The 115827-nt window shown below is 42.9% G+C and overlaps 4 protein-coding genes and 1 long non-coding RNA gene across 10 annotated transcripts; 4 read left to right on the top strand and 1 right to left on the bottom strand.

Annotated features, from left to right (window-relative positions):
* Window positions 1-13007: 13007 nt before the first annotated feature.
* On the top strand, window positions 13008-22662 carry LOC123821655 (glutathione S-transferase A2-like). Its single transcript, XM_045843269.1, has 6 exons — window positions 13008-13094; window positions 15531-15582; window positions 16399-16531; window positions 19071-19212; window positions 21347-21478; window positions 22382-22662. Exons 1-6 carry the CDS (start codon window positions 13008-13010, stop codon window positions 22502-22504), a joined length of 669 nt encoding a protein of 222 aa, XP_045699225.1. The 3' UTR covers window positions 22505-22662.
* Window positions 22663-24842: 2180 nt separating this feature from the next.
* Window positions 24843-37671, top strand: LOC123822219 (glutathione S-transferase A2). Its single transcript, XM_045844185.1, has 7 exons — window positions 24843-24987; window positions 29332-29438; window positions 31606-31657; window positions 31874-32006; window positions 34061-34202; window positions 36258-36389; window positions 37291-37671. Exons 2-7 carry the CDS (start codon window positions 29352-29354, stop codon window positions 37411-37413), a joined length of 669 nt encoding a protein of 222 aa, XP_045700141.1. The 5' UTR covers window positions 24843-24987; window positions 29332-29351; the 3' UTR covers window positions 37414-37671.
* Window positions 37672-39759: 2088 nt separating this feature from the next.
* Window positions 39760-52406, top strand: LOC123822240 (glutathione S-transferase A2-like). Its single transcript, XM_045844222.1, has 7 exons — window positions 39760-39898; window positions 44234-44340; window positions 46508-46559; window positions 46776-46908; window positions 48964-49105; window positions 51165-51296; window positions 52033-52406. Exons 2-7 carry the CDS (start codon window positions 44254-44256, stop codon window positions 52153-52155), a joined length of 669 nt encoding a protein of 222 aa, XP_045700178.1. The 5' UTR covers window positions 39760-39898; window positions 44234-44253; the 3' UTR covers window positions 52156-52406.
* A 10313-nt stretch (window positions 52407-62719) lies between these two features.
* Window positions 62720-87858, bottom strand: TMEM14A (transmembrane protein 14A). 6 transcript variants are annotated; one of them, XM_045842531.1, is made up of 6 exons: window positions 79413-79534; window positions 74602-74679; window positions 72167-72281; window positions 71452-71553; window positions 70756-70843; window positions 62720-63030 (listed from the first exon to the last, which is right to left on the bottom strand). In XM_045842531.1, the coding sequence occupies exons 3-6, from the start codon at window positions 72180-72182 to the stop codon at window positions 62916-62918; spliced, it is 321 nt and encodes a 106-aa protein (XP_045698487.1). In that variant the 5' UTR covers window positions 72183-72281; window positions 74602-74679; window positions 79413-79534; the 3' UTR covers window positions 62720-62915. The 6 variants fall into 6 exon arrangements, with proteins under 6 accessions (XP_045698487.1, XP_045698483.1, XP_045698486.1 ...); XM_045842527.1 differs by lacking the exon at window positions 72167-72281 and adding an exon at window positions 77302-77425 and having other exon boundaries at window positions 62733-63030; XM_045842530.1 differs by lacking the exons at window positions 72167-72281; window positions 79413-79534 and adding an exon at window positions 87652-87858 and having other exon boundaries at window positions 62733-63030.
* A 217-nt stretch (window positions 87859-88075) lies between these two features.
* Window positions 88076-110804, top strand: LOC123821946. Its single transcript, XR_006786182.1, has 4 exons — window positions 88076-88225; window positions 89033-89122; window positions 108179-108358; window positions 108932-110804. It is a non-coding gene; the product is annotated as an uncharacterized LOC123821946 (long non-coding RNA).
* Window positions 110805-115827: the final 5023 nt, after the last annotated feature.

The following is a 115827-nucleotide window of genomic DNA, read 5'->3' as shown; positions in this document are numbered from 1 at the left end:
AATATTTGCTAAGCCTAAAAATTTGGTTGATTGGCTGATTACAAATCTTGCCTAAGCTGTTTTCTTCTAGGGCCAGAATATAAAGATTCAAAAGAACACCCAGATTTGTTGAGGCTGACCAGAAGACACTCTGTTGGCCTCTGTGTGAACTTTTCTCATTACACCCTCACTATAACACTAAAATCTCCCCCAAACCAGGGTGTACCTGCCATTTCTGTGCATGTGATGCATGCACAGCCACATCTGTTTACTGTGCACACTCACCCCCAGCATAATTCCACATGCTGTGATGTAAGCAACTGGCCCTGTAATACCATGAGGTCGTTTTTCTTGGGAGGCACAGCTCAGGGAACAACCCCCATTGTACTTCTTGCTCGTTGGTTTGCAATAAATTTCCTACTAAGAAAATAAACTCGGAGTGGTCTATTGGCTGATGCCCACCAAGTGGCCAGGCCCCACTTGGGGTTGGTAACAATTGTATTACGACAGTCTTGCCATTGCCTAAAACTCCATATGACCAAATCTTGACCCCGTAAAACCTTCATTCTCACTCAGCTGGTTCTCTGGCCCAACTTTCTTCCTATCAGAAGTGCTCCACTCCTCAGCATCATCTTTGAATCCTTCCTCTCCTTTATGCCCTTGCATGCAACTAGTTCATCAATAATAATGTTTTAAGTTATTGAAAGCTCAATAACTTATTAACTTTATGCCAGGCAACATCATGTAAGGCATGGGGATACACAGATTAATAAGATAATGCACATTATCTAAAGGAACTTTTTTTTTTTTTTAAGATGTGGGGAAATGGCATTCTTTTTTTTTTTAAAATCTTTATTTATTTTTAGGGAGGGAAGGGAGGGAGGGAGGGAGAGAGGGAGAGGGAGAGAAAGAGAGAGAGAGAGAGACATCAATGTGCGGTTGCTAGGGGTTATGGCCTGCATCCCAGGAATGTACCCTGGCTGGGAATCGAACCTGGGACACTTTGGTTCCCAGCCCGTGCTCAATCCACTGAGCTACGCCAGCCAGGTCTAAAGGAACTTATATTCAGTAGAGGGAAGACTCCTTACATTACCAGGTAACTACTAAGATAGACTGCAAGACTGTTATAAGAGTAGGGTGATGTAAAACACATTTAACAGTGGGTTTAGGAAAGGTAGGGACTAACAGAATGGACGCCAAAACAATCAGAATGGAACTCAGCCCTACACAACCATGGAGGCAGTTTCTGCACTGGGTAAAATAGCCTGGAATGGGACTTTAGTGAGGGGTATTTAGCTTAGTCTTGGGTAGAAGGGGAGGCTCTCTCTCCCAGGTGAGTCTGCAATGTCAGTATTACCATGAGAATAAAGGATTGAGAGTGCAGGCATGGGTTGGATAGATTCATAATCTTGCAAAAGTATTTTGAAGTTTTGTAGTTATCATGCTGTTACCACATGAACTAGGAGGCTTGAATCATGTAGAGCCCCTGAAAGGCTTTAATGTGGAGTGTCAGCAGGTCAGGTTTGCATTATAGGGGTGAATTTTGTGCAGAAGGGGCTTGGTGAGGAAGGTGAGGGATTTGGTTGCTCATCCTACAGCACTCCAACAGTTTCGCTGGGGCATCGCCTTCTCATGGAGTCAGGGAAACTGGCCCCTTCTCCATTCTGTCAGTGAGTTTTCATTAATAGAAGACAATCATGGTCAAGTGTTCATACATTGGCATGCAACCTTGACCGAGGACCTGAAAAAGGAGTCAGCTGAGCAGCTAGGAGTTGAGGACTGTGGCCGTCATTGTGTAACCAAAGTCATGACCCTGATGAAGTAGCTGGCACACTTGCAGAATCCTTGATGATGCTGTTGTGTTGCCAAGGTAATCAAGCCATTTCTGGAGGTGCTTCCAGATTTCTTGCTGAGTTATTATATTCCTTATTGCTAAGATGGTTTTGTTTGAATTTTCTCTTGCTTGAAGATGAAAGCATCTTTTGTGTGTAGACAGAAACAGAGGGCAGGTAATCTGGTTAGGAGCTTCTGTGAGGACCCAGCTGATGATGGGGCCAGTACCATAGGCAGAAGGATGTGAAGACAGAGACGAGGAGATAAACTCAAAGCATTGAAGAAAATCAGCAAACTTGGTGGATAATTGGGTGGGAGTTAGGAAGACAGGGGAAGCCCAGGACTGCCAGTCAACCACCAACTTCTTAGATTCTTCCAGCAAATTATTGATTGTGCTCAACTTTATCATGAGGAGGAGTCAGGGATGCTGGCAGCTTTCCACGTTTCACAAACTGGAACTCCCTAGATTGTTTTATAGGGTCATTGCTTTATCTCTGTTTTTATGACTTTTTGGACCATATCTAGGCATTATTCGATGCTGAGTCCTTAGTCAGGATTGAAGTGTACAAATGTAACACAGTTCCCAGAGGAAAATATGCTCTGATTTATAAAATGTGCTTTAGAACACAGTTTCTAGAACCATCTGCTAATGAAATACAGTGCCTGTCCTCTTACAGCCCTGCTCCAGTGGCTGCATTTGTAACTTTAGCTTTAGGGCTGACCTCCCCACCGCTGGATTTTTTTATCAGCCCAAGTGATCTCCAGTTTTTGTGTTTATATATTTTTCCTTTGGCCCAGAACTTTGGGTTACACTTCTGATAACTGAATCTTTGTCCTGGCCCAGACCCTCCTTTTGTGAAATTCCACCTGTGAAGACTCTCCCAGCATTGCAAACACTCCCCATCCATCGTCCACTCCCCACCACCTCACTTCAGCCCCAAAGGATAAGATTCTTGCAGTTGGAGCCCAACTTGCCTATATGGCTCCTTTCTGTCCATACAAAACTGTGCCCACATAATGATGATGATGATGATGATGATAACAATTATGAGTAATTTTTTGTCAGTTATTTTATGCATATCTTATTTCAACTTCACAACAACCTAGTGAGGTAGGTATTACTGTTTCCATTTTACTGATGAAGAATTAGGCTCAGAGATGCGAAGCAACTTCCCAAGTTTGCATATTTGGTAAGTGGTTAAGCTGGGTTTTGAGCCTAAATTCAAAAGCCCGCATTCTTCATGTAGAGATACCATAACTGATGTGGTACCAGGAGATACTAGGCTAATACCCGGCAAGGCGAAGCAGACTGAAAGCCTCGGCCAGGCGAGGCCGTGCAGACTCTGCTAAGTACTTGGTGTGCTGCCAGTGTGATGTGATGCAGTGCTGGGCCATGTCGAGAAGCACTGGGTGCTGTCAGGCTGGGCAAACCTGTGCCAATTTAAAGTGAATCCTGCTCACTGTCTGCCGTCCATGCCTCCCTCCCTCCTTCCTCATTGTAGGGGAAGTTCCCTTTTGCTTCAGTTCTGCTCTCCAGATATTAATTAATTTAACTTATTAGATAATGATATTATGCTAAAATCCCAGTTCATGTTAAAAGAAAACATGTTAACCATAATCTCAGAACTCCAATGCACATTATTTTTCTTATTCTGTGTTCCCTTCTGTTTTTTCCCATGTTCATATAAATCTATAAGTCCATATAAATCTATAAATCTTATAATCTTACGTCCATATATCTATAACCATACTGTAAACATAACTGAGTATTCTGATTCTTTTTTAACTTTCTAACTAAAATATTATATTGCATTTTCTAAATTCCTCACACAGTAAGGCTTAATGCACAAACCTTGTGAAAAAGACAAAACATGTGCTCGTATGCACACACACACACACACACACACACACACACAAGCCACTCCTCAGTCCACAACACAAAGATAACTGCTCTTAATCATTAAAATGTTTGTGCTTCCACATTTCCCATATTCAACCTATAACCTAATGGGGTTGAGGGCAGCATTCAGGAAGCACTGTGGCAGGGACAGAAATGTCACAACTAAGACGTACGTGTACATATGGAGCCTTTTACTGTCAGGCCCTGACCTATGCACTTTATATTTAACCCTCCCAACAGACTTATGAGCTAGGTATTATAGTCCTGTTTTCTCGATGGGACACTAAAGTACAGAGAGAGGGAGTCATTCACCCCATGCCACACAGCACCAGCTGCCGGAGCCGTGACTGAACCCCAGCAGTCTGGCTCCAAAGTCTGGGCTTGTCCCCACCACACTGACACCACACCAAGCTCTTACCCAGCCCTGGTCTGTGGGACTGTGTCACAGAGAGCTTCCAGCAGGTGGTGACACTTCAGCAGGCCTAAAAGGGGAGGAGGAGCTAGTCAGGCGAAGCTGGGGCCTGAAGGCAGATGCAAAGAGAGAATTCTGTGAACAGACACCTGCTGTGAAGGCAGGAGGGCAAAGAGGTGGGAAAGATGTTCTAAAGGGAAAGTACTGGGTTAAGGGAGGGAGCCCACATGAGGCTGGACAGGAGTGGGGGCTAGTGGGGACTTGGTAACCTCTGTACAAGAGTCTGAACGTCACCCTACAGGCAAAAATGGCTCGCTGAAGAGGTTTAAGCCAGAAAGTGACAGGATTAAATATGCTTCTTAGAAAGGCCCTTTTGAGGATTTTATGTTAAGTGAATTAAGTGAGGCAGAGAGGAAAATACTGTAGATCTTATATGTATTATGTAAAAACAAAACAAAAGAACAGATTGGTGGCTGCCAGAGGTAGAGGTGAGCAACATGGGTGAAGGGAATCAAAAGGTACAAACTTCTAGTTATAAATTAAATTAACCATGAGGATGTAATGTACAGCACGGTGACTACAGCTAATGATACTATACATTGTATTTGAAAATCACTAAGAGAGCAGATCTTAAAAATTCTCGTCACCACAAAAGTGTTTGTAACTACGTGTGATGACGGATGTTAAGCAGACACATCATGGCAACCATTTCACAATACATGCATGTACTGAATCATTACGTTGTACACCTGAAATGACTATAATGTTGAAGATCAGTTATATCTCAAAAAAGAAAAGAAAAACCCCTTTGGCTGCTGCATGGAAGACGGAATAAAGGACCCCAAGGCCCAAGCTTGGACACAGAGAGTCTGATGTGCAGGATTGTACAGAACCCGTGCTAGAGGTGACGGCAGCCCGCACTGGAAGGTGGGGTGTTGCGAGAGAAGCATCTGGGTGGCGTGAGAGCCAGGAGGATGTGGGGGATTTGCAGGGTCAGGGTGGAGTCAGGGATGATGGCAGGCTTCCCGCCTGGGCAACAGTGTGGATCAGCAGTGTCACACTCAGATCCAAAACCCGATTTCTGCTTGGAGATTGGTTAGTTTGAGTGGCCGGAGGGTCAGCCAGGTAGGTGTGTCCAGAGGGCAGATGTACTGGGGTCACGTGCCCAAGAGAGAGAGGTCTAGGAAGAGAGCTCTCCCAGACACATGGCCCTGGAGTTCAGTGGCTGATTTTGTGGGACTCTTCTGCTAAGGGAATTGCCTGGTCTTTGTCTGCTTTGGGGAGAAGAGGGTGGGGATGAGGCCCCAGGGAAGAAGGGTGTGGGCTGCCTTCCAAGTTGGCAGGAACTTAGCACACCTGCTGGGTGAGACAGATCTGTATTACAGGATCTTTCCCTCTCCCCACAGAAGATCCTCTGTGCTTCCTCTCTCACAGGCTGACCTGAGAGAAAGCAGCTCCCACCTCACCTGTGACTCTGGGCTTGGCGCATTTCCTTAACTAATAAACCTTTGGTGTGTGATTGGGTTTTGATGCACACAAGCAAATGAACCCCTTGAGTTCAGTACCAGTCTTCCTAAAATGCAAGTCTAAGTACCACCACCCTCTCTACCTCCTTCAGTGACTCCCGTGCCTGTGAACAGGCCTCCTCACATCCCTCCTCACCCCAAATCTCCAGCCCATTTATACCTTTGGGCATGGACCAGGGCCTCTTGCCTTCCTCCTGGGCACACTGACCAGTCAGGACTGGGGCAGAAGAAATTCGAGGTAAGTCTGGAACATCTTTGGTGCAAAAATATATGGAAATACTCATAAAGAGAGGGAACTTGTGATAAAGGACTCAGGACCCAACCTGAAGTACCTATCAAAGGTCAAAACTGAAAAATTTGAGCCAAAAAATATATATTGACAGTACTAGATCAAAACCTTTAGGATAAGATATCTATAAGTCCATACTGATATAAGTAAACAATTGAATAAATAGGTAAGGGAGAAGAGATAACTCTTACAACAGAATTCCAATTATTCAGTGTAGCAGGAATGAGTGACTCCACCATTAAGCAAACACTGTAGTAACATTTGCTATAAGATCCACAATGGATGTTAAAGTTGGTGGGGGGAGTTCATTTAGAAACAGACTATTTGCATAGATACTATTTGCACAAAGTATCTCCCCATAAAATATTTATTATTTTTAAAGTCGTAAATAGTAACATTACAGCTGACAAAACAGGCTGACACTACTTTAGTCAAAGGATCAAAGTTAACATCACATTAGTAAGACATATTTTGTTTTGGATATGATGTTATGTCTGGAAATGAGATACCAATGTGGGAACAGCATAACTTCTGTGGTTTCTTGCAAAAAAATGTATTAAGTTCAATCAAATTATGAGGAAATATCAGGCAGAGCCATATTGAGAGACATTCTACCAATACTCTTGCAAAGCACCAATGAGGCAGGAGGTAGATAGTCATGAGAGAGGAAACTCAGGAAGTGCCCCAGGGCTAAGATAAGGGAATCAACCCAGGACTGCAACCCTGCTCTAAGGCTGGTTGTTCCTGCTTTCTGGAAAAGTGCTGAATCACGGTGAATCAGGAGTGCACCTGCGCAGAAGATGCTACATGACCCCTGCTTCATTATAATAGCATTATAATAAATTAACATTGTGTGGCCCACTTCTCTGATAGCCAATCAAGGAAAATCATGGGAGACCACGTGTGCAGTGGCTTTAAAGTAATATAACTACTTGTACATGTGCAATAAAAGCCCACCAACACTAGCCAGGGAATATCTGCCCTATAAGAATAGAATCCCTCCAGCCCCCGAGGTCAATCTCTGCTCAGAGTTGGCCCGCTCGCGTGTTCTGTGGAGTATGCTATCGCTTAATCAATCTGCGCTCTCTCTTTCTGCTGTATGGCCACAGAGCCATGTGTTTGGTTCAATTCTTTGTCTGTGATCACCAAGAACCTGGTTACCTGTGCCCACCTCTGATGCCAAGATCCTGACAGGCAAGGAAAGACTGAGGAATTGTCATAGAATGAAGAAGACTATGGCAGCTAATCAGTGTGGGACCCTGGACTGGGAAAAAAAGAAACACTGGTTGAAAAACTGCTGAAACCCGAATCAAGTCTGGAGTTTGATTAATAGTATTGCTATCAATGTTAACTTCTTGGTTTTGATCACTGTACTATGGTTATGTAAGATATTCATATTAGAGGAAACTGGGTGAAGGGTGATTGGGAACTCTGTACCACATTTGCAATTTTTCTATAATGCAAATAACTTCACCCAAGTTTACAAGATATATGTTAAATTATTTATTGATGAAATATCATAAAAGCTGGGATTTGTTTCAAAACATTACTGATGATTATTGGTGTACAGCGATGGGTACACTGAGGCACATTATACTCTTCCTTCTGCACTTATGTATGTTAGAAATTTTCCATTAGAAAAAGATGAGTTATACATACATAATTATAATTAAGTCTCTTCCATGTGCCAGGCACTGTAGTTGGTCACAGGCCCTTGGCAGCCCTGTCCTTAAGGAGCTCACAGTGAATGGTGGGGTGGGGGTGACATATGTTAAACACGTAAGGTCATAGTTACAGGCCAGAGGAGGCACAGGATGCCTGAGAGTAGGGAGGGGAGAATGTTCCCATCACAAGAAACAGTACATACAAGGGTCCTGGGGCTAGAGCAGAATGCTAAAGTGTTGTTTGCTAAAGAAAGGGTCTGCAAATAGCCCAGGTAAGGCAGCTGAGTTCCCCCCACCTCAGCCAGATTCTTTGGGCCTAGAGAATTTGGGTTGCAACAGTATTCACCATTCTGTGCTTTCTACAAATTTAGATTGCTATCTCTCCACTTTCACCACCCTGTCCTCTTTTCTGACACTGCCTTTCATTGGCATATTTTCCCATGAAATTTTTCCATCTGCTATCAATTTCATCGCAAATGTCATGAAATCCTACAGAAGAAGCCTGGTTCCCACTGACCTGGTGGGCAGCCACATAAACCTGAAATCTCTTCTTAGTGCATTTTTATGAATAACCTTGAAATGAAACATTGTTGATATGTCCTTTGCTTTCCAGTCCAGTATTGAGCTCTGTGGAACATGAAGAGCTGTGGAACTGTCCCCTACTGGACTCCACCCCTTCAGAGAATTGTCACAATATTAAAGCATGTGATACAGACACCAGGCCGTGACATTGAGAAGCTGAACAGAGAGACAGCGCGAACTTTAATTAGGTTGGTATTGACCTTATACCTCTTTATAAATTTTCTTGTGTCTGTTTCACTTGGAAAATATTTTTAAATGTGTTATTTTATGTGGGTTCTTTTTTTAAAAAAGATATTATTTGTTAATTTTTAGAGAGAGGGGAAGGGAGTAAGAGAGAGAGAGAAACATTAATGTGTGAGAGAAACATCAATCGGTTGCCTCTTATATGCACCCCAACCGGGGACCAAACCCACAACCCAAGTATGTGCCCTGACCAGGAATCGAACCTGTGACCTTTCACTTGGAAGGACCATGCTCGACCAACTGAGCTATACCTGTCAGGGCTATGTGGGTTCTTTATGTTCTTATAGCTCCTTCTTTGTGTGCTCAGGACATAATTCAAGTATTGTTAATTAGTTCCTCAAGGACATATCTTTAAAGGATAATAATAATAATAATCAAGAATTTAAAAAATGAGGGCAAAGAATTTGATGGTATGGGAAAAGCAAGAGTGTTATTATTACAGTGTGCAAATACAAAAATTCAGTGCCAAGGAGAGTGTGTGAGCTTACACTAACGTCACTTTTGCTATTATAAATGATGCATTCACGTGTTCATATAGCAGTCAACACACAATTGTGCTGGGTTCAAACTTGATGGGCTCACCCACTGAGCAGTGAGAAGACAGTGCATGACAGTGGTTGCATGCCTCTTGAACCGGCACATCCTTTTGGGAAACCAAACAAAAACACCTGCCAAGCAGAATCTGAACTTACACCCCATGGCTGGTTTCACATACATGAGCATGTTGCTCATATGAGTTATTTTGTGGTGGAGAGCCAAGCAGCATGCTATCTTTCCTTCTCCTCTTTCCCTTCCCGCTCCTTCTTCTCCTCCTTCTCACCCCCACCCCTTCTTCTTCCTCTCCTCCTCCTTCTCCTCTTCCTGGTTTAATGCTTTAGCACCAAAGAGCAGAAAAGGTTACTTATAAAGGGAAGACTCAAAATGACTAGTGAATCTAAACATATTGGGTTGACCAAAAAGTTTGTTTAGTTTTTTTCCCATTTTATGCCTCTAATGGTGCATAGTTGCATTTAACTTCATTTGAAACAGTTGTGTTAGACTGTTTGTGGCAGATGTCATATCAACATGCATATTAAAAAAAATCAAAAGTTGTGAATTTTTATGCAGCCATTTTTAATATTGAAAATGGGAGAAGGTACATAATATTTTTGGTGTATTAAGCTTTATTATTTCAAGAAAGGTGAAACGCAACTGAAACACAAAAAAAGATCTGTGCAGTGTATATGGAGAAGGTGCTGTGACAGATCAAATGTGTCAAAAGTGGTTTGCAAAGTTTCTTGGTACTATTGACATTTTGCCCAAATAATTCTTTGCTGTGGGGCTGTCTTATGCATTGGAAAATGTTTAGCAGCACCCTGGCCTCTCTACCCGCTAGAAGTCAATAGCAGGATATGGCCAGCATACTCAAAATATCCATACCAGTCAAGTTATTGGTAAAAATGAAAAAAATGTGTCTTCTATTTTATGGGAAAAAACTAAATGGATTTTTCAGCCAACCCAGTGTAGGGCTTTTAGGATCACAAGGCAAGGGTGTCTGTGATTGCTTCTCAGGCATATTGAAGAAAATAATGTCCTCTTGAGCTGTGCTGTTTTCAGTCTGACAGAGTATTTGCAAATTCCTTCTATTTACCTAAATATTCCCCTAGGCTCCTTGCCAAAGCACTTAACCAAGTTGGGTTTTTTCCCTTGCTTTTTTGCATAGTCATTGTGTTTCTACTCCATGGAAATTTCTGCTTTGATGGTTTTGTTTAAATAGCACAGTGTTGGGTTTTATAATCTGGATTGGTTACTTCATTACCATGATCTAAGCTTATATTTACTCAGCTTTTATTTACTCTATACTGCTGTATTGTGAAATGACAAGCCCTCTGAGGGAAATGCTAAAAAATAAAAAGTGTGGCTCTTGAGATATCTAACCATGCCATGTCGCATGGAAGGTAAACTGAACTTTCAGCAAGCAGCCTATTAAGCATTGAACTGTGCTCAGTGCATTGTCCTTCATCCTACAGCTTCTCCGGAAACTCACCAGCTCAGTGGGAGACACAGAAGCTAATCTCTGCAGATTGTGAGAACTCAGTAATAAAAAATAATAGGAAGAAACTAGTCTGAATGTCAGGAGATCTAGGATCTAACTCAGACTTTATCACTAACTAGCTAGCTGGCAAATCACACCCTGTCTGGTATGTACCGTATTCATTATACTCTCGGAGGGCAACCCGATTTGGCATCTGGAAGTCTGGATGCCTTCTAGCTCTGTAACTCGGGAAGGCTTGACAGGAGAGCCGAGAACCTCTGTGGAGCACAGAATTAGTTCTTAGAAGGCACATGAAGTCACCCGCAGGGTGCAACCTAATGAGAGGCAGTAGTGTGCCCTGGAAGAAATGCCAACATAAAAAGAATAAAACTGAGGTCTTATGCAGGGAAGCCTCAGAATCTCAGTTGTCTACAAGCCCATATTTCTGACTAGACTTACAGCTGCTTTGGGCAAGCAAATCAGGCTTGTGCTCTGTTCCCAACTGGCCGCTATTGCTTGAGACAGGAAGCTGCTCAGTGAGTGTTGGTTGAGAAAGTTTATGTGAAACTTCCAAAACAGAGGAAATATATTACATGTCAGCCTGAAACACAGTTCTAAGAAGAAAATAAATAAATAAATAAATAAATATCCTCTGGAACATTTAAACTCTTTGACACATAAAAATTTAAGTTTCATATAACTTTTCAAAAAATATAACTATTACACGAAGACAAATACATTTTTTTGCTAAAAACAATCAACAACCACAAAATCTTGCAAAAAATATTTAACAGTATTTTCTGAACAGGTGTCTGGTGACTACATGTGATAGAAATTGTTCTACACGAAGTCTAGGCAATTGAATCTTTTCTTTTCAATGACTCCTCTGCTTTCATCCTCACATCACTGATGGAACCTGCAGGAGGCCCTTGCTGAACTTGCCAGGTTTTTGTGTGAGGAGCTGTCTTTGGCTCCTCCCGTCTATGTGCTGCTGTCCCCGCAGGGAAGAGAGCAGTGGTTCTCAGCCAGAGGTGATTTGGCCTCTTCTTGCTGGGAGGGTGGGGGCAGGGCACTGTGCTACTGGCATTTCATGGGTACAGGTCAGGGATGCTACTAAGTAAATATCCTCCAGTGCTCCCCCACAACAAAAAGGTATTTGTCAGTGGTGCAGAGAAACCTCAGAACAGAGCAAGAGCTGTCAGACTTCTTTAGTTGGCCCCTGCCAAATGTTATGTCTTAAATTTTACAGCAAACCAGAGCACACAATCACATATGTACACTCACACACAACATAAGTGTAACTAAAATTAAAATTTTATCAAAAAATACTTAGCCTGCCCTAGCTAGTGTGGTTCAGTGGCTTGAGTGCTGGCCTGTGGACCAAAAGGTTGTTGGTTCGATTCCCAGTCAGGGCACATGCTTGGGTTTCAGGCTAGGTTCCCCAGTTGGGGGCATGTGAGAGGCAAACAATTGATGTATCTCTCACATAATGATGTTTCCTTCTCTTTCTCCCTCCCTCCCCCTCTCCCTTGCTTTATTTAAAAGCAAATAAATAAAATCTTTTTTAAAATGCTTAGCCTTACTACATACGATACTCTGATATTTACTATTATATTGCAAGCGAAATGCTAGTCAGAATCCACTGTGTTGATTTAGACTGAGGGTCACAATCCATAGTTAATACACACTGACATAGACAAGCTCCAAGACTTTGGTGTCCAATGAAACTGTTTGTTTTTACGTGTGCTTAAATGATAGGTGTTCCACTTATTTTAGGCTAGTTGCTTAACCTCTGTAGACATCAGAACCCCCAACTGTAAACTTAATAATAATAATAATAATAACAAGAATAATAACAAGATCTACCTCAAGTCATTTTTATGAAGATGAAATGAGGATAAAAACAAGAAAATGCCCATTATGTGGTAGACACTTAGCATATTCGTTCCTTTCCATATACTATAAAGGTAATGTTCTAACATCCCTTCTTCTAAAAGGAAAATAAAATTCATCCAGCAGCAGAAAAATAAAGCATTCTACTAGAGAAGAGGAATGAGCATTCTCTTCTGTGCAGAGAATGTAAAAGGTTTTGGTGATAGTCAGGTTAGGACTAAGCCCCAGTTCAAGTCTGAACGAGCGCAGCATGGCAGTCAGAGTGAGGGGTGACTCTGCTCCCTGCTCCTCCTCCCTGTCATGACCTGACGTCCTCTGGTTTCAAGGCCCCTCACAGGCCCCCTGGACCTGTGTGGGGTCCAGGCTGCTCTATTTTATCCTCAGAGTGAGGAAAATGGCAGGCTGGGACTCACCTGGTGCAATCTCACACAGATGGCCACTATTGGGTGAGAATACGGAGCGCGAAGACCTCCGTGGGACTTTGCCAACCCAGCCATGAAGAAGGCAGACGCTTCATTCTTCTGTTTGAATGAACATCATAAAATACACTTTGGTTCTGTGGTCTTGTTAGTTCGTTCGTTCATTCATTCATTCATTCATTCATTCATCCATTCATTCATTCATCCATTCATCCATTCATCCATCCATCCATCCATTCATTTTACAGAAACCATGGCGGGAAAGCCCAAGCTGCACTACTTCAATGGACGAGGCCGTATGGAGCCCATCCGCTGGCTCCTGGCTGCAGCTGGAGTCGAGGTCAGTCCTGGGTTCTGCCAGTTTAAGCTGGATCTGAAATTGTATCAAAGTACTTTCTCACATAAGCTGGGAGACTTCCATACTAGATGGTCTGTAAATGGTTTTGCCTTAAATAGCAATATTATGTATATAAAAGAATTGGACTATTTTATCAATAAAGATTAAAAGTAAATCCTGCCCATGTAAGAGTACAGAAAAATTAAAAGAAATTTTTAAAGGAAACAAAAGAAACAGCAGCTAATCATAATTCATAAACCTTATTTTGATTTGAATTTCAATAAACAATAAAATATTTATGACTTTTATACAATTAGCTGATTATTGATTGAATATTAGATGATATTAAAATTATTGTTAATTTTTTAGTTGTCACTTTAGTGTGATATTATGGTTTTATTTATTTATTTATAAGGATTTTATTTATTTCTTTTCAGAGAGAGGGGAAGGGAGGCAGAAAGAGAGGGAGAGAAACATTGATTGGTTGCCTCTCACACGCCCCCAACTGGGGACCTGGCTGGAAACCCAGGCCTGTGCCCTGACTGGGAATCTAACTGGTGAAACCACAGGCCAGCACTCAACCCAATGAACCACACCAACCAGGCCTTGTGGTTATTTTTAAAAATAGTTCTTATGTTATAGAAATACACATTGAAGTATTTAAGTATGATATGATGTTTTATATGGGATTTATTTCAAATTTTCCCAAGATGGGGAGAGTGGGTGGGCATACAGAAGACACAAGATTGGCTTGAGTGATAATTATTGAAGCTGGGTGTTGGATACAAAGAGGATCTTTGTACTTCTATTTTTTGTACAAGCTAGAAATTCCCATAATAAAAAGATAAAAATACACAATATTAGAATACAATGTAATTAAAATTCAGATACAATAGCAAATATGGGGAGGAGCAGACTGTAAGAAACTGCCTGTTAAAGACTCAATACACACACTCAGCAGCAAATCCATTGGGCAGCCTCAAGTTCCAGGTTCTGTGGTAGGTCCTGGGGACCCAGGGGTGAGGGAGACAGACAAGGCCCCTGCACTCAGGAAGCTTACATTCCAGGCAGGATGTAGACAAGTACATGGGTGATTCAAAGGAGGGATGGCAGCACCTAGGACCACACCTGCGCCCTCTAGAGGAGTCAATGAGAAAATCCTCCCAGTCCAGAACAGAGAGACCCAGCATCTCTGAGGAGCATCTTCCTGGGGAGGGAGTCATGGATGAACTCAGGAGACCTTGTCTGTCACAGTAGAGCAGTACAAGAGGGGCTCAGGTGAGGTGGTCTTGAGTGACGGGCACTTCCAGTGCGCTCCCTTCATGTGCTATCCCTCCAGAGTCACGTGTGTGCCTAAGCCTTGGATTATATGTACTTTCTGGATTGCTTAGTGAGTGCATAGGACTTCATCTGGCCCTTTAGTAATTTCATGAAGAAATGAGCACACACACACAAATACAAATAGTGCCATCCAGCTTTTCTTCTTCTCTTCATAAACCAATAACCCACAGTTTCACTATGGTGCAGACTTCAGCTTTGGGGTTTGGGGACGTGTTCAGGGCCTCTGGGCAGGATGAGTTCAGCACAGGAGGGTGGGTCAGAGTGAGGTGGAGAGCACCCCAGGCTGCCTCTCCTGCGTCCCAGCTCGACTGGGGAGGGTGTGGGGCTACGACTTATCAGAAGCTCTCCATCAGGACTTCTGGGTTCTCTGTGCCAAAAGCTGACCTTTCCGCTCCTATTTTTCCATCTCCATCGGCCTCACAAGCAACATCGCACCAGCCAACCCTTTCCTACCCTGGCCACCCTTCCCTAGTGACCACCCATCATTCCTTGTTTATCTTGAACTAGGAGCTTTATAAATTGCTGCACAAGTAACTCATTCTCTATATGGTTTCTTGCTATGGAATTATGTGGATCCATAAGACAGTGTTCCTCTGAGAAAGTTAGAAACCAAAAATTCCAAAACTTTTACCATAAAGTACCTCTTTCAAACTACAAAATAAAATGGCAGCAGAGGCCTCTGGTGGCAGCGTCTCAGATGGTCATTGCCCCACACTGAGGCGCACACACTGCCCTGTCTCACGTGGAGACAAAGGCTTTCCCGAGATGTTAAAACTCCATAACTAGCAGAACTTTGCAGTCCCTTCCTTCGAATAACACTCTCCTCCCCAATCACGACCTCATCACTGACAGAGAGAAGGGCAGGGTGGAGGTGAATGGAACCTCCAAAGAGGAGCAGTTATGTGCTGCGACCCACACTCTGTTCCTGGTGGCTCTTACCCAGATTCACAAATGGCCGGGATGGCACTGCTCCATGTGCCTGCCAAACTCTGAGAGCTTACCTCCTCCACGTTCTGTACCAGACAGAGGTCATTCAAGGCTGAGAGTCCTATAATGCTAAAGAGTAACAAGAACTCCTTTACTGTTTCTGCTTTCCAGTTTGAAGAGAAGTTTTTGGAAACTCCGGAAGACTTGGAAAAGTTAAGGAACGGTAAGAGGAAGTGTCTAAACTGCTCTGGTGAGGGTGTCTGTAAAGTCCATAATGAGGTTTGAACACTAGGCATTGCCTATGTGCGTGCACAGTGGAGCCAGGTGGGGTGTGTGGAGAGGACGAAAAGTGGTTCCAAGTGTAAGGAGTAGGGCTCTTTGAGCAGGTCTTACAACTTACTCAGGGCTAGGGCTTGGACTCTGAGTGTTTGCTAGCTGAACCATCTCCGGTCCTGGAATGCCCCTTCTTTGCTTCTCCCACTTTTCTACACTGTGAGTGAACTGCACCAGTTCAGGACCCCACACAGTCTGCCTGTCCACAGGCACTCAGACATGCATCAGGGTGACAAGAGCAGACACAGGCACAGCAGTACCTTGAGCCCTTTCTCTGACAGGTTTGACAAGGTAATATCCCAGCAGTATTGCAAATATCAAAGTACAGGGAGATAAACTCCTGCATAAAAATAGCTCCCAAACCCACCTTAAATGCCATGAACACTGTGAGAGTTACTTCCGGAACTCCCCATTTGAAATGTCATCTGGCTGGCAGCCTGCTGCAGTCTGTCGCCAACTTCTTCCTAAATTATCCATGGGAAAAATCGACATGAAATAACAAGGGATCTACTAGATATGTGATGGGAAATAATAAATTAAAAAGTAAAAGACAGATTGATAAGAAAAAGAAGGACTATAAAAAACTAAAAACAAAATGCTATCCTGTTAAAGTGGTACCAGATAATTTCAACAAACATATTTTCATCCTACAAGAGTGTGTGCTCTATGAAGCATTTCACTCTACTTTTTCTTTTTCTTTCTAAAGATGGGTATCTGCTGTTCCAGCAAGTGCCAATGGTCGAAATCGATGGGATGAAGCTGGTGCAGACCAGAACCATCCTCAACTACATTGCCGCCAAACACAACCTCCATGGGAAAGACATGAAGGAGAGAGCCCTGTATGGTACTTTTTATGTTTCCCCCCTCAACAATGAATAGGAACTGTTCAGATTCTTCTGTGAATGAGCAGGTTGTGTCAGGGATCATGACCAGCAGCAGCACGGGCCTTGGAGGCACAGACTGAGGTCCAGTCCAGCAGGGAGCATGAGGATGAGGGATCCGCCTGAGGCGGAGTCAGGCAAGTGGGAGCATGGGAGAAGCCTCAGTCCACGGCACAGCTCAGGGGAGTGACAGAGGTTTCCAAACACTGATGAACTAGGAAACCAGGAGGATGGTGCAGCCTGGACTCCAGGTGCTCAGGCTTTAGGATGATAAGGCTGGGGAAGGGAAGATCCAAAGGAGTGAATTTTCAAGTTCCAGAAATTACTAGAATACTTACTGGGAGTCTAACCTATCAGCTAGTTGTGTGGACTGGCCCCTTGACAAGGGGGAGCAGAGGCTGGTCCTCCAGAGGCTGGGTCACCTTGCACATTTGGAGACAGAACTGAAGCAGCCAGATTCATTCCATACAACCACATCTGGGGGTGGGGTGGGGGGTTCTCCTTCCCATGGTGATGGGACCACATGATTGAAACTAAAGTCTTGTGAGGAACTGTTGGCCGTTACTCAGGAAGTTCAACATAGAGTTACCATATGTTAGCACCTCCACTAGTAGGAATGTACCCAAGAGAATAAAAAACACATACACACTAAAACTGGTACCGTTGCTTCACAAACCTCCTCAGGAGCCCTCACATGAGATCTGACACTGGCCCTAGTACCTGGAGGGCAGGGAGAGGCTGAAGAGCAAGGCAGACCAGTCCGTATTGGTTGGTGGTGGGTTTAGTAAACAAGAGAACTTAGTTATGAGGCCTCCCTTGGGTGACCCACAAGATGACTAGCTTTCTGAACCCACTTTCCAGAATCTTAAGAGGTTATAGAGAGGCCTTAACTGTGTCACGTACCCAGTCCAGATGATCTTGTCACTATATTCCTTTTTCAAGGCTGTGTCCTTGGCCAGCTTCTAGCTGGAAAAGACACGTGGAGAGCACCTTCTAAGCCCAGGGGAGGGAGTGGGCACCTCCAGTTGCCTCAGTTCAGCTTGCAGGTCAAATGACATCTACATCTTGATGCCCTGCCCCAATATGCACACAAACGTTCATGGAAGCATTGCTCATGATATTCAAAAAGTGGAAGCAGCAAACAATAGTCATCAACTGATGAGTGGGTGAACAAAGGGTGGTATACGTACACAATCACATGTAATTCAGGCATAGAGAGGAATAAAACCCTGATGCATGTGACAACATGAATGAACTTTGAAAATATTATCCAAAATGAAAGAAACCTCACACAAAAGGCCATGTAGAATGATTCCACACCTATAAAATGTCCAGATATTTAAACCCGCATAAACAGTGAGTGGCTGTGTAATTGCTGGGGCAGGAGTTTAAGGGACATGGGGAATGACAGCCAAGGGCACAGGATCTTCTTTGCGTGTGATAGAAGGGTTTTGGAATTGGAATGTGGTGATTTCAGAATGTACTAAAAGCTACTGAACACTACATTTTAAAGAGTGATAATCATGGTTTGTGAATATAGTATTTCAATAAAACTGATATATTTATAAGTATTGCAGAAAACCCAATTTGGAACAAAAGTAAGTAAAAGTTCTCTATAATAGGCAATGATTGGAGTTATATAAAGAATTGCACCAGTTCTGGCCAGTGTGACTCAGTGGGTGCAGTGTTGTCCCATAACCAAAATGTTGTGAGTTCGATTCCCAGTCAGGGCATATACGTAAGTTGTGGGTTCATCCCTTGTTCCAATCCAGATCCTCAGTCTGGGTGCATATGGAGGCAACCAACTGATGCTTGCATCCATGTTTCTTCCTCTCCCTCTCTCTCTTTCTCTTTAAAAAAGCAAATAAAAATGTCCTCTCATGAGGATATTAAAAAAAAAGAATTGCACCAGTTCAGGGCAATTTTAGGGGGAATCTGGAGCAGTGCAAACACAGCCAGAGCTCAGAACCAGTACACGGGGAGGGCTGTGGAACGGTGTTCTGGGGGAGGTAGTGGGAAGAACTGCTAACACTGGGCATATAAATGGCCTGGCGATGCAACAGGATGAGAGAGGGAGAGAGACATGACGGAGGTGGCTCTGCCAGGGACTCTCTGGAGATTACTCAGCTGGCAGGTCTTTAGCATTGAGTCACACTGAGTGAGTCCCAGAAGAAACCACAGCAGGCGTGGCAAACCCTAGGTCCAGTCTCAGTAGTTACTTGCAGTGATCCCACCAGTTTCTCTGTGCCCGTGACTCTGGACACCTCACTGCTGTTCTCTGGCCCTATATCTGGGCATGTGTATAACAAAAGTTTTAGACGTGTATACCTACCTTGATATGAAATGTTGAAGTTAAGTGAAAATTGTAGTTGAATGAGTGGCATGTGAAAATGCACCCAGTGGAAGTGGTTTACCTTGCACCTCCTGATGCCCCTGACTTAAAGAGTAATTTGTAAGTCGGGCGACAATTGACAATTGGGTCATTTTTGTCTTTCAGGGTTGATATGTATTCAGAAGGTGTAGCAGATTTGTATGAAATGATCTTGCTTCTTCCACTGTGCCCACCTGATCAAAAGGGTGCCAAGATGACCCAGATCAAAGAGAAAACAACAAACCGTTATTTCCCTGCCTTTGAAAAAGTAGGTGGGCTGTTCAGCATTTGGTGCACTGAGATGAGAGAGGACAAAGAGAAATCATGCCTGGGCAGGCCTGGGGCATTGACCTTGGCTTCCCGAGAGCCCTCCTGAACACTGATGTAGCTAGTGCCCTGGCCCCCTGGGCATGTTACAGAAATCAGAAATCAGAAATCAGCTGTGTGTGTGTGGGTGTGTCTATTACACCCAAGCGATAATCTTCCAGGAACATTTCCATTGGCTGGGACCCAGTTTAGAGCTGTGTATGTGATGGCATTCCATGTCATGGTCAGAGTGTGGGCTGTGGGAGGCTGTGAGAGCCACACCAGCAATGGAGGAGACCCCGCAGAGACCCACTGCACAGGGGCTTTTCATCCAAGAGGAGTTCAATGAAAGCCGTTGGTCAGAAAGTGTTCTGACAGCACGTGAGGGAGACAGGAGACCAGCTGCCCAGCAGGAGAACAGGCTAGTGTTTCAGAGAAGGGAGAGATGCATGTCAACAAGGTGGGGGTGGGGTGGGGGTGGCCAGGAGGAGACAGCTGGAGAGATGCTAAGGAACAAATAATGTACAAATTTTGTGGACATGGATCTCAGATTTTTGAGGAAAGTCATGCAAAGCTAAGAAAAGATTCTTATCATTATATGTAATACATCTTAGTTAATGCTTCTCTTTGAAGATAAAAGGAAAATATTTCAAGATCAAAACACTCTGAAATCATGCTAAATAAAAGTCATGAAAAAAGTTGTAAGAGATCCAGGAAGCTTACATGTAAATAAAAAATTAATACTGACACCCTCATTTTTTAAAGCACTAAATCATTCATTCACTGAGCAAATGTTAATTCATTGCTTATGTGTCTGATTCTACTCAACAAGCAATGAATTTTATACTTACCAGAAAATATACTGTCCTGGCCATTGTGGTGCTAAGAGTTTAGGTACATTTCACATGATGGAGAGCTAAAGGACATAGCAATTTAGGCCCATCTATACTTTGAAAACTATATTATACTATACTATATTATAATAACATTACTATACTGTACTATACTATACTATAGTAACTATAATACTACACTATACTTTGTTACTATACTATAGTCACACGGGGCTCTTTGTAAAGAATGTAAAATGCACATGACAATATAGCATTTGATGTTTACGTATATTCATTAATTATATATCCATTCTGCTGTATGCATATATAATCTGAAAGCATATTTGCCCAAATGTTATTATCTTTAGTTGGTGGTGCCATATGTGTTTTTTCTCTATGATTTGCATTTTGCTGCAATAATTTTTAATCAGCATCACATATTTCTCCAATATTTAAGCATGAGAACCTCAAACACAAAAGAGCTGAAAAAGATTTACAATAAACTCATGTATACCAACACCTTGTTTAAAAAATTAACATTTTATAATTATGTTTGATTAATCATATATATCTCCCAATCCCTTGCTTTTCTAATCAAACATTATTTTTTATGCATTTAAAAGTAGTTCCAGACCAGTGCAGTCACCCCTAGGCAGTTCTGCGTATGGTTTATTATGTATTCCACAACTGTTATTGACAGAGAAAAGTGGGTTAGCAATCAGAGACAATGCTGTAAGGGAGATGGTGAGTTCAAGTTGACCCAGGTTTACATCAAGTCCCAGAGAGAGAGACCAGGAAATGAGGGGAGGAGACAGAGGAGAAATGCAGATTCTGAAATAGTCCGCTCAGGATTGAAGAAGGATGTCATGGAGATGGCGACTTTGTCCAAGGGAGGGAGAGACAGGACAGCATGGAGAGCCATCCATGTCCTGATATTGCAGAGCGTCGGGGTCACCAGGGCGTGTGGCACAGAGAGACATGGTGCAGCCACAGCTAGCCCTGGGCCAGTAGAAGATGCACACGGGAGCCCAGTGACGTGGGAATGGGAATAACCAGTAGCTTGTGCTTTAAGTGAAGAGAGGAAAGAACAGCAGAGCCCTGCTTCTCTCTGTCTCACTGAACCAGGGCCAGTGAATGTGCTCTCATGCCCCCACCAGCCCAGTGAGGTAGCAGAGGCAAGAAGTTGGGCTGGAGGACCTGGGCAGGAGCAGTGACCCATGTGATTGTGCTTGTGTTCATAATCTGATCCCTCCAATTCATCAGGTGCTCAAGAGCCATGGACAAGACTACCTGGTAGGCAACAGGGTGAGCAAGGCTGACATTCACCTGGTTGAACTGATCTACACTGTTGAAGAGATTGACCCCAGCCTTCTGGCCAACTTCCCTCTGCTGAAGGTAACCTCTGTCACAGCCCTCAGAGGGAAGGCCTGCATCTCCCGTCTTGGAGTCTAGTATTTGGACACTTGGGCTGGTGATGTTATGACCCACATCACTGCCTGCAGGTCTCCAAAAATTTGCTCATAGGCCCAGGTCTGAGTCATGGAAAAGAATCTTGTTTTGCCAAGGGAACTGGAGGTGGATGCTACCCCAAGGAGAACAGTTTGTCTTTCACAATGAGACGGACCCAGGACTTGGCATTTCTGTCCTCGGCTCCTGTCCCATTGCAGCATCTGTCTCATTTCCTCTGGATTCTCTTTCTCCCAGATGTGTCCTGTCTATGTCACCTGAGTCTGTGTGAGCAGGTGTCCTTCCTCTGAGTTCCTTCCCTCAGCTCCTCCTCCTTCTCTCAGACACTGTGTTTCTCTCCGCACTGCCCTCTCTCTCCCTGTTTCTCTCTCTCAGAGGGCAAGCTAGTTTTGACCATCCCTGTGGTTTTCCTTTTATATTTCCTTTTATATATATATATATATAAAAATATGGCTTTTTTATTTTATATCTTCAGTACTGCCTAACTTTCTTATATCTTCATTTTTTCCAGTTTGGAGCCTTTATCTGTGTTGCTCTTCCTTGTATGAACAAGAGCAATGAATCCACAGGATTTCCCTGTAGGGAGGGAGATGGGGAAGACTGAGAACTGAATAAAATCTTCACCGTGTCTCCGGGGAGAGTGCTGTTGAGCTGTGTTCTCTTCCTCTCATCCTCCTGTCTTGCTGGCTGTCTGTTTGCCAGCCTCTTGATGGTGCTGAGGGAGGTGACTCAGATGGTGGTGGTGTAGGAGGGTCTGGGACTCCCTGGCTTGTGCTGATGGAGGGCGGGTGTTTTGTCTGCACTCTGAGACTGTGCTCTTGTGCATCGCAGGCCCTGAAAACCAGGATCAGCAACCTCCCTACGGTGAAGAAGTTTCTGCAGCCTGGCAGTCAGAGGAAGCCTCCCCTAGATGAGAAAGCATTGGAACAGGCCAGGAAGATTTTCAAGATTTAAATAAAGCAGACGTGGACACCCGGCATGCGCAGGATCAATCTTCTGAAAATTTCAACAGTGAAGTGCTCTACTGAAATTTAAACCTTGGCTGTCACGAGAATAATAAGGTTTTTCCAAGTAATTAAATAATAAATGCCTATGAGCAGATTTAGTTACAATTTATTCTTGTTCATTAAGATCCAATATGAAATCAGATTTTCAATCTTCTGTTGTGTCCCTTTTGGAATTAAAAAATTAAATTAAAAAGGGAATCAAATTATGAGGACTGTGTAATCTTTTCCAGAAATTGTCACATAACATCTGTCACAGACCCTATCAAGGAGTCAAATGTAAATATTTATATCTGACACTCTCAGATATTAACAGGGAATTGCTAACTTTTGGGGTAATGGCATAGAGAAATTTTTTTTCTTCAGGAGCCATTTTCCTTCTGACAATAAAAATGTTTTTGTTATTAATTTTTCTCCTGTGCAGTACAACAGCTGTATGCCTACCCTGAACTCTTTGGTGTTCTAGGACTCGAGGAAGCAACAAAGAGTGAAAACAGGCCCAAGCTCTGCTCTCTGGTCACCCACTGTCCCTTACGGTCCATGATGGACCTGGCACCTCATTGCTCTGCTGCTTAATGCCCCGGGGGCACCCTGGTTGAACTTCCCCTCGGTGTATTCAATGTTGTTCAGAACTGGACTTTCAAGATTCAGATTATACGTATAAATTATATGTAAATGATTATATAGCAAACCACATTTCTCTGGCCTGTCACTGGGCAGAGTGGCTGGATTAGGAGTGATTTCTAGCATTAGCCATATTTGGGGCTAATAATTAACACCCTCCCAGAAAGTCTGGACTTTGGCCTATTGATTTCTTATTCCTTAGAGTGAGCTTCCCCATGGTGTAGGGTGGGGAGCTGACAAACACTCGGGGCTCCCTGGCTGCAGCGTCACCTCTATCTGGTCTGCTGTCTACTTGCAACCAGAATGGTTTCCCTAAAATGAACACTCCTAGAAGGAGTATCACCACCTTCTTTAACTCCTTCAGCTACTAGACTACCATGCTGGCCGGGGTGCCTCCTCACGTAGCTCTTCACAGCTTCTACCCACCTGCCTGTGCTTCACTCCTTACCTCAGTTGCTCCCTGGGGAGAGTTGGGCTCTCCTCTGTGCCTCCCCTGGAGCCCTGTAAACCCCTGATAAAGCTGAATGCCTCCCCCACTGTCCTGTGAGGTCATAGTGTGTGGGCAGGGCCCCTCGCCATCCCCACTGCTCCACCACAAATGGTAATAATGTTGCTAGACAGTGACCAGCCCAGAAGGAGGTCCACCTTGAGCCAGCCTGTAGTGTGAGGGTTCTTGACTTTGTTCAGGAAAGATTTCACAACAAGTAAAGGAGTCCGTGTTCCTTTGCTTGATTACATCTGCAGAGACCCTTTCTTGAAGTATGGTCACATTTATAGGTTCCAGGCATTTGGACGTGGATCTATGTTTTCAGGAGGCCACCGTATCACCCCTACAGCGTAGAGACACAAGGAGATTGTTGGCAATTGCTGACAGGGGCATTGTTATATTGGCCTTTCTCTACTTTCTACTATTCTCTCTCTGTTTGTATTTGCTGGAAATTTTCCATTTAATTATTTTTTAAACTATTTATTTATTTATTATTTATTGAGTTCTGATTATGTGCCAGGCTCTGTGCCAGACAATGGGGACATGACTGAGAACAAAATGAAAACCTGTCCCCCAGGACTTCACAGACTATCGGGAAAATAGACATTAAACATATAATGTAAAAAACAGTCGTAGCTCAAAAGAGACAGTATTCCAAACAGAACAAATCACATATGCAAAGGCTCAGAGGATAGCAAGGCTGGTGGCTTGAGTGTGGCACAGAGGGAAATGTATACTGATTGGGTTGCCAGACTTGGCAGAGAAAACACAGGATGCCCAATTAAATGTGAATTTCAGATACACAATAAATAATTTTTTTGTATAAATATGTCCCATGTCTGCAGCTCCTGTTTACTTGGGTGTCCTGTATTTTATCTGCAACCCAACATAAAAAGTGTTCCATGATTGGCTTGCTTCACTGACATCAGCGCCCTGCGCTGCTCACAGTGGAGGTTTGTTACTACCGCAGCCCTTGCAACCAATTCATGAAAACCTCACCGTGAGCTTCTTCCAAAAGCCATGTCCACCTCCCTGGCAGAGAGCCCAACAATATGAAATCCTTTGCTTAATCTTTTACTTGCTGACCTTGACAAGGAACATATTAACCAGTTGTTTCATGGTATGAGGAAAGATGACTTGCCATTTTTTTTTTCTAATTTGGCATGGGACCTCCTGACCCTGACCACCATGGGAGTGGATTTTCCCTATCTGGAAGTTACGCTTTTCAGAGAGGAGGAGTCATTCGGTTATAAAAACAGCTGTTAAACACATGAGGACTTGGCATTGTGTTGCTGAGCAACTGGGAAGCAGGCTTTAATAAGGTAAGTTCTGATTTTATAAACCTTCATACAATGCCTCACATTCTCACATCTTAGTCACCAAAAAAAAAAAGGAAATTTTTCAAAATATGTCCTTAGCACAAGTAAATGTTTGTTTTCTACTCATACTGTACATCTTCTGTGTGCTTACGGGACAGCTCACGAGTTGCCATCGATATGTCTGTATGAAAAAGTAAAAGTGAAGAATTTAGCAAACTAGGGCACCAGCATTGTGATGTGAGGAAAATTAATATGAGGAGAAAATGTTACTATTATTTTAGGTAGTCTGAGAATGTGACCAGTGCAAGCGAGAGTGTAGGTGTTCATGTTGAAGTTACTTTCTCTACCGAAGAAGTCAACACACACAGTTGTGAGTGGTAACACTGTAATCCGATAGATAGAGGCTGTGAAAACTCAAAATTGAAATTTATTATAACAGGATGAAATCACTCTAAATGTCAGGGGGAACCAGATTGTATTCATTCTCAGCCGTGCTCAGCTAACTGAGCAGTCCTGCTCTCTCTCCAGGGCTCACAGCAGGTCCAGCAAATGGCCGGAGCGGGTTTCTCACTGGCACTGTTGATGAGTTGGGCTGGGCAATTTGTTCCAGTGGGGAGCTGTCCTGTCCACTGGCTGTCTATCTGTCTGTCTGTCTGTTAAAAATATTTGTTATAGAAATGTGCATTTAATTGGTTTTAAGGGCTATACTGGACAATAGTGTTAACATATATTTCCTCAAGTTTTAAAAATTTACAGCTTTCAGATATTGACAATAATTATTTGTTTACAAGTTTTACAAGAAATCATCCCTTCACACTCTGTGGACAGAGTTTCCCATCACTTTACTCTGCACTTGTAGGAAGAACACACAGGAGGGAAAAAGTTCCATTCTAGTTCTATTTATAGTCTGTGGAGTTGAATGACAGGTGTGAATGGATAGAGAAGTAGTGTCTTTTCAAAACGACTTTATCCTGGAAAGATTACATAGATCTAATAGCCAGGTGCAATCAACTATATGGTATCTCCAACTAAATAGCCAAAAAAATGTGTCAGTTAGGACAACATGGTTGATGAATAAAAGCTAGTTAACATGCAGAATGATTAGAGGTGGATAAAATCTTATTTGTGCTGGAGCTTTGAGTCGAGAGATAGAGAGATGACAGACAGATAGATGGATGGATTGACAGACAGAAGAAAGAAGACACACGTGCTACCCAATGTGTTCAGAGCCTTACCTGTCTCCCAGAAACTGGGAACAGGAGGGGACATGCATTTGCTGATTCCTGTGATGACTTTTATGTAGAACATCATGTTTAACTGTCTCAAAATCCTTCAAGTTACATATACCTATCTCCATTTTTAGAAGAGAAAATTGGGGTGCAAATATTAAACAATCCGGCCACGTTTATGAACCTCATAAGGAAAGGAACTGGGCTTTGTCTCTAAGTCTCTCATCTCTCTGCTAAGAAACACCGTGATGAGGACCACCCCCAGAGACTTAACTCCTTAAGTTTATGATGGAACTATCATAGGATATATTCCTTTCAAGGGATATAAACCTACTTCATTAGTAAGGTAAAATATAGTTATGCTAGTTCTCAATTTACTCACAGGTTTTTAGGGTATCAGTGTAAAGCTAGGCATGCACTTACTAATATTTCTTCTTGTCAAGCCACTAAAAATCAGGTAACAGAAAGGAACTTGTGAATTCAATGTCTCTCTCTCCCTCCCCTTTAACCATTGGTTGGCTAATGGATTCTGAATGAGCCAGTGAACAAGGGCCTCAGAGAGAAGCACAGAGCCTGCTGACGTGTTCCATGGTGGAGTGAAAGGCCCCAGACCTGAAACCAGATGAGCTCAAACTAACCTAATGTTCGCAAAACATAAGCACATAGGAGAGGCGCTTTATCTCTCCGAAATTCAGTTTCCACATCTTTAAAGTAGGGTATTAAAAGCTGTTTCCTAGGGTTGTTGCAGAGGCAGACACACTTGCTAGATACTCAGTGAGAATCAGAAACAAACACGTGACCTCTGGCACATTGTTGCGTCTCTCGGGTTCTCATTTTTTGTTGACCAAAGTGCAATGATAGCATCTGGCCCAGTCTTGACCAGGACATTGGGGACCTCCTACTTGGAAGGTGAAGAAAGTTGCTTTTGAGGAGGAGCTTAATGATAAAATGTTACATAAGGTAGAAATTATTTCCCTTTGTAACTTGATCCTCTATCAACAGAGTAAGGGAGCTCAATGACAGGATTTGTTTGAGTCACTAAGCTCTGTAAATTCTAGCCCACAACAAACACGTTTCAGAGCTAGTGCAAACTTTATTCCCCTTTCCATTCTGCTGAATCATAGCATCTCCATTTCCCATGATAAGAAAGAATAATATACAAAATCTCCACTTACAAAACAGGTTGATTAAGTGTGTTTCTAAAAGATTCTTTATTTTCTTCTTTTTTAAAAATCCTCATTCAAGGACATGCTTATTGGTTTTAGAGAGAGGAAAAAGAAGGGCAAAGAGAGGGAAAGCAACATCAATCCGTTGCCTCTCGTACACGCCCTGCCTAGGGACTGAACCGACAGCCTAGGCACGTGCTCAGACTGGAATCGAACCAGTGACCTTTCTGTGTGTGGTATGATGCTCCAACCAACTGAGCCACAACAGTCAGGGCAAAGACTCTTTACTTTCTAAAGCTTAGACTGTTGAAATCTCATGTTAACAATGTGGACATTGAAAACATTTTGATATCTAAAATTCAAGTCACACTCACGTTTTCAGAGATATATCCATTTGGGTAAAGGGAAGTATATTTTTGTCCCAAACTCTACCATAGCAATTTCTCAGGAGAATTAATATTTTCTAAGCAGAGTTTGAGATTTAGATAGAAAATGCAGTCTTCTAACTAAAGATTGTTCCTCTCTAAGTCCTGGCTTTAGATCCATGCTTTCAATGAGTTCTGTGTGCCTCCATTCACACAGTGACAGAACTATTGAGTTTCAATATCTGGTTCCAGGCTACGTCTATTAGCTCTGCAGGCCGAGATATACCAAGGGCTTTCAAAGTTTGTTGACCAGACCCAAATAAAGCACCTCATATTATTATAATAACCAGAAGCACATGCATGCAGTCACACACCTATACATGTAACAAATATAACTGAAACTGAAACCTCATGAAATAATGCTTACCTAGACTATGTATAATGCACTCTGATATCTTCTATTTTTAATTTTATTTTTTAAATAGGTGGATATCACAATTCACTTTAGAACTGTCATGCATATCTTTAAAAAACTAAGATACAAAATAAAGCCATGATTTTGATTTTTAATAGAAGTGGGTTTGAGTTCTACCACTTACTTTGAGTAAGTTACTCTGGAAACCTCAGTATCCCCAACTGTAAAGTCAAAGTACTAACAGAATCCATCTCGGGTGATTTTTGTAGGATTGAGTGAACATGAACAGGCAAGAGAAAGCCCATTGTGTGCCAGACATTGAACAAATCTTGGTTCCACTCTGTAGACTGTGAAGGCAATGCAGTTTCACTTACTTTTCTAGGTTATAAAACGTACCAAGTATAGGTAGAATGTAGAATTCCAAGAAAGGTACGGAATTAGCACCCTGTGTTTATGGGAAAAATCAAGGCCTTTTGAGCGACAATTAGGTGAGTCTCAGCTCTAATTTCAGCTTTTGAACAAATGCAGCATAGCTGCCAAGATGCTGAGGCCTGACTCTGCTCCCTCCCCCACCTCCCTGTCTGCGAAGCCCTCTGGGTTCCAGGCCCCTCGCAGGCTCCTGGGGCCTACACCTGGGTGGTTCCCAGCCCTGCCCTTTTTTAGAGCTTGATGTGGATTTCCATGTCCCTCCTTAACTGCAGTGTGACTGTGGACATGTCATTTAGCCTTTGTGCCTCGGTTTCATGAACTGAATAATGGGTGTATAACAACTAGTTCACAGGCTGTTGTGAGGATTAAAAATATAATGTGTCCAAGGCAAGTAGTCCTGGGTCAGAATCATTAGGTTTTCAGTAGATATTAATTGTCTAATGCTTCCCTTCCCCCTAACATGCACATATACACCCTTACCACAGACTCCCCCCATAGCCTGCCAAGTCAATCAGATTTTACCCAAAAGAGACATGAGAATGGTTTGTAGCCATTTCCCAGCATTGGCTAGTGATGGGTGAGAATTTGGGCCAAAAGGGACATTTCAGAGGCTCTTCCAACTCTGCCACGAAGAGGGCAGATACTCCTTCAGCTCTAGCACCACACATCATAAGGTGAATTTTTGCTTTTGTGGTTTCATTCATTCATTCATTTATTCAATCATTCATTCACCTCATGTTTAGAGAAAACAGGAGGTTGCACCATGGCGGGGAAGCCCAAGCTGCACTACTTCAATGGACGAGGTCGCATGGAGTCCATCCGCTGGCTCCTGGCTGCAGCTGGAGTCGAGGTCAGTCCTGGGTTCTGCCAGTTTAAGCTGCATCTGAAATTGACTGTATTGAACTACTTTCTTACTAAGCTAAAAGCTTTTCATAGCTCATCATGAGTTTTTCATTAAAAGGAAAACTGCTAGTTATTAAGAGATGAACAGATCTGGTCTAATATTAAAATCTCTTTTCATCGCAGAACATAAACAATCAAAATAACTTTAACAAACTAATCACAATGATGACCTGATTTGGATTTGAATGTAAACACACCACAAAATGTCATGTGTAACATTCATGCAACATTAGAAACATGTATGTCCACTGAATGTCAGAGGGAGGTAAAAAATTGTTTTTGGTGTTAGGTGTGATCGTGTATTTTGGTTATTTTAAAAATAATCCTCATGTTTCAGAAGTACAGATGGAGGTATTTAAAGGTGAAATATATGTCTAGAATGGGCTTTAAATTATTACGAGAGTGGGTGGGCAGAAACACGACACGGGGTTGGTTGGAGTTGGTAATTATTGAAACTGGGTGATGGGTATAAGGGGGATCATTCTCTGTCTTTTGTGCATGCTAGAAATTTCCATAATAAAAAGATTAATTAATGGAAATTAATATAATTGAAGTTAAAGCATTAGCCAGAAAAAATGGGGAGGAGCAGATGTAAGAAACTGCCTGTTAAAGACTCAATACACACACTCAGCAGCAAATCCATTGGGCAGCCTCAAGTTCCAGGTTCTGTGGTAGGTCCTGGGGGACCCAGGGGTGAGCGAGACAGACAAGGCCCCTGCGCTCAGGAAGCTTACATTCCAGGCAGGATGTAGACAAGTACATGGGTGATTCAAAGGAGGGATGGCAGCACCTAGGACCACACCTGCGCCCTCTAGAGGAGTCAATGAGAAAATCCTCCCAGTCCAGAACAGAGAGACCCAGCATCTCTGAGGAGCATCTTCCTGGGGAGGGAGTCATGGATGAACTCAGGAGACCTTGTCTGTCACAGTAGAGCAGTACAAGAGGGGGCTCAGGTGAGGTGGTCTTGAGTGACGGGCACTTCCAGTGCGCTCCCTTCATGTGCTATCCCTCCAGAGTCACGTGTGTGCCTAAGCCTTGGATTATATGTACTTTCTGGATTGCTTAGTGAGTGCATAGGACTTCATCTGGACCTTTAGTAATTTCATGAAGAAATGAGCACACACACACAAATACAAATAGTGCCATCCAGCTTTTCTTCTTCTCTTCATAAACCAATAACCCACAGTTTCACTATGGTGCAGACTTCAGCTTTGGGGTTTGGGGGACGTGTTCAGGGCCTCTGGGCAGGATGAGTTCAGCACAGGAGGGTGGGTCAGAGTGAGGTGGAGAGCACCCCCAGGCTGCCTCTCCTGCGTCCCAGCTCGACTGGGGAGGGTGTGGGGCTACGACTTATCAGAAGCTCTCCATCAGGACTTCTGGGTTCTCTGTGCCAAAAGCTGACCTTTCCGCTCCTATTTTTCCATCTCCATCGGCCTCACAAGCAACATCGCACCAGCCAACCCTTCCTACCCTGGCCACCCTCCCTAGTGACCACCCATCATTCCTTGTTTATCTTGAACTAGGAGCTTTATAAATTGCTGCACAAGTAACTCATTCTCTATATGGTTTCTTGCTATGGAATTATGTGGATCCATAAGACAGTGTTCCTCTGAGAAAGTTAGAAACCAAAAATTCCAAAACTTTTACCATAAAGTACCTCTTTCAAACTACAAAATAAAATGGCAGCAGAGGCCTCTGGTGGCAGCGTCTCAGATGGTCATTGCCCCACACTGAGGCGCACACACTGCCCTGTCTCACGTGGAGACAAAGGCTTTCCCGAGATGTTAAAACTCCATAACTAGCAGAACTTTGCAGTCCCTTCCTTCGAATAACACTCTCCTCCCCAATCACGACCTCATCACTGACAGAGAGAAGGGCAGGGTGGAGGTGAATGGAACCTCCAAAGAGGAGCAGTTATGTGCTGTGACCCACACTCTGTTCCTGGTGGCTCTTACCCAGATTCACAAATGGCCGGGATGGCACTGCTCCATGTGCCTGCCAAACTCTGAGAGCTTACCTCCTCCACGTTCTGTACCAGACAGAGGTCATTCAAGGCTGAGAGTCCTATAATGCTAAAGAGTAACAAGAACTCCTTTACTGTTTCTGCTTTCCAGTTTGAAGAGAAGTTTTTGGAAACTCCGGAAGACTTGGAAAAGTTAAGGAACGGTAAGAGGAAGTGTCTAAACTGCTCTGGTGAGGGTGTCTGTAAAGTCCATAATGAGGTTTGAACACCAGGCAATAGCTTTTTTTATATTTATATAAAAAATAATTTATTTATATTTCTTTTCATATCTTGAGTCATTTCAACAAACATATTTTCATCCTACAAGAGTGTGTGCTCTATGAAGCATTTCACTCTACTTTTTCTTTTTCTTTCTAAAGATGGGTATCTGCTGTTCCAGCAAGTGCCAATGGTCGAAATCGATGGGATGAAGCTGGTGCAGACCAGAGCCATCCTCAACTACATTGCCGCTAAACACAACCTCCATGGGAAAGACATGAAGGAGAGAGCCCTGTATGGTACTTTTTATGTTTCCCCCTCAACAATGAATAGGAACTGTTCAGATTCTTCTGTGAATGAGCAGGTTGTGTCAGGGATCATGACCAGCAGCAGCACGGGCCTTGGAGGCACAGACTGAGGTCCAGTCCAGCAGGGAGCATGAGGATGAGGGATCCGCCTGAGGCGGAGTCAGGCAAGTGGGAGCATGGGAGAAGCCTCAGTCCACGGCACAGCTCAGGGAGTGACAGAGGTTTCCAAACACTGATGAACTAGGAAACCAGGAGGATGGTGCAGCCTGGACTCCAGGTGCTCAGGCCTTTAGGATGATAAGGCTGGGGAAGGGAAGATCCAAAGGAGTGAATTTTCAAGTTCCAGAAATTACTAGAATACTTACTGGGAGTCTAGCCTATCAGCTAGTTGTGTGGACTGGCCCCTTGACAAGGGAGGAGCAGAGGCTGGTCCTCCAGAGGCTGGGTCACCTTGCACATTTGGAGACAGAACTGAAGCAGCCAGATTCATTCCATACAACCACATCTGGGGTGGGGTGGGGGTTCTCCTTCCCATGGTGATGGGACCACATGATTGAAACTAAAGTCTTGTGAGGAACTGTTGGCCGTTACTCAGGAAGTTCAACATAGAGTTACCATATGTTAGCACCTCCACTAGTAGGAATGTACCCAAGAGAATAAAAAACACATACACACTAAAACTAGTAAAAAAATGTTCAAGCCCTGGCCAGATAGCTCAGTTGGTTAGAGCATCATTCTGATATGCCAAGGTTGTGGGTTTGATCCCCTGTCCAGGCACATACAAGAATCAACCAATGAATGTGTCAATAAGTGAGACAACAAATGGATGTCTCTCTCTCGCTCTCTCTCCCCCTACTTCCTCTCCATCTCTCTAAATCAACAAATAAAAATTAAAGAGATTCATAACAGCATTATTCACAATATTCAATTAGTGGAAACAACAGAAATGTCTATCAACTGACATTAATGAACAAAGTTTTGTGTATCTGTCAATGTAGTATTATTTGGCCATGAAAAGCAATGAACATGGATAAACCTTGAAACCATTGTGTTGCTAAAACAAACCAGACACCAAAGGCTCATATTGTATGATATCATTGAGATGAAATGTCTAGAACATTTATATTCATAGAAACAGAAAGTAATTTTGTTCCCAGAACCTGGGGGGTGGGGACGGAAAGAAATGTGGAATGTTATAACAACATGCAGTAATTCTTTTGGGAGAATGAAAATATTCTGACATTAGAGTGTGGTGATGGTACATAAATCTGTAACTTTATAAAAAACTACAAAATTGTACATTTAAAAAGAGTGACATTATGGTATTGGAGTTATATGTGAATAAAGCTTTTATTTTTTTTAAAGAAACCACTTATAAGAAGCCTGGCTAGGAACAATAAAAACATATCTCCTGGAATATGCACTGGCTGGAATTATATAAACAATTGCACCAGTTCAGAGCAATTTTAGGGGGAATCTGGAGCAGTGCAAACACAGCCAGAGCTCAGAACCAGTACACGGGGAGGGCTGTGGAACGGTGTTCTGGGGGAGGTAGTGGGAAGAACTGCTAACACTGGGCATATAAATGGCCTGGTGATGCAACAGGATGAGAGAGGGAGAGAGACATGACGGAGGTGGCTCTGCCAGGGACTCTCTGGAGATTACTCAGCTGGCAGGTCTTTAGCATTGAGTCACACTGAGTGAGTCCCAGAAGAAACCACAGCAGGCGTGGCAAACCCTAGGTCCAGTCTCAGTAGTTACTTGCAGTGATCCCACCAGTTTCTCTGTGCCCGTGACTCTGGACACCTCACTGCTGTTCTCTGGCCCTATATCTGGGCATGTGTATAACAAAAGTTTTAGACGTGTATACCTACCTTGATATGAAATGTTGAAGTTAAGTGAAAATTGTAGTTGAATGAGTGGCATGTGAAAATGCACCCAGTGGAAGTGGTTTACCTTGCACCTCCTGATGCCCCCTGACTTAAAGAGTAATTTGTAAGTCGGGCGACAATTGACAATTGGGTCATTTTTGTCTTTCAGGATTGATATGTATTCAGAAGGTATAGCTGATTTGTATGAAATGATCTTGCTTCTTCCACTGTGCCCACCTGATCAAAAGGGTGCCAAGATGACCCAGATCAAAGAGAAAACAACAAACCGTTATTTCCCTGCCTTTGAAAAAGTAGGTGGGCTGTTCAGCATTTGGTGCACTGAGATGAGAGAGGACAAAGAGAAATCATGCCTGGGCAGGCCTGGGGCATTGACCTTGGCTTCCCGAGAGCCCTCCTGAACACTGATGTAGCTAGTGCCCTGGCCCCCTGGGCATGTTACAGAAATCAGAAATCAGCTGTGTGGGGGGGTATGTCTATTACACCCAAGTGATAATCTTCCAGGAACATTTCCATTGGCTGGGACCCAGTTTAGAGCTGTGTATGTGATGGCATTCCATGTCATGGTCAGAGTGTGGGCTGTGGGAGGCTGTGAGAGCCACACCAGCAATGGAGGAGACCCCCGCAGAGACCCACTGCACAGGGGCTTTTCATCCAAGAGGAGTTCAATGAAAGCCGTTGGTCAGAAAGTGTTCTGACAGCACGTGAGGGAGACAGGAGACCAGCTGCCCAGCAGGAGAACAGGCTAGTGTTTCAGAGAAGGGAGAGATGCATGTCAACAAGGTGGGGGGGGGGGGGGGGGGTGGCCAGGAGGAGACAGCTGGAGAGATGCTAAGGAACAAATAATGTACAAAATGTTGGGTCGTCAGACTTTAGAGGAAAGCCTCTCAGACTAAGGAATCAGGGTTCATCATTATGTATGTAGCACATACTATAGTTTTAACTTTGAACAGAAAAGAAGAACATATCAGATGAAAACTTCCTGAAATCAAGCTAAATGAAAATTATGGACTGAAATAATGATCATAAGAGATACAGGAGGATTACATATAAATACAAGGTTTAACATCAACCCCATCATCTCTATAAAGCATTAAAAAGCGTTTATATGGCATTCTTTCATTCATCCTACAAATGTTAATTCATTACTTGTGTGTCCATCCATATTCACAAAACAAAGAATTTAATACTAACCTGAAAGTACACTGTCCTGGACCTTGTGGTGCTGAGTGTTTAGGGGACACCCATGTGATGACAAGCTCACTAGTCACTGCAGTTTGAGAATCGACACTTTGATATCAAAGGGCTCCATGATAACATGAAAAAACAAATCTTACAAAATATGTTTTGATGTTATTATAATCTTTATTAAATAATTACCTATTCTTTTTATATGTATACGTGATCTGAAAGTGTATTTGCCAAAATGTTATCTTTAATTGGTGGTGCTATGTGTTTATTCTCCTAATACTTTATGATTTCCATATTGCTGGATCATTTTAATAAATATGAGATATTTCCCCAACATTTTGTTATGAAAACTTTCATACATTTGGAAAAACTGAAATAAATTTACAATGAACACATTTGCACCCACCACAACAATACAACTATTAACCTTTCACTATGTTTGCTTTATCATGAGTTTCTAACTTTCAACCCCTTTCTCTATCAATCAAACTATTAGTTTTGGAAATATCACAAAGTGAATTTTAAGCATCGCTAGACATTCACACATAGACATTTCAGGCCTAGGCACACCTAGAATTTCTGCAGCAGATCACAACACAGTGCAAGTTAGCAGTCAGAGACAATGCTGAAGGCACATGGTGAGTTCAAGTTGACCCAGGTTTACATCAGGTCCCAGAGAGAGAGACCAGGAAATGAGGGGAGGAGACAGAGGAGAAATGCAGATTCTGAAATAGTCCGCTCAGGATTGAAGAAGGATGTCATGGAGATGGCGACTTTGTCCAAGGGAGGGAGAGACAGGACAGCATGGAGAGCCATCCATGTCCTGATATTGCAGAGCGTCTGGGTCACCAGGGCGTGTGGCACAGAGAGACATGGTGCAGCCACAGCTAGCCCTGGGCCAGTAGAAGATGCACACAGGAGCCCAGTGACGTGGGAATGGGAATAACCAGTAGCTTGTGCTTTAAGTGAAGAGAGGAAAGAACAGCAGAGCCCTGCTTCTCTCTGTCTCACTGAACCAGGGCCAGTGAATGTGCTCTCATGCCCCCACCAGCCCAGTGAGGTAGCAGAGGCAAGAAGTTGGGCTGGAGGACCTGGGCAGGAGCAGGGATCCTTGTGATTGTGCCTGTGTTCATAATCTGATCCCTCCAATTCATCAGGTGCTCAAGAGCCATGGACAAGACTACCTGGTAGGCAACAGGCTGAGCAAGGCTGACATTCACCTGGTTGAACTGATCTACACTGTTGAAGAGATTGACCCCAGCCTTCTGGCCAACTTCCCTCTGCTGAAGGTAACCTCTGTCACAGCCCTCAGAGGGAAGGCCTGCATCTCCCGTCTTGGAGTCTAGTATTTGGACACTTGGGCTGGTGATGTTATGACCCACATCACTGCCTGCAGGTCTCCAAAATTTGCTCATAGGCCCAGGTCTGAGTCATGAAAAGAATCTTGTTTTGCCAAGGGAACTGGAGGTGGATGCTACCCCAAGGAGAACAGTTTGTCTTTCACAATGAGACGGACCCAGGACTTGGCATTTCTGTCCTCGGCTCCTGTCCCATTGCAGCATCTGTCTCATTTCCTCTGGATTCTCTTTCTCCCAGATGTGTCCTGTCTATGTCACCTGAGTCTGTGTGAGCAGGTGTCCTTCCTCTGAGTTCCTTCCCTCAGCTCCTCCTCCTTCTCTCAGACACTGTGTTTCTCTCCGCACTGCCCTCTCTCTCCCTGTTTCTCTCTCTCAGAGGGCAAGCTAGTTTTGACCATCCCTGTGGTTTTCCTTTTATATTTCCTTTTATATATATATATATATAAAAAATATGGCTTTTTTATTTTATATCTTCAGTACTGCCTAACTTTCTTATATCTTCATTTTTCCAGTTTGGAGCCTTTATCTGTGTTGCTCTTCCTTGTATGAACAAGAGCAATGAATCCACAGGATTTCCCTGTAGGGAGGGAGATGGGGAAGACTGAGAACTGAATAAAATCTTCACCGTGTCTCCGGGGAGAGTGCTGTTGAGCTGTGTTCTCTTCCTCTCATCCTCCTGTCTTGCTGGCTGTCTGTTTGCCAGCCTCTTGATGGTGCTGAGGGAGGTGACTCAGATGGTGGTGGTGTAGGAGGGTCTGGGACTCCCTGGCTTGTGCTGATGGAGGGCGGGTGTTTTGTCTGCACTCTGAGACTGTGCTCTTGTGCATCGCAGGCCCTGAAAACCAGGATCAGCAACCTCCCTACGGTGAAGAAGTTTCTGCAGCCTGGCAGTCAGAGGAAGCCTCCCCTAGATGAGAAAGCATTGGAACAGGCCAGGAAGATTTTCAAGATTTAAATAAAGCAGACGTGGACACCCGGCATGCGCAGGATCAATCTTCTGAAAATTTCAACAGTGAAGTGCTCTACTGAAATTTAAACCTTGGCTGTCACGAGAATAATAAGGTTTTTCCAAGTAATTAAATAATAAATGCCTATGAGCAGATTTAGTTACAATTTATTCTTGTTCATTAAGATCCAATATGAAATCAGATTTTCAATCTTCTGTTGTGTCCCTTTTGGAATTAAAAATTAAATTAAAAAGGGAATCAAATTATGAGGACTGTGTAATCTTTTCCAGAAATTGTCACATAACATCTGTCACAGACCCTATCAAGGAGTCAAATGTAAATATTTATATCTGACACTCTCAGATATTAACAGGGAATTGCTAACTTTTTGGGGGTAATGGCATAGAGAAATTTTTTTTTCTTCAGGAGCCATTTTCCTTCTGACAATAAAAATGTTTTTGTTATTAATTTTTCTCCTGTGCAGTACAACAGCTGTATGCCTACCCTGAACTCTTTGGTGTTCTAGGACTCGAGGAAGCAACAAAGAGTGAAAACAGGCCCAAGCTCTGCTCTCTGGTCACCCACTGTCCCTTACGGTCCATGATGGACCTGGCACCTCATTGCTCTGCTGCTTAATGCCCCGGGGCACCCTGGTTGAACTTCCCCTCGGTGTATTCAATGTTGTTCAGAACTGGACTTTCAAGATTCAGATTATACATATAAATTATATGTAAATGATTATATAGCAAATCACATTTCTCTGGCCTGTCACTGGGCAGAGTGGCTGGATTAGGAGTGATTTCTAGCATTAGCCATATTTGGGGCTAATAATTAACACCCTCCCAGAAAGTCTGGACTTTGGCCTATTGATTTCTTATTCCTTAGAGTGAGCTTCCCCATGGTGTAGGGTGGGGAGCTGACAAACACTCGGGGGCTCCCTGGCTGCAGCGTCACCTCTATCTGGTCTGCTGTCTACTTGCAACCAGAATGGTTTCCCTAAAATGAACACTCCTAGAAGGAGTATCACCACCTTCTTTAACTCCTTCAGCTACTAGACTACCATGCTGGCCGGGGTGCCTCCTCACGTAGCTCTTCACAGCTTCTACCCACCTGCCTGTGCTTCACTCCTTACCTCAGTTGCTCCCTGGGGAGAGTTGGGCTCTCCTCTGTGCCTCCCCCTGGAGCCCTGTAAACCCCTGATAAAGCTGAATGCCTCCCCCCACTGTCCTGTGAGGTCATAGTGTGTGGGCAGGGCCCCTCGCCATCCCCACTGCTCCACCACAAATGGTAATAATGTTGCTAGACAGTGACCAGCCCAGAAGGAGGTCCACCTTGAGCCAGCCTGTAGTGTGAGGGTTCTTGACTTTGTTCAGGAAAGATTTCACAACAAGTAAAGGAGTCCGTGTTCCTTTGCTTGATTACATCTGCAGAGACCCTTTCTTGAAGTATGGTCACATTTATAGGTTCCAGGCATTTGGACGTGGATCTATGTTTTCAGGAGGCCACCGTATCACCCCTACAGCGTAGAGACACAAGGAGATTGTTGGCAATTGCTGACAGGGGCATTGTTATATTGGCCTTTCTCTACTTTCTACTATTCTCTCTCTGTTTGTATTTGCTGGAAATTTTCCATTTAATTATTTTTTAAACTATTTATTTATTTATTATTTATTGAGTTCTGATTATGTGCCAGGCTCTGTGCCAGACAATGGGGACATGACTGAGAACAAAATGAAAACCTGTCCCCAGGACTTCACAGACTATCGGGAAAATAGACATTAAACATATAATGTAAAAAACAGTCGTAGCTCAAAAGAGACAGTATTCCAAACAGAACAAATCACATATGCAAAGGCTCAGAGGATAGCAAGGCTGGTGGCTTGAGTGTGGCACAGAGGGAAATGTGTACTGATTGGGTTGCCAGACTTGGCAGAGAAAACACAGGATGCCCAATTAAATGTGAATTTCAGATACACAATAAATAATTTTTTTGTATAAATATGTCCCATGTCTGCAGCTCCTGTTTACTTGGGTGTCCTGTATTTTATCTGCAACCCAACATAAAAAGTGTTCCATGATTGGCTTGCTTCACTGACATCAGCGCCCTGCGCTGCTCACAGTGGAGGTTTGTTACTACCGCAGCCCTTGCAACCAATTCATGAAAACCTCACCGTGAGCTTCTTCCAAAAGCCATGTCCACCTCCCTGGCAGAGAGCCCAACAATATGAAATCCTTTGCTTAATCTTTTACTTGCTGACCTTGACAAGGAACATATTAACCAGTTGTTTCATGGTATGAGGAAAGATGACTTGCCATTTTTTTTTCTAATTTGGCATGGGACCTCCTGACCCTGACCACCATGGGAGTGGATTTTCCCTATCTGGAAGTTACGCTTTTCAGAGAGGAGGAGTCATTCGGTTATAAAAACAGCTGTTAAACACATGAGGACTTGGCATTGTGTTGCTGAGCAACTGGGAAGCAGGCTTTAATAAGGTAAGTTCTGATTTTATAAACCTTCATACAATGCCTCACATTCTCACATCTTAGTCACCAGGAAATTTTTTCAAAATATGTCCTTAGCACAAGTAAATGTTTGTTTTCTACTCATACTGTACATCTTCTGTGTGCTTACGGGACAGCTCACGAGTTGCCATCGATATGTCTGTATGAAAAAGTAAAAGTGAAGAATTTAGCAAACTAGGGCACCAGCATTGTGATGTGAGGAAAATTAATATGAGGAGAAAATGTTACTATTATTTTAGGTAGTCTGAGAATGTGACCAGTGCAAGCGAGAGTGTAGGTGTTCATGTTGAAGTTACTTTCTCTACCGAAGAAGTCAACACACACAGTTGTGAGTGGTAACACTGTAATCCGATAGATAGAGGCTGTGAAAACTCAAAATTGAAATTTATTATAACAGGATGAAATCACTCTAAATGTCAGGGGAACCAGATTGTATTCATTCTCAGCCGTGCTCAGCTAACTGAGCAGTCCTGCTCTCTCTCCAGGGCTCACAGCAGGTCCAGCAAATGGCCGGAGCGGGTTTCTCACTGGCACTGTTGATGAGTTGGGCTGGGCAATTTGTTCCAGTGGGGAGCTGTCCTGTCCACTGGCTGTCTATCTGTCTGTCTGTCTGTTAAAAATATTTGTTATAGAAATGTGCATTTAATTGGTTTTAAGGGCTATACTGGACAATAGTGTTAACATATATTTCCTCAAGTTTTAAAAATTTACAGCTTTCAGATATTGACAATAATTATTTGTTTACAAGTTTTACAAGAAATCATCCCTTCACACTCTGTGGACAGAGTTTCCCATCACTTTACTCTGCACTTGTAGGAAGAACACACAGGAGGGAAAAGTTCCATTCTAGTTCTATTTATAGTCTGTGGAGTTGAATGACAGGTGTGAATGGATAGAGAAGTAGTGTCTTTTCAAAACGACTTTATCCTGGAAAGATTACATAGATCTAATAGCCAGGTGCAATCAACTATATGGTATCTCCAACTAAATAGCCAAAAAAATGTGTCAGTTAGGACAACATGGTTGATGAATAAAAGCTAGTTAACATGCAGAATGATTAGAGGTGGATAAAATCTTATTTGTGCTGGAGCTTTGAGTCGAGAGATAGAGAGATGACAGACAGATAGATGGATGGATTGACAGACAGAAGAAAGAAGACACACGTGCTACCCAATGTGTTCAGAGCCTTACCTGTCTCCCAGAAACTGGGAACAGGAGGGGACATGCATTTGCTGATTCCTGTGATGACTTTTATGTAGAACATCATGTTTAACTGTCTCAAAATCCTTCAAGTTACATATACCTATCTCCATTTTTAGAAGAGAAAATTGGGGTGCAAATATTAAACAATCCGGCCACGTTTATGAACCTCATAAGGAAAGGAACTGGGCTTTGTCTCTAAGTCTCTCATCTCTCTGCTAAGAAACACCGTGATGAGGACCACCCCCAGAGACTTAACTCCTTAAGTTTATGATGGAACTATCATAGGATATATTCCTTTCAAGGGATATAAACCTACTTCATTAGTAAGGTAAAATATAGTTATGCTAGTTCTCAATTTACTCACAGGTTTTTAGGGTATCAGTGTAAAGCTAGGCATGCACTTACTAATATTTCTTCTTGTCAAGCCACTAAAAATCAGGTAACAGAAAGGAACTTGTGAATTCAATGTCTCTCTCTCCCTCCCCTTTAACCATTGGTTGGCTAATGGATTCTGAATGAGCCAGTGAACAAGGGCCTCAGAGAGAAGCACAGAGCCTGCTGACGTGTTCCATGGTGGAGTGAAAGGCCCCAGACCTGAAACCAGATGAGCTCAAACTAACCTAATGTTCGCAAAACATAAGCACATAGGAGAGGCGCTTTATCTCTCCGAAATTCAGTTTCCACATCTTTAAAGTAGGGTATTAAAAGCTGTTTCCTAGGGTTGTTGCAGAGGCAGACACACTTGCTAGATACTCAGTGAGAATCAGAAACAAACACGTGACCTCTGGCACATTGTTGCGTCTCTCGGGTTCTCATTTTTTGTTGACCAAAGTGCAATGATAGCATCTGGCCCAGTCTTGACCAGGACATTGGGGACCTCCTACTTGGAAGGTGAAGAAAGTTGCTTTTGAGGAGGAGCTTAATGATAAAATGTTACATAAGGTAGAAATTATTTCCCTTTGTAACTTGATCCTCTATCAACAGAGTAAGGGAGCTCAATGACAGGATTTGTTTGAGTCACTAAGCTCTGTAAATTCTAGCCCACAACAAACACGTTTCAGAGCTAGTGCAAACTTTATTCCCCTTTCCATTCTGCTGAATCATAGCATCTCCATTTCCCATGATAAGAAAGAATAATATACAAAATCTCCACTTACAAAACAGGTTGATTAAGTGTGTTTCTAAAAGATTCTTTATTTTCTTCTTTTTTTAAAAATCCTCATTCAAGGACATGCTTATTGGTTTTAGAGAGAGGAAAAAGAAGGGCAAAGAGAGGGAAAGCAACATCAATCCGTTGCCTCTCGTACACGCCCTGCCTAGGGACTGAACCGACAGCCTAGGCACGTGCTCAGACTGGAATCGAACCAGTGACCTTTCTGTGTGTGGTATGATGCTCCAACCAACTGAGCCACAACAGTCAGGGCAAAGACTCTTTACTTTCTAAAGCTTAGACTGTTGAAATCTCATGTTAACAATGTGGACATTGAAAACATTTTGATATCTAAAATTCAAGTCACACTCACGTTTTCAGAGATATATCCATTTGGGTAAAGGGAAGTATATTTTTGTCCCAAACTCTACCATAGCAATTTCTCAGGAGAATTAATATTTTCTAAGCAGAGTTTGAGATTTAGATAGAAAATGCAGTCTTCTAACTAAAGATTGTTCCTCTCTAAGTCCTGGCTTTAGATCCATGCTTTCAATGAGTTCTGTGTGCCTCCATTCACACAGTGACAGAACTATTGAGTTTCAATATCTGGTTCCAGGTTACGTCTATTAGCTCTGCAGGCCGAGATATACCAAGGGCTTTCAAAGTTTGTTGACCAGACCCAAATAAAGCACCTCATATTATTATAATAACCAGAAGCACATGCATGCAGTCACACACCTATACATGTAACAAATATAACTGAAACTGAAACCTCATGAAATAATGCTTACCTAGACTATGTATAATGCACTCTGATATCTTCTATTTTTAATTTTATTTTTTAAATAGGTGGATATCACAATTCACTTTAGAACTGTCATGCATATCTTTAAAAAACTAAGATACAAAATAAAGCCATGATTTTGATTTTTAATAGAAGTGGGTTTGAGTTCTACCACTTACTTTGAGTAAGTTACTCTGGAAACCTCAGTGTCCCCAACTGTAAAGTCAAAGTACTAACAGAATCCATCTCAGGTGATTTTTGTAGGATTGAGTGAACATGAACAGGCAAGAGAAAGCCCATTGTGTGCCAGACATTGAACAAATCTTGGTTCCACTCTGTAGACTGTGAAGGCAATGCAGTTTCACTTACTTTTCTAGGTTATAAAACGTACCAAGTATAGGTAGAATGTAGAATTCCAAGAAAGGTACGGAATTAGCACCCTGTGTTTATGGGAAAAAATCAAGGCCTTTTGAGCGACAATTAGGTGAGTCTCAGCTCTAATTTCAGCTTTTGAACAAATGCAGCATAGCTGCCAAGATGCTGAGGCCTGACTCTGCTCCCTCCCCCACCTCCCTGTCTGCGAAGCCCTCTGGGTTCCAGGCCCCTCGCAGGCTCCTGGGGCCTACACCTGGGTGGTTCCCAGCCCTGCCCTTTTTTAGAGCTTGATGTGGATTTCCATGTCCCTCCTTAACTGCAGTGTGACTGTGGACATGTCATTTAGCCTTTGTGCCTCGGTTTCATGAACTGAATAATGGGTGTATAACAACTAGTTCACAGGCTGTTGTGAGGATTAAAAATATAATGTGTCCAAGGCAAGTAGTCCTGGGTCAGAATCATTAGGTTTTCAGTAGATATTAATTGTCTAATGCTTCCCTTCCCCCTAACATGCACATATACACCCTTACCACAGACTCCCCCCATAGCCTGCCAAGTCAATCAGATTTTACCCAAAAGAGACATGAGAATGGTTTGTAGCCATTTCCCAGCATTGGCTAGTGATGGGTGAGAATTTGGGCCAAAAGGGACATTTCAGAGGCTCTTCCAACTCTGCCACGAAGAGGGCAGATACTCCTTCAGCTCTAGCACCACACATCATAAGGTGAATTTTTGCTTTTGTGGTTTCATTCATTCATTCATTTATTCAATCATTCATTCACCTCATGTTTAGAGAAAACAGGAGGTTGCACCATGGCGGGGAAGCCCAAGCTGCACTACTTCAATGGACGAGGTCGCATGGAGTCCATCCGCTGGCTCCTGGCTGCAGCTGGAGTCGAGGTCAGTCCTGGGTTCTGCCAGTTTAAGCTGCATCTGAAATTGACTGTATTGAACTACTTTCTTACTAAGCTAAAAGCTTTTCATAGCTCATCATGAGTTTTTCATTAAAAGGAAAACTGCTAGTTATTAAGAGATGAACAGATCTGGTCTAATATTAAAATCTCTTTTCATCGCAGAACATAAACAATCAAAATAACTTTAACAAACTAATCACAATGATGACCTGATTTGGATTTGAATGTAAACACACCACAAAATGTCATGTGTAACATTCATGCAACATTAGAAACATGTATGTCCACTGAATGTCAGAGGGAGGTAAAAAAATTGTTTTTGGTGTTAGGTGTGATCGTGTATTTTGGTTATTTTAAAAATAATCCTCATGTTTCAGAAGTACAGATGGAGGTATTTAAAGGTGAAATATATGTCTAGAATGGGCTTTAAATTATTACGAGAGTGGGTGGGCAGAAACACGACACGGGGTTGGTTGGAGTTGGTAATTATTGAAACTGGGTGATGGGTATAAGGGGGATCATTCTCTGTCTTTTGTGCATGCTAGAAATTTCCATAATAAAAAGATTAATTAATGGAAATTAATATAATTGAAGTTAAAGCATTAGCCAGAAAAATGGGGAGGAGCAGATGTAAGAAACTGCCTGTTAAAGACTCAATACACACACTCAGCAGCAAATCCGTTGGGCAGCCTCAAGTTCCAGGTTCTGTGGTAGGTCCTGGGGACCCAGGGGTGAGCGAGACAGACAAGGCCCCTGCGCTCAGGAAGCTTACATTCCAGGCAGGATGTAGACAAGTACATGGGTGATTCAAAGGAGGGATGGCAGCACCTAGGACCATACCTGCGCCCTCTAGAGGAGTCAATGAGAAAATCCTCCCAGTCCAGAACAGAGAGACCCAGCATCTCTGAGGAGCATCTTCCTGGGGGAGGGAGTCATGGATGAACTCAGGAGACCTTGTCTGTCACAGTAGAGCAGTACAAGAGGGGCTCAGGTGAGGTGGTCTTGAGTGACGGGCACTTCCAGTGCGCTCCCTTCATGTGCTATCCCTCCAGAGTCACGTGTGTGCCTAAGCCTTGGATTATATGTACTTTCTGGATTGCTTAGTGAGTGCATAGGACTTCATCTGGCCCTTTAGTAATTTCATGAAGAAATGAGCACACACACACAAATACAAATAGTGCCATCCAGCTTTTCTTCTTCTCTTCATAAACCAATAACCCACAGTTTCACTATGGTGCAGACTTCAGCTTTGGGGTTTGGGGGACGTGTTCAGGGCCTCTGGGCAGGATGAGTTCAGCACAGGAGGGTGGGTCAGAGTGAGGTGGAGAGCACCCCCAGGCTGCCTCTCCTGCGTCCCAGCTCGACTGGGGAGGGTGTGGGGCTACGACTTATCAGAAGCTCTCCATCAGGACTTCTGGGTTCTCTGTGCCAAAAGCTGACCTTTCCGCTCCTATTTTTCCATCTCCATCGGCCTCACAAGCAACATCGCACCAGCCAACCCTTCCTACCCTGGCCACCCTCCCTAGTGACCACCCATCATTCCTTGTTTATCTTGAACTAGGAGCTTTATAAATTGCTGCACAAGTAACTCATTCTCTATATGGTTTCTTGCTATGGAATTATGTGGATCCATAAGACAGTGTTCCTCTGAGAAAGTTAGAAACCAAAAATTCCAAAACTTTTACCATAAAGTACCTCTTTCAAACTACAAAATAAAATGGCAGCAGAGGCCTCTGGTGGCAGCGTCTCAGATGGTCATTGCCCCACACTGAGGCGCACACACTGCCCTGTCTCACGTGGAGACAAAGGCTTTCCCGAGATGTTAAAACTCCATAACTAGCAGAACTTTGCAGTCCCTTCCTTCGAATAACACTCTCCTCCCCCAATCACGACCTCATCACTGACAGAGAGAAGGGCAGGGTGGAGGTGAATGGAACCTCCAAAGAGGAGCAGTTATGTGCTGTGACCCACACTCTGTTCCTGGTGGCTCTTACCCAGATTCACAAATGGCCGGGATGGCACTGCTCCATGTGCCTGCCAAACTCTGAGAGCTTACCTCCTCCACGTTCTGTACCAGACAGAGGTCATTCAAGGCTGAGAGTCCTATAATGCTAAAGAGTAACAAGAACTCCTTTACTGTTTCTGCTTTCCAGTTTGAAGAGAAGTTTTTGGAAACTCTGGAAGACTTGGAAAAGTTAAGGAACGGTAAGAGGAAGTGTCTAAACTGCTCTGGTGAGGGTGTCTGTAAAGTCCATAATGAGGTTTGAACACCAGGCAATAGTTTTTTTATATTTATATAAAAAAATAATTTATTTATATTTCTTTTCATATCTTGAGTCATTTCAACAAACATATTTTCATCCTACAAGAGTGTGTGCTCTATGAAGCATTTCACTCTACTTTTTCTTTTTCTTTCTAAAGATGGGTATCTGCTGTTCCAGCAAGTGCCAATGGTCGAAATCGATGGGATGAAGCTGGTGCAGACCAGAGCCATCCTCAACTACATTGCCGCCAAACACAACCTCCATGGGAAAGACATGAAGGAGAGAGCCCTGTATGGTACTTTTTATGTTTCCCCCTCAACAATGAATAGGAACTGTTCAGATTCTTCTGTGAATGAGCAGGTTGTGTCAGGGATCATGACCAGCAGCAGCACGGGCCTTGGAGGCACAGACTGAGGTCCAGTCCAGCAGGGAGCATGAGGATGAGGGATCCGCCTGAGGCGGAGTCAGGCAAGTGGGAGCATGGGAGAAGCCTCAGTCCACGGCACAGCTCAGGGAGTGACAGAGGTTTCCAAACACTGATGAACTAGGAAACCAGGAGGATGGTGCAGCCTGGACTCCAGGTGCTCAGGCCTTTAGGATGATAAGGCTGGGGAAGGGAAGATCCAAAGGAGTGAATTTTCAAGTTCCAGAAATTACTAGAATACTTACTGGGAGTCTAGCCTATCAGCTAGTTGTGTGGACTGGCCCCTTGACAAGGAGGAGCAGAGGCTGGTCCTCCAGAGGCTGGGTCACCTTGCACATTTGGAGACAGAACTGAAGCAGCCAGATTCATTCCATACAACCACATCTGGGGTGGGGTGGGGGTTCTCCTTCCCATGGTGATGGGACCACATGATTGAAACTAAAGTCTTGTGAGGAACTGTTGGCCGTTACTCAGGAAGTTCAACATAGAGTTACCATATGTTAGCACCTCCACTAGTAGGAATGTACCCAAGAGAATAAAAAAACACATACACACTAAAACTAGTAAAAAAATGTTCAAGCCCTGGCCAGATAGCTCAGTTGGTTAGAGCATCATTCTGATATGCCAAGGTTGTGGGTTTGATCCCCTGTCCAGGCACATACAAGAATCAACCAATGAATGTGTCAATAAGTGAGACAACAAATGGATGTCTCTCTCTCGCTCTCTCTCCCCCTACTTCCTCTCCATCTCTCTAAATCAACAAATAAAAAATTAAAGAGATTCATAACAGCATTATTCACAATATTCAATTAGTGGAAACAACAGAAATGTCTATCAACTGACATTAATGAACAAAGTTTTGTGTATCTGTCAATGTAGTATTATTTGGCCATGAAAAGCAATGAACATGGATAAACCTTGAAACCATTGTGTTGCTAAAACAAACCAGACACCAAAGGCTCATATTGTATGATATCATTGAGATGAAATGTCTAGAACATTTATATTCATAGAAACAGAAAGTAATTTTGTTCCCAGAACCTGGGGGGTGGGGACGGAAAGAAATGTGGAATGTTATAACAACATGCAGTAATTCTTTTGGGAGAATGAAAATATTCTGACATTAGAGTGTGGTGATGGTACATAAATCTGTAACTTTATAAAAAAACTACAAAATTGTACATTTAAAAAGAGTGACATTATGGTATTGGAGTTATATGTGAATAAAGCTTTTATTTTTTTTAAAGAAACCACTTATAAGAAGCCTGGCTAGGAACAATAAAAACATATCTCCTGGAATATGCACTGGCTGGAATTATATAAACAATTGCACCAGTTCAGAGCAATTTTAGGGGGAATCTGGAGCAGTGCAAACACAGCCAGAGCTCAGAACCAGTACACGGGGAGGGCTGTGGAACGGTGTTCTGGGGGAGGTAGTGGGAAGAACTGCTAACACTGGGCATATAAATGGCCTGGTGATGCAACAGGATGAGAGAGGGAGAGAGACATGACGGAGGTGGCTCTGCCAGGGACTCTCTGGAGATTACTCAGCTGGCAGGTCTTTAGCATTGAGTCACACTGAGTGAGTCCCAGAAGAAACCACAGCAGGCGTGGCAAACCCTAGGTCCAGTCTCAGTAGTTACTTGCAGTGATCCCACCAGTTTCTCTGTGCCCGTGACTCTGGACACCTCACTGCTGTTCTCTGGCCCTATATCTGGGCATGTGTATAACAAAAGTTTTAGACGTGTATACCTACCTTGATATGAAATGTTGAAGTTAAGTGAAAATTGTAGTTGAATGAGTGGCATGTGAAAATGCACCCAGTGGAAGTGGTTTACCTTGCACCTCCTGATGCCCCTGACTTAAAGAGTAATTTGTAAGTCGGGTGACAATTGACAATTGGGTCATTTTTGTCTTTCAGGATTGATATGTATTCAGAAGGTATAGCTGATTTGTATGAAATGATCTTGCTTCTTCCACTGTGCCCACCTGATCAAAAGGGTGCCAAGATGACCCAGATCAAAGAGAAAACAACAAACCGTTATTTCCCTGCCTTTGAAAAAGTAGGTGGGCTGTTCAGCATTTGGTGCACTGAGATGAGAGAGGACAAAGAGAAATCATGCCTGGGCAGGCCTGGGGGCATTGACCTTGGCTTCCCGAGAGCCCTCCTGAACACTGATGTAGCTAGCGCCCTGGCCCCCTGGGCATGTTACAGAAATCAGAAATCAGCTGTGTAGGGGGGGGGGTATGTCTATTACACCCAAGTGATAATCTTCCAGGAACATTTCCATTGGCTGGGACCCAGTTTAGAGCTGTGTATGTGATGGCATTCCATGTCATGGTCAGAGTGTGGGCTGTGGGAGGCTGTGAGAGCCACACCAGCAATGGAGGAGACCCCGCAGAGACCCACTGCACAGGGGCTTTTCATCCAAGAGGAGTTCAATGAAAGCCGTTGGTCAGAAAGTGTTCTGACAGCACGTGAGGGAGACAGGAGACCAGCTGCCCAGCAGGAGAACAGGCTAGTGTTTCAGAGAAGGGAGAGATGCATGTCAACAAGGTGGGGGGTGGGGGGGGGGTGGCCAGGAGGAGACAGCTGGAGAGATGCTAAGGAACAAATAATGTACAAAATGTTGGGTCGTCAGACTTTAGAGGAAAGCCTCTCAGACTAAGGAATCAGGGTTCATCATTATGTATGTAGCACATACTATAGTTTTAACTTTGAACAGAAAAGAAGAACATATCAGATGAAAACTTCCTGAAATCAAGCTAAATGAAAATTATGGACTGAAATAATGATCATAAGAGATACAGGAGGATTACATATAAACACAAGGTTTAACATCAACCCCATCATCTCTATAAAGCATTAAAAAGCGTTTATATGGCATTCTTTCATTCATCCTACAAATGTTAATTCATTACTTGTGTGTCCATCCATATTCACAAAACAAAGAATTTAATACTAACCTGAAAGTACACTGTCCTGGACCTTGTGGTGCTGAGTGTTTAGGGGACACCCATGTGATGACAAGCTCACTAGTCACTGCAGTTTGAGAATCGACACTTTGATATCAAAGGGCTCCATGATAACATGAAAAAAACAAATCTTACAAAATATGTTTTGATGTTATTATAATCTTTATTAAATAATTACCTATTCTTTTATATGTATACGTGATCTGAAAGTGTATTTGCCAAAATGTTATCTTTAATTGGTGGTGCTATGTGTTTATTCTCCTAATACTTTATGATTTCCATATTGCTGGATCATTTTAATAAATATGAGATATTTCCCCAACATTTTGTTATGAAAACTTTCATACATTTGGAAAAAACTGAAATAAATTTACAATGAACACATTTGCACCCACCACAACAATACAACTATTAACCTTTCACTATGTTTGCTTTATCATGAGTTTCTAACTTTCAACCCCTTTCTCTATCAATCAAACGATTAGTTTTGGAAATATCACAAAGTGAATTTTAAGCATCGCTAGACATTCACACATAGACATTTCAGGCCTAGACACACCTAGAATTTCTGCAGCAGATCACAACACAGTGCAAGTTAGCAGTCAGAGACAATGCTGAAGGCACATGGTGAGTTCAAGTTGACCCAGGTTTACATCAGGTCCCAGAGAGAGAGACCAGGAAATGAGGGGAGGAGACAGAGGAGAAATGCAGATTCTGAAATAGTCCGCTCAGGATTGAAGAAGGATGTCATGGAGATGGCGACTTTGTCCAAGGGAGGGAGAGACAGGACAGCATGGAGAGCCATCCATGTCCTGATATTGCAGAGTGTCTGGGTCACCAGGGCGTGTGGCACAGAGAGACATGGTGCAGCCACAGCTAGCCCTGGGCCAGTAGAAGATGCACACGGGAGCCCAGTGACGTGGGAATGGGAATAACCAGTAGCTTGTGCTTTAAGTGAAGAGAGGAAAGAACAGCAGAGCCCTGCTTCTCTCTGTCTCACTGAACCAGGGCCAGTGAATGTGCTCTCATGCCCCCACCAGCCCAGTGAGGTAGCAGAGGCAAGAAGTTGGGCTGGAGGACCTGGGCAGGAGCAGGGATCCTTGTGATTGTGCCTGTGTTCATAATCTGATCCCTCCAATTCATCAGGTGCTCAAGAGCCATGGACAAGACTACCTGGTAGGCAACAGGCTGAGCAAGGCTGACATTCACCTGGTTGAACTGATCTACACTGTTGAAGAGATTGACCCCAGCCTTCTGGCCAACTTCCCTCTGCTGAAGGTAACCTCTGTCACAGCCCTCAGAGGGAAGGCCTGCATCTCCCGTCTTGGAGTCTAGTATTTGGACACTTGGGCTGGTGATGTTATGACCCACATCACTGCCTGCAGGTCTCCAAAATTTGCTCATAGGCCCAGGTCTGAGTCATGGAAAGAATCTTGTTTTGCCAAGGGAACTGGAGGTGGATGCTACCCCAAGGAGAACAGTTTGTCTTTCACAATGAGACGGACCCAGGACTTGGCATTTCTGTCCTCGGCTCCTGTCCCATTGCTGCATCTGTCTCATTTCCTCTGGATTCTCTTTCTCCCAGATGTGTCCTGTCTATGTCACCTGAGTCTGTGTGAGCAGGTGTCCCTCCTCTGAGTTCCTTCCTTATATCTTCAGTACTGCCTAACTTTCTTATATCTTCATTTTTCCAGTTTGGAGCCTTTATCTGTGTTGCTCTTCCTTGTATGAACAAGAGCAATGAATCCACAGGATTTCCCTGTAGGGAGGGAGATGGGGAAGACTGAGAACTGAATAAAATCTTCACCGTGTCTCCGGGGAGAGTGCTGTTGAGCTGTGTTCTCTTCCTCTCATCCTCCTGTCTTGCTGGCTGTCTGTTTGCCAGCCTCTTGATGGTGCTGAGGGAGGTGACTCAGATGGTGGTGGTGTAGGAGGGTCTGGGACTCCCTGGCTTGTGCTGATGGAGGGCGGGTGTTTTGTCTGCACTCTGAGACTGTGCTCTTGTGCATCGCAGGCCCTGAAAACCAGGATCAGCAACCTCCCTACGGTGAAGAAGTTTCTGCAGCCTGGCAGTCAGAGGAAGTCTCTCCTAGATGAGAAAGCATTGGAACAGGCCAGGAAGATTTTCAAGATTTAAATAAAGCAGACGTGGATGCCCAGCATGTGCAGGATCAATCTTCTGAACTTTTTCAACAATGAGGTGCTCTACTGAAATGTTAATCCTGCTATTTGTGAAACTAAGAATCTTTTCTAAAGTATAAGTGCTAATTTAATTAGAAATCAACTCTGCAGATTTACTTGCCCAGCAATCTATTTTGTTTTGGTCAAATGTGAAATCACGATCACCTTCTAGGATGTGTCTTCAGCTTAAATAAATGGAGAAAAGTTTTCATGGACTCTTTGATCTATTTGAAAGGTTGCCATAGAACAGTTATCATATATGTCATCAGAAGAGTTAAGGAGAAATATTCATTTGACACTCTTAGTTCCACACAAATAGTCTTTTGCTTTCTGATGCACAACCTAAACACTTTCTTCTCTCTGTCTCTCTTGAGAACCATTTTCTTCAGGTAAACAATGTTTGTTTTTTTCAATTATGAAACTACTATTTATTTTACATGTAATATGTAATCATCAGTGTTCTGGGAGCTGGGGAATAATGCTGGCAAAACCAGATATTGTCTCTGGGGGTTACTCTATGGAGAGAAACCAAAAATAGGTAATTCTAACCCCAATCCATGTATATCAATTCCCTAAGGTTGCTGTACCACAGTCCTACAAATTTAGTGGCTTAAAACATTAGAAATTTATTCTCTCACAGTTCTGGAGTCTTTTAGTGTGAATGAAGCTGCGAGCAGGGCCACGCTCTCTCTCTGAAGGCTTTTGGAAAGGCTCCTTCCTTGTCTGTTCTTAGTTTCTGAAGGTTACGGGCAATCCTTGAATTGCTTGGCTTATGGTTGCACAACTCCAATCTCTGCCTCTGTTGTGATGTGGCAGACTTCCCATGGCTGTGTCTGTCTCTATCCAGATTCCCCTCTTTTTGTATAGATACCAGTCATCAGATTGGTGCCCACCCTAATTCAATATGATTTTGTCTTGATTTGATTGCATCTGTGAAGACCGAATTGCCAGACAGTCACCTTCATAGATACCCATGGTTAGAGCTTCCACATACACTTTTGGGGGAACACAACTTAATCTACAATGCCATGTGCAGGGTTTCAACAATGTTGGGCATGAACCTAAAAGGACGCATGTGTGGGAATCTGTGGGTCAGTCATGATTTCTCAAGGAGGGGAGTCGTGTCTGACATGAGATCTGAAGGAATGAAAATCGTAGTTAGGAAAGCAAGTGGGTAGAACTTCATTTAAGCAGCAGAGATGGAATTCAGGTCAGCAGGGTTGATGGCCGGAGAGAGTCTGAGTTGTGTATTTGAAGAAAGAGAAGTTGTGAGGTCTGAGGGGAACATTCCTCAGGTGGGGCGGGAATATGATGAGCTGAGATTGGGGGACGAGGCATAGAGTCCTGAGGTCTTTGAAGGCCATGGCAAGAAGTTTGGGTTTTATCCTAAGGAAAATAGGGAGCCATTGAAGTATAGCCATATATCCTGCTTTACATATAGAACAATATCATTTTTTAAAACAAAAGCACTTGTGAGCATTTAATGAACTCTCTGCATGGCTTCAAGCTACCCCTACCAACACCCCCGCCAACACCCTTAACCTTCCCCTCAGCTTTTCTTCTGAAGAACCTGGCCTTCATGATGACAGGCTGCTTTAGGAGCTTTCCCTTCCCCAGAACTTTGCAGTAGCCCAATAGCACCATGTCGAGGATTGGAGTAGCTCCAGTCTTGTTTTTTGGCAACATTTACCCCTATTTGCTCATTGATGAAAGGCCACAGTTTCTAACAGTTGACAACTGGGCAGAAGCTCTGGTTTCTCTGTAGTGTCAATGCTTCATACCAACTTTCCTAAAGTAACCTGGGTGATATTTGTTTAAATTGATCCTGTGGTGATGCAAGCCACCAGTGTTACCTCGGCCTCCCGGGTGCTTCCTGCGCTTGCCAAGGTGGCGGTGGCCATGGCTCACATGGCCCCACAGTGTCTGGGCCTTCCTCAGGCTAGCTGCTATGTTGGTGGCCAAGATGCCAATCACATCATATCTTTTAAATATTCAATCTAAGTCACTCAAGCATCCATCTCAGATTAGCAAGAACATTCTTCCCCCACCCTGGGAGTCTTTGTTTCATGTTCAATCTAATCACTAGGGGTGGTTACTCTACTCAAGGACTCAAGTAGTCTTGAGTTGAACAGAACATTCAGTCCTCTGCTGCAACCCCTGTTTTTGCTGCCCTTTGTGCCTGTTGCCCCATAGACTCCCTGATTTGATGAGGTTTAGTCAAAACACTAGCCACCATTAGTCCACCTAAGCAGCAGCATCCTCATTCTCTGTTTCTGCAGAGGGAAGGAAGGGAGGTCTCCCTCTTTACTGTCACTCAGGCTTGGGTTCTCAGACTACAGATTGAGATGTACATTTCCCCCTGGCATATCTCTGTGTCTCTGTGCAGGAGAAGCTGGGATAAAGTCATTCTTAGCTTCAGCCACATACTGAGCCCACAATTTGGGCTCCCCCAGGAAATCTAGGACTTATGGGGTTGAGCTTAGAGCCCTAGTCTTTTCATAGTGTGAACCTGCCCCAAGCTGAGTGGGGTGGGGCGGGGCAGACATAGTCACAGGACACATGATTCGTGCCTTTATGTTATAGTACAACTCAGCCCAGTCAAAGTGTCCCGAGATGTCTTCCCAGGAGACTTCTGGGAAGAGAGAACACTTACCTGTTCTCTCTGGCTCTAGACTCAAGCACCTGATGAGGAGGAGAGGCCTTTGTTATATGTCCCTCCAACAACATCCTTGTAAACCCTTGCTCTAGAGCAGAGGTTCTCAACCCTATCACACCTAGCCCTCCTCAGCTGATAACATACATTTTATAACCCCTTTTATTATTCTGAAGTAAACTTTATAAGATTTGCTTCATTGTGGCTGGTGCTATAAAAACAAGCAGAATAAGATACCACCTTGACTCAAAAACAGTGACTGAGGAGAGTTTAATGAAATGTCTATTTACCAAGATTGGGGTAGGGTTAAGATAGTCAAAAGATGGTAAAGCCCTCTGGGCCTCGCCACATGGGAGGCCTCTACCTCCCCTCCCCTCAGTCAGTGGGACAAGGGTAGAAAGCAGCAGAGAGACCCAGGAATTCACCAGGAGTCACATATGCAGGAAAGAGCCACCACAACCAGAACTGATGGCCTTCACAGAGGAAGGTACCCACTGCCAACTCAAAGAGCCCAGGACCCATGGACAGTTTATAAAAGTCACAAATGACTAGAAAAGATCACAATAATTTGTGAGTGGTTTGTACAGCTTTATACATTTTTATGCTATACATCATTTAGATAAAAATAATTGGGAATATAAATGGAACTATATTTTTAATTTTTGGTATATACACTGATTTATATCTTAATTTATATTTACTATACCAAATGTTAAATATTTTGAATACTGCTTCTAGGTAGTCTGTGGTATAAAGACATAAAGATGTTTGTCATAACATAATTAACATTTGGTATTTGATCTTTATACCATCTACCATTTTTATGGAGAGATTTTATATATATAATTGATATGAAAGTAGATGTTAATTTCTCTGACTGCACTGGGGGAGTTGGAGCAAGATTTGAGTCACCATTATATATGGTAACTTCCCAATTTTCCAAAATCTTCTTGAAGAACAAATATGTTTAGAAACATCCTGCCAACCACAGCTGCTTGGCCTGAGGCAGCCCTGAGTCAGCACAACTTTAATCTGTGTTGACTTCCATCCATCTTGCCTCCTACCTTTCTTCCACAATCTTTGCTCACCTTTGTTTAAACACAGTTGTCCTTTGAAACTTTTTAATGTAGTTGTGACATTCTAAGCTAACAAGTCAGCTAAACAGACCCAGAAGAAAGGGTATTTAGACTCTGGTCTAAATGGTCTAAATTGATGAAATTTTCTCAAGGGTTATGGCTCCAATAAAAAACATCAAAATGATTTTATTCATTGTTTTATTCAATAAGTGTTTAGTGAGCATCTGTTTTGTTCCCTACATTTTTCTAGGCTTGCCATGATACCTATAACAGCATTTTCCTGCTCAGATAGAGTAAATAAACAAATCAAAGAAAAAAATTAATCCTGATTAGTGGTGAACACTATGAGGGAAATAAAACAGAGCAGTGTGATGGAGACTTTGTGGGATGGTGATAGGGAGGTGGTTAACTCGGAATAAGTGGTCACAGAAGACTAAGTCCTGAACAACAGGATGATGCCAGGCAAGGAAAATCCAGGATAACAGAATCTTAACCAGAGGGACCAATGAGGGCAAGGGCCTTGGTCGGGAACAACTCTGGCGTGTTTCAGGCACAGCAGGCAGGCAGATGTGCTGGGAGCACGGGGAAGGGTGAGGTCAGAGAGGTAGACATAGGTATACTAGCTCCCTATTGTTGCATCCCAGAGTTTACCCCAGAGTTTAGTGACATGAGGCAACAAACACTTATTATCTAACAATTTCTGAGGGTCAGGAGCCTGGAAGCAACTTAGTTGGTGGTTCTGGGTCAGGATCTCCCAAAAGGTTGCAGTCAAGCCATTAGCAGGGACTGTATTCATCTGAAAGCTTGACTGGGGATCAGGGATCCACTTTCAAGATGGTTCACTCCCACGACGCTGTCAGAGGCCTCAGGCCTGCTCTGGCAGTAGGCCTGCTCTGGCAGTTGGCAGTAGGCCTCCGTTCCTTGTCACATCTGCTCCTCTGTAGGGCTGCTTGAGTGTCACCGTGACAGATCAGCTAACTTTCCCAGAGCCAGCAATCCAAAAGAGACAGACAGAAACTAGCATTGGAAGTCACTCCTCTGATGATAGTGTTAGACTGAGGAGGTCGCCTAGGATGCGGGAGCAGTGAGAGAGGAGAAGGGAAGCGAAGTGGGCAACAGCCAGGGAATCGGCAGTGGGGTGTCTGTCGGTGAAGTAGGGGGAGAGCCAGGAAACTGTGGCGTCAAGAAGAAAGGAGGAAGGAAGGTCCGAAGAGAGCACGTAGAGTTTCGTATCCAGAGGCCACTGCTCCCCGTGATAAGGTCAGGTGCAGTGGAGTGGGGCAGAGACGCCTGACTAGAGGGGGTTGAGGGGAAAATGGGAAGTGAGAAGTAGAAAGGGCAGCTACTAGCTGCTCTCTTGACAATTTTTCTCTCCTAAAGGGCAAGGGGAATGGAACAGTACACATTATCTAGAAAAGAAAAGGAAGCTTTAGTAGGTTACATTCAGTTTCATTTGGGGCTGAGAAGTCACCCAAGAATGGCCAAGGCTGTGTGCTAAAGTGACAAAGGCTCCTGAAGGCATTGAAGTTGTTGATCACAGAGAGGTCCCATTGCTCCAGAAAGTGCGCCACCTAGTGGTCCGTCACGACATCAGAGTGAGACTAACTTTTCAGAGCGCATGGGGCGACTTCTGTCCCTTTGCTGGAACGGAGAAATGTTTCTTTTAAATCTTGAATGCATGTTGGAGTAAAACACCAAGTGAAGACAAAAAACTGATGACTGAAAGGCTGAGGCGGATCTCCACATTTCCCCTCACACCTTCCAGTTCATTCTACTTCCTTCTTAGCCCCTCAGTCCCTCTTTTCAGTGTCCCTTCCATTGTCCATTTCTATGTAGAGACTGAGGGATGCCTCCACCGGCCAAGGCATGCCAAGAATCGCTGGCAGCCGTCCCTCGCCCCCACTGTGGTCCATGGAGGTTGGACAGAGGCATGGAATACACTCTCTCTCAGGGCCATCTGAAGGAACCAGTTTTGATGGTACTTTGCTTTCAGGCTTCTAGAATGATGTGAGAATACATTTCTATTGTTTCAGCTACCCAGTTTATGGTAATTGTTATAGTGGCCACAAGAAACGAGTATAATTACTTCACAACAACCAAGAATGGATACATCCAATGACATAGATGAAGCTCAAAATAATTATGCTGAGTGGAAGAAACCAGACAAAAAAGAGCACTTACTGTGTGTTTCTATTTATACAAAATTCTAGAAAATGCAAACTAATTTATAGCGACAAGAAGCAGACCAGTGGTATGGGGAGGGGCAGGAGGAAGGGACTCCAAAGGGCATGAAGACATGCTATCTTCATTGTATTGATTGTGGTGATGTTTTCACGGGTGCATATATACCTGTGTCAAAACTTATCTAATTGCACAACCAAATTATGTGCACTTTATTATATGTCAATTATACCCCCAATTATGGCAATAAAACTAACAGAGACACAAATAATGCCCAGAAATCTATCCTCTAGCATACTGCCCTCTCACGACAAACAGGCTAAGGTCTCTCTTGTCCTAACCCCCTTAGCCCCCTACACTCCTACTTTTCATTAAAAAATAAAAATAAAAAATAAACACTCCAAAGCAAGTCAAAATATGAGCTCAGCCTAAGATGGTGGCTCTTTCTACATTGGTTTGACTTGGAGAGGGGTCACAGCCTGGAACCAAGCTGTTTATGAGGCCTGGTGAGGCCTGGTGGGTACAGGGAGGCAGGCTAGAGACGCACATGGGGCGCACAGACACCAAGTTAGTCTGAGGCAGAAGGCTGTGGGGGGCCAAGAGGTGGGTGGGGGTTTGTCCCTGGCTGTTTTTCCTTTTTGCTGTTTCCTTCCTTCTTCTGTCACTTCCCAAAATCCAGTAGTCTGTACTCTGACTCTACTTCCTCTTCCCAAAGTCTGGAACTTTTTCTAAACCAATGAACAAATTGCCACATTAGTCCAATTGGTTCAAAGGTGTTTTCTCAGTTCTCTCTTCTTTGACATCTTTATTGTAAATCCAAGCCCAACCTCCTTTTCTGTCAGCAAATTTCTGCCAGAGCTCTCCTCCTCCACCAAGCACCAGTGCTCATATAATCCTGGGGCTCCCTTGCCTTCGTTTAGTGATTTCTATGACTTTCTTGCCCACATGCAGTCACACTCATTCCACCCAATCCTGCGTCATTTCAAAAGGTCAAAATGTTCACAAAATAAATAACAAGTTATCAACGACAGCCCCCCTCCTCCAGAGCTCAGGCTCATCAAGAATGCTATGAAAAGTTGGCCGAGTCTGACATCTAGCAGAGAAAGCAGCATGTGGCAGGGCAATTGGGACGAGGCTTCAACCAACTGAGCAACACAGCCAGGGCCCTAAAACTGTGTTCTAGAAATTAATATCTTTATGCCAATCTGTATTGAAATGAAGCTTCCAGTACAAGAATGTATCTGTGTACTCACATATAAGTTCCACACACAGACACATATGTGAAGAAAATGAGCTGAACTGCACTTAGTTGCAAAGTTCTGTGTTTCAAAATTGTTGGACAGTTTAAGAATATTAGATTAAAATATAATAGGCCATTGAGATTCCTTAAAGGCAATTGATTTTGCTTATTTTTTTCCAATATAGTTGAAAAACTATAAGTTGCTAGATAAGCAACTTACTTGCTTATCTATCACCTGATTATTATACAAAGCCTCCTTTTTTAACTGTTAGCAATAATTCAGTTCCTAGTGCCAAGTGAGCCTCCTGCAAGGAGACTGAAGCACAGGCCCTCCCAGGTCAGACCAGAAATGCCAGGACAGCATCCTTATGGGAGCAGAACGTAAAGATTGTAATAAACCAGAAAATACATATTCAGTGACCAAGGACACATGAAATGCACTGAGTGCTAGGTTACTAGACTGACTTCTATCAAGGGAAAAATTCTTATCCTTTATCTTAAATGATCCACAAATCCACATCACGAAAACCCAGTTTCACTAGACAAAGCAGAATGGAGGCATGGTACCAGCATGCTGGAGATAAAACTCCAGACCGCTTGGCTGAAACTAAAAAAGTGGGGGTTGGGGGGAGCAGGCATGTGTGGTTACTGTTGTATTTCATTCCTTTTATTCATACACACTTTAAACAATGGATTGTAAATTATTTTAACTTTAGAGGCACACTTGAAAGCTATGAAATTAACCGCTTAGCAGAAAGCTATGAAGTTCTTCTAACTAGAATGAGGTAAGTGCACAGGAATTGCTTCCATCCCTCCTTTCCTGCAAATAGGTGGGGAGAATTGTCATCAGTGTTTTCGGGGTCTACTGGGCCACCTTCTTAAACTTCCCCTTGACTTCAGTAAAAGGCAGATTTGGAAGTAATTACAAAAGGAAAGAGTGCTGGAAAAAGCTCACGGAAGATGATATTCCATGAAGACTTTTTGCTCAGATTGCTGTTTGACATCATTTGCCTGAGAAGGCCAGTACTTTCTCTTAAGCAAATAAGTTCAGTTGTTAAAATCCAGAAATTATTCTAGAATGTGTTTACTATATTCTAACACGAAATCACAGATATTAAAAATATTAAATAATTTTTCTGTGTATAAGATAGCTTTAATGAAAGCCGAAATTATAAACAGTTTAAAATGAATAACCCATATTGATTCACTTATATGTGTCAAATACTCTTGTTATTCTCTCACCTCAAATTGATATGCTTAACTTGGCCAGACCAGGGATTTACCATTATCTGCTGCAGATATGGATATCTTATTTTAAATACAGATATATGAACACATAATACCAAGAGTGTATTTCTAAATTGGCAACATGTTTTCCATATTTGAAATTTTCATTTTGAGTTTACTTGAATTCTCACAGTTCTTTTTTGGTTAATTGTTGAATTGAGGTCAAGTTTCCTATAAATTACAGTACCACAGTTTTGATCTGTACTTTAAATTGTAAGTTCTTCAAATTATTACAGAATGATGATATATCTTTTCAGAGGTGGCCCACCTATAAGATAGCTTCATTGTCTTTTAGGAGATAAACACCTCAAGAAAATAAAAAGGCAAGACATTTTGACTTGAAATATTGCCATTCAGAATACACGTTTGCTTTTAAGAAATGTTAAAAGATTGACAGTCTTGCTATTCAGAATAAATCCTATCCAGTCCATCTTTCTGGGATTCTAAAACTTTGAGTTCTATCAGAAATTAGAAATTATTGTGAAGAACAGAACTTTGAATAGAAAACAAGATAATATTCCCTCTATTTTTGTGTAATCTGCTGTGTAAAAGTATCTGCTGTATGGTCTATTTTGATAATTATTAGTTCACTGATTACTAAAATTGATTCTAAGCCACTTACTCTGAAAGGGGAACTTAATGTTATATAAGATGGGGTGAATCAGTTCACCAACTCAAGAGAACAAGAATTTCTTCGTATTTCTGTAGCTGTATTTAATTTCTATTTGTGCCCCACTCCATGAGGGGTATAAATTAAATCACAGAGAGTTTCAGTCTCCTCCCCAAAAACAGCCCCCCCCCCCCACCGTTTTCTCCAGGTTTGTATCTGAGTCCCAGGCACCAGGGACAGGGCCATCCTGTCCCTTAACAGACTTCTGTCCACACAGGAGACTGCCAGGACGTCCTCATTCCTATCACGTCCTGGTGACGGTCTTGCAGAAAACTGTCACACCCTTCACAAGCACCGCATGGTCTTCTGAATTTGTAACTGTGTGTTGGAAACACCCGGCTCTTAAGTGGAGAACTCTCAGGCTATCTCAAGTCCACCTGCCTAGGCACAGCACCTAAACATTTCTAACCAATGCTTTTGAGTCACTCTGAGTTTGCAAGAAGTAAGGAAAATATTCCCCAGGTTTGTGGACACTCCAAGTCCTACTGGGATTCTGGCACTTCCTAGCTTGCCTTCTCTAGCATTGACTGGGCTGATATGAGGAAAGAGAGCAGTTTCCTCTCATGGATACTAATTTCTCTTCTGTATTTCTCCAACTCGCTTCCTCTACCTCAATTCCAGAGGGTAACTGGGCTCTTTCTCAATCTTTCTAAGTCATTTATTTGTAGCATACGTTGTATTAAAGATGGTGGCTTTTTCTCCCAGAGAGAAGTGGGCTGTAATTCCCCTTCCCATGGATCTGGGCTGACCTCTGTGACTAACTTGAAACCTACAGAATATGACAATAATACGGTGTGACTTTTGAAGCTAGAACAGAGGAAGGCTTGCAGGTTCTGCTTTGGTCTCAGAACATTCACTCTCCAGATGCTTCCTCTCAGAACCAGTCACCATGCTGTGAGAAACCCAAGTGACATAGAGAGGCCATGGGTAGGTACTTTAGTCAAGAGCCCAGCCATGCTCTGAACCATGTAGGGGAGCCACCATGCACTATCAGTCTGGTAGATTCTTTAGCTGACTCCTGCCCAGCCAGCATCTGTATGAAAGACCCCCTCAAAAACCACTCAGCTGAACCCTTCCCAATTCCTAAACCACAAAATGTGAGCACAATTAAATGATTGCTTTAAGCTGCTAAATTTTGGGGTAATCTGTTATACAGCAATAGATAATCAAACATGGCATATACTTTAGGCTGTTTTAAATTCAAATCCAAGGTTTTGCAACTCCAAAGTGTCAGCATTCTTCTTTGTTTCTCTGCCATCCATTGAATTCAGCATTAATTTGGAGATAATAAGTAGAAGAAAATAGAGTGGAGATACAATGTACAGAATCCTTGGTAGCCTGAAAAATATTATCCCACCCCTAAGGATATGACATGTTATATATGAGTGAGGGTTTTTGTTGTTGGTTCTCTTTCAATTCTCAAAAGAGAAGAACATTGATTAAAATACTGTTTTGAAAAATAATATAATTTTCATACTTTAGATGATCTTGGGGCTTGGGGCATGCTGGGACTGTGTAACAATACAGGAGCGGTAGCTGAGTGGGGAGAGGAATCCATCCAGATGGCATGCACACCCATTTTGCCAAACACAGCTTAGGGAGCAGGTACTTAGGAAGGGAAACCATGCAGAGAGCAGCACAGCAGTTCAATTGGTGGTGGAATGGGATCTGTCCATTCCTCACTTGCAGGTGCTGGCAGATACCAGGACGAACACCATGCTTTCCTGTTCGGAGGAAGAGTTAATTCATCAGGCTTTTCCCAATTCAACAAAATAACATACAGAAAAAACATTTCTTGGTACAGCAGGTCCTCAAATGACATAATTTCATTTAACATTGTTTGATAATAATGATGTTGTAGGAACCTAACTCTTGTTTATATTCATTAGCCTCAAGTAAAATAAATTTTGTTGTACCTTGTTTTCATCAGTTCTAAGAAACTATTGACATTAACTGAGGACTTACTGTACTCTTTCAATCCCTTCACTTCTCTCCATCCACTGGCTTTGTTTTGCTTTCTTTCCCAATTACCTTTCTCTGTTCTTCATTCTGTGACAAAACATGGTTGCCCCACAGTTTCTAAGATGTTTCAGTTCTGGTCACACAGAGCAGCCTCAGAGTCTCAATGCTAAAATCCTAGGTTGGAAACTGGGTGTCAGTTGAGTCCAGTAACTCAAGGAACCCGGTCAAATTAGTCACAGCTGGATGGTAGAGTTCTGTAGTGCAGCCGAGGCTGGAGGAGCCCATCACCCCTGTGCAGGAGGTGACAGAGATGGAGCAGTTCTCAGAGAGGGGGAATCACTGTAAACAGGGCAAGCACTCCGAAGTTGCTTACTTGGTAAAGTGTCTTCTATGTAACAAATGCCTAATAAAGCAAAGCAATTATGAGAAAAGCATTGAGTGACATTATCATTCTTAATTATCAGGAAGGCTCTGTATGGCGGGGAACACCTCAAAGACATTTACTGGGCAAAAATTTAAGAATGTCTTTCCTCCATGGCCCAGACTTATCACGTGATCACACTTGACCTGGGTCTTTTTTTTTTTTTTTAGAGAGGGAAGGGAGGGAGACAGAGAGAGAGAGAGAGAAACATCAATGTGTGGTTGCTGGGGGTCATGGCCTGCAACCCAGGCATGTACCCTGGTTGGGAATCGAACCTACAACACTTTGGTTCGCAGCCTGCGCTCAATCCACTGAGCTACGCCAGCCAGGGCTGACCTGGGTCTTTACTGAGAACACCATCAAAGCTGATGCATCATCATTACTCACTTCCACCACCCTTGGGGAAAAGTTCAGGATATGGCGTAGCTTCCAACTAGCTTTGGTGTCGTAACCACAGTTTGAGTACAAGCTGTTGGCAATGTGAACATGAAGGTCCTCTTCAATTACCTCCAACAGTCAGCAAGTGCAGGGAGTGGCCCAGTGACCACTGCTTTTCCACACTTGCTTGTGGTAACCTCTTTGACACCATTAGGATTACTGGGTGGTTGTTTTTTTTTAGGTAGCATATTCTTAAAGTTTATCAAAGAAATTTGTGTTGGATTCCTACTTGGTTAGTTTTTTTTCTTTCGTTCCCTTAATTGAATTACTTATCACTGAAGGTTTAATAACCACCTTGAAAGTCAGTTGGGAAAGGCACCATATTTTTCAGACTATAAGACACACCACCTAAATTTGGGAGGAAAAGCGGGGTGCGACTTATAGTCCAAATGTAGATTTACATTTGCATTGGTGAAATGTTATTTGTTATTATTTTACCACATTTTTTGCTTCAAAAATTTTTTTCCCATTTTCCTCCTCTAAAACCTAGGTGTATCTTATGGTCCAAAAAATATGGTAACTGAATCCAATCATGCCAACTCTGCTGTTGTCAGTGGGATTTCTACCCATCATTTCCTTTGAAGAAGGGGTTTGAGTGCATTATGCTAAGTGAAATAAGTCAGGTGGAAAAGAACAAAAACTGTATGATTTCACTTATATGTGGACTTATAAAACAAAAAAAAATGACAAACAAACAAAAATGTATTCATCAATACAGATCATAGATTGCTGGTACCAGAGGGGAAGGGAATGAGGTGGGGGGAGGTGAAATGGATAAAGAGAAGCAAACGTGTGGTGATGGGTGGAAACCAGACTTTTGATCGTGAGTACACTATAGTATACACAGATATTGAATGATAGTGTTGTTGTATACCTTAAACTTACATGTTATTAACCAATATTACCTCACTTAAAAAAAAATAAGGGGACTTGACTTCTGGTCAAGATGGAGGCGTAGATAGACACATTTCTTCTCCTCACGTAACCACAGAAAGAATTACAATATCTCAAAGCAAGTAACACCCACAACTGTCAGAATATTGAGCTGTATGGAAGTCTGACGACCAAGGATTTAAAGAAGCCATATTCACCCGGACAAGTGGGAGAAACGGAGTTGTGGAGATAGGCAGAGAGGCAGAGAGAGGCAGCAGCAGCAGTGGCAGAATGGTTGGCCCCTCATTCATGTGTGATAGGTAAAAATTGGGAGGGATACCTTGGTAGTGATCGATCCTAACTCCAGGCCTGACTGCACAGCCCAGGGTTCCAGCACCAGGAAAATACATCCTCATAATTTCTGGCTGAAAAAGTCATTAGGGCAGTGGAATAAACTGCTGGATTTTCAGGAGATTCTGTTTAGAAGACCCACATAAACTTAGAACATAGGCAAACCCACCCACCATTGGAACAGCTGGAAGAGTGCCAGCTGCATACCAGAAGTGGGTAAAGTGACTGGAAACATAGCGAGTGCTGTGCAAACCTCCAGAAGCTAGGCAATGGCATTGTTCCCTCTATGAGCCCTCCCCCTACACAGAGCCATAACGTGGTGAAACAGGTTGTCCTGTCCCGGCAATTACTGAAAGCTCTACCCCACACAATTTATATGTGCTTTTTCGACAATATGCCATGCTACTAAGACAGGGAGTCAAAGCAGCACTACTTAATACATAGAAACAAACACAGGGAGGCTGCCAAATTGAGGAGACAAAGAAATATGGCCCAAATGAAAGAACAGCACAAAACCCCAGGAAAAAAACTAAATGGAGATAACCAATCTATCAGATGCAGAATTCAAAACACTGGTAATCAGGATGCTCAAAGAATTCATTGAGTGTGGCAACAACATAAAGGAAAAAATGAAGTTTCTGCTAAGTGAAATAAAGAAAAATCTACAGAGAACCATCAGTGGAGGGAAGGAAGCTAGAATTCAAATCAATGATATGGAACATAAGGAAGAAATAAGCATTCAACCAGAATAGCAAGAAGGAAAAAGAATAAAAAAAATAAGGATAGTATAGAGACCCTCTGGGACATCTCCAAACATACCAACATCAGAATCATAGGGATGCCAGAAGAAGAGGAAGAACAAGAAATTGAAAACTTATTTGAAAAAATAATGAAATAAAACTTCCCTAATTTGGTGAAGGAAAAAGACATACAAGTCTAGGAAGCACAAAATCTCAAACAAGTTGGACCCAAAGAAAATCACACCAAGACACATAATAATGAAAATGCCAAAGGTTAATGATAAAGAGAGAATCTTAAAAGCTGCAAGAGAAAAGCAGAGTTACCTACAAAGAAGTTTCCATAAGACTGACAGCTGATTTCTCAAAAGAAAATTTGCAGGCAAGAAGAGACTGGCAAGAAGTATTCAAAGTGGTGAAAAGCAAGGACCTACAACCTAGATTACTCTATCCAGCAAAACTATCATTTAGAATGGAAGGGCAGATAAAATGCTTCCCAGACAAGGTAAAACTAAAGGAGTTCATCATCACTAAGCCCTTATTACATGAAATGTTAAAGGGGCTTATTTAAGAAAAAGATCATAACTATGAACATTAAAATGGCAACAAATTCGCAACTATCAACAAATGAATCTGAAAAAACAAACAAAGCAAACAACCAGAACAGGAATAGAATCATACATATGGAGATCATTTGGAGGGTTATCAGTTAGGAGGGAGAAGGGAAAGAATAGGGGAAAGGGTACAGGGATAAAAAAGCATAACTGGTAGGTATAACATAGACAAGGGAATGTTAAGAATAGTATAGGAGCTTTTGCTGGTGTGGCTCAGTGGATTGAGTGCCAGCCTGTGAGCTGAAAAGTTGCTGGTTCAATTCCAGGTCAGGGTACAAGTGTGAGTTGTGGGCTAGGTCCCCAGTAGGGAGCATGCAAGAGGCAGCTGATTGACGTACCTCTCCCACATTGCTGTTTCTCTCCCTCCCTTCCCCTCTCTCTAAAAGTTAAAAAAAAAAGAAGAATATAGGAAATGGAAAAGCCAAGGAACTTACATGCACAACCCATGGACATGAACTAAAGGGGGTGGGATGCTGGAGGGAAGGGTAGGTACCAGGCAGGGGGGACAAAGGGGGAAAAACTGGGACAACTGTAATCGCATAATCAATAAAATATATTTTTAAAAATAAGGGGACTAAATGGTAATGGAAAAATATAAAGATTAAATAAAAAAATAATAATAATAACAATAATAAAGAAGGGTTTGAAATCTGATACCACAGCACAGAGCCAACAGGGCAAAAACTGCACATTTTTAAGCTCTAATGGGTCTTGTCAATTATTTGGTCCAAATTCCTCCTTAAGGATGAGAAACTGAGTCTCAGAGAGAGGAAATGACCTTCCTAAGAGCATACCACCATCAGTGGGAGAAACGGGCTGGTATTCAGGTCTGTTGATATTCAGCCTGGGGCCTGGAAGTAAGTGCCTTGGACCTTAAAAGTCGTAACTATGACACTCTGACTGGTGTGGCCAGTGGATTGGGTGTCGTCCTGCATGACCAGTCAAGACACATGCCTGGATCGGAGTCCTGGACCCCAGCTGCAGCTTATGCGAGAGGCAACCAATCAGTGTTTCTCTCTCACATCGATGCTTCTCTCACTCTCTTTCTCCCTTCCTTTCTCTCTCTATAAACAAACAAACAAAATCTTTTTTAAAAAGTCATAACTATGCCTAAAAATAAAGTGGTGATTTGAGACAAAATCATTTTTGTTTCAGAATTATTGCTGTGGCAGAGAGCGAGAGAGAGGGGGGTGTCAGGGCAGGGAGAGAGAATGAATATCTGCTCCCGAGGAGGAGTTTTGGCTTAAATAACCCTCCTTCCCAACCTCTTTCATTAATAATTGAGCATTTAAATGTCAAAGATGATTTGAGTATATAGAGAAGACAGTAAAATGAAAAAAAAAAAAAGAACAGATTTAACACAGAACATCTTTTATTTGAATACTGAATACATTCTTTTAGTACAGAGTGTTTGAAAATGAGTTTTTTAAAAGAAAAATAACATTGGCAGCAATACAATGAAAATGGAAAAACATAATTTCTAATATAATAGAAATGGCATATAGATATATTGGCATTCTGTGAAGTCCAATTAGGGCATTCCATTATCTGATATGTTGTGGTTTCATTTACACTTACTTCAGAAGGTACTGGAAATTGTTAAAAAATACCACACACATAAAACTAAACATAGCAAATTAATGAATGTATCACAATTTATTAAATATCTTTAATGAAAATGATACCTGACAACTAGAAAACAAAGTTTTGTTAAAAAAAACAAACAAACCTTAGACTAGTGTTCATATTAGAAATAACAGTTTCTTTTGTTTCTAATATTAAATACAATACTTAATATTCCATATCGAAATTTATCTTCTGAGTTCCAAGAGTATGTTCTGTCCATTAGTGTAGAATGACATGAATTTAGCTTTTGGTTCCCCGGATTCTCAGAGCATCAGTAAGACAAGTCTCAGAATCATCATGAGGCTGGATGCAAAGAAAAAGGCAAAGGGAGGCTGCCTTTTACAAGGGTGAGACAGAAAGGGCCGCCTCCCCTCACCAGGGGGCGCCCACACGCTGGCTCCCAGGCTTCTCTCTCCCTGACTTCTACTGCTTGGAGCCAGTGCTGTGGGTGTGGGTGTGGGTGCGGGGGTGGGGGTGGGTGTGGGGGGTGGAGGAATCTCATCATCCCTGTACTCATACTTTCCAGACACGACTTAAAAATGTTCACTCAATGAATGAGAAAAATCAGAACTCGCTGTTGTTAAGATCTCGGATGAAGCTTTATGAGAGAAAGGTTTCAAAAGAAATACAAAACCTTTAAAAGCTTGCAAAGTAAAGCAAGTTGCAAAAACAATCATGGAACAATTCTGAGGGGTTATTATTATCACCTCAGCTACTTTTCATTCATTGGGGACTTGACTTTTTTTTTCTTTTTAATAAACATGTTTCATTTGTTTTCCTTATACCACCAGAACTGAAAATACTGACTGTCATTTTCCTAAAATAGGGAAATTAATCTAAAACACACAGTGGTGCTTTTCAGAAGACAGCAATTTAAAAGGCATTTGATATCTTTGGGGTCTGGTCTTCTTGATCCACAAACCCTACTTCTGATTCTTTCCACCACAATTATCATTTTTAGGCCTAAAACTGGAAAGCAGTCTCTGTAATCACATTTTTCCTCCCCAAATCACAAGTATAAACATAGCCACACTAGCAAATTCTATAGAGCAGAAAGAGAAAATTACTCATTATGCCACCACCCAGAAACAAACTCGAACCATTTGAGGTATTTCCCTTCCTAACTTGGTTTTTTATACACACGCTTTTAAAAATTGAGATTACACTATATTTGGTTGTTTTTTATCCTTTAAAAAAACTCTTTTCTTATGTTATTAAGGTTTTCCAGTGCCACTAAATAGTTTCTGAAACCATGACCTGTAATGCCTGTTCAATGTTCCATTAGGTGGACAAAACATTTACTGAAACATTTCCTTACTGGTGAATTTTTTAGGTTTTTAATTTTTTAGTTTATCATGTTTTGCATTTGGAATAAAATTGCAATAAACATCAGTCATTGGATACATCTCGTTATTTCCTCAGAATAAATTCCAAAAAGCCGAAAATGTTTATCAAAGGAAATGAACATGTTTACGGCTTTCAGTATATAAAGGCAGCTTTCAGGAAGAATTAAAGTGTAACCTATAAACCTTTTCTTGGTAACATGATTAATGCCATGGATAGAATGACAGAATTAAATTAAGAGAAACTTGAGGCTCCTTACTTATCTATTTTAAAAATAGTGTTTTTTTCCCCTAAAAACTCAAAATAACCATCAGACTGTCACTCTGTCCTACTCCCTAAGAGAGAATGAGTTTCAGATTTAAATGAATACACTCACTGCCTCAGTAGGGTAACTGCTGAGGAACAATGAGGTTTAACTTAGTTGTTTATTCTGAAAAAGGTAAAATGTACATGTGATCACACACTACAGCAACACTAAGTGGACACAATAAAAATGTCCATGTGGCCCTGGCTGGTGTGACTCAGTGGACTGAGCACAGGCCTGTGAACCAAAGGGTCGCCAGTTCGATTCCCAGTCGGGGCACATGCCTGGGTTGTAGGCCAGGTCCCCAGCAGGGGGTGTGCAAGAGGCAACCACACATTGATGTTCCTCTCCCTCTCTCCTTCCCTTCCCCTCTAAAAATAAATAAATAAAATATTTTAAAAAACGTCCATGTGCACATCAATACCAAAGACTGGCTGAGAACAGATATTTTAAGGTTTCCCAGTCATACTTATTGTAATAAAAAATACCTTGACATTTCAAATTAAAACTGACTTTTGCCAAAAATTCAGCACTTCAAAATGATGGCAGAAGAAAATACAAATCAAAATAGTTTTTCTTGCCCTGAATGGTATGGCTCAGCGGATTGAGTGCTGGCCTGAGAACTGAAGGGTCAATGGTTTGATTCTGGGTCAGGGCACATGCCTGGGTTGCAGGCTGGATCCCTGGTTGGGAATGTGTGAGAAGTGACCAACTGATCTTTCTCTCTCACATCACTGTTTCTCTCCCTCTTCCTCTCCCTCTCTTCCCCTCTTACTTACCTTAAGCCTGCAACTAGCCCAGCTGGCATTACCTTCTTGGATCTCTTAAACCTCACACCCATTATGGTGGCCAGAAAGAAAGCTGTAACTGAAAAACAAACCAATGCATGAACCGGAGTTTTAAACACATTATCAGTGCTTGCTTGTGGGAAAAGGGGTGTCACTTCAGCTTTCTAATGATAACAACTATTATGCAAAAGTAGTGAGTTGCTATTTTCTTCAAATGATGACGTGCTCTATGAAAACACTTAAACGAGCTCATCACAAAGGTTTGAGTAAACGAGCATGTTAAAAATCCATTCTTGAAATATCTTTTAAAAGGAAGTCTCTTCTAACTTAAATTTTTATTTACAGAATACTCCTGGAAGACTAAGACTGTTGTCTAATCCAACTTTCCTCAGGAATACCAGACAGTACACCTAGACCCACAGGAGACACTCAATAAGTGTTCAGGTAACTGGATGTGAAGAAAATAATTAGCATCTTTTTTTAAAACTAAGACCTAATTAATAAAATAATACTATTTTAGTATTTGGAAGAAGGTTGACAGTTTTTATTTTTTAGCATTCTACTTTGGGCAATTTGATGCCTGGAGACTAAATAACAACAGATAAGTAATAATATCAAATTTAGAAGCATTGTATCAGCCACCCCCCAGGTTCGGTTCTCCATAGCTGGGAAAAATGCCTTACTTACACAGAGATACTTTAACATCTCGTCTGTCATTGGAGACACGGTAAGCTCCATAGCCAGCCAAAAGTCCAATGGAAAGACCAGCAATCAAAGATGGAACACCACCTTGGGGGGGAAAAAAGTATGGGCTCAGGAAGAGAATCACAAAATGAAAGGAATTACTTAGAGTATAATACATGCACATTTAAATGTATTTGTACTTGGGCACTGCAACTATAATAAGAGTAGTCTTGGCAGTTTGTAAGAAATGACTGCTTCATGCTGAACCCCAGATGCAAGGCAGAGAAGCCCTGAATGCATAGCAATGCAGTGTTAGGTATCACTTCAGGGAATAAGAAAGTCTCCCTAATAGTAGTGGTTCTGACATTGATGGCATGACCTTGGGCAATGAGTTGACTTCTTAGGTCCCTCTCTGTTTTCTTCCTATTCTCCTTGCCTCCATCTTTTTATTGTGGAGTTGTGATGATAAAAGTAGGATGCAGGGTATTTTTAGCTTGTAGGGTTGGAGACAGAAGTGCTATGCGAACCAAGCACTGGTTCTACCCTGAACAGTTAACAAACCTTCCAGCCTCAAGACGTCAGGACTCAGGGATGGCAGCTACACTGAGAAATGGGGAGAACCAGGGCACTGACGCAGTCAGCCAGCCCAACCCACCTACCCACGACACCAGGGCACCGGGACCAACTCCAAGCACCTTCTGTGCACTGGGCTACTTGCCAGTGATGCTGAACATGACACACACGCTCCTTGCTGCATGGGATTCACTCTGTTTACAATCTGCTGGATTGGAATCTCCAGGAGTACGGTCACGGTAGCTTTATTTTTAAAATATCTAGGAATTCACATTGCAACCAGGGTTAAGAACCATTGCAGCAACACACACACACACACACACACACACACACACACACACGTTCGCATGCACACCAACAGCAGCAGTAGCAGCATCCTGAAGGAGAAGCCAAATGCCCTAGATTCTAGATCAAATTCTTTTACTTATTGCCAGAAGGTCTTTGGCTAAGTCACTTGGCCTCTTTGAGTTTTATCAGTTGCAAAACTGGGTTAATAATATCATCCATGTCAAATATATAAAGGCTTAGAATGTTACAGTTAGAAATTATATTAAATTTCTCATTGCTTCCCCATACCCCCCAAATCTATTCTCTAAACACAGTAATATGATCTTTTAAAAACATACATCTAGACAGATCACCCGGCCTAATTAAAAACCCTCAGTACTTCCCACTGCCCTTAGGAAAACCCCAAGTTTGCTCTATTATTGGAACTCTGGCCTCCTTACATTCCCTGAATATGCCAAACTCTTTATTCCTTATGGCTTCCACACATGCTGTTCCTTGCCTGGAATGCTCTTCCTGCAGTGTTCACGGGGTCAACTGCAGCTCACCTTCGGATGTTAAGTGTTGGCTCCTCAGAGATGCCTTCTCTGACCCACCATTCTGAACAAGAGGCCCCAGTACAGTCTGCCATTGTTCGTCATCAGATATGTAATGTCAGTCTTCCCCTGACCTTCAGTGGCAAGTGTCACGTCTGTTTTGCTCACTATCGTCTTCCCAGGGCCCAACACAGTGCCAGGCGCACAGCCAGCACTAGGTAAATACTGATGGAATGCATGCCTGGGCGCTCCCTGTATGGCTCAAGCAGAAGTCAGATACGACTATGGTTAAGGAGAATACTTTATTTAACCTTAACAGACTAATTTACAAATGAGGAACTGAGGCCCAGTAGTTAAAACAACTCACAAGAGCATCAGAGCTAGTAAGTGGTAGTGTCAAGAGCAGAATTTAGGAATGCATGATTCTGTGGCCTATGCTCTTCACGACGTGCTACAGGGGTGGGCTTCTTTGTGAACATATGATACCCTGGGGGGCTTCCCGGGTCACTTAGAGGGGGGCTTTTGCAGGAAGCCAAAGAACTACATTATATAGCTGGGCACAGCTAATGGGATTTCATATGTTCCTGAAGAGATTTGGGTGAGAACAGTAAAGCAATTCCCTCCCCCTCTCTCTTTCACTAGCAATACACACACACATGTATATACACACCCACATATGTATCTACACACACATACACACTTCCTTCTTTCACCCCTCTTCAAGTCAGGAAGAAATATCTAGATGTTCTTTCCCGTCCCGTAGTAAGGGTTATTTAGACATGTCTTTGACAATGAAAAAAAATTTTTATAACAATCCTATCAGGATTTTACACCGAGTACACTTTAATGTAGACTATGAAATATCAGCTTTTATGTAGTTGTTTACAGGTCTTAATTTGGTGTCATCATTTCCCACCGTCAAATATATATCCACGATGCTACACATATTGGGAGAAAAAATAAGAACAACAGAAGTCTAAGGTGAATTACAGGCTCTCAGGAATCACAGCAGAAAACCTATCCTAACCTGCCAGACCCTCACACCCTGGGCAGAACTGTTCTTCTTGGCCTTGGACTTCTCAGCAATCTTTAAGGAAGAAAGGAACTCTGATAACTGTGTAGACCTCGCTTTTCCCTAGAACTCAGTCCACCAATGCCACAAATATAACGCTCTTTAAAATATACTTCATCTTTAAAATTTCATAAAAATATGAGCAATATGAGACATCGTGACTACAAATGCTTCTACCTTAAAACAAAGTGAAATAAAATCTGACCTTTCATTTTTCTTCATGAAAACCCTTTCATTTATCCACTAGGTCTTTTTTCCTTCCTTCTCTTGGACAGAGATGGAGAGATAAGTTCAGATATGATATTTAAGCATTCAACAAATTTTTCTTTGCAGCACACAATATCAAGATAAATCAGTTTTTTGACACTATGACTATGTAAACAAAAAGATTTCCTCATTTGATAAGTGAGTGGCCCTGAGGAAGTTAAATCAATTAATTATGTAATTGCTAATGACAGGTGAGATTAGAACTCTATAGTGGAGGCAGACCCAGAAACCCCAGGCTGGAATGCTCTTTATACCCAGCTCCACGTAACCCACTTCCTTCCATGAATCCCTTCCACTTCTGGTCCTCAGCTACCTCTAGGACATCTTTAGCTTCATGTCCTACTTACAGACCCTCAACTGATCCTGGCACAATCGCCAACCCCCACCATGTCATCCTGACAAAAACTTATTTGGGCTTACCTCTCCGTTTATATCCCCAAATACTTCCGAACGTCACAAGGGCCGCATAACCAAAACCAACAAGATCCATTGGCAAAGCTGCAAGTGTAAAGCAAGGGGGAAGGGACAAATTTTACAAAATAAAATGAGTTTGGGGGAGCAAATGCATGTAAAAATGACATGCATTACCCAGGATAAAAATGAATTCCTCTACTAAAAAAGGGAAGCTAGATCTTTACCTGTGCACCACTCAACCACTGTGCTACCATGCTCACCATGCTCAAGTGTTGGGAACCGCCCTGACTGGTATCAGAGGCTGAAACCCCCGCCTAGGCTAAAGCTAAGGGAACGCCCTTGGAACCGTAAGCCGGCAAGGAGATAAAAGCTTATCTTCCTGGCAGGAATGCTGCTTCTGCTGCTTTATTCATGACTGAACCCCCAAAAGCTTGGTCGGTTAGCTAAAGACAGGTAAGATTCCCCACGGGGGGAACGACCTAAGCCAGGCACAATCACTTTGGGAGGCCCCCCAAAAGGACTTGGGGGGCTGCAGCAAAAGGGGGGGTGATGGACCCTCGCTCCTCGGCTTTGACATAGCCTGAGTTCTCAGCGTCTGGGAAAAAATCTCCTTATCTCTTGGTTACCTAGTTCCCTTGCTCCACCTAAGCCTGAAACAATGACAGGGTGGTGCAGCTCGGTACTGAGAAGTGCGGATTCCCTGGGGTGATCAGGCCTAAGAAAGAATATGTAAATTACTGTGAAACCTTCTTTGTTTAGAATGCTCTCAGTTGAATGAGAAGGGTCTTAGGAGGAAGTTAGTTTGTTCCTCAGTCTTACAGCTCTTTGACCCCCAACTCAATAGACCGGCAGAGTTCTTTGTTTTCTGTAGTTCCTTACTTCCCCTAATGAGTACTGTACTTTACCTGAATTATTATGCAGAATGAGCCCAATAAAAGCAGGTATGGACGGTAAATCAGCGCGCTCCCCACTGGGGGGGTGGCCATTTCGTCCCTACTTCCCCACAGAAACTAGTTTGTCTCTGTGCATGTTATTTCTCGCGTGTTTATCGTCAAGCCATCCACAGCGTTCCATGGTCACTGCTGGCCGGTGACCCACGCGCAACACTCAAGCACACTCAGGGGACACCCATTTTGATTCTCTTTTCCTTGTCTTCCAGACCTGCTATATGGTCAGCTGCTTAGTTCCCTTCCACCTCCCCAAGTAAGATTTCTGCTCACTGGAGACAACACAACAATCTTCACTTTTCACTTTGTGCCTGGAATGTCCCCCTCTCCCAACTACAAACCCCACCCACCCTCCACCCACCCAACCACTCTAGCCTGCACCATCCAACTGGTCTGGAGCAAACCACTCTGCTTCCTCTAAATTCCTTGACTGCAAAACCCCATCTTACAATTCTTTCATATTTGTGCGCATATTTGTCCCTCCATCCTCCTCACAATGAAGAACAGAACAGGGGTGATCTGGACATTTGTTGACTGAACAACAGATTCACTTTAACATCCACTTTGTCACTGGCTTTGTTATGAGATGGCTCTTCCCTAGTGGCAGAGGCATGGACGCTCACTCAGTGGTAAACCACTAGAGAATATGACGAAGCCCAGGCACCAATTTCATTGAACGACAATGATATTCTATTGTGCACCATTGCAGCAACTGAAACATACACCCAGGGGTGAGAGGTTCCACTGAAGTCCAGCCCCGGTTCTCTGAGCTGTAGGACAAAGCATCCTGGCTATAGGCTGGAGATAGGACCCTGGCCGCTAGCTGGCTGTTGGTCCTTGCACCCCACCCCATCCTTACCACCAGCTCCTGTAGGAGACCTTGTGGTGCCTTTGTAACTTAGCTTTTTAACAGCTATATTTCCTCCACAGGGAAAATAATTATCTTTGTACATACAAGGAATGATGTATGAGATTTCATTGCATTTTTGGTTTTCTCACTGCTAGTCATTTGGGTTAACCCAATCTTTTATTTCCTATAACAGCTGGTAATGAATTGACCCAGAAGAATGGAAAAAGGATCCTGAGCTTATTTCAGAGTAAACCAGAACTTATACTGTGAGCAAGGGCCTTGGGGTAGGGATCTCAGGCACAGGAGGAGATGACTGTACTGAAAACAAGACTACACTGAAAAATCTTCAACATCTGTAGGAAGAAGAATTAAAATATGGGAGCTCATCCGTGCCCGAGAAGTGGTACAGTGGGACTAAATGTGTAGGAAGGACCTGCATTCAAAAACCATTGTTAACTAAATGATGGAAAACAAATAATAATGAGGATAATGTTTATGAGCAATTACCATGTGCTAGGCACCATTCTAAGGCCTTACATGTATCACCTCATTTAATTATGACCAAAATGCCTATGAAGTAAGTACTACTATTACTATCCCCATTTTCCAGATGAGACTGAGGCACAGAGAAGGCGAGTAACACCTCTGGGGTCACACAGCAGAATCATGATTTCAGACTTAAGAGAAATTTCATTCCAAACCACTAGCAATAGACCTCTCATAACTGAGTTTGCTGGCTGAAAAAAAGTGAATATGTAAGTGAAACTGATGTTCTTCAGAGTTTTAAATTCTGAATTAATCACTTTTGATTGGCTCTATAGCTTAAAGTTGTGAGCATACTGCCCAGGCTTCCATTTGGTGCCTTGTCATCTTCAGCCCTATGAGCATCTCCTGTTCAATCCTACTTACTGTCTTTCTGAAAGAGTTAATCATATTCCACAATGTACATTTGGCTTCGCATCTGATGACACCACTTATTAGCTGTGTAACATTAGGCATGTTCTTTAATGTCTGTGTAATTCAGTACCTCCATCTGTAAAACAGGGATAATATAAATATCTACCTCATAGAGTTGTGATAATTAAATGAGTTAAAACTGAAAAACACAACAGTGCTTGGCACATACAAAGCACTCAACAAATATAAGCTGCTCTAATAATGACTGTTCTTCTTATTCACGCTTACACCCACTTTTAAGCTTGATGTGTATAAGGCCACTGACAAAACAGCTGCGGAAGGGTGAATTTAGGCATTCAATGAATCAAACCATATTACAACTTACATTTAGCCACTTTATTGAGCATCTTCTTTGTGCAAGGCAGTGGGAAGCAATGAAAAGCCTCTGGACAGGGCCCTGGTCTTCCAGGACCCACAGTACAGTTCAGCAGAGGAGGCAGATACGTGAATGAGCCCTGAGCGGCATGGGCACCTAATGAGGCTTGGGGGCCTAAGGAAAGATTCCTAGAGGAAGCAGGGTTCAGCTGGGACCTCGGGGAGAATATGAGTAAGCCAAGTGAGAGGATAGCAAAAAGGGGCATGTTGTAGGCAGAAGGAAGAACATATACAAAGGCCTAGTGGCATGAAAAAGCATACATTTTCAAAAGGGAAATAATTGCGAAGAGGCTGTGAAAAGAAATGGGGCTGCTGAGAAAGACAGGGCCTGAGCAGCCATGTGAGGGAGTCTGGTTTCTGTCCCAAGGGCAGTGAGGAATGAACAAAGGGAGCCTTTCCATCAGATTCAATTCCCACAAGCATTTTGCGGCTGCAGACATGGGAGATGTGTTGAAGTGCAGGGAAATTGCACTTGCAATTAAGTTGCAATTAAGTTGCGAGGCTGTTGCAGTAAGGAAAACACCTGTATAGTTCTGACACTTATGAGAGAGATCACTCATCATCAGACAGTAATTTCGGGACATTATTTTCTTCTTAAGCCAAGCACCTGGTGTGAAAGGCTGCTTCTTCTTCAAGCCTCCCATTTCTTCCTCTGACATAGAGTTAGTTATAAGAGCTTATCTCTCCTTTCAGCCAGTCAAGCTCCTTGAAGGTAAAGCTTGGGTTAAATTCATCTTTGTCTTTCTCACAGGATCAAGCTCATTGCCATGCAGAGGCAGGTGCTTAGTAAATACTTGCTGAATGAATGAGTGATGAGTGAACCTAATAACTCCCATCTGAAGACTCTGTCATACTGACCTAATGTCAAGAAACAGCCACTGCCTTAATCTCTCCTTAAGTGAACTGAGCATTGTTCTTAGGAGGTAGAATATATTCCCAATCCTTGCAAGAAGTTTCTGGACACATAGAGAAAATTCAGACAAAAAGCAATCACCTCTCTTGCTCCTTTGCTATGGCAGGAACATTTGAGCAACCCAGAAGCACACATGAAAAGTCACAGGATGAGTTACCACAAAAGGGATGCGAGTGGGGACGATGTGGGGCACACCACAGACTTTCATCACCAACCAGACGCTCAGCACTTAGAAAGGCCAGAAAGCATCTTGGATGCAATGCAGCAAAATGACTTACTACACCGTATACAAAACTAGGTGGCAGGGCCCTGCGTTGTCTCTAGCCCTCCAAAATTTGGGAAACCCACTAACATTTTCCATAAGCTACCATATAAAAAGCATCTTTATACGTTGAGTATCAATAATTACCTACCTACCTTTGCACTCCTTGGGGCTCGAAAGACACATTTTCGAGTGAAGTCTGGGTGGTGTAGGAAGATAAAGCCCTGCCAAGCATTTTTTTTCCAATGATCCACAGGCCCCACTATCCCACCTCTCTCTAGCTCCAAGAAGACAGAAGGGGGGGTGGGGGACAGGTGGAAGATTCAGGACTGTGAGAAGGAAGAAATGTGGGGAAGTCCCAGGAGGATGAGAGAAGCGATCCCTGGGAGAGCAGACCTCATCTCCTGAAAACACCTACCAAGGTTCTCTGTATGATTGGTTCTCTGCTTATTTCTGCACCTTTGCTGGAAAATTCAGGGCAGGGAGTGCTCGACTGCAATATGTACAACTCACCTGCAGCCCCGAGCCCTCCTCGCAGGAGCCAGCTGCGGGCAAAGTTCTACCTGAAGTCCGGAAGTGGTGCGGCTCGCTAGCGCCCCACCTTCCAGGCACCCTGCCGCTGCGGTGGGTTCCGGGCAGCGCCTTCCCTGCAGTGCGCATGCGCAGCGTCCTCCGACGCTCCGTCAAGAGCTGCCTCGCCCAGACCCGCCCAGCTAAGAGGAGGCGGACAGTCCGGTAGGCCCGGATGCTAGCTAGCGGTGCGGCTTCCAGGGAGGCGGATGGATGTGGTGTCTTGTTCGGTCTGCCCTGCTTTTGGCTCTGGCCCTGAGCCAGGGGCTGGGGGCTGCTGCCTGCTGCCTCCTGCCGGAGGGATCAGAACTAAGAAGCATTCGCAGGGTGTGGGTCTGGGTGTAGCAGGAATCCCAGAGATTTTTAATCCTGAAGTTTATTCATCATTCCAGGGTCATTTGTGTCTGCAACAGCCCAGGTCTTTTACATACTCTCCAGCATATTATTTCCGTTTTCAGTGGAGGGAGCTCCATCCTCCGTGGGGTGCTAAGGTAGAGCCCACGTTCATCATGTTTCAAAGCTCAAGCCCCGTTCATGGACACACTCTGTATGGGGTCATGTAGATGTGGAGGGAAGGTCAGGACAAGCCGAGTTTAGTATCAGAAGGGAAAGGTATGTATTGAGTGCCGGAATTGGAAGGCACTTAAAATCTGTCTAATCCCTGGATAATCCATTCCCAGAAGGAACCTTGACTTTGGAAACAACTCATCTCACTCCAGTGTTGCCTTCTAGACCACTTTCTTACATAATAGCCCTTCAGATACACAAAGAAGACTGTCGTGTAGGAGGCAACAAGCAGCTCTAGGAATCCTGTGGAACTGGGAATAATAGAATTTCTTTTTTTTAAAAAAAAGAGCTAGTAATATACATTAAGTCCTGTGAAATTTGTTGAATCTATTCCATGTGCTTCAAAGTGTGTCTGAGCAGTAATGTGACTAACTTATGAGAAATTTAAGTTGGTCCTAGGAAGTTAAGATTCCTGAAAATTCACAGGAGAGTCAATGGCAGGCTCTGGAATGTGCATTGGAAGAAGTATCCTGAAATCTGGCTCTGAGTTCTCCCAGAGCTCCTTTCCATCCCTTCTGTTCCCATCTTCTCTCTCCCTGCCTCTCCCTCCCCTGCCCCTTTCCTCCGCAGACTCCCAGAACACTTACCCTATTCAGAATAAAATTAAAACCTTCTTGGAATGCACCATTATCTTTAACTGATATGTACCCTGGTAAATAACTTCCCTCTGAACCTCAGTGCCTGAATTTAAGATGCTGCTCAGACTAGATGCTCTCTGAGACCCCTTCCACCTGTCACAAAGGTATTTGAAGGTAAAAATAGCTTCATGATATTGCTACTCAGTGCATTTTCACCTAACATAGAACAACTCTTTGCATATTATGTAAATAGCATGGAAATTCCATACTATTGGAAACAGAAAGGTCCCTAGGCAAAGAGCCCATTGTCCTGTCAATTCATATGCCACCAGCTACCACCTACTCCAGATAATGGTAAGGTTAGAGCACAAGGCAGGGGTACAGCAAAGTCTACTGACCTGGACCTGTCTGTAGAGCTTTCTATTCCTGATTCACAGCAGACACTCTTAACTCCCAATGTGCCATCAACCCCTTTGGCAGTCTGGAGAAAGGCACAGGACAATATACATAGGATTGCCAAGGGCGCCAATTTTAGTGAAATATAGTTGTCAAATTATTAACCATTAAATCTATGACATAATAGATGTGCTTCTTTATTACATTACAAGATCTGGAAGTGGGTTTAATAATTACCATAATTTCCAAGTAGTGGGATACATAGAAATAGTTTGAGGTATCTGTAACATGTGACTATCTGTATTCCTAGTGATGACAGAGTCACAGGTACTAATATTGCTGTGGTTTACTGCCTATTTTCCTAACGAAAAGAAATGCTAAGTTTTTAATTAGAAGTTAATGAAAATAGGAATTTCTTTTTCCTATCCAAATTCTTAGATCTCCTGACTTCCATTCCTAGGCTCCTCTGGATTTGGAGAATTCCCAAACTATAGCAATGCAGGTTTTCATAAGTTGTACATATGTGGAACTGGAGAAAAGGAGAGCAAGGTTGAAAGGCTGACTGACAGACAGACCTGCTGCTCAGACAGGACCTCACAGGATGTTTACACCCGAGGCAGTGCCCTGTGGTCCTGAGCCTGGTCCTCAGTTTTAAATGTTCAGACACTCAGTTTGTACCGGATCTTCCAGGGGTACCCTGGCTTTGGGAGATTGATTCATAAAAACCAAAGTCACAGGAAACTTACTGATTTTTAAACAAACATAAAAGCCTGCTTCAGGTCCTGGATTCTTCTCTTCTTCCAGATAGATCCCATATGGCTACTTATTATTTAGGTCTATGCTCATCAGTAAAAGAAATTTTGAATAAGCATCCCAATATATGTATACTGTTTATATTTGTAAAGATCTTATTTATTTATTTCTAGAGATAGGGGAAGGGAGGGAGAAAGAAAGGGAGAGAAACACCAATGTGCAGTCATCTCCCACATGCCCCCACTGGGGACTCGGCCCACAACCCAGGCATGCGCCCTGACCGGGAATCAAACCACCAAACCCCTGCTCCACAGTCCAGCGTTCAATCCACTGAGCCACACCAGCCAGGGCCATAATATTTATTTCTAAATCAGACACATACTGCAGTGTTAATATGCTATGGATATTTTAAATACAAGTATATAAACCAAAATAAGATGCTTAAGACTTTAAAAGGGGAATATAAAAATAATAGGACTAATTAGATACTTCCTGTATTGAATAAAAAAATGGCATATTTCTGTCCCACATAGAAGAATATTTTTATTCTTTCTGTCCCCTTTTCCAATAATACTTTTCTGAACTGCCTGCAGACTTTAGGACATCCTTCTTTTCCTTTACGTAGTGGTAAAACTGAACAGAGTCAAACATAAAATTCACTGCAAGCTGCAGCTCTGCTCTTCTCATGCCCACATCACACTGATTTCTAGCGTCAGTCTAATCTGATGACACAGTATCTTCTCAACAAAAATGTTCAAGTATGGACTACTTAGGAGTTTACTTACCTGCAACAGCAGGTTTTTAGATTTGTAGAAATTCATTTCCATTTTTCCAAAAAATGTCCACCCACTTTGAATCCACAGGCTTGTTTGGAAAGCCCAGCTGTTTGTCAGTCAGGCCCTTTGCATCCATAAACTCAGCATGCAGATTACCCACGTCTAAAATAGCTGTCAGTTTCAAATGCTTTGAAGCACACCAGATGTCATCATAATTTAAACATCTCCTTCTTAGGGAAAATGGTCCTAAGCACAGAGATAATAATTTGAACAGTGCTTGAAGTTAGGTTCCAAATAAGTTACAGTTCTAGTAAAGAAATTTAAAAAGTCTTGTTTAACTTGGCTGCCCTTAACTGTTGACACTTTTTTTGAGTTCAGAAGCAGTCTTACTTCCAAAAAATGAGTCATTTTCCCACCGTATGAGTTCTTGACTCAACTTATAGATAATACGAAACAGCTCAGGTGCAGTCAGTCCATCTTTTCTAAGCTCTTTCTCACCTCTAAAGACCATCAAACAGTTTGGGAGAAACAGCATATACACCTCTTTTTCACTGTAGCCCTTTTCTCCATTCTCATCCTCAACATATTTCCACATCAAAGAGGGACATTCCTCTCGTTCCACACTTGGAAAATATGGTGTTATGGCACGCCAACATTTTAGTACCGTCTCCATCTCCATGGCTGGGAGCAATGACACTCATCCCACAGGCACATGTGTAAAGAGGCTCTCTCGTTCCACTTCTGTAAAGCCAAAGAACTCATTGAGTGCTTCTGTACATTTTGAGGAGACTAAAAAATGACCCAAAGCTTTCATTATGAAAGTCTCAATGTCACAGTTAAGCAAGTCACAACTCTTTTTAGCAGTGCTGTATACAAGAAGTGCAGGACATTGGGCAGGTAAGATCTTTTCATTATCTTTGTTAAGGAGTTTATAGACAGAATGGATTTGTCAAAATTTTCATTTGCACTGTCTGATGAATAAGCAGATAGATGAGTAAGTCTGCTTTGTATTTGGAGAAAATATCAACAATCTTTTGCTTTATTATTTCAGCAGTTTCATTAAAATTCCTCATAGATATCGAGAAGATGATTTGAAACTCCATTTCTCAAGTCAAAGTGCCTAAGAGCTAGAGGGAACATTTTTTTGCTGCCATGACCCAGCTCATTGCTTGAAGCTGACGTGCTACAGAACACATGACTGTTGGTAGTAAATGACAAAATCAGCTCTCTACTGTGAGGGGCCAACATAGCTGTTATCAAGATTTCTCCTTTTGTTTGCCCACAAGGTGTTTCAGTTTCAACCTCTGAATCAGGAAATGTTCCTTGACTTGGTTTCACAGCACAGTCAAGGGAACGACATGACAACGCATGTTCATTTGTGTGGAATGCCCCAGCTAATTCAGCAGCTGCTATTTTTGACTGAAAATTGGCATCTTTATGAAAACACCTTTGATTGGTTTAGAGGCACGTGCCTGTCTCATCCTGGCCTTGTGAGATATAGTGTCCATACGTGCTTCTACGTCCCTTTTTCCACTGTTCCCAGTTCCAAAGTTTTTCTGCATGTTGTTCAGAGTGCTCTGTTTGGGTTATTTGCCTCTCTAATCCAGTTGTAGGTATCCTTCCTCTTGTCATTAAAATAACAGTCGTTTAGCCTTCTTTTCCACTGAGGGGTCATGCTTGCTTTGATATTATAATCGTTCTCATCTTCATTACCTGACCATTTAGAAAACATGGTCACAACACTCACAATGTTCAAAAATTAAACTAGTGCTATCCTGATACAAAACACGACAGTTAATACACAAAGTCAAAGATGACCTGTTAATATTCATAATTACAGTACACCTAAGTCACATCACTCTGAGTGGTGCAACAATGAACAAGCAAACCACACCTGTGGCTGCCAACATCAGTGGTGGGTGACAGCAACCACAGAAGGTGCACAATGTATGTCACATCCATTTGACACTAAAGACAGTGTTGCTTTCAGCCCCTTTGTTGGACCCCTGTATGGGACCCCTGAACTTTTCTTCCAACCTTCCACTCATTGCCAAAAACTAGGACCTTTTTCACATTCTAGGGGAGGGTTTGCTTGGATACTTTCAATGCTAAAATTAGGATGACTGGTTACTCTACTGGGTTCCCCACTAAGCCCAGGGCTAGGTCTCCAGAGGCAGGAGGACAGGCACATGGAACTGGAGACGCCTTACCTTGCTACCACTGATGGTACAGAACTCCTTCAGGATATTTCTTGTTGGGAACCACTTTGTGTGGTATTGGAGACTGTAGCCTCGCACAAGCTAGGCCTTGAGAGAGGCCTGTAAGACTTGACCGGAAAGCCAGGAAGCAGGAGGCACTCATGACCCAATGCTAGTATTGAGGGTTCCCCTGGGAAATCAGGCCTGAAGAGTGCATTGTACCCTTTGAAACTTGCTTTGCTTTTTATAGCCCAGTTGGTATAAACCAGATGTTTAAATTCAAAGCATAAGGGAATGAAATCCTAATCTCATGAACCATGCCTTAACAACCCTCAGCATGTCTAACAGACAGTGACCTGAGGCAGATCTCTGTGTTCCTTCAAATGTTATCTATAAATGATATCTGTCTTCTGTAACTATAGCCCTTTGACATTGATGGATGAGCTATGCGTGCTATACAACCCAACACATACCAATCTCAGTAAAAGCCATTTCAGAGAAGGGCTCAGGGCATTTTCCACTAGAGGGATTTGCCAGCCCCTTTTCTCCCAGACAGACTGTGTCTAGGCAAACTCATTTCATCCGAGACCAGGAGGACTCTGAGAAACAGGAGTCCCCTCAATTTCTCATGGGTTTCTGTTCTTTAAAGGTGACAAAAACAGAACTTTGCCTTTTTATTAGACTCTGGATCCAATGAAAACTCAATGGCCTCAATCTGGAAACACAGGCAAAGCTCAGGGCTGGTGCCTCCCCTTGACTCAGGACCTAAGGGGAACTCACCAGAGAGAAAGAACATTCAAAAGTCAGAAAGCAGGAGGAAGAAGCCCAGCTAAGAACAGTAGCTAGGCAAGGACAGAAGGGGAAAGCAGCCCTAGGCGGCTGGTGAAGAGCATAAACCACTCCCTGCAGAGATACTCACTGTCCCAAACTTGTCAAAGTACTCTCTTATCACCTCGTCAGTGGCCTTGGGGTTCAGACCCCTCATAAAGATTTTCTTCAGACTCCTTCATGGCTATGGCCTTTTTGAGGTTCATGCTACAGCCACCCAACCTGTGCTCCTTCTGGCCTAGAACCTGTCCCAAGAGAAGAATAAGTTTACCAGCCAACAGATTTGCTCAGGACCAAGGGGTCTGGAGACTTCCAGTGCTAAAACCAGAAGTGAGGGATTTCCTGGGAAGTAGCACTATCATTGCTACAATCAGAACAAAGGGATTTCCCAGTTCAAGTGACTTACAGCTCTAAAACTGGGACTGTGGAGTTTCCCAGGAATTGTACTTTTAGTGCTAAAATGGGGACGATTCCTTCTGAGAAAGGGGTCAGGCAGGCTCTGGTTCTAATTCTCACTGGTACTTCTTAGCAGCAGTATCCAGGGCTAGTCCCTTCTCTTTGAGCCAGAGGACTCCCCCGCCCCCCCCTTCACAAAATAGTTTGTCCCCTCCAAACTCACCACACTCTTTCTGAACCTGACTTCCCAATTTTCTCTAAACCTGAAATTGGGCTGGTTTACCTACACACACATAAATCATTCCCTACTCCCTGTTCTGGCAGTCCCAATCTAAGACTTGTTTCCTCTAGAGGGAAGCACATCTTAATCCTCCAGCGGAGATTAAGAATTTAGGCTGGAGCTGGGCTGTTGAGGTTGGAATCCTCACTGTCCCACCTCACCTCCCTGCCAACTGTGTGATCTTCTCTAGTTACTGAATCTTCTCTGAGTCTTAGTGCCTTCCTCTGTGAAATGACACCTAGATAATACCTATCTCATTGCATTCTTGGATGTTTTTCTGATCCTCACATGTGAAGTCTGTTTAGTGCAGTGCCCAAAACAGACACAAGAAACAGGTAATAAATGTCTACTGTCCTCTACCCGCACCACTCTAACCCATACACTTCTTACTCCTCACTTAAATCTTTGCAAGTCCCTAAACTCTGCTTCTACCCAGTACACTTGGCCACATGCAGCCCAGGCAAACTGATGGTGAGCATGCTGTTATTTTAGAAAATCAATCCTCTACACAAGGGCCCTTGACGGAGTACATAGTTTACCTTTTCCACACTGGCTGCCTTTTTAAGGAGGATAAACCCCAACACTATTGATCTTCCAATGTTGGTATCCATTTTTAGAGTACGGTCAACGACCTCTCCAAATTTGCTAAAATAGTTTTTTGGGTCCTTTTTGTTTGTTTCCCAGCTCAGGACACCAATTTCCTGAAAAGGTAGGATGAGACACAAAAGGTAGGATGAGACAAGAAATCTCAGAAAGAAGTGGTGACTTGAGAATGTCTTAGAAGAAATCCATGAGTTAAAGAAGAGCTAGATCTCCCAAATCTTTCATTGCAAAAATTACAAATAAAGTTACCATCCCCAGCTAAGGCCTACACCCACCCACTCTAGTCTGCAAAAACTGCCTTAGAAAGACATGAACAAATCCACATTACCTCCTTACTGAAATCTCATCTCCATATGCGCCCTAACAAAACTTAAGCCCACAGCACCCCCAGGCTGGGAGAGGGCAAGGCCAGGAAACCAGGTGCTGGGCACTCCTCACAATAAGAAGTTCTTTTGATTCTGTTTTTTTAACCCGAAGACCAAAAATCAACCCTCTTGCCAAAATGTTATGGTCTATCTCTGCCTTACCCTGAACCCAGATATCACTCTGAAGGAACTTGGTCTTTCTGAGGTGGGGACTGCGGTCGGTCGTACAGCGAATCCATCCCCAGCTGGGGGGGAGAGGAAGGAAGGAGGGTGAGAAGAGGCTGGACACCCCAACTCCGACCTGGCTTGTACCCAGTCCAAGAGCACACCTTCCTCTCTGCCACTGTCACTCTCTGCCAGGACGACACAGAAGTCCACCCAGCAAATCCCACCAACATCACAGCACCCACCCTGCGTCCTCCTGGTTCTTGCCGCAGGTCACCTGCTCAGCCTCCTTGGCCTCCTGGCTCCAGGTTGAGGACTCCCTTGTCCAGGCAGACCATCTGCCTTCAGGGGCGGCCTCACGTCATCTCTTGGCAGTGTCTGTGGTCTCTATACGCAGCTTTCCCTCTCCTGCTTCTGACCTATTGGGCAGACCTGGCTGCGCCGCTCACGGTGGACGTGGGGGACGCCGCAGAGCCGGATTCATTACTAAACCGTCTCACCACTCACCATCTTGGTTCAGTGGAGCAGTGCGCCCAATTTATGGGGCCCACATTGGGGGCGGATCCCTCCAGGCGAAGCTCGTGTTCATTGGCTGAGCCTACCTCACACTCAGCCCTGCGCCGGCGTCCCATTGGCCTGAACGGCGAGAGCTCTAAATCCGAGGGAAATTGCCCTTGGAGAACGCAGCCGGGCCAGGGTGCTGCAGGGGATGCCCGAGGTGCCGCCATAGGACCCCGGTTCCAGCCGGCGGGAAGGCCCGGTTGCCCCTCTTGGGCCCCTGATTCAGCAGCCGCTCGATCCCGCGCGTCCATCTCAGGTCTTCACGAAAGTGAAAGAGAGCCAAAAATAAGGTAAAGCCAGTTAAAATCCCCAAAGTCAAACAGCCAAAAGCAAATTCAAGGAGAGCATATATAAACGAGAATAGTATAGGTAAGCAAAAGTGAGTTTTTGCAAAGGCAAAGCAAACAACCGAAATTCAAGAAGGTGAATTTAAGAAATGATAAAACGTGAATCTAATCTCAAATTTGGGCTATACCGATTTCTGTTTAGACCTAGATAAGTAAACATTCAGTCAATAAATCAAGCTTTTCTTATTTGATTGCCTTTCATCTGAAAAGACAGCAGGGGGCACTAGATACTCTGGTTTCATACAGGTAGGCAGGAGTTTTAGCCCTGTCAAAATTTTCAAACATCAAATAGTTTTGCAATTAGGGGGATGGTTAAAAAACTTAACAGTCAATGTGAAAACAGGGTGATGATCTACATAGACTGTTTACGTGAAAAAAGGTAACATTTTGTGTAGTCCAACCTGTTGACCAAGGAATTTCCTGAAATATTGCCTGTGTTGGGGCTAGGGTGGCAATTACAGGACATAAAGGGAATTTTGAGATGGGCTCTGAAAGAGGCAGAGCAGTAAAGAGTGACCAAAGGACAGCAGCTGACACCCTGTCCTCGACCTTCCCTCTGGGCCTGTTTTGAACTTTTGTCAAGGGTGTGGGACTTTCCATGCTAAAATTGGGACTGAGGGATTTCCTAGGACTGGGGACTTTCCTATAAACAATAATAACAATTAACATTTAATGAGTACCTATTATGTGCCAGCCACCTTCTAAGCATTTTACACGTATCAACTTCTTTCATCTTCAAAACCCTCTTAGGTAGATACTATGGCATGCCCATTTTACAAAGAAAGAAACTGAAGCAACTTGCCAAAGGCCACGCAAACAGCTGAGAAGTGTCAGATCCAGGTAAGGAAAGCGTGTGCCAGGCTCTGAGGTCGTTCTGCCTGGGTTCAAATCATGGCTCAATTGTGTATCCAATATTATTAATACAGCAAAGCACATGACATTATGGCTAACACATAGGAAATAACCAATAGTGTTTGCAATTATTATTAAAAGAGTGGTCCTTGTTTTCTGAGAGCTTAAAATCTATTTCAAGAGGTTGCTTTGATTCATAAAGCATTAGAGGTACCTACTGAATGGATCATTGGACAGATAACAAATTCAGGTAAGTGTTCAGAGGAAGGACCACCCATGAAGTGGATCTGTGTCACAGGTTGCTCAGTGTGGGCTCTGCTTAAAATGCTACATGGACAACTGGCGTTAGCCTCTGATCCTGAGCGGCTTGAGCTATAATTATTTGTGTCTTACTATCATATGGGTCTGTGTGTATGTGTTTAACTAAATTTATAGTAAATTTTCATTAGTCACTAAAACTCTTAAGGAATAGTGTGGTATCTACTTTTTTGGCTGGAGGGTGCATTTATTAGTTTTTTGGAGGAAGTATTTACTAATTTCATGAATAGGTATCTGTAAGACGTGAAGCTCTAGAACATAACCTAGAAATAGCCAAGGTGCTGAGTCAAAGACTTAGCTGGAATGAGGAGGTTGGGAAGGGATGTTATTTTAATGGAACATGAAGTCTGAGAGGGAGCCAGCAGGCAAGGAACCACACTGAAGGCAGCAGGAGTGGCCTGAGAAAAGGCCATTGGTGGGAAAACGACTTTTGCCTTGTGAGAACCAAATGAGGGTGCTTGGTCGGGACTATAGAATTGTGAGTTAGAGGCAGAGTGAACTGGCTCAGCAACAAGCTGTGTTCACAAAGAGCCAGGGCCAAGTGTGGTTTCTTGCCTCTGTGTTCTCTGCGTAAATCATCGGGACTGTGCAGCCTCCAGATGTTGCTGCATGGAAACTTGACATCATGGGGTGAGAGGTAATCTTTGTGCTCGGCTTGTTTTTCACGCTTGTCCTTAACTGAGTTTAATGCTGTGTGTCTGTGTCTACTTACAACTAGAAGAGCCTCTGTCTTGAGTGAAGTGACTCATCACTCTTCTATTTTGCTTAACAGTAAAAGAAGCACATTGTTTTCTATCCTAAAATGGGTTTATATACCTTCACTAGCATACATATCTAATTTCTCTAACCCAAATAGATTTCTTGGAAATAAAAAACAAAAACAAATATTAAAGGTAGCTCAATCTTTCCTATTGTATAAGTCACCACGGAGCCATTACTGTACTTGTGATACTCGAAGTGCAAAATCAAACAGAAAAATGGCTCGGTGAGGAAGAGGACTTGATGTTCAGGGTCAATCCGTGTGACTTCTTCAGATCACTTTGAGCAAATGACCCTTAATGCAATAAAAAATGGCATCTTTGAGGAAAAACAGGTTATCTTGTCTGATAAGGCTGCCTTTACTCATTACATTAATGTTGTTCTGATAGTGCATTTCAGATGATTGTTTTTAATTTTAAGGAGAAAGTCCCAAGAGAACACATAGGCTGAAAAATAGGTCATGATAATACTTGAAAACATACATTTGAGGCACATTTTTAAAAGTCTCTAAACAGTGCAGTGAGATTCTCTGTAAAGGTGAAATTGGGTCCAGGTTTAGTGAGAGGAATGCTTCAGTCCCTTTCTCTCTCCTTTCTTCTTATAGTTTGATTTAAGAGGCTAATTGTTATAGCAAGTTTAAGTGGTATCTCCAACAAATTTCTTGGAAAGAAGGCAGTGAACATGAAAGGAGCTGAAATTCAAGTCAGGTGTGGGTGGAGTGTTAATTTTAAAACAGAACAGCACACCTGTACCTTGGGCAGGCTCTGGAAAACCTAGCAGCATTTGTACCACTCACCTTCTCAGGCTAGTTTTAGTAAAGATTTTTGGGATGAAGATGGAGAGGAAGAAACTGCATCATCTATGAAATGACTCAATTTTTTTTGATAAATTATTCCAATTAACAAAATGGTTGGCTTTTAGGCTTCAGTTCAGTTAGTGAAGCTTCAAGGCTAGGGGCCTGCCAGGTCAATAACACGTGGCCAAGGTCTCTCCCTTGTAATTAATGACTGGGGCCATGGCCAAAATGTAATAGGATGCTTTTTGTTATTCCCTTTTGCAAAGATGTCTTTATAGACACAGAGCTTCAGGAATTTTTTTCCTACCTCTTTTTAAGTATTTCCTTGGAGGCTTCTGAAATGCCTAATTCAGTGGTTCCCAAACTTGCTGCCCATTGGAACCACTTGGGCATCTTTAAAAACTCCTGATGCCTGGTTGGCTCCTATCTACAGACATTGTAATTTACTTCATGTGGTCTGCAACGTAGTGTGGGGAGTCTTCTTAGAATTAATCTTTTTATACTGAAATCATTATAGATTAGTATGATGTTGTAAGAAATAATGCAGAGGGGGAAAAAAGAAATAACACAGAGAGATGCCTTATGTCTTTTACTCAACTTCCCCTTATGGTAACATTTTCCAAAACTAATACAACATCACAACCGGGATACTGACACTGGTCAATATGCAGAACAGTCAAGATCCAGAACATTTCATCACTACAAGGATCCCTCCTTTCATAATCACACTTGCTTTCCCACACACTCCAGTCCCCTCATTTACTTCTGGCAACCACCAATCTGTTCTCCATTTCTACAATTTTGTCATCTCAATAATATTCTAAAAATGGAATCATCCAGCATGTAACCTCTGGGGATTAGCTTTTTTCACTCAGCATAATGCTCGGGAGAGTCAACCAGGCTGTTGCATGTATCAGTAGTTATATCCTTTTTATTATAGAATAATAGTCCATGGTATGGGTGTACCATAGTTTGTTTAACCGTCTTGATCGTATTCAGGGTTTTGCCATTAGGGATCAACTGCTATAAGCATTCATGTAAATTTTTGTGTGTGTGAACATACCTTGTCATTTCTCTAAGATAAATGCCCAGGAGTAGAATTATTGGGTTGTATGGTAGGTGCATAGTTTTAATAAAAGTGCTGATCTATTTTTTAGAGTGGGTAGTAGAAGAAAAAGCAAAATGGAGTTGATATTTTTAAGAGAGCAGTCTAAAGTGGAGCCGAGAGGCCTCCTGGAAGCTCAACTAACACACCTCCTCCATGTGAAACTGAACTTTTTAACTGGGCTAAACCACAAACAGATAACCCTGATACTGTTCCTGGAACTGGCTCTCCATCAGTGACCTCTGTATTAAGAAATAAAATTTCACCTAGCAGTAGACATAAAATGATCAATAATGTACAGCACAGTGTAAATCTGCCCGACAGTAGCAATGACACTTTTGGAACAACTTGTGGAATCCCTTAGGAAGCCCCCCCTTTTTTCTGTCTTTATAAACTCATTTATTTAGCTTTCCTGTTTAGAACACAATTTAGGTTTTCCACCCACATCTGTATGTCCTGAATTGCAGTTCCTAAGATCTCCAAATAAAGCTTCCGTTTACCTTGCTGTTCTTGGTCAAAATGGATTGAGGTTCTATGGTGTCAGAAGTGGGATCCAGAGTGACGTCTGTCCTCCTCCAGTGCCTTCATGGATTCGAGCAAAGTGCCTCCTCGAGTCCACTGCACTCTGTCGTCTCCTCCTCGACCCTGGACCGCTGTGGCAAGTCCTCCTGGACCCTACCCACCGCCTCGGTTGAGGTTCAGGCTCTATTGGTCGTTCTCTATTAGTGGCCTTTTATCTACAGGGCTTAAAATGCCCATCTGGTGAGTAATTACTCTTTGAAAAATGGAAAGTTCACTTTCTAAAGGACTAGTTTCTAGACAGCCACTTCCTAGAACTGCTGCTAGAACTGCTGCTGGATTTATGTACGAAAATTACAGACCCTTGTCCTGCATATTTCTGTCTCATTTGCTCATAATTACCTGGGATGGTTTACAGTTAACTGTTTACCATGGGCTCTTTAGAACTCCCCAAGTTAGTCTATCTGCACAGTCAATTGGAAAAATACTGCAAAACTAAGCAACCTGAATGGGAAGTATATTTTTATTGGCATTTTGAGGCCTTCAACCATGTGATTCAAAAATTGCTTCCTCCCAAAGCACAATTCCTAAATTAACCAAAGCAATTTCTGAGTTGTCTCAGAGACTTCTTACACTTAAGGAGACTTCTAAATGTTCTGATGCCTCCTTCTCTGCACCTTCTGCTCCTTTGCTTCCTGCCCGTCTGCCCTCTCTGTACCCTTCACTTGCTGAACTTCCCTTTTCGAATGGAGCTGCTCCTGCTGCTCCACTTGAAGTTAAACTGTCAGTGGCCCAACCCTATGAGAGACTTTTCTGTTGAGCTTGAGAAACCATGAACAGAGCCTCAAAGCTGCCTAAATGGCTTCATGGAAAAAATACCCGAGGCTTTTCCTTGAGTTACCAATTGCAAGAAAATTCAAAATGTGTTAAAAAAAAACAAACCCAAATGAAACTGTTTTTGATTAGCATGAGAGATTTTAAAAAGTTTTTAAACAGTACTTCAGCGCAGATGAAGTTAATGTTGACGCCTCTACCCCTGTTCATCTCCTAGGAGGAGACATTCTGGAAAGTTCATGCAGCCCATATTTCCTTCTTTCAGAAGGTAGAAATATTCTTACACCTTGAACTTCTAACTCATGACTTGTTCATAGCTATTCCAGTTTTTTTTCAGTCATCTTAACTGACTCAAGTTCTCCGTTATATTCCCTTCCAAATAAACTTTGGTGAAAAAATGCCCCTAACATTAGTCACATTCATTCTGTACCAAAATTGAAATGAAAATTCAGATGACCAAAAGAAACCTCTGCCCACCATTTGTCAACACCCTTTAAATGCTGAGGGCATTGAAGGACGCAAACCTGCCATTGAGGAATATCTCACACAAGGCCTCATCATTCCTTCAAGGAGTGCTTGTAATACCCCTCTCCTCCCTGTTAAAAAATCTTATGGGAGATGTGTTCAAGATCTGGGAGCCATAAATCACATAGCCATACCTGGACACCCAGTCGTGCCTAATCCTCACACCTTACCCTTAGCTGTTCCACCAGAAAGTAAGTTCCTTTCCTTACAGATCTTCGTGGCACTTTCTTCAGCGTCCCCGTCGGTCCTGAAAGCCAGTTCTGCACATTTGCACAGGAAGGGCAGCGATGCCTCAGGGCCACATCGAATGTCCCGCGTTCTTTCCCCAAATTTTAAAAGCAGATATTGGCAGCAGATTTATCTACTGTCCACCCTTTTATAACCTGTGGATGACTTTCTTCTCCACTCACCTTCTGAGGAAGCACCCCTGGGAGAAAGCCTCCACCTCCTTGGAGAACTAGCAGAAAAGGGTGGGGGGCAAAGATTATCTAAAGAGAAACTTCAGTCAGTAAAAAATTAAATATCTTGGACATTTAGTTATTAATAAAGGTCTCTTCTTAAATTCTGACAGGATCCAGGGCATTTTGACTTCTCCTACCCCCAAGACTAAAAGACAACTTGGGGGATTCTTAGGTTTGGTCAGATATTGTAGAAATTGGATTTCACATTTTTCTCTCATAGCTCAACCTTTATGCTCTCTTCCCAAGGGTGCCCAGGAAGAGCCCCTCACATGGACAGAGGAATCCCGTGTCCCCTTCAGTGAAATAGAAGGCAGTCTTTATGAGCTGCCTGCTTTAGAACATCCTAATTATCAATTGCCCTTTTCCTTTGTTGTCCATGAAAGAGAGGGAAATGCCTTCCTTAGCTGTCTTGACCCAGCGACATGAAAGCCAGCATAGACCCATTGGAAACTATAGTGAGCAATTAGATCTGGTGTCTAAAGGTCTCCCCCCCACCACCCCCCATTTGGCAGGAGCCATTGTGGCCCCTGCCAATCTACTGCCCTATGTCGAAGATTTAATAATGGGCCCCCACTGACTCTTTATGCGCCTCGTTCAATGGAAGCCTTACTTAACTCTCATCATACTCAGCACCTCTCTGTTAGCAGACTGACCTCCTAGGAAGTTCTTTATTATCTTTATCTAATGTGACTACTGCTCATTGTAATACTCCACTGCTCTCCTTCCTGTGCCCTCCCATGAAACCCCTCACAACTGCCCCGCATTAACAGACTACTAACTCCTCAAACTGACGTACAGAAAACACCTCTTAAAAGTGCTGAATTACTTCGGTTTACTGATGGTTCTTCCCTAAAATATGAAACAAGTCACTGATAAGCAGGCTATGCAATTGTCTCTATAAATGAAACTATTAAGGCTAGTCCCAGGCCTGGGGCAACTTCTCAACAAGCAGAACTCTCTGCATTAATTCAGGCTTGCAGTTTGGCCAGAGGTAAAAGGGTTTACATTTATACTGACAGTGGGTACACCTTTGATGTTGCCCATGACTTTGGTATACTCTGGAAATGGGATTCTTGACTTCTTCCAGACAAGAGATAAAAAATAGTTCTTATGCTTTAAAACTTTTAAAGGCTATTCAATTACCTCAATCTTTAGCAATCAGAAGAATCCTTGGACATTGACTGGCAAACATGGAGGGAAGTAAAGGTAATCATTTGGCCAATACTGCTGCAAGTTAGTAGCATTAAAACAACCTGAGCTCCTAAGGAAGTACCTGTGCTACCAGATGAAGCACTTGGGGATTTAAAAGCTAACATTATGGTGGGTGATCATTTCAAAAGTTATGTAAATGTCTATGCATTATGTCATGCACCGGGAACTAATACAGTATTGTATGTCAGTTATTGAAATGTAAAAAATTATTTAAAAATTACTAAAAGACAAAATAAAAACACAGGTATAGCCTTCAGATTCTCTCGTTAAACTTTTCCCAGTTGAATACACTCTCTTGGCAATAATGCCCAAACTTCATAAAATGTGTGTATCTCTCAAAATAATGTTTCCTGGCCCACATTATCCAGGAAAAGTTTATATTTACAGCAAGCTAAAAACAAGAGTTTAAATAAAAGTATAGAAAAAGTGTCTCAAGTGATAACAAAAAAATAAATAAATAAAAGTAAAACATAACATTATAGAAGCAGAGCATTCAGCTCTTCAACACATTAGCAAGAAATGGTTAGAACAATGGCTGGAAGTTTGACCCGAGAAGAAACTTACAAGCAGGTCCAAATGACCAACTACTTCTCCCTGATTGCATGTAATATATATTACAATGTGTGTATGATGTAACTCACCAGAACACTGACGAAATTGTTTTATGGGGAAAACAATACTACTGGAAACTCTCTCCAAAGATAGCTTCTCAGGGACACCCAAAATGCCAAATCTGCCCAAAGCACAAACCGGGAAGGCCCATTCACACCTCTATGGGGCATTTCCTTGGCCTTTAGTCCCCTTTGAGGTCTGGCAAATGGATTTCATTCAGTGGCCTCCTCCTCAAGGATTCAGGTACATGTTGGTAATGATTTGGGGGGAAGCATTCCAATGCCACAGAGCCATAGCTTCAGTAGTAAGTAAAAGACTCATAGACAAGATCTTCCCCACTTGGAGAATCTCCTCAGAGCTCCACAGTGACTGGGGAACTCATTTCACAGGACAAATTATACAATTTGTTTGCAAGATCCAGTCAATATTGCAACATTTCCATTGTGCTTATCATCCCTTGTCCTCCCATCTTGTAAAGTGAGCTAATGGGGTGTTTGAAATTCAGTTTGCAAAACTGATATAGGCTTTTTAAAAAATTATTTTATTGTTTAATTACAGTTGTCTGCATTTACCCCCACCACTTTTAATCTGCCTTGGCCTCAGACTCTTCCTTGGTATTTGTCACCCTAAGATCTACTCCCTCCAAGTGATGACTCTGTGGCCCAGGTCTCTTCCATACTCTGTGATGCAGGTCTCTTCCATACTCTGTGGTCCAGGTCTCTTCCATCTTGTTGCATGGCCTTTCAACACATGGCCTCTGAGGTCAACGTGCAAGGGGCAGAGAATTCAGGGAAGGCACCTGGATACTTTAGACTTCTGAGCCCTGAGTGTTTCATGTATCACTTTCACATCTATCAGGTACAATTGATCACAAAGCCAACAGAGTTTCAAGGGAGGCTGGGAAACAAGAGCAGACAGGCATCAGCGCAGCCAATAGTTTCTGCGGCAAGAAGCCAAGACTCAAAGGGGTGCTGTGATCTCATCACTCATTATGAACATTGTGTTAATGTTGACATAACTAAGACCAGAGTCCAGATAGGATGACCCACTGGGTTAAATGTGGTCTGTGATGGTATTTGACGCCTTTCATGGTCTGGGCGTTCCGCCATCCTTTTCTGCTGTCCCCATTGGGACAGTGACTGCCCCAACAAAACAGAACTGTTTATAGCTCCCCACACCCACTTAGCTTCACATCATTGCTCTTGCTGCCTCTTACTTAGGCATTAATTTCTTCTTCTTCTTCACCTAACTCTTTTTTGTCTATTTTTTCAGGTTTAACTAACACACTTGTACTTCCAGAAAGCCAATCCTGATTTCTTGATCCCCTACCCCCCAAATGGGTCAGGCACCCTCTGCGCACCCACATTGTCCTACCCATAACCCTAACACTGTAGGCACTAAAGGGTATATCATTATTCATTCATGATTCTATGTCCTCCACTAACTGTGTTTTTCTTGTAAGCAAATAACATTATTTACATTTTTAAAAATTAACATATAATAAATCTGACTTTTTTGTGTAGAGTTAATGAAGTTTAACAATTATATATTTATATTAGAGTTGAGATTTTCCTTCTTGGAATGCTGAATAATTTTGGATTGTATCCTGGACATTATAGGCTTGTGTTATGATATTCTGGGTCTTGTTTAAATCCTGTGGAATGTTGACATTTTTTGCTTTAGCAAGCAGTTGACCCAGTTGGTTTCAGGGTGCAAATTCTGACCAGCTTTCTGCGGGCTGTGGTTTCAGTATCGTGTCTGTTTTCAAAGCCTTTGCAGGGCTATTCAGATCTGTCTCATGTGTGTGCCGCCTAGTGGCCAGTCTGGTGCATGGGCAGTGATCTTTCCCGTGGTTCATTCCTCAAAGTCTATGACAGCACTCTTTAGAGTCAGATCCATGCATGCACAGCTTGGGAGTTAGCCCGAGTTCTCCCATAATTTTAGTAGCATCCCAGCTGCCCCCTCTCTGAGAGCTCTCTGGTGACTTTTGTTTCCCTGAAGGGTCTCTTTTGGTGCTCGTATGTTTCGAATTTCCCACAAATACACCCATGCCTGGGCTGTTCAGGTCACTCAGCAGAAATGGGATGGACATCCACTCACCCAAAATTCAGTTCGGATATTAAGATCAATGATGGCACACACACAGCAAGACGATATGAAAAGTTTTATTCCTTGCCTGATGAAACTCCCTGGAGAGAGCAGGGAGGGCTCCCAAGCTGATCTGAAAATGGGCTGAGAGAGCCAGGAAAGGAGGCTGGCGCGGTGTTTATGATGGCGAGGGGCTGGGAGTCCGTGCATGTGGGCTGCAGCTCTATGGTTTGGACTTTCTGCCAGTTACAAAGGAGTATTTGAGCTTTCTTATCAGCTTTGTCCAGATGTGGGCAGAAAGAGAAGGGGGAGTGGTGAGGCTTAAAAGCTATCAGCACTTCAACATCAAAAATAGAACCAGAATTTTCATTACAGGGCCAAGCGGCAGGAAGACAGAAAAAAGCAACAGGCGTTTGGACCACTCTGGGCCACAGTTCTGCCAGCCCGGGAGGAAGGTTCTCTCCCGCAGAGTGTTAGGCGCCTGTGGGCCATCACAGGCTGGGTTGTGGGAGAGAGTAAGAAAAGGAAAAAGAGAGAAGGGGAATTTTTCTCATTCTCTCTAAATGTTATAAGAGACCCTTTTTCTGTTCCTCACGTCAGAACTAAAGGGCTTCTCCCGGAGCATTTTGTGTCCTTGCCAATGCTCTTTTGTAAGTTTGGGGCTGCCTTGAATACAGGCCACCGGATCCCAGAGGGCAAAAAGTGGTAGGCTCACCACCAGTTTAGTGATTCTTATAAATCTGGTCTATTTCCCAATCCACATGTTACTAGTTACCTTTCATGGTAAATACCTGCTCCATGTATTCTGTCCAGGTGTTATAGCTGCATTTAGTGGGAGAAACAAGGTTACTTATTCCATTTTACTTGGAAACAGTATCTATCTTATTTGATTGTATTTACCCTGTGCCTAACACAATCTGGTACATGGAAGGGACTGAAGAGGTATTCATTGACTAAACAAATGACTGACTGAATGAATGAATGAACGAACAAACGAATGAAGGAGTGAACAAACCAGTCATATGATTTATTACAAATAACACAGGAATAAATACTCATGTTACTAAAGAACAAATTTCTGATAACCATGGCATGGTTACTTCTTCTCTTCTCTTCTCTTCTCCTGAAAGAGCAGAGGGTGCTCTACAGAGAGGATCTAATTTAAATTAATAAAAAATAATTTTTCTTGTTGAGTCTTTTAAATCAGATAAGCATCTTCAATACCCACAGCTGCTATGTCTCTGGAGAGGGTTTGAATGGCACAGGTTTGAACCGACTTTCTTAGACTCCGTTCCTCCCTTGCTTGTCCTAGGGCTAAAATAAAATAAAACAAAATTGACAAAGTACTTCCTTTAGTTGCACATGTTTACAGTCTAGTTACCACCCAAACAGGCTGAATTGTACGTTGAAAAAGAACACTGTAGAGCTCTGTTGTCCATTCATCTCCTTCTAAATAGTCTGCATGTAAATTATTGGATCCGTTTACAACCAGAATGCTAGAAACCCCCACGCATTTGAATAGCACGCTCTTTGATTTCTACCTCTTTAATCCTAAACTGCTCTGACCCCTGCCTGCAGCAGAACTTAGCTGATGAGTCCGACTTGAAATTGACTCCAGCTCATTTTTTCTACTCTTGAATTTGGCTTTGACAGGGACCACAGGAGTCAAAGGGACCTCTGTATGTGGATGGGATTCCCAGGAGAGTCAGGAAGGGACTGATGATTCATGATATAAAACATCCCACAGGGACTCTGCTTCCCTTTTAATTTTGTAGCCGTGTGAGGAATTTTGAAAACTGATGCTGATGAGGACAGAATTCCCATCAAGAGCTAAACAAGATCCCTGACACAGAGGAAACACGAGCTTCTGAGAACCAGGATGCTGTTCTCTTTACATGGAGGCCACACCAGTGGAGAAGGGCTCCCAGCCAAGTAGAATGTGCGCTCTTTTGAATGTGTCAGGGACCTGACCCCCCTCCTGAAGAAACTTTTTCACTCGGTCTGATTCCATAAGAACAAATCAGCTGTCTGCGCTGAGTTATCAAATGCCATTTCTCTCTAAGTCTGCCTTTCTCTCCTTCCTTTTTGTTCTCTCTGGGTGCTTTGGCTTTTTGAATGGCTTTTTCTGTCCTGGTTTATCATAGGTATGAATTGCACTCATATCAGGAGTTCTCTCTTACGGCAGGTTGGGCACCAAATGGAGAAGTTAAAACCCTCTATAAGTCAAATCCAGGTCCAGGGAGCTCCAGGGAACCATTCAGGCACTTTTGATGTCGTGGTTTTGGTTTTACCTGAGCTTTGCATTATTTACTACCACCTGGAATGTATGTGGGTGTACAGGAATTGTTATCGACACGGGACTGGCCTGGCCACAGAATCCACTCCCTGCATGCACCCATGCAGTCCCAAACCCCGGTAACCTGCTGTGTATGGCTCTGAGGTTGGCTGTTACTTAGTGTGGGGTGTCCCTGGAGGAGGGCTCTGTGGGGCACTCTGGTCCTCTAAAGACCTGGCCTCCTGTGGGCACCTCCTGCCTTCATTTTATCCTGATTGCTCTCTGGGGACACTTGTTCCTTCATTTGCATCTGAGTTCAGCTACTGGGAGAGAGAAGGAAATGGCCTATGTTCATTTTTTCCCCTTTATTCCTTCTCTGCTCCCCAGTGCAGAGAAAGGCAGATGAGAATCATAAATGCATCTTCACTGCAAGTATTGCGAGTCCTGAAATGTCCTTTCATGTTCAAGGTGTTTTTCCTTGTAAAAACTGCAAAAAAAAAAAAACCAAACCTGTAGGAAAATTAGAATAGGTAGATAAAAAGAAAAAAGAAGCATCAAAAAAATGTTTCCTGATTTTAAAAAATCAGGCTCCTCAGTCACATCCCTCAGTCAGCCTTTCTGAGCCCCGTTCCTGCTGACAACCGCCATCAAGTATTGTCCTTTCCCCACGAGGAGACGATGCTCCTAGCAACCAGTGTATCGTCTCTTTAAGGAAAGTGTTCTCCCAAATAAAGTTCAAAAGGGACATGTATCCAAAATAGAACAAAATATTTTCATGGACAATTTGAACAACTCTCTTAAAAGGAACTGTGCCTGGGTACTAGCTTGACTTCCTCAGACCGGCCTCGGTGCTCATGTTGCTTGATCCCTGGATGCTTCGGCCTCTGTGAGTGACTTTCAGGGTTCCCTTCACGGACCCTCTGAACAGTGAGTGGTTCTTTGCCAGGCTCTCAGCCCTGTTCAGAAGAGTTCTTTCCTTGCACATTCTTAACCCTATGCCTCTACAAACTCCTTTCCCCACTTTTTGGTGCAAGTGTAGCAGATGCAGACCTCAGTGCACAAATTTAGGAATACTAGAAATTTCTTGTCCTTTTTCTATAAGCTGACTTATTTTCTGCTTCCAGCCTCCTCCATTTCATCTGATGGCAGGAGTCAAACCTGTCGGTGTGGGGTTCACACACACGCGCAGTCACTGTTCCTCCGCGCTGGCAGCCCCAGTAGTATGCCTGCTCCCGTCCCAAGGCTCCTCCAGTTCCGGCTTGTGCTCAACTCAATTTTTTTGCTGCTTTAGGGGCACAGGATCCTGTCTTCTCTTCCCACATGATATGCTGTAAATGTGAAAGCCTCTGTGGGGCAGTCTAGGGTACCGCATTACATCTCTGGTGTTCTGGGGTGAGGAGTTCCCCAGGGGCTGCCTCAGGCCTATGTGCAGGGCCTATTACCCCATAGGTCAGATCCAATACAAAATGGAAACACAGAGCTGGGTGGCAGCGCAGGAGTCAGCCTCTCCTTCCCACCAGCCCGCTGCCCCAACCCACAGCCGACCGACAGTCCCCGAGGGATTGCACCCTTCACTCAGGTACATGCTCAGTCCCAGATCGGGGGTGAGCAAAGACCCCATGGACTTGCAAACTTGCAGCCTGAGGCAAGAAGGGAGTTGCCTTGACTCTCCCTCCCTGATACCATGGTGTGTGCGCAACAGGCCCCGAAGCCCCCACCCCCCACAGCTGCACCCAAGCCCATGCCAGGTGTGGAAGGCCAAGTGGGTCCGTGGCAGCAGGAGACAGGGAAGTGAGTGATGGGCAGCATGACCCAGGAGACAGCGGGAGGCAGGACTGCGCAGGAAGCAAGTCTCCAAGCCCCTGGTGCACGCTCCATCGTCCCATCATACTCTACTCTGCTTTACAAAGCATAGATGGAATGATAAATAGTTAAGAATTTCAAGGCAGCCACAGCAGAGCGTTAAATGCAAGTGCTAGGCCCTTCTGGGCACAGTGCCACAGCACTGGCTGCACACCCATGAATCCGCCTTGCCTGTGTACCTAGATACTTGAGAGCTGGAAAATGGACCTCTTGTTTCTTGTTCCACATCTTCCCTTCCTTGTTACAATGAGAATAGACTGTTTCTGGCTCTTGGTGGAATGGAGTGGGATCAAATAGGTAGACAGAGGAAATTCCTGGAGTAATAGGAATTATCAGGGAAAGATAAAAAAAGCAAGAATCCTGAAATTATATTTTAAAAGTGTTTTGCCACCACACAAGTATCAGCAGATCCTAGCGCTGGTGGACTCCTGGCTGCAGTCCACACCCGATTCACAATTGCCCCCACCCCCCACCACAGGACACCGTGGGCTTCTCACACCACAAGAAGCCCTGGCTGTACCTCAAGCTTAGCAGGCATCTCTACTGGTGGGTAGGTCTGGGTGCTTAACTTCTAGGACTCGGCCAGAGCAGTGTTGCAGTTTTATGTCACCTGGCCAAGCTCTCTCAGACTTACCTTCTTAAATCTAAACATGATCTTCAAAGGGTGCTGTTGTCCAGACTAGCAGTATCAGCATCACCTGGGAACTTATTGGAAATGCAAATTCTTAGGCTCACCCCAGACCCCCTGCAGCTGAAACTGTGGGAGGGGACTCAGCAGTCTGTTTCAACAAACTGTGCAGTGATTCTAATGCACAGTGACGTTTGTTAGGTGGGAGACATTTCTCAGGATTCCTCAGTAAGTTTTCATTTACAATCCTATAAGCACTGAACCCAGTGCTTGCTGACAGTTCAGAGATTCCAAGAAGGCTCAGCGAGCTCTGAAGTGTGTCCTCTAACCACATGCCACAATGTTTGGGATTCCTGCATTCGAAATTTGTTTCTTTAGGATCTTTTTACTGCTCTTTTTTAAGAAAGTAAAAGTTCTATTCGGTAAGTTCACATACAAGTATCAGTGACATCTGTCACATTCTGCTTCCCATGGGTAGAAAGGGAAAGAGAGGACATCATTGGAAGGGGGAGTGGCTGAGCAGAGGTAGACATTGCCGGGGCTGGTAATTCTAGAGCTTGTGAAGTCACTACAGCGTAAATGTTCATTCGAAATGGACCCTGTAGCTTCACTTAAAATAAGGAGAGAGGAGGAAAGAGTAAGTCCAGGTGGGCCCACGGTGGGTGAAACCTCAGTTTACATGCGGCCACCAACTGGCTAAAATCTTAAGTCACTCAGTTTCTGTAGAATATGGTGATGGATTGTTTCCCTATTAGTATTTGATCGCAAGTGCAGAAAATCTCACTCAAACTGGTTTAAACTGTTAAAGAAAAAGGTAGTGTGTTGGCTTTTGCAAGTAAAAAGTCTAGAGATGGTTCTGAGTTCAGAAACAGCTGTATCAGTGTTCAGAAGAGCCCACAAGAACCCAGTTCTGCATTTTACTCTCTTCTGCTCTGTGTGTTGGCTTCATTTTCAGACTTTGCAAGTTGGCGAGATGGCAGCCCCAGCTCCAGCCAGCATGTCTCCATAGTTCAAATCTGGATCTGAGGGCACACCCAGGCGCCCAAGCAAACCCCCAGAGTGAGACCGATTGGCTCTGATTTGCCTCCCTAGAGTGATGTGTCTGTCCCTGGACCACAGGGAAACTGATGCTTTGGATCCCATGCCAAGCCTGGTCATACAGAGTCCCTGGAACAGGGGGTGGTGGGGAGGTACTGTCAGCGCCGTGAAAACCACAGGACTGAAGGTGGGGAAGGGTGGTTCCCCCACAAACATTGGAGGTGGTTACTGGAAATGGGGTAAATGAACAGGGGCCGGCCAAGAAACCACACACGTCCACCACCGGGATCTCAGTTCCAACATTCTGTGATTCTGTGAGGTCTTCCCGTGGCCCAGAGCGCTGGCACAGAAAGCCACATTTACCAGACTGCCCTCCAGATGGAGCGCAAAAAGGCCTGGGGAGGAAGGAATCCTGCTTCTATTTAGGATGACTGAACTCATACCCTTCAGCAGCCCTGACTGGAAGGGCCCACCCTTCTGGTAAACCAGTCAGGCTTCTCATTTGGGAATGATCTCCAGGCAGAACTTTCCACACTCCAGCTGGCTCTGCCTCTGCTCACCTCCAGCTCCCCGTTCACCTCCAACTGCCTGCCCTCCATGCTCCTCTCAGCATATCCCTTCCATTTCTTCTCTTCTCTTCCCTTCTCCCGTCATCTCTCTGTCTCGGGTCTGGTTTTCTTTGCTGCCTCTCTCTCTCTCTCCCTCTCTTCCTCTCTCCCTCTCTTCCTCTCTCCCTCCCCTTCCCCATCCCCATCCCCCAACCCAGCTTTCTTTAACTTTTTTTTTCTTTCTCTATTCACTCTCTGTTTTTCTTTGTCCCTGTCTCATTCATTCTTTGTCTTATGCTGTTTCTTCTCCTCTAATTACCTGCCTGTCACTTTCTCTACCTGTCGATTTTATTCTTAGTGTCTGCTTCCCTTTCTCATCTGCACTTGTCTGTATTTTTCTTTCTTTCGGAAACTGACGATTCTTACTGTGCCAGACAGGACTTTAAAATGTTCACTAGGTGCTGGCTGAGTGGCTCAGTTGTTTGGAGAGTCATGCCATAAAAAAAAAAACAAAAAAAAGGAAAAAGGTGGTGAGTTTGGTTCCCAGTCAGGGCATGTACCTAGGTTTGGGTTCAGTCCCTGGCCAGGGCAACGGATCAATGTGTCTCTTTCACATCGATGTTTTTCTCTCTTCTCTCTCTTTCATCAATAAACATATACTCAGGTGAGGAATTTTTTTAAAAAGTATATTATAAAATGTTCACTAATACTGTTACTCCGTATGTTCCTTAGTCAACAGACAAACAGCTTACAAAGATAAAGGAGAGACCTTGAAAGGAGGAAAATTTAGAAAAAGGAAGCATTGATGAGAAACTTGAGGCAGAGCACTGTGAACAGGGGTTATTCAAGCCAAAAAAATGCATGCACACACAAAGTCATAAGCCACCCTCAAGCAGACACTGAGCTTCTCCATCACAATTACACTTGGGTTTGGTTGAAGTTTTATTTTCTTAGTTTAATGTATCTTAACTAAATCACCACTCCCCGGGGTTCTGAGCAGTTTACACACAACTGATACACAATCTCAGTGTCACAGCTTGCTAGGTTACAACCAGGCAATGAATGAACTGACCTTGCCTTAGAGTTCTCTGTGAGTCCCACTCCACAGAGAGCTCAGCCTCTATTTTTTTCATGGTGGCCACCCAGCTCCTGCTCCTCATCTCTGATGCCAAATTCTATAAGGGCTAATATTGGGCCCTTCTTAACATTAATCTTCAATTTCCAATTCAGTAGGAGACATTGCTGGGGTTTTGAAAAATAGAATGTGACATTAAAAGGAAATATCTATCCAACAGACTTTGTAGCCAGATTTATTTCCATATGCATTTAAAAAATTGCTTCACATAGCATCCTGAGGACCGTTATTTTAATCTTCTAAAGAGTTAGTCCTCATTTAGCTGACCCTTCCTTTTCAAAGGCCAGGGTATTATATTGGCTTCTGTAGTCACTAGCATGTCCTTTAACTTCGACAATGTAAATGGCAAAAAGAGTGGAAGGTCATAGGACTTTTTGTTATTGTTGTTGCTTTCTGGTTTTTTTGTTTGTTTGTTTGTTTGTTTTTAGAGAGGGAAGGGAAGGAGAAAGAGAGAAGAGAGAAACATCAATGTGTGGTTGCTGGGGGTCATGCCTTGCAACCCAGGCATGTACCCTGACTGGGAGTCGAACCTGCGACACTTTGGTTCACAGCCCAAGCTCAGTCCACTGAGCTATGCCAGCCAGGGCTTGCTTTCTGGTTTTAACACTAAACTGCTCTATAATGGTGAACAGATTATCGACGTCTGTGAGTCCCACTTTCCATGTTAGTAAAATAAAAAATACCAGGTGTCTAGCACAGCACCTGGTACTTGGCAGGCACTGATTACCTGTGTTCACTCATACAAGAGAGTGATGCTCAGGTCGGCCTGCCCATTAGAATCTCCTGGGAAGTTTTCAAACATCCTCAAGCCTGGGCTGTAGATCAGACCAATCACGTGAGAATGTTTGGGTCTGAGACCTGGCAGCAATATTTTTTAAAAAATCCTATTACACCCCTGGCTGGCGTAGCTCAGTGGATTGAGCACGGGCTGCGAACCAAAGTGTTGCAAGTTCGATTCCCAGTCAGGGTACGTGCCTGGGTTGCAGGCCATGACCCCCAGCAAACGCACATTGATGTTTCTCTCTCTCTCTCTTTCTCCCTCCCTTCCCTCTCTAAAAATAAATAATAAAATCTTTTAAAAAAAATCCTATTACACATCCCATGCCAGGTAATTCCAATGTGCAGTCGGGATGGAAAACCATTGATTTAAAAACATTAGCTATGTGCTTGTTCTGTCCTTGATAAAGGGTCAAAGCCTCCTTTTTCCAAGTGTGCTTGAGGGCCCAGCATTGAAACCTGGGCCACGATTCTCACAAATTACTTCCTCCAATGTCCAAAGATTGCCTATTCCTATAAGCTCATCTAAAATGAAAAATGAACAATAAAACATTCTTTATTTGGTCAACAGGAAGTTCATGTTAAGCATTCAGTTCAGCAACACGCACTGACTATTTTTCAGGTACTGAGAGCTGTGCTAAAGCAAAACTCTCTACCTTCAAAAAATAATTTCTAACTTCAAAAGGCACACCACAAGTAAATAGCAATGCTTTGTAAAAACATAAATTAGAATGAAATAAAATTAAAACTTCCCTTAGAGGTTGATGCCTTTTACTACCCGCCCTGTGAAGTTAACTTGCTGCTGGATATCCTTCTGCCTGATTTGGGGGCCTGAGAGGAACAGCAGTTGGGAACAGGAAGTTTGCAACGATGTGTGGAGGTTTGCTGAAAAATTCTTTGCTAAGGAAATAATTTCAATGGTCAATATAACAAAAATACAATGGGCTGACAAAACAAACAAGCTTTGTACTTAATAAGACACAGTTTGGGGTTTTTTTTTTTCATTGTTTTTAGAAAGGACGAGAAAGAGAATCATCAATGTGAGGGAGAAGCATTAATTGTTTGCCTCCCAGACCCTGGCCGGGGAGGGGGTGGGGCCAGGGTCGGGGGAGAATCACATGCACTTGCCCATGCCCTCCTTTGGGGGAATCTAACTGGCAACCTAGGTGTGTACTCTGACTGGAAATCGAGCCCACCACCTTTTGATGACGTGACACACTCCAACCAACTGAGCCACACCAGCCAGGGAAAGACATAGTGTTTTTAATCTAAAAAAATTATGTGTGTACATTCATGAATTTCCTCCTCATTTTGATTCCCTTGGCACACTCTGAAACTGCTATGTTTTCCTTTGTTCTTCACTCTGCGTTCGTTCTCAGTCTGAAAAAAACACATAGCCTCAGAAAGGAAATATGTACAAAAGGGGGTCCAGTTCAGGAGAGGCCATCAAAGGCTCCTCTGAGGTCCTGGGCCTTTAAGCCGCTGCTGGGTCACGTGTTGTTCCCACATCCTGTTCTTTTCCCCTTACTCTCTGGATCCCCACTCTCACAGTCTGTGCTTGAGGAAACACTACCCCAAAGCTTGTTTTCTGATGGGCTGTTCAACCAATATTGCGCTCAGAAGAATTGAAACTGGGGTCCAGCGTTCATGGCCTGTCCAGTGGGAAAGATTTGGAGCCAAGAGGCCAGGATTCAGACCCAGTTTTATTCCTTCTCCGGACCCAGCAAGCAGGTAACAGCTCTGAACTTTCATTTGCTCATTTATAAAATTAGAGGTACTAATATTATCTACCTCACAGAATTACTGTAAAGATTTAGTCAACTACGTAGGTTTGCATCATGCTATTCAAATGTCCATTATTTTGTAACACTCTGAACCTATTTTATTTTTTAAGATTTTCTTCCTTTATTTATTTTTAGAGAGAAGGGAAGGGAATGAGAGAAACATTGATTCATTGCTTCCCACATGTCTCTAACTGGGGACCTGGCCCGCAACCCAGGTATGTGCCCAAACTGGGAATTGAACCCATGGCTTTCAGTTCATAGGCCAGCACTCAGTCCACCGAGGTATACCAGCCAGGGCTATTTTCTTATTCTTTTAAAGTTTGGAAGCATTTTACCTTTAATATGAAAAATTTATAAATGATGACTTAAATGAACTAACCAAACTGTTTCTACAAACTTGACCTTGCACACCTCCCAACACACACCTTAGAGCAACCCTGCCCTTTCTAATAGGTAACCCTGAATACTCCCAGAAGAAAGATTTCAAAACACATTACTTTGTTCTTTTTTCTTTCCCCAGGTAATTTATTACAGAGATCTGGCGGGGCCCACAGTGAAGCCCGCTGGCTCTGCAGGGGGTGACACGGGCAGAAATGGATCTTGTTTTCAAACCGAACTGAAGGAAGAGCAGAGAGTTGGCGTTTTGACTGTACGAGAGACCGCTCTGTGCAGCCCTCCCTGCCCACACACGGGGAAGTATGGTTCAGAGTTTGAGAGTCATCACAGCTGCCTGCACTGACCTGACTCTCCACCATCAGCTAATGGGAAAGCTGGCCTCCCACACACCAGCTGCGTCCCAGATCAGTGCTTTCCCAGTGAGCAATGAAAAGCAAAGGCAAGCACAAAAACAGGAAGAAATAGCTTTCCAAGTACCCTTTCATCGAGAAGAATAGAAACTGCAAACAGTATTTTCATCGTTAGTTATCATGCGATGTTCACCATGTTCCAGGGAGATTGAAGGTGAAGCTCTCTCAGCCCCCCACCCTACCTACCCACCATGATCCACCCACACTCACTCATCTGTAAAACTGAACTCGCATAAACCCCCAGGGAATGTCCAGATTTCAGAGTGTATCTACCTGTAAAATATGGAGGAAGCAACTTTCTTTATTCTTGTCTTCTACAAAGGAGTAAAGGGAAGACAGTAACATTGACTGAGCACCTGGCATGTGCCAAGGCATTTTCATGGACAGCATTTAATCCACATTATGACACTTTGAGATAACTATTCTTATGGTTATCGATGTAGAGACTTAATCATTTCAGAATGATTAACAAATTTATTCAAGATCACATAGCAAATAACGGGTAAAGACAGCACTCTAACCCCATTGTACCTTATTTTTCCCATGAATTCATCTTCTAGAATGTGAAAGGAGAGAAGTATGGTATAAACTATCAATACGGTTTTTTCAGTTGGTGAAATAGAAAAAATATTGAGCTTATTTTAAAATCAATCAATCAATCCTGGTTGTTTCTTCCTAAAAGGCAACTTTGACTAGCAAAAATCCCTAAAAAATGAAGCCCTGCTGGTATTTGAAAGTGACCACATTCTTTTCAGTAGGTGTCAATGGGTCAAATTCTGACATTCCACTGAAATCCCCAGGAAGGCTAGAAAATATTACCATTTCTGAAACCATGAGATCTGTCAAGGGGGATAAAACAGCCTTTCATTAGAAAGTGAACACACAATCATTTAGCTCACGAGCGTGTCAGTTGTGATGTGTGTTCAGCAGTTTACTGCCAGTAACTGAAGTTAGCAAGTGGTTCCTCAGATATGATAACATGCTTATTCTAGTATACTTCCTACATTTTTTGTGTTTTTGAAAATTTACATGAACAAAATATGTTTCTTTTTAATTGTCGCTATTTTTATTAAAGCATAATTGGAGACAGTGAAATGAGAGACGTTAAGTACATGGTTCGATGAGATTCGGCAGCCGCACACCTTTGGGGGACCCGCACCCACATGATGCAGAACACCGCCCCGACCCCCGACGTGGTTCCCGAGCCCTGCCCAGCAGTGTCCCCTGCGCCCCTCCACAGGCAGCCACTGTCCTGGTTCTCTGCCATAGACTGGTTTTGCCTATTTCAGAACTTGTATATAAAAAGGAATCATGCAGTGTGTACCCCTTTGTATCTGGCTTCTTTTACTCTGTTTCACGATATTCAGGCCCATGCACATGTTGTGTGTGTCCAAAGCTATTTTTTCTGAGTAGCATTCCTTTGTGGCAAAGTAGCCATTTTGTTTATTCATTTTCCGGAGGATGGGCATTTGAGTTTTTTCTAATTTGTTGCTGTTCTAGTTGTTGAGGCCAAGGCTGGGAAAAAAGAAAAGAGCAAGGTAAAATTTTTTGAAATGTGATTTTTTTTTGGAGTATTCAGTGTAATGAATAAAGCTGCTATGAACGTTCATACACAAGTCTTTTCTGTGTCCAGTGTTTTCATTTCTCCTGGGTAAATACCTAAAAGTGTATTTGCTGGGTCATAGGGTGTGTGCGTGTTTAACTTCATAAGAAACGTCCAGACCGATTTTCAAAGTGGTTGTAGTGTCCCATTCCTGCCAGTCACACATGAGAGTTCTTGTTTGTCCACATCCTTACCTGCGCCCGGCGCTGTCAGTCATGGTGTCACGTTGTGGCTTTCACTCGCATCTCTTACGTGTCCGAAGGTGCTGATACACTTGCTGTGCTTGTTGGCATGTATTCCTCCGTAAAGTGCCTGCCCCAGTCTTTTGCCCACTTTATTTGTTTTTTTTAACTTAAAAATCATGTAATCTCAATAGCCAGAGGTAACCATCATTAACATTTTGGGCTTTTTCTAGGCAGTTACTTGTTTATGCAAATACATTCTTTACAAAAATGAGTTGACATTGTATAAACCGTTCTGTAGTCTTTTGTTTTTCACTTAACAATTGGTCATGAACTAGGAACATCTTTCCCTATCAATAAATACCCTTCTGTGCCATTTTTTTTTTTAAATAAACAGCCGTTGCAGCTTTAGTCACAACAGCCCAAACAGGATACTACCCAAGTGCCTTTCGCATGGCGGGTGGGCAAACAAAATGTGGTGTCTATCTGTACAGCGGAACACTACCCAGCAATAAAAGGAACACACTATAGATAAACGTGACACACATATGAAACCATTATGCTGAGTGAAGAAAGCCAGACCCAAAAGTGTAAACACAAACTGTAGAGAGAAGGCAAACATAGTGACCGAAAAGCTCTTGGGGCTGAGGGCTGTCCTGCCAAGAGGCAAGAGGGAACTTTCTAGGGTGATGAAAATGCCCTATAAATTGATTGTAGTTACAGTTTCCCTTGTATATGCTTATGTCAGAACCCATCAAATCGTACATTTTAAATGGATGCATAGTGCTGCCAACTTATAGCTCAATACAATTGATGTCAACAAAAAGCGCTGTGGAGGAGCTGCAGTGCAGGATGCAGGCCGGGCACTGACAGACGTGGAGAAGCACGGCCAGCAACTGAAGGACAGAGAAGAACTGGTGGTAAGAATCCTGGAGGGATAGTGAGGTAAAATAAGAACATAGAGCTTCAAGCTCAGAAAAAAAAGGTTTTTAAATTAAATTAGGGCTCTTAGTTAAACCCTACCAATAGTTTAGGTCAAAAGAGTGAGTCATCACCTCATAGCATACAAAAAAGTTAGAACAGCTGGAATCCGGGCTCCAAGTAAAGCCAGGGCTCCAGCTCTGTGGCGCCCCTACTGCCTCACATCCCCCCCCTCCCCCCGCCCCAACCTCACAAGGGCGGAGGGCTGGGCTTTCTACTTGGCCTCCTATGGATGGAGTTAGAGTTTTCTTCTGTGATCTTTGGCTGGCATAGAATAGGTGCTATCTTTATCAGTTTTCTGTTTTTCTAGGCTGCCCGATTTTGGTCCTTGGCTGGAGCCAGCAGGCCTTTCAGAGCATATGAACGCCACTGGCATTTCCAGGTTGCTGGCTTCTTCAGATTCAGTCTGGAATACATGAGGCAGAAAGAAAGCCAGGAAGCTCACCACCTGATCCTCAGGTCTGCGGCCGGTCTGCCTTCTCTCCACCTTTCAGAGGAGTCTTTTTACCTTTACTCTATTGAAAATGTCCAGAGTGTTAGCTGTACTTAGCAGGAGAAGTAAGGGGAAAGTATGTCTACTCCATATTCCTGAAAACAGATGTCTCCTTGACTACTTAAAAAATCTTTGTTTTTCTTTTTATCATTGAGCCATAGGAGTTGTTTTTATATTCTGGATGTTAGCCCTTTGTCAGACATGTATGTTGTGACTACTTTCTCCCATGTATAGCTTCCTTATTCAATGTTTTAACAGTCTTTGATGAACAGAAGTTTTAAATTTCAGTTAAGGCCATTTTATCAACTTGTTGCTTTTATGATTAGTGCTTTGTGGGTCCTGACAAAGAAATATTTGCCTACCTCTAAATTGCAAAATACCCCCTGCCCACTTTTTTCTAGAAGCTTTATGGTTTCTGCTTTTACATTAAAAGCTATGATCCATCTCAAATTAATTCTTGTGTTTGGTGTGAGCTATCAATTGCAATTGATTTTTTTCTGCATAGATAACAAGTTGTTTCAGCACTGTTTGATGGAAATATTTCCTTTTTCCATTGAGTTTCATTGGTCAAAAATCAATATGTGTGGGTCTACTGTTGTGCTATATTCTAATGTACTGATCTATTTGTCTGTATTTATGCCAATACTATATTGTCGAGCACCATAGCATTATAGCAATCTTGAAATAGTGTACATCCTTCAACTCAGATTTTTTTTTTTAGAATTGATTCATCTCTTTTGAGCCTTTCAAATTTCTATAAAAACTTATAGTCCATTTGACAGTTTCTACAAAAAGTCTTCTAGATTTGTATCAAATCTTTACATCAATTCTTGGAGAATTGACATCTTAACAGGAAATAGTCTTTTCATTTGTTCATTTTCTTTGATTGTCTTAGCAATATTTTGTAGTTTTCAGTGTATATATCATATATATTTTATTAAGTGCATACCTAAGTATTTTAAGTTTTTATATTATTTTTTCTTTTTTTGGAAGAATTTATTTATTTATAGAGAAAGAGGAAGGGAGAGAGAAAGAAAGGGAGCAAAACATCAATGTGTGGCTGCCTCTCTTGTGCCTCCAACTGGGGAGCTGGTCCACAACCCAAGCATGTGCTCTGACTGGGAATTGAACCAGTGACCCTTCGGTTCACAGGCCAGTACTCAGTCCACTGAGCCACACCAGTCTGAGAGAGTTTTTAATATTATTTTAAATGGTACCATTTTAAGTTTAATTTTCACATGTTTATTTGCTAATATGTATACATCAACTGAGTTTTATGTATTGATCTTGTGTCCTGAAACCTTCCTAAATTCACTTATTAGCCCTAGTAGCTTTTGTTAAGTTGCTTAAGATTTTCTATGTGCATGATTGTGTCATCCGCAACTAAGGACAGTTTTATTCCTTCCTTTACAGTTTTATGCCTTTTATTTCACATTCTTGTTTAATTACACTGTAGAAGACCTCTGGTAAAAGTATCTAAAAACTGTACTAGGAGTGGTGAAATGGGCATACTTGCCCTGATCTTGATCTTATGGGAAAAATGTTTTAATCTTTCACCACTAAGTATGTTGTTGACTATAGACGTCTTTTATAAAGTTAAAGAAGTTTCTTCCTTTTATTGTGTCTGCTGGGAGGTTTTATCACAAATGAGTGTTGAACTTTGTCAGATGCGTGTATGGAGAGGATCATATATTTTTTCTTCTTCTGTTAAATTGCATCAGTTTGTATGCAGATGTTAAACTAACATTGTGTTCTTGGAATAAACCCCATTTGATCATGAGGATTATTCTTTTTCTATGTTGCTGGATTAAATATGCTGAATTTTCATTAAGGACTTCTACATCTGGGCTCATGATAACATTGGTCAGTAGTTTCCCTTTTTGCTCTGTCTTTTTATGGTTTTGGTATCAGAGTAAGTCTGGTCTCATAAAACACATTTGTAACTGTTCCCCCCTCCTCTATTTTCTAAAACAGAGTTGTGTAGGATTAGTATTATTTCTTCCTTAAATGAATGAGATAATTCATCAGTGAAGTCTTTTTTTGCATGTATGCAGGAATTACAGTCCTCCCTGACAATTTTCCAGTGCCTGAAAACAGTTGTTTTGTGTGTTTTACCTAGTTTTATATTTGTTTGTAGCATTGAGGCTGTGTGGTACCAGTAATTTTATTATGGCCAGGACAGGCCTATTTAAATTGATTTTATTGTTAAGATAATTCTAAATTCAATAGATTCAATATTACCTCAATGTTGAACCTACCTCAATAAATTGTACTAATTGCATTTCTATTGTACCCTCCCCCAAATTAAATACTAATATAATTAGTATAATTCAATATTAGCAAAGACTCATACAATGAACAGCAGTCTAGATCAAATAATTAATAACATTACATTTTCTTCAATTCTAATGTGCTTTCTTGTACAGAATACAAAGCAGTGAAGTTATAGGTAGAGTTAGTTTGCATAACTCTGATATGCTCCAGGAGTGTGTTTTCCATTTTCCCCATTATGCTTATTACAGGAGGTTAGAAGTTCGAAAGCCTCACATTTTTCAGAAAGGTTATTGCAAAACTTGTCCATTCAAAGAAATGTGGCTATGGCTCTGGTACCTCAGCAGAAACAAGGCATCCCCCAGCAAAGTGTACAGAAACTTCGCCATCGCACCTGTGCCTTCCGCATGGCCGTCCCTGCAGCTTCTCCTCATGGGTTAGACCACATAGGAAACAGTCACTCTCCAAAGTGGCACTCAGTACCCAGGTTCAGTGGGGGGTTGTTAGGCACATATCTCTCTGCATCAGGAACTGTGCTGGGAACCTAATACTTTGTTTATTGGGGCTGCTCTGGGCCTAAATTTATTTTCTTCAGCAATCAAATTACTTCAGCTTCTGATTTGGAATTAAGTGGGAATATGAATCAAGTGGATAAAGTAAAACTGAACACCACTGGGGAGTTGTGCTTCTTGTTGGGTGAAATATTTTAGCCTATGCTCCCTCAAAGCACCTGGCCCCACCCTGTGGACCACCCAAGGTCTGAAAGCTGCATCCCACCCCTGGGTCCGAAGGGAGAATTCTTCAGAGCTGGGGATTACCGTGGCTATCCCAGTGTGAACTGTGAAGAAGGAATATATTTAAAAAAAAAAACGAACACCCTCCCCCCGACCCGCATTACAGATTGTTATATTGACTCTGTAATTAAGGGTTACGTTACATCCTTTGAAAAATCTTAAATGGTATTACAATGCAAAGTACATGTAAAAACATGCCAACTGACTAGCACCAGGGAAAACTGTTTTTTAAAAAATGCATTGTAATATAATGAAACAGTATGTTCCATTGTTGATAGCACTGGTC

The sequence above is a fragment of the Phyllostomus hastatus genome, unplaced genomic scaffold (assembly GCF_019186645.2).
Source record: "Phyllostomus hastatus isolate PE091 unplaced genomic scaffold, TTU_PhHast_1.1 phas_contig_40, whole genome shotgun sequence".
Lineage (NCBI taxonomy): Eukaryota > Metazoa > Chordata > Mammalia > Chiroptera > Phyllostomidae > Phyllostomus > Phyllostomus hastatus.
Note: the sequence above shows the minus strand (reverse complement) of the source record. Positions and strands in the feature narration are given on the sequence as shown.

What these genes read in the sequence shown, in the direction of transcription:
- LOC123821655 (XM_045843269.1), top strand. Translation starts at nt 13,008, where the DNA reads ATGGCGGGAAAGCCCAAGCTGCACTACTTCAATGGACGAGGCCGTATG. An exon ending in GACATGAAGGAGAGAGCCCT is followed by an intron (nt 16,532 to 19,070) that starts GTATGGTACTTT and finishes TTTGTCTTTCAG; the next exon opens with GGTTGATATGTATTCAGAAG. An exon ending in CCAACTTCCCTCTGCTGAAG is followed by an intron (nt 21,479 to 22,381) that starts GTAACCTCTGTC and finishes TGTGCATCGCAG; the next exon opens with GCCCTGAAAACCAGGATCAG.
- LOC123822219 (XM_045844185.1), top strand. Translation starts at nt 29,352, where the DNA reads ATGGCGGGGAAGCCCAAGCTGCACTACTTCAATGGACGAGGTCGCATG. An exon ending in TGGCTGCAGCTGGAGTCGAG is followed by an intron (nt 29,439 to 31,605) that starts GTCAGTCCTGGG and finishes TCTGCTTTCCAG; the next exon opens with TTTGAAGAGAAGTTTTTGGA. An exon ending in ATTTCCCTGCCTTTGAAAAA is followed by an intron (nt 34,203 to 36,257) that starts GTAGGTGGGCTG and finishes CCAATTCATCAG; the next exon opens with GTGCTCAAGAGCCATGGACA.
- LOC123822240 (XM_045844222.1), top strand. Translation starts at nt 44,254, where the DNA reads ATGGCGGGGAAGCCCAAGCTGCACTACTTCAATGGACGAGGTCGCATG. An exon ending in ATTTCCCTGCCTTTGAAAAA is followed by an intron (nt 49,106 to 51,164) that starts GTAGGTGGGCTG and finishes CCAATTCATCAG; the next exon opens with GTGCTCAAGAGCCATGGACA. An exon ending in CCAACTTCCCTCTGCTGAAG is followed by an intron (nt 51,297 to 52,032) that starts GTAACCTCTGTC and finishes TGTGCATCGCAG; the next exon opens with GCCCTGAAAACCAGGATCAG.
- TMEM14A (XM_045842530.1), bottom strand. Translation starts at nt 74,671, where the DNA reads ATGGATCTTGTTGGTTTTGGTTATGCGGCCCTTGTGACGTTCGGAAGT. An exon ending in AGATGTTAAAGTATCTCTGT is followed by an intron (nt 70,844 to 71,451) that starts GTAAGTAAGGCA and finishes TTTGTTTTTCAG; the next exon opens with TTACAGCTTTCTTTCTGGCC. An exon ending in GGGCTAGTTGCAGGCTTAAG is followed by an intron (nt 63,031 to 70,755) that starts GTAAGTAAGAGG and finishes TCCTCCGAACAG; the next exon opens with GAAAGCATGGTGTTCGTCCT.